Source organism: Cottoperca gobio, chromosome 22 (genome assembly GCF_900634415.1).
Source record: "Cottoperca gobio chromosome 22, fCotGob3.1, whole genome shotgun sequence".
Lineage (NCBI taxonomy): Eukaryota > Metazoa > Chordata > Actinopteri > Perciformes > Bovichtidae > Cottoperca > Cottoperca gobio.
In genome coordinates, this window is record NC_041376.1 from 13,208,556 (window position 1) to 13,310,264 (window position 101,709).

Below are 101,709 nucleotides of genomic sequence, written 5' to 3' on the forward strand. Positions count from 1 at the left end.
ACTAGGGATCCTTAAGTGCAGTCCCCAAAAACAGAGGGAGGAATACTTGAATAATCAGTAACACTTTCTTCCCTCCCTCAACTGTTACCCATGCCCATGCCCTTGAGCATGGTATTTAACCCCCAGTGGCCACAGTGGCTAACAGAAGTCTGTTTGCAGGTGTTGTTGTGAATAATACAGATAAAGTTACTTTTTCCTTATATTTCAAAATGTCAATGCACAAACAATTATATAATGTATTAACATCCCATGTTTAAGACAGCCGACATGTGTTGGACAATTTCTCTAAATTATGATTGAAATTATAATTTTTTCAAATAACAAAAAGAACGGGACAATTCTCAACATAAAATAAGTAATTCAAGATTATAACTCCACATGAAGACACATTATTTCCTTTTTGACATTTTGAGCTGACATTGCAGTGTTTTTATACATCTTTTCAGTGTGGAAAAAATGATGGGAATCATTATCTGGAGCAGCATAAACCTTCATAAAACTTCAATTATTGCGTTGGACGGCGTCCAAGTCTGGAGTATTCCCATAAGACGTGAATGCAGCATCAATACAGCGCCATGGCCAAGGATCCCTGCAAGAATCCTCCTTTTTTTCTGAGTGCAGTCTGCCCAGCGGGGCCACAGGGAGCCAATCAGATGGCAGACTGGGTGTCAACTGTGAGCTGGGAGTACGGAGAGCTTTTAGCCAGTTTACCTCCACTATTTAAATCCCAAACTGCATGGGAATAACCGAGGCGCACAGAAGCGCTCCAGCTCGACACGGAGCGCGCGGAGAGGGACAGACGATCGTTGCACGGCCGCGGTGTCCGTTTCATTTTCCGAATCAGATAAACACGAAGAGATGAGAAATATTACAGAACGTTGTCGTTTATAATGATCATTCATGTAGATGTTCTACAGGGATATTTTTACTTTGTTCGGCGAGCACCTCGAACACAACACGTCCTCTAAACGGGGCGTTTCGCAACGTGTCTGACACCACGTCGGCAGAGAGGTGAATCTGCCTAACATGAATGTTGCCTCGGATAAAAATAAAATAAAATGAGAGAGTATACAACAAGAATATGAACTATATACATGTGAGGATGGAAACACAGCCTCTGATTAAGTCTATCAATTAGTATAGGCTCATTAAATAGCCTAATCAATTAAGCTAATTTTAAAAAAATAAATTTTTGCTACAAGGGTTTCTTCCCTTTTTGTGTCACACTTTTCCAAAAGTCTTTTAAATTATGCACATGTAATGGCCTTCTGCATAAAATCCCCTTGATATAAATATGAAGGTAATGTTCCTATATTTAACTCACAAACTTCAACACTCTCGTCCACACATATTGTCCAAGACACAGCATTTGTGGTCAAGACACACACAACACCTTGTAATTATGAGTGACACACCAGCGCTGAGAAAACAAAGTTTCCAAAAACTTACCTGCGCCCTGCCGAGGCCTTGCCCTCCGTTGCCTGGACTCATTTGTGGGTGGTTTCTTTGCTGCCCTCCCCAGCCGTGGGCCGAGTTGGCACCGTACTGGGCCCCCACGTCTTTCCCTAGGCCCATGCCGGCTTGCTGCTGCGCCGGGGAGCCGCTGTAGTCTTGATATGCACCGCCATAGCCCCGCATCATGGGGCTGGGGGACGTCAGCAGTTGGTTGAGTGTCGGGGTGGCCCCTGAGGGATGCTGCTGCTGTTGCTGCTGCGGCTGCTGCTGCTGCTGAGTTTGTCCTGGGAACCTCTGAAAGCCACCCGAAGCAGCTCCCAGTGGAGACTTGCCGTGGCTTGCTGAGGAGTTGCTGCCCATCATCATGTTCCCAGGTTGTCGGCATCCAGTGGGGCCCATCATCCCGTAGGCCCCACCGCCGTAGCCCGCCCGGTACCCCGGGTACTGATTGTACTGGTTGTTCTGGTACCCTGCTTCGTGGGAGTTCTCCATGCTGTTATGTGCCGAGGAGTGCGTTATCCCCATCCCACTGCTCTGCTGCTGATGTCCGCCATGTTGCTCATAAGAGGGCCTTGGAGTGTAATAGTTGTTATTAAACTCAGAGTTGTTACTAGTTGGTCCCAAGTTAGAGTGTTCATACCTGGTACCCATCATCCTCTCCGCGGGTTTACAGATGAGGTCCCCCTCACCTTTTCCTGGCATGTGCTGCTGCTGTGGCTCCCCCTGGCCCCCCAACAGGTTCTCTTTGCCGCCATGGTGCTGGTGATCCATACCCCTGTCCCCACGGGGCCCCTGACCGTTGTTATTGGCGGTGTTGTTACTTTGGATCTGTCGCTGCTGATGTGGCGCAAATTGGCCGAATTGCGGCGGCGGCTGCTGCGGCGGCGGCGGTTGAGACTGAGGGGGATCTCCGCTCCCCACACATTTCAGCTTGTGGTTCGCGATCAAACCCGTTTCCATCGAGGAAGTGGTTGAATTAGTCGAAGCCGAGGCGGACGTGAGGTTATTTCCATCCTTGTCGTGGCCGTCCGAAGCGTTGTGAGTCGTGGAAGTTGAATGAACCATGTTGAGCTCGTTTCGGCGGTGATGGTCTACATTATTCAGGGTCCCATCTCCGGCACCCAGCATCGGTCCTGTCCGCTGTACGGTCCCTGCTCCTCCTGATTTCCCCGAATTGAGCTCCGGACCCAAACCGCTGGCTAATTTCTTATTTTTGTTATTAGTTCTGGTCGGAGCCGATGCAACTTGCGCAGCCATGGTCACTCCAACATCTCAGCGCGCAGTGACAGCGAGCCCCGACCAGCCGTGCACACACAGAGAATAATACAAGAGGGAAGAAAAACACAAGCTGGGAGGAGAAAAATGTATTCGGTGGAAAAGCAAGCTTTGTTGTAGCGCTGGTGTTGCTGTGGTGGTGGTGAAACGGTGCGTCAGTGAGGCTTCATGTTGAAAGTTTCTCTGCCAGGTTTAAACGAAACTTTTTTTTCTTCCCCCCTCCGCCTCTCCTCCATCCCGGTTCTCGGTAATATGTAGCAGCGTCTCCCGGAGCCCTTGTGGCCCAGCATGGCATGAGAGAGAGCGGGCTCCACCAGCTTATCCACCTCCAGGGCTCCGGCGCGCCTCACATGGAAAATCCGGACTGGATCGAGCCATTACGCGCGATGCATTTTGATGTTTCTGTGTTTTACGATGCTTTGAAGGTTGATTTTACAACAAAAAACATAAATTGATGCCTGCAGTATTTTCACAATACATATATTTCCTCAATGTCATTAAACTATCGAGATTTATTTTATTAATCGCAGCTCAGACGGTCAAGGAATGACTCCTTCCATTAAGTTCAAAGTGCATATTACTTTTAAACAAACAGCAACCGTGGCAGATCGGGCATTTCCAATCCCCGCACGGACATTGCTCCTCCGGTCCACATGGATTCTTCAAATAAACCCACCAGCAGATGTTAAGTTTGCCCGAGCGAGTATCTCCACAATTATCCAGACCTGCTTTTCCCTCTTCCCACCCTCTCTGTCCCTCGGCTCAAGCCAGTTCTCTGCAGCTCTGACAGGAGTCGGACACGCAACCACAAGCTGTGCGCAATAATGTTGCCGTCAGAATAAGAATGCAATCACACTTTATAGCAGCTATAATGTTGTAATATCTGTACCACAGAGTTCATCCCCTATACACGCTCCGATCACTTCTATTCAGCTTGAAAGGAGTAATGTTCCCCTTCAACAAAGAACCACAGGCAATTGTGTAATAAGAGTGAAACCATGGAAATATCACTAACTATAAACTCTATATTATTATAGGGGACTAGTCAGGTGCCACAGCAGATAAAAATTGCCATTCAGTACAATTAGGTCACTATAAACTCAGTGTACATCTCCAAAGGAATGCAATATGAATATTATGAATATTAAAGCCATTCTTCATTAGGGTCCTATTTGAATAAAAGGCTACACTCTTTAATTTCCTTCATTGGATTTACTTTGTCAAAGAGGAGCCTGTCTGAAATGATAATGAAATATAAAAAATAAAAAGAAGAAAAAAAATCAACCCCAGGCTGCAGTGTAGGACCACACAAAACCAAAGTCTACAAGATATGCAATCCCATCAGTGGTATTCAAACATGAAATGTAAAATAGTGCTTAGTAAAGAAGCTGGGGTGTCTGTTGGGACTTGAATGAGCAGAGGGTCTGCTTTGATGAGATCAGATGCATTTGATCAACAGAGGGAGCTGTGGATGAAAGAGAGGGGAGAGGGGAGGGGTGGGAAGGGAAGGATTTGGGGATGAGAGTTGTGCTAAGGATGGCCATGATAATGATGATGACTGGTGGCGGTGGGAACAAAATGCAATGATGATGACAACGAAGATGTCAGTGGCGGAGGTAATGATGACCATAGTAATGGTGATGACTGGGTAGCGATGACCATATTTTTCTAACACCTAATTGTTGCTTCAGGTCACACAATGGGGAAATAAGGAGGCACAATTCACTCTGACTTATACTGTGTACAGTGTAAGCTAATTCACTCTGAAGCCATGTCCATGACAATGGGAAGACCCCTGCTGGAGATACAGTGTTAGTACAAGTTAGAGTAAAAAAAAAAAAAGGATGTATACAAATACAAGCAGAAACACACCTTCAGTAGGACTGAGAAATGAGGGTGAGGATAGGACAGCCTTATTATATAAATGAATGATATCACTACATGAAGAAAAACAAAATCCTATTATTATTATTATTGCAGCAAAAGGCTTAATCTCACTTTTCCAAATGGAAGCTCACTCAAAGGAGAATAAAAGTGAGTGACATCCCTGGAAACCTCTCCCAGCCGTTTGCCTTTATGAGCCCATATGGCAGAGAATAAAATCTATAACGTTATTATGGTCCAACTACAAAGTCTCTATGGTGCTCACCATTCACTCAGGCCCAGCCTATAGCATCAACAAGACCAGATGGCTATTTATGTATAGGACACCCCGAGAAGACATCACATTTACACCCTCCTTGTATGCAAGTGTGTGTGCGAGCGAAAAAATGTGTAGGTGACATTAAGTAACTGCTGTTGGTCTGTGTAGACGAAACGATATCTCCTTAAATGATCCATGAATTTCTTCATGTTAGGGATTCATCACTGGTTATGTGCACAAGCCTCATCCACACCCTTCCTGCTCTCTGTACTTTTGCACATGACGATTCTGGCTCCCATCAGTGTCCCAGATCAAAGCCTCGGCTCTGATCTCATCTAGAGCAACACTAAGGCTGACAGTGAGGGGACCTGGAGCATTAGCATATTCTATGATGGCGCCGGGCTTTTCAAGCCGTTGCCTCGGCTGCAGCTCTTGGTGCGCGCGCTGTGGCTTTGCAACTCTAATTTTCCTCTCTCGCTCATTAAAAAAAGCCCACTGTTCTCCTATTAATTCGCAGACACACGGATCTGTTTGAATGGCGAGGATGGGTGTATGTGTGTGTGTGTGTGCTGGGAGGAGGGAGGTGGTGGAGGGCAATGGCTCAGCGCATTTGCATTTATGTTTAATTTATAACCTTCAGGGGCCCCCTGATGCAGCAAGATTGAAACAATAACTCCAGACAAACATGGGGAAGAGAGTAGGAGGAGCCGGAGGAGGGTGGATGGAATTAAAAATATACAGATCTGGGATGGTATGTGCTTTGCATATGTGTGAGAGAGTCTTGTGTGCGTGCGTTGGTAAGGACGCTGTTACTGCGTGTGCATTTTTGTGAGTGTTCATTCGTGCATCTGCGTCAAGGTGGATCTGAAACACACATACAGAGAGAGAGAGAGAGAGAGAGAGAGAGAGATAGAGAGAGAGAGATAGAGAGAGAGAGAGAGAGAGAGAGAGAGAGAGAGAGAGAGAGAGAGAGAGAGAGAGAGAGAGAGGCAGAGGTCTCCAATCCACAAGGGGGATAACATGCCACGGTGAGTGTCTGTCAGAAGGAGAGCTGGAGTCTGTTCCGGGGGAGTCTGCAGGGATCTCCCCCTAGCAGCACAGAACAGCACAGCAGACAGCAGCAGCAGCACAAGCCTGGCCAGGCACAGAAAGTGGGTCAGCCCAAAACACACACAAACGCACAGATACACTCTCACACAGCTCAGACAGATGCAGCCCCGGTGTCACACTGTGGGTGTGTTTGAAAGAAAAAGGGAGAAAAGAGCGCGCAGAGAGAGAATGCATCGATGATGATGATGGTTTGTGTACGTGAGAGAGAGAGCATGGTAGTATATTTTGCATTAGTGGTGTTGACGGGGGGAGATTTGTTTAAGATGAGGGGTGGATGACTAAGGAGGAGGAGAAGGAGGGGTGTAGCCGAGACAAAAAAGCCAGCCAGCCATTCTGTGCACACCCTATGGAAGTGCATCAAATTGATCCATAGTCTTTTCATTTCAGGCTTGGGTAAATAACAGCATTTGCATTGATCAGTCTGCAAAACCAGGCAACGATGGGCTTGGGAGCAAACGGTATGTGCGTGTCTGGGTGTGTGTGTTCGTGTGGCTGCTAACAAAACACATCTCTTATTCCTTTCTGCTCCTTGCGGAGTCGAGGGCCTCACCAGAGCCCTACAAACAGCAATGATGGATAAAATGTTTTCAACAACACTTGAGAAGAGTGGATGCTATTGTGTCCGCCTGTATACTGAAACACAGAATCACAGAATTCCCAGGACGCTGCATGCTCTATTTATGTGTTATGAAAAACATGACTCAAAAGAAAAACGGAAAAACAGCTATGCTCTACTTTCACCGTCAGCTATCATGTGAAGTGTGAAGAGGAGGAAGGGGATGAGAGCGAGATGCAGACAGGGAGAGGCGAGTAGAGAAGAGTGATTTTCTTCATCCACAGATCCTATCCTGGAGGTGACAGGGGACTGGGCTCTCAGGAACCTCCCCCACCTTCTACCCCGCCCCCCCACCCCCCCATATCTCCATCCCCTTCTCCCCCCTCTGATGCCTGTCACTGCTCCTCTCCTTCCCTCCCTCCCTTCTCCTGACTGGAGGAGTGTGTGAAGTGTCCCCCGAGAGGCACAGACTCAAAGACGGTATTTACAAGATCCACACTGAGCCCACTTTTAACTGCCTGTGAAGAACTTCTCCCGCCGCCTTTGATGTGCAAACCTAATGGGGAAGAGCTCGCCGGCAGTCATTGCATATGTTAGCGAGGCAACGTGAGCTAATCCGCTAGCATTGCAAGGTAGACTTCATGCCGCTTGTAGTAAGTGAACACTTCAAATGCTGTATGGCTTTGGTGCATTGCTGCCCTTGGAAAAGTCCCGTTTGGCATTAGGACGCTGACGCGATGCATCGACTCTTACAGCTATTTAGTGGCACCAGCAGCAAAAGACGAGCACTTTGCTTATTTCACAGTGGACTTAGCATATTCATAAGTTGATATAGGAGCCTGTTGACCATCAAGACTATAGTTAAAAACTCCCTAGGACGTGCAAAATGTAAAACAAATGACACGATTATTCATCCAGTTTACAGTAAGTGCATTGCAAGGTTTTTATAGCCTAACACCCATTCTTTACTTGGATTTTTTCAAAAGTGGTACAATAAATCAGAGAGCTTTCTGATTCCCCTGCCACTTGACATTTCTACCGAGATGGGATGACTAACATCAACAAAGGAGTCAGCAGAGCGAGCTCTCCCACGTCGAAAAACCTGCTACACGCTAGTCTGTTTAAAGCAGTTTTTCTTTGTTCCGCTTTCTGGCATAAGTGGTCTTGAGGAATATGAACTGATGCGCATCAGAGAAACTGGCGCCCCCTGCCTTCTGTCAATTGAAAGGTAAAAGGTCAGATTTGGGGACTGTTATGCTCAATTAAACCACACACACACACACACACACACACACACACACACACACACACACACACACACACACACACACACACACACACACACATACACACACACACACAGTACGCAGAGATAAAACACTGACGCTCCGTCCAACTTAGTTTTGTCTTATAACAGTACAGAGAAGGAAGGCTTTCATAAAAAAACAGAAGCATTTGGAACGATTTTGAATTAGGCTAATTAGGTTTGTGTTTTGTTTGTTGTTCAGGAGGCATGATCAAAGTGATATTTCACCAATTTGTGTCAGCTCCGGAGGAGAGGAGGAAGAGTTTGGAGAACGCTGCCTATTAATCTCCGCAGGTTCAGCGTGCTGTGCGTTAGGGACGGTAATCAAAACAAGAGAATTATGAATAATGAAAAGTGTTGATCAGAAATGAAACAAAACAGGAGATTTGTGCTTTATTATTGGCTTGTTAGCAACAGGATTGGACTCTGTGGGTTTTTTTCATATTTTCCTGTTTTCCAGCTCTTTCAAGGGGGGCCTTAAATTTCAATGCATGCTCAATCCTCCTTGCTCAGCCTGAGTGGAAGAAAAAAAAATCAAAGGGATGTGGATGACTTGACCCAGGAGCTCAGAGTCTGAGAGCAACTGACTGTTTTGATCTTATCTAATATTTATGAATAACTTCCTTGATATTTCCTTCGCTCCATGAAGCCGTTCGCTTTTACAGTGTTACACAATGATGTCTTAGAGGGGCGATGACGGAGATCAAACGGGGACTGAGCTCAGAATACAGAAAGCGCTCTCTCTCTCTCCGTAGCCTGGGAGGAAACTCGGCAGCAAGCTATCTGCCGCTGTGTGATTGAAATACAAGCTCCACTAGGCTGCAGCGTGCAGTGTGATGATATTTGTATTTGCGTCTCTGTCAAAGGATTATGTGCACAGAAAGGGGAAAAATTCTGTCAGCGTTTGAGCATAAAGACGCGTGTGTCTGTGTTTCTGCTCGTGATTGCATGCTATGCATCTTTGCCCCTGTATATGGGTGTTTTCTGCAATGGAGATGATTCCACAGCCTGCCTATCCATGGCTCTCACAGAGCCACAGAACCATTCAAGGCCGTTTGGATCAGTAATGGCTTCAGATGCTTTTCACTATCTCTTCACAAAAGTCAAGTGTTCTCAACATGTTATTTGCCCAAAGTGGCCCTGTTCCAAGGCTCTATTGTTAGCCTAATGGAGGCTAGACGACACTAAGACTCTAATTATGGACACCAACGATGAGCCGTGATATTATTGCAAGCAAAGTGGGTAATTTGTGGCTGTTGTGTTGAAGGGTTGAAGAGAGGCGAAGAAAAAGGGAGGGGTGGGGAGGAGATGAAGGGAGGTGAGGAAGTTGTTTTCTTGTGTCATCGCCCCGTTGTCCGTCACCCTAATCATTCCCCCAGAGCAGAGAGCCAAGATGTTGGCACAGCAGGAGAATATTAATGGACTGTGTGACATAATGGTTTGCGCCCATTCAAAAGGAATGTTCTATTACATTACGCGCCATCAACAGGTGATTTCTCACCACTCGCTAGGATTCATCCAAGTATACTCCTATTTCATAAAGTGCCTGCACGGCCCGGCTCAAGTGCCCATTCGTCTTATTTAATACTGATATTACACATACAGTTGACTTATGCTTATAGATCAATGGCTTGTTTGTCACTAAGCTAGCTGCATAGCTTTCCTCATATCTACCTGAAAGATTATCCAATAAAAATTGATTGAGACTCAAGATTTGATTGAATGGATTTTTTTGCGTACAAACTCAAAAGGGATGAAGCAATAACAAGTCATCTGTGCATCATAGCACTTTCTAGTAACCTAATTCTCCCAACAATAGCTACTGTGAAAGGTTGGACAAAGCTTGGCCTTTAGCTTAAATGCGGCCTGAGGAAAACAGCCTATCACGATCAATACAGTGCCAAAATTGGCAAGACACACACCAAAGCAACTCAGCAAGCCTGTTCCTATTCTGTCAACACCCAAAATCAAAGCTCCTCTCCCTTGAGCGATCTGTCCAAACAATTAAAATGGAACCTCTTTGTACCATCACACTTAACATGTCAGACAGAAAAATGAAAGGAGCCTCGTGTATTGGAGCTGCGTGCCGTGACGCCTCCTGTGACAAGCCCCACGGAGAGAGCGGCACGCCACAGGAATGACGGTACTGTTCAAATTTTAAATATGTTTTGACATAAAATCAAAAGTTGCTCACCATTATGGGGGAGAGATTCCCCATTTCCTGTGTGATCACTTATTAGACCCCTAGGTGAACAAGGCAGAAATACTGACATCTGAATATTCTCTTTGCACTTTCTTTGACATTTCTTTCTTTTTTTTTAAGCAGATCTGGGAATCATTTCGCATTGTGGGATATCATTTCATAGTAAGATTGAAGCTCTGATCTCTCCGTATCTGAGGCTCATGAAAAGCCACCAGTGATCAATGAGGATTCCTGCGCGAGTTGCAGGGTTTTATCTGCCTCACATTCTCCCTTCTGGTGTCCAAAGCTAGGTTTGCTGCTCTTCCATCTCTGATTATAGCAGTATAGAAAGATTTGACAGCTTTGCTGTTGCTGCTCTGACAGTAGATGTTAGGCTATTTCTAACAATCCTTAAAATACACTGTACTAGAATAACCAGGATTTGTCTGTCTGTTTGAAAGCTGATTGGCTTGATGAATTTGATCGCCGAAGTAAAATGATTGGACAAGAACTAATCAGCCGACCAATCCCATCAATCAAAATAGCTGCCTTTTGACATCTTTTTGTCATATGACAATGCCGTTGTGTGGGAAATAATACATTTTCCTTTCACATTAATAAGCTTGAGTGGCTTTAAACATAATGGAACGCAAGACTATTTCATGGGCTTCCACTGTACTCTATACATAATCCTGAAGATGAAATTCCTAATCTTCTACCAAACAGGGGAGAGGCTTTTTTAAAGCAAGACCCCAATTATGCCCAGCCACAAATTAGCATGTTTAATGCAACAAAATGTTTTAATAGAGAATAAAAGCAAGGCAGCAAAAAACAAAAGCCAACTGGGTAATAAGATTATCTCTGCCAGGCGCCCAGTGCACATCATTGTAGTTCACACAAATGAAAGAGATTGTAAGTCACATTCAAAACAGCCTAATCCGTGAAAGGCTCCCAATATGATTACTTTCTATTACGTTTGGTGACTGAGTGCGATGGATTTATCTGGAATCCTGAGGAGTCTTTAAAGTACAGTTGGACATAAAGGCAAAGAGCCAGTTGAAGATTAGTTGAATCCATCTGTGATAAGCTTCAACAGTTTGGCAACAAACAGAGATAAACACAAATCTGAAGACCAGATGATGTAATACACATTCGACAGCTATAGATTATCCTTGCAGATTAGAAATCTACATAATGTATCAAAGGCCTTTATCGCTTTCCAAAATACACAAGTGGATTATTTACTAATTTCTGTCAAGAAATTGTTATATTTTAAAGTTGTCTTGTAACTACAATTCTGACTAAATGCCACCTGAACTGCTGTTTTGAGTGTTTCAATGTTATTAGTCATTGTTGTAGGTGTTCTCCCACTGCGTGGCATCTCTCTTGGGCTGATTACAGCCTCCTTCATCCCTGACCTCCCCTTAGTTCCTGACAAGGTCAAACATCTCCCATTACGGGGAACTAGGCTTTGCCTTTTGCCAGAGAAGTATCCAAGTCGTACATCGTGAAGGTCAGGGGCTGCATAATGAACTGGAAAATGTCAGTTATATTACTCCCCCATTTAAATAGCGGATTTTCCGGCACCAGGAACAAGGGTGATATTTACCCTTTTTCCTGTGCAGGCCCGGAGCGAAGAGTCCTCTTAATCCAGCTTGGGGTGTGAAATTGAGTCGTATGTGTGAGGGAATGTGATTTCCTGGTTCCAGAGATGAGTGAGTCTGCTATGTTATACTACACTACAACCAAGTCTTCTCCACCAGGGGAAAAACTTGAGGAGAAAAACGCTAATACCTCATTCCCTGTGCATTAGTGGTGCCTACAGTGGCAGAAAATCACATACTAGATGCTAACAACCAGAAATAGTGGCAATGAACATAAGAGGGAAAGCAACAGCTAAATAAGATAATAAATGCATGATTGATAGTCTTCTAATGCCAAAATATATGCCCACTGATGTGACGGAGCAATTACTAATTATTAGTCTGATTATTCACATTTCCCAGCACATTCACACACCGACAGGAATGTCAACGGCTGCATAAATTAGCGTGAGAATATAACAGGAGAGGCGACAGGGCTGAGATGACAAAAGGGCATCCAAAGGAGAATGTTAATAATGATTCCTCTAAAACAATTTCCATTAATTTTCAGCCATCTCGCCAGGGAGTAATATCTACATGCCCGAGGCAGGTTTAAATTGCATAGTCTGCCTGAGAAAGGAGACGAAGACTCCCCAGTGTCCAGCTGCTCTCATCAGAAGAGGAAGACTCGAGGAACACCCGGGAGACAGCACCACAAAAGTGGAAGCTCAGCTTTTAGGACATCATCAAACCAGGAGAGAGACACACTGGATACTCAGTGTCCTGAATGATGCTGTATAACAACGCACATGACAGACATGTGCAAGCCAATGCTGGATTTCCTGTGTTTTTCTTCACTTAAGGTTTAGACACATTACCTCAGGTGGACGGTTCTGCCAGATTGTAGCTCTATCTGTGCTGCCTGCTGAACAGCTAACAGACAATGTCAAAGGTAGGACGTGAATAATACGATCATTTCATATTCTGACTCCCTGCCAGGAAATATGTCACTTGGACACCGGGTCACATACGCAGTCAGCGTGTGAAGGCAGAGCTGGGGCTGCGAGCTTCTCCGAGAGAGGAGGGAAGGCAGCCAGCTAATGTCACACAGACCAGCATCAGGGATTTTCTCCAGCCCCCCCCCAAAGTTATCCTGTGGCCCGAGCTGGCATCCCAGCTCTCTTCACGGCCAACGTGAGCCCGCTTTGCTCAGTGACACCGGGCATGTCTCCTGGGTACGGGCACACCTGGCAGACTGTCAGCGGGCACAGGTTCTAAGAGAGGGCAAAGAGGGTAAGACAGGGAGGGGCGGGCGCTATGGGATATCTTTACAGAATAGACGACAGTGTTATACACACACACACACACACACACACACACTACAGCACTTTGGAGAGCAAGTCAGCTGTCTCCTCTAGCCTTTTCATTAAGTTCAATGACTAATAGATATTAACAGAAGCTTCAAATACTTATTTGTATCAGTGTCCAATTACACTGTGGCTTTTGTTTTGGTGGGGGGGGGGTCCCCTTTTACACAATTATTACAGCGTACAAAACAACACATGGAAGCCACCCATTAACCATAAACAATAACCCAATATGTCCAGATTAATCATGCTACACATATTATTGACAGAAGATAGACGGACGACAGGACATAGATTTTGATAATGCTAATGCTGATTTATCCGTTTTTCAAGATCCCACAAATTTTAAATCGTGTTGCTTCTTGGGGAGCTCAGGTCTTGTTTGGGGGAGCTAAGCCCCCTCTGGCTGTCCTGTAATTTGAACACTGATTTTTATGGATATTATCAAAACAAAAATTTAAACATTTTACCATTATGAGTATTATTATTGGCTGATATAAGTCAATGCAGATGTTTCAGTATCGGCACATGTGTTTATGGTAATTCTAACCGTGTTGCATGTTTACTGTGAACACACTACATACATATCTCACACCAGCCATAAATACCTAATTAAAGGATCCTTATCCATCTAAAAGTTATGTTTATGTGAAATATAATAAAACATATCCAATGTTTAAACTCGATGGTTTCTGCCTCAAAAATCAATATAGTCCACCCTATTTGCAAACGATGACACCAAGTGGCTGATATTTGATTTAAACCTCCAATCCATAGTTCTCTAACCACATAAATGTGAATTATATCCACATCATTGAGCCGTTTGAAAAATATATAAAAACTCTGTGTGTCTCTCAATTGGTCATGATTAAAACATATTGGTCAGTTTTCCTGCAGTGAACATTAATAACATTTCAATGAGTGAATTGGATTTAGTTTAGTGTTAGTCCATGTATTAATAAAAACCTGTCAATCAATTTGAGAGGGATAGTATGTTCCATTCTTGCGTTTATATTTTATTATTGTAGTGAGGTGTCCCTTCTTTTACATTTGGATCATGTGTAGTCCAAAAAGCCATCATTGGTCAAATATATTGGTCTCACCTGACTCTCCATAATGTATAGCATTTATCAGCCTTATCTTTAGAATTCATTTCAAAATATACAAGGGAAATATAAAACCACCCAGCAGCACCAAGCACACATTTAGCATCTCCTCCCACAGTCACTCACACAAGACCACATAATAAAAACAAAGTTTCCTCTCAATAAAACTTTTCTAATATCCTGTCCCTCGACTGCACCTCAAAGAGGTTAGATGTCTCATTTGCAAGTGAGGGCTAGGAGAAGAGACGGCTGCCCACCAGCCAGTCCGTCAGAGGAGCTTGCTGGGGAGAGCGTGTGCGCGAGCTTGAAGGAGTGTGTGTGTGTGTGTGTGTGTGTGTGTGTGTGTGTGTGTGTGTGTGTGTGTGTGTGTGTGTGTGTGTGTGTGTGTGTTGATTAATATCAGAAGAGCAGGGCAGTGCTCAGGCTGCGGCTGTCGGTGAGAGCGACAGAGGACAGTTCTTTTCACTGCCGCCCAGGGAGAAGTCTGCTGGCGGAGGGGGTAATGAGCCAGAAACAGGTTGAGAGGAGAGAGGAGAAAGCTGAGAGGAGTGGAGGAGGCACAAGGACAGGCCGCCACATTATACCCCACCCATCCACCTCACACACACACCCTTCACTCAATCTCTCCCTTTCCCTTACGCTCCCATCCCTCACCCACTAGCAGCAAGCCAAGCACCATCAAGGTTCCCCTGGATTTTATTTTGTTCACCATTTGACACTCATTCCCTACTTCCTTGTGTCTGGCTCTCTGTCTGTTCTGCTCTACATCACACTCTAACTTGAAAAATACATTTGTATGTGCCTGCATGCACACATTCGCAGGTTAGGCACACACGCATCCTTGCATTCCTAGTCATATGGGGCCTTTCCATCGTGAAAGGTTACATGCACACTATGCACACTACATTACACCCAATTACTGTGAATAAGGTAGCAGTTCACTAAAGTTACATAAGCTTACATAAACGTTTAAAATAAACTTATTTCAATAATAATGCAATATTGTTTTTAAGGATTTTCTGTTTCTGTATATTTGCTTATTAAGCTATACGACAATATAAATAACATAACATCAATAACAACATGTGTATTCAATACAGTGGCTTGGAGACGTGTTTATCCTTAATTTGTGGTAACCAACAGTAAACAGGACAAAAGGAGAAGAATGGAGGTGACAATAGTGTTTTTGTTTTATTTAAGGATTACTACATTCAATTACTAAAAGTGAACTATACTTAAAGCTGCTCTGATCCCCCCCAGCTCTATGGAATGTTTTAGCTCCTTGTTTTGGTTTGAAAAAGCTCAGATAAATCCACCATATGTTTCCTGTACGGCCCCAAACAGCAGATATAAGGTTAACAGCTAACTGGTGAACATAGTGGAACATTTAGCAGCTAAAGAGCCAAACTGATTTTTGGACTCAAAATGAAATCTAATGTTGCTAAATGTCAGCTTTGTAAATATGGCGACTGTTTGCCAACACGTTCTCTGTAACTTCATAATGTGTTATGTTGTGTTTACAGCTTATTCCGCTTATTTCCTCAAATGGCCAGAAAATCAATCAATGCAGGTTTAATTTATAGTTCAATTTAACCTAAATCCTGATTATAATCTAATCCTAATAAATTCCCACATTCCAAAGTACTTTAAAAAGTGTCTGTCCTCATCCTCAATGCAGGATTCTATACTGCTGCTACGTGAAACAGGTGCAATGCTTCACCATTGCGTGGCCCTGTAAATCTCTCCGACTACACAGGAACTCGGACAACGTTCATAACAGCGATGGCCTCAGAGCAGTAACCCATAAAAAAATACACAGCCACGGGGAAAATGGGGCAGCATGTGTCTTTTCACAGTGGCCAGAGGGCAATGAGGTAAACAAGAGGCCATGGTTGGGGATTAAGAATGGATGTTCAGTGTTATGGCCGGTTTGTGGTGTTGGGGGCTAGTCGTGCTGTCTGAGAATATTACCCCCCAGATAAATTTTAGTTTTTTCACAGCATTGGCTACTCGGCTGTGTGCTTTCTAGATGGAAGATTGGGACTATCTGCTGAGAGAGGATGCATCTCCTAAGACTTATGAGAGAGAGATGGGCACGGGGGGGGGGGGGGGGGGGGGGGGTTTGCAGGAAATAACATGAGCAATTTCATAAATGGAAGGGAGAGGCTGTGACATCCTAAATCGTCTGTGAAAGACAGAGGGAGGGAGCGGTTGAGCGGGGGAGATGGTGAACGAAGAGGACGACAGGGAGCGAGATAGAGGCAGGCCAGAGGGAACGTGACACAAAGTGTGAAAGAGAGAGAAGAGCCTGGGCTTGGTGGTAAATGGAAATAACTGGGAGAGGGAGGCAGGGGCAAAGTGAGAAAGAGAGAGGCTGGAGAGATGAAAAGATTAAGAGGGCAGATTTCCCACCAGCTGAGTGAGCACCTCTATTACCCTCTCTCTCTCTCCCTCCATGCCTCCCTCTGCCGTTCCCTCCCCTCCTCTATCTCTGTGTCCTATCAGCCTCAGTGTGGCATCCTCTCACATCAGATTAGCTCCAGCCCAGAGAGACGGCTCAAACTCCTCTGTCAAAGTTATTTAAAACACATCTGACGCTGAGGCCACGCTCCGTTCTGCTCCCTCCCACCATCTGTCTTCCTCCCTGTTCGTCCTTGTCGTGGCCCAAACTTAGGCTGAGGCTGAAGCTCCAGCCTCAGCAGCTCAGCTGGGATGCACATCTCCCTATGGCGTCAAAAGTCACTATCAATCAAACATGAGGGTGTGGGGGAGGACCAAGGTGTGGCAGGAGGCAGGAATGAAGGGGAGACTGCAGGAGACTTGCATAAATCACCAGCCGGGGGATAGATGTCAGAGATAAACCTGACCTGGATATTTTAGATTCATATGTCCTCTTTGAGCATAGAATAAAAAATGGACCTACAGAGGAAGCACCATTTGAAACTTGTTGTTTCTTGTCAGCGAGACAAGTTACTTTTACCAAAGAGCAAAACAGCTTGCTTGGTATCCTTTTTTTATGATTTATTTGTTTTTCATTCGCTGCAAATCGATAAAAACATGTTAGGTGAGAATAGAACACTGCAATCCCAGAGAGCAGTTAAGGGAAGCTTTATAGAGGCATGACTGTGCATTGACCAGCACGCTATGGACGACTCCTGTGAGTGAGAGGAACAGATCACGCCATGAGCCACTGTGTCAAGGCTTTATCCCTCCTGATGAGAGAGGCCAGCTCGGTGTGGCAGGGCACAGCCCATTTTCTGACAGAGACGGCTGTTTGAGCTCGCCAGTCATGGCCTCGGTGATGAATGGCCTCCACTGCCAGGGAAAGAAAGGAAAAGGGGGCCTGTGAGCCCTCCGAGGATCAATATGTACGCACAGGAGGACCTGCTTCGCATGTTAAAAACCCTGATACAGGCCCAGCCCCCCCTGCCCGCTCGCTCTGCTGTCTCCTGCATCACTGACGGACAAGCCTCTGGGAGTGAGTGGGCGGGGAACTGAGGCTGAGGAGGGAGGACTTCAGTGTGTGTATGTATGGGTGCATGTGTATCTACATGAAGTGTGTCAGCAGGTTTCAAGAGGGGCTTGCATGTCAGCAAACTGAAGGTCGACTAAGCACACACAAGAGCAAAGCGCACACGCTCACACAACTCTGCAAATCCCCCCACTGTTGATGCTCTGAAAGGGGCCACACTGTGACATGGTAATTCAGAGGTGTCTAAGGCGATGGATATCCTATTAATGAGCCCAAAACAATGAGTAGACTAATGAGCTTATAATGGGAATATTGAATGCATGGGAATGGGATTGGGCCCTGTGTGAGCCAAGAAAAGGGACCGTTGAATGAGAGCCAATGGGCTAGAGGGCAAAAAGCTTGAGACGAATACAAACTGCAAGGGGCGTAGCAGTGGCTGTAGGGATAGGGCTGTAGGAGAGGTGCACAGTCAACCCAAATCAATACACCCCTACCCGCCTTGCCTCGTTGGGTTTGTGATATACGAGAGCAGGCAGCTTCTCTGAGCATAAATAAAACATGAAAATGCAACAAATTATCAGGCCGAATGGACAGAGATCTATTTACTCAGTAATGCTGTATTTTTTTATTTGTCAGATCAGTCTGGGGTTGGGAGGGACTGATTGTTACCCTGCATCCAATTTGAGTCGACCGAGTGCTGAGATGTGATTCAGCTTCTGTTTGTGAATTAATGAATTAATCAAAGAGAGGTTGGTTGGGGAGGGAGACGAGAAGCGAACCGAGCAAACGGCAAGCTGTGACGGGCTAATAGCTGGAAAGGGAATTACAGTCCAATTGCTCTGTCTTATTCTGGCCCTAATGCTGCCGAGGCCTTTTGCTGCGAGCTGGGCAGCCCCTCCGTGTGATTTGATTCCATTTGGAGAGCCTTATTTTCCTCTTGATCTCACACATTAAGGACCTTGCTATTCACCAGAGCAGGAAAAAGCAGGAGGACAGTCGGAGCAATGGAATGGATTAGCACACAGCTGTTGAGACCGGGCAGGTCAATGTTTTAAATCTCTGGCCTTGTCCGTTTAAATCTGCTGGCCTGTACTTCACAGACACTCGTGGATCTAAGAGGGATGAATAGCTCTGAGCAAGATGGTTAGGAATAAAAATAAAAAAACCTCTGATTTCCTAAAGGGTGAAGTGGTGCCCTGGTAAAGAAAATGGGCCTTTAGTTGCCAAGCAAGATAATCCTTAGAAGTGGTTTAAAAACAACAGAGGCCACATGGAAAGGATCCTAACAGCTGACTGCTCTCTTCACTTGGACCATAAAAGATCTCGAAAGATAATCTTGCTAAATAATACTGTACTCTTCAATGGAGGATACTTTGGTTACCTACCAGCCTCGCATTACGATGCAATTCAGTTTGCTTTCGGGTCGCGATCTCTCTTTCACAATAAAATGCCTAGACTGCATCACCAGAGAGCATTTCGCTAAGAAGTAACTCAACAAAATAGGTTGAACTGAGGTTGTGGCGTCTAGTTCTTTGGGATTCTTACGGTTCTTTCTTGCTTTGGGCAGTAGACAGGCTGCTAGCGGTATATGAACACGTAGATCGATCTTCTTGTACATATGAAAATCAACAGAAAGAAAATATGTTATCAATTTCTCCGTTGTGAAGTTTGTTTGGAAACGAGTTTAGTATTTCCTGTGTTGTTGGTAGCTCTGAGGAAAACACAAAGAGATCCGGTTGTCTTAGCGACAGCAGCACCAGTGATAATACCACTTAGAAACGCTTGGTGGGGAGGGGGAGTTAACTAGCTAGTCAGTTTCTGCTTTAAAATGTTTACTGTACATAGTGATTCTAAACATGCTCAATTTCATAATCCATCCATGTTCCGTCTTAAACTTATATTACATCAGATACAATGTTGACCTTCGGTGGACAGATGTCTCTGCTGTGTGTGTGTGTGTGTGTGTGTGTGTGTGTGTGTGTGTGTGTGTGTGTGTGTGTGTGTGTGTGTGTGTGTGTGTGTGTGTGTGTGTGCAGAGGTAAGGGATGGAACTTTACCAGCAGTGCTTGTCTGCCCAGAGCGCAGCCAGCCAATTATCCCTCTTAATTATCTATTGACGAGATGGAATTGATGTTTTTGGAGCGCTGATTGGATAATCAGGAATGTTGGCCACAGCTATTTTCCTTGGCTGGTCTCACTCATCTGTCCAATCTGGTCTCCTTGTTTGAGTAATCTGCTCAGTTACACAACATATTCCTGCTAAACAATAGTTCATGATCACAGTGAAAGGCCTGGGAGATGTTTCATTTTGCTACTAAGAGTACGTGCCACTGTGCATGTGCTTAGTTAAACACATCACAGGGCTTTTTCTCACAATGGACCAATGTTTTCAGAAGCACGAATGGCGACCTTTTCCATTCTGCTCTGTTCATTAACCTCCACCTTTATCTGCAGACAGGCCAACGTTTCTTATGGGGCTCCATTTCCAAAACAGGCCAGTTCTGAACAAAGGACCTTAGCTACATTCATTTTTGCCTCCCCCCCCCTCTCTTTTCACATCAGCAACCCATTTTCTTTAAACTCTCTTGGAGAGCGAGCTGGCACAGGACCAGGCAGGCACCGGGAACAGGAGAGCGCAAGAGTGGAGTGACACTGATTGTGCCTCCTCTAATTAAACCCTACCTGACCCCGGTGTTGGGACATCATTAGTTCTCCCTCGTAATCATCACACAGCAGCAATTACATTCAGTTTGGCCCCATTTGCATTTCACAAGATTTCCCTCAACAATCAAAGACGAATTGGGAAAAGAGGCAGAAACCAAATAAAGCAGCTAGATTCAATTTCACAAAGGTATGCTGCAATGGACTGTTGCAGAAAAAGAATACCTTGTTTGCTAAATATCTTGGGAGTATCAAGGTTAAAGGTTAAACATTTTTGATTCTCAGGGGCAAGGAATCCACTATCCCATACAGCAATAATGCCATCCTGATGTTTTGTTGTAGGGACCGGAAGGTACGACCCTTCTGGAGAAAAAAACCAACAATAGTTCCTACCAGCACAAAACCACATCACCGACATTGTTATTTCTGAGAGTCCTACATTCTGCCAGGAACCAAAAATGGTTTCATAGCAGGGATATCTGCCTCAATTTAGTAATAGAGAGAAACTCAGGCATTAAAAATAATCACTCTCCAGAATACTCCACAGCAGCAACCGTACAAACCCCACTTTCAGAAAGTACACTACACGGAAACACACACGCCAGTGCAGAGTAGAGCCATCTATGCAAGTATGTACTTCAGGGGAAGTGCACAAGGGCAGATCCTCCATCTGTATTCTGGGTGACAACAGCGTAGTGCTGGGATAGCGTTTCTCTTCCCGAGATGCCGTCTACACAGAAACAGTCATACGTCACGGACATAAAAGAGGGACCTTTGAAAGCTCATGCACACTGTTGGCATTCGAACAAGCCGAAGGAGACTTTTTCCTACCAACTCCTCTCATGCGTCTGCTGTTACTAAATCTGACAACAACAGCAGAGTAAGGTCGTTGTGTTAAGAAGAGAATTATGCTGGCAAATACCCCAGGGGCCTCCCACTTTCTAGGCAGTAGACGATCGGACGTGCATTCTCATTTCCATACTGCAGTAAATACAAATGTTGTTATTGGAGTTGAGTCAATAACACAAATGCAACATAATATAGAGAAAATATACACATATGTGCAGAAGACTAAACACTAGACATTGTGCACTAGCATCTCATCAGATTTGCATTTGGCCATAGAGAAGTACAAGTATCTTTATATTAAGACAAACTAGTGATGTTCACATTGGCGTTATCAACATTTTAAGATTATTGTCAGTTCATTGATACTCCCGACTTTTTATCCCCTTCCCCCGTGACACCCTCAACTGGCTTTTCTCCTCCCAAACCAATCTCCACTCAAGTGTTTCTAATCTCTGCAAAGTCTGTTGAGAGACGCTGCTGTGAGATGCACTCCTAACTATGACTTGAAACAAGATTATCTGGCTGAGATAGTGTGAGGTGCATTCATTTGTTTAGAGATGGAGTTTGAGCTTTTGGATTTATGACAAGGTTATAATATCATAACATAAAATGGACACCTTACTGTACAACTCCAGTTCGGTTGCAGCTCGATAGGAGAGAGAATTACTGACTTTCTATAGGACAGAGCTCAGCAGGTGTTATTAAGGAAACACTGGCGGTGAGCTCCACTGACAGAGTGCTGTTCACTAACGGCACATAATTACACGTATGACTGTCAATGTCATCGAAAACCAATGAATGTTTATGAAATATATTTGTATATTTCATATGCATGTATCTGCTTTAAACAGTAAGTCTGAGAGTGCTTTTGAAAACATGTCTATTCACTGGTGTCTCCAAATGTATCTCTGCCCTGTGAAAGCAGAAAAAATGACAGTCTAAATCCCTTTTGAGACGATCAGATTCTGCTCATTTACACTACTGAACGGGAGCCGTGGTCTCTTTAAGGGCTGCAACTAGCGGTTATTTTCACTAATGATTAATCTGATGTATTGATGAATCTTTTAATCTATTAAATGTCAGAACTCTGCTTCACTGAAGTTAGCAAAATAGACTGTTGCAGCAATAATCAGCCCAAAAAAACCTAGACATTAAATTTATAGTGATAAAAAAAAGAGAGGAACACAAAATGTTCCCAATTTGAAAGTAAAACCAGTGAACGTGTTGCATTTTTGCTTCAAATCAATTCAATGTATTTTATTGATATAATACACTCAGTATCAATACTGCTTGTCATAGTCCTGGCTACTGTATACTTTATATTAAAAGCAAATAATAAGACAGCAAAAACATAAAGATGATACGCTTTATTTCATCAACCTTATGTGGTTTTCTGCATACTGTGAGTCATATGGTCAGCAGATAAATGACTTAATCAATTAATTGATTGTTTTAAATTGTTGTCAGTTCATTTTTGTTAAACTATTCATCCACTAATCATTTTGACTCGAGTCCCTTTGTTTACACGTTCCAGCATGTGAATACTTTATAGCTAATAACAGTCATGAGATAATAAAATCCTCATTAGAACAAGGAAATTAAAGGCTGCTCAGGTGATTCCAGTTGCACAGAAAAGTATTGTATGCCTCTTTTTATTCCATCACCACCACATGGGCCTGGTGATAGTTCACATATGTCAACGTTGGGCTTTGAACACAGTGGGCCAGCCGAACAAAAAATTATAGAACGTAAACCCTCATCATAAAGATCAACAGTCAAAAACGCAGACTTGTATTCAAATTCAGTTTGACTGAGCATTACCATGAATTCTGCCTTCATATTTTCTCTTCATTGGCCGACAATAAGCTATACAATAAAACGAGGCTCTCTTTGAAATTGCAATTACTTTCTGAGGAAATTAATCATATAAAAGGAACGACGTGATAAGAACTGCTAACAGGTTATTACAGCATGCCGTGTTCATCGTGGCTAAAAACTTACCTCACACCATCAGGAGGGAACAAAGTGCATTCTGGAGCCAGATTTCACATTAAGGCAATTTCAAATATTCCAGACTGCCTAATTTAGGGGTCGGACTTCTGTGTAACTTAATTCGACAAGATTAATTATACAATTAAATCCAAACTTCTCTCAATTATGTGGAGAAATGCTGTCTGCCTGCTCGGGCTGACCCTTCACCTTTGCTGAGGCGAGGTACCTGATAAGCATAATTTCAACAGGAGCAGAAGAAATTGCTGCCTATTTTGTTGCCGTGCTCAACTCAGCACATTATAGTTCTTAATTGCTGGCAGACTTCGTAACTGTGCCCTTGACATGGAAAGGCAAAATGTTATGCCATTCACTCGCACATTACTGAATGTGCAGGAGCTCCTGCCTGATTGACAGGACAATCCACTGAAACAAAAGACTTAATTGTGTGTCAATTGATTCGGTAATTACAATTGGCAGGCTTGCCACTTCAGTTTCATTGATTTATCATCTGTGACGAGTGAGTACCTAATGACATAATGTGGTGTTAACGTCATAGTGGTTTAGGTTATGTCCGAAATGTGGGGTCAGCGTGCTTTAGGACAGTGATTCCCAACCAGGGCTACTTGTACCCCAGGGGTTACTTGGGTGAGTGTAGGGTAGCTTAACTAATTTGATTAAAAAAATACATCTACAGCTTTGACACCTGAACACAACATGTTAAGATTGAGAGTGTGTGAAAACTAGTTAGCAATGAGCAGAGTTTAAAGTGTTGGATAAATGGTTGAAATAATCAATAGAATTTGAAAAAGATAGATAAAAGTGTAACAGTTTAAATAGTTTGCTAAAAGTAACAGATAATATTTGAAACACTAAGTAATGGATAAATGGTTTGTGAGTACAGCTTCTGCCATTCCAAGGTAGCTGTAGCATAAATACAAACTAAACCAATGTACACATTCAAAAGAAGAAAAATAAATGTTATAACAATATCAACTTTACATGATTAATGGTGTTAAATAACATCCAAAATCAATTAATAAGCACATTTGGAACCTAAGGTTTAAGGTAAGGTGACGATGAAGGGGTATTTGGGAACCTCTGGTCCAAGAGGCTGGCCTGTTGCATTTCAGTAGACCAGTTGGTTGGACAGTTGGACGGTTATCAGGCAGCCAGAAACCAGACAGGTAATGTTCATGTCCCTTTCATTGAATATTGTGCCCTTTAGAGCTACATTAAAGGGGCCACTGACATCCAATACGCAGGACTACAACTAACCCCCAATTGCGTTCCTTTCATATTTATGTCGAGGCTAAGAGCTGAACCAGCAGGACAGAGTTACAAAGAGTAGGTGGGTTATCCTCTTTGACAAGCAGCCATTATCAACACAGTTCTTGGACTGAGAGAGGAAAACCACCAGGGATGGGTGTAAAACCTCTTTCAAAGACCTTCAAAATCCCAGTTTCTACTCTCGCTTTCTCTCTAAATCCCTCCCTGTCATCATTTTATTCGCCCTCTCTCTGCTCCCTTCAGAGGAGAGGAGGGGGAAAAGGGGGGGAATGGTCTACTTGACCTTAATCTGCCCAGTAGTGAGTTTCACAGAGATGACATGCAACCTCGGAGGTAAAGGGCAATTGTTTCTTTTCCCCTCTTCTGAGAGCCAATTTACAGCCCCTGGGGATTTTTTCTAAAGCTGCGAACTATTTCAGGTTCTGCCACATTGTTTTTGATTCACTCAGCTGGAAGGGGCTAAAAGAGCAAGCACCTTTACTTTCCTTATTCTCAATCTTCCCCCGGCCCATTAAATTCCATTTATCCTCCTCCTCTAACAGAGGAGAGTGTACAGAATGGTATTTGCATTTCATGGACTACTGTATGTGTAACCTGTAATGGATAACATATAAAATGTGCTGCTTGCTGCAATGGCTATTAGAACAAGTCAGCAATAACATTAATATCTTGGAAGCCCAACAACTTGAATTGAGCATAAAAGCCAACAAGGAAATAAATCCCATTGGTGATATTCTGTGTACACAGCCTGAGGTAATACAAGAGAAGTGCCATCAGCAGCAATTGACTTAAGGACTGGATATACCCTCAGACTGCAAATCTGCATCAAAACCAAGGAATCCAAAACAATCTGGAGTGGCCATATTGATTTTAAGAGCTAAATGGACTAAAGTTATATTACCTGCAGCTTCATGAGCACAGTGTTAGGTCCGAATGAAACTACTGCAAGGCTTCCGCCTTTGTTTTATGTCAATGATTTTCTACATCAAGTTCAAGGGGCATGACTGATTAATCAAATTTCAACTTCAAACAGTTTGATGCAGAAAAAAACATGACCCATGATTGCTGAATTGTTAGGTGCTCCAATCAGAGCCAGCTCATTAGCTCAAACATCAATTTGAGGACATTTTGCTTAAATGACAGCAATTCCTCAAAGTGAAACTACTGTGTCAAGCTGTGACGCATAATGTACAGAAGTAACGGCATCTATTTCTCCATCTCTAAATGGCATCATTTCTTTAGTGTAGAATATTTAAATCAGAAAGTCAATACCCAAAAATGCAGCTCAAATGTTCTAATAAGGTCACAAAGCTCTGACAGATTTGACGAGTGCTCCAATAGAGTAGTCAAGAAGAAAGTGATGCATATTTAACCATGTATAAAGGCAGAGAAATTAACCATGAGACGAGTCGCGCCAATGTGAGCCATGAATTAATAATTCAGAGTGAAGTTATTAAGTTATTTGTTAACAGTAAATATTCTGTATGTGTCCCTGAGAGCATGGCTTTTTAATAATTTGGATTTTTTAAACTTTAATGTTTAGCTTCATTCTGGAAATAATGGTGCTCAGCTGTAATTGATTTTTCCGCCGTGGAGTAATTATGATGGCTGTGTCGAAGTGAAGCCTGATCCACTTGGCCCTGGGTGAAGGGGGGGGGGGGGGGGGGGGGGAGGGGGCGGGGGGGGAGAGAGTGAGGAGAGAACAGAGAGATATAAAGACAAGGAGGAAAGACATTGTGTAGACGCAGGTTTGGATATATCTCTTCACAGATTGCCGTGCTTGAACTGGAGGCTGAATACAACACACTGTTGGGGACAGCGTTCAACCCCGAGCTGTACATCTTCTAATACTCATCTTTTAGGTCTATACGCTCAAACACTGTACATCCATCGGGCTTATTTATTTAGATAAGGCTTTTGAGTATCTTCCGCATGCATTTGCTAGAAGAACAGCTTTGTCTAAATGCAAAAGTAGTATTGTCTGAGAAAATCGCTACTCATCTAGCTTTGTATCTACTAAATATCTTTTTAAATTGATGACCACTTGTCTTTTAAGGTGTGTATCCATTTCTGTACGTTGTCTGTTATTGATTACGATGTGTTGTACATGAATACCTCGCTGTCTTCACGCGCTGGATAGCGTGCGTCATCGGGCTCGGAGATTCATAACAAACTTAATCACCATTGTGTTTTAAACTCAATTTTATTAACAAAGCTATTCTTGGTCAAATCCCAACCTACTTAACTTCTCTCTTAAATTTGAACTATGCAAATCTAAATAACTGTTCACAGGACTTTATATTTAGTTTCCCAAAGTCAGAGCTGAATGTTTTATCTGATCATGTTACTCTAATCTATGTGCTTCTATGGTAATTGTTCAAACTGTGTTGCTGCTATTCTTGGCCAGGTCTCCCTTGTAAAAGATTGTAAAGGCAAAATAAAAGAAATAGACAGTTTGGAAACACCCTCCACATTTCTTTCCATCCCTGTTGGCCATATCACTCTTTGCCACACTTGCCCCTGAAAGTGTCTTGTTGCTAACAGGTCACTATGCCAACGGCAGCAGAAAGAGTGAATCTCAGCAGGGTAGTATTTAATCCATCAGGGCTCAGTGTTAATTACCCAGACATCCACAGGGCTCTGAAGTGAGGCTGGGTAGCCGGACCCTGGCGCTGCTCTTTAAAAAAGGGAATGACCCCACAACCATGTGAAGAGTCTTTTTCGAAGGCCTATTACATTGGGCCAAATTAATATGTAAAAAGTCAAACATCCTGAACACTGGCCATGACCAGGAATGCACACGGATGCATCCCGTAGAGCGCGGGGGCCAAATAGAGCAGGGTCAAATAAACACACATGGCAAAACCCCCCTCCCCCCTCAGGTAAAGGTGTATGGTTATCTGGGACTGATGGGTTTTCTCATAGGTCAGCAACACACACCGCTTCATGGGGAACCGCCAGGAGAGATATCGTCTTGTCTAAAGCCAACACACAGACAAACACACACATGCACACATAGGGTCCTGTCTAGAGCGGCATAGCAGGCCCTAGTCACAGCTGCTCTCCCCCGCCTCGGGAGGAATTGCTTCCATTTGGCCTGTCACTTTGGTCAGGGCCACTGTGGCTTTTCTCATTTGTCAGAGAGCGGGGGCGATCCTCTGGCTCTCATGGCTAATCTGCAGCCGCAGGCTAGAGGAGACACACACACACACACACACACACTCTCTCTCTCTCTCTCTCTCTTTTCTCTCATTGGACTGATATAGGCTTTCGGTTCACAAGGGTCTTTTTACTCTGCGTTCAGCGGGATGAAACAAGAGCAACAAGAAAGACACGAACGGAAAGCGATGTCAACAGTATCAAGGTCAAGAAAGCAACTTCTCACGGAGCTCCCGTTGTGATGTACACATTTTATTTACACAGCGTGGGTGACGATGAGTTTATATTTTCACACTGCGAAATTCTTTCTACTGTTGACGTAAAGAACTTCAGACAACACACAAAAGCAATTGGCTATGGTTTCTAGTAATTATCCTCTGATGGAGGCAGAAAATATTGTTTTAACTGCAACACCAAGGAGTCGGAGTTCCTCATCCTGCTACATGCATGAGCGCTCAGTTAGCACTTGATTAGCGCGGCAAAATCATTCAGTAAGTCTCAGAGAGGGATATCAAGGTCCAAATGAACACGAAATTGCCAGTGTTCATAAATAGACATACAGATTTCCTTGAGATCAACTTTGTCTTACTTGATTTTATTACAGTATATTGCGGAATAATTATACCAACAGTCAAGCAATACAGCACTGAGGGAACAGAGCAGTCCAATTAAAGAGCTGTCACACAAGGCTTTGAGGGAAACGTGGCCATAATGCTGTGCCAAAACCGATCCTATCATTAGAGGCTGCCATCGCTTTGAGGTACAAATGGTTTCAAGTCTTTCTTTCAGTCAGCTTCCACTGCAGTCAACAGGTGATGACTCTACTTGATTATTACTCTGCCTTAAATCTACTAGTATCCATATACAGCTACCTGTGACATCTACATTGGAATGAAAATGTATTCCTATGATCAAAGGTAGTGCGAAAAGGTGCGATTCAAGGATGCTTTTAATATCGAGATACAAACCGGGACACTATTAGTACAACACAAATTTAAGCTGCAATGTAAAAATATATATTTATTTAAAGAAGTTTACAACCAAACAATATAATTTGGTTGGAGAATGTCTGACTTTAATCTTCTGATAACATTTGAAAATAAGAGCTAAGTTTTTAGCATTGAAAATATTGATCATGTTCACAGATGAAGCATCTGAGATCACAGGGATGAGTAAGTCCATGATACTCATACAAAATATGTTACTTTAAAGAGGAAGGTAGTTCATTATTAATTCTTGTTATTGTAATGCAATTTAGTTTGAAAGGGCAGCACAAGCACAACTACACATATCTAAAGTAAATATGAAGTTATCTAATTGATAACGTAATTATTTGGGGATTATTCAACAAACATACATGTACTGTATACATATTAAATATACGACGAAGAAGAAAAAAAGATAATTACTTGGTTATGATTTAACTGACTAACTGCAGGTGATTATTACAAACAATTACAGTATATCTCAAAAGTGAGTACACCCTTTAGATTTTTGCAAATATTCTGTTATATCCTTTCAGGGGATAACATTATCCTACTGAAACTTTGATATAACTTAAAGTAGTCAGTGTGCTGCTTGAATAACAGTATAGATTTATTGTCCTTTGAAAATTACTCAGTACACAGCTGTTAATGTCTAAACAGCTGGCAACAAAAGTGAGTACACCCCATAGTGAACATGTCTAAATTGTGCCCAAAGTGTCAATATTTTGTGTGACCACCATTGTTATCTAGCACTGCTTTAACCCTCCTGGGCATGGAATTCACCAGAGCTGCACAGGTTGCTTCTGGAATCTTCTTCCACTCCTCCACGACGACATCACGGAGCGCACGGATGTTGGACACCTTGCACTCCTCCACCTTCCTCTTGAGGATGCCCCACATGTGCTCAATTGGGTTTAGGTCTGGAGACATACTTGGCCAGTCCATCACCTTAACCTTCAGCTTCTTCAGCAAGGCCGTTGTCATCTTGGAGGTGTGTTTAGGGTCATTATCATGTTGGAAAACTGCCCTACGGCCCAGTTTCCGAAGAGAGGGGATCATGCTCTGCTGCAGGATGTCACAGTATATATTGGAATTCATGTGTCCCTCAATGAAATGCAGCTCCCCAGTGCCGGCAGCACTCATGCAGCCCCAGACCATGATGCTGCCACCACCATGCTTGACTGTAGGCAAAACACATTTGTCTTGGTACTCCTCACCAGGGTGCCGCCACACACGCCGGACACCATCTGACCCAAACAGGTTTATTTTGGTCTCATCAGACCACAGGACATGGTTCCATTAACTCATGTTCTTGGATTCATTGTCTTCAGCAAACTGTTTGCGGGCTTTCTTATGCATCGGTTTCAGAAGGGGCTTCTGTCTGGGGCGACGGCCATACAAACCGATTTGATGCAGTGTGCGGCGTATGGTCTGGGCACTGACAGGCTGACATCCCACTTCTGCAACCTCTGCAGCAATGCTGGAAGCACTCGCACGTCTATTTTTGGAAACCAACCTCTGGATATGACGCTGAGCACGTGGACTCAACTTCTTTGGTCGACCCTGGCGAGGCCTGTTCCGAGTGGAACCTGTCCTGGAAAACCGCTGTATGATCTTAGCCACTGTGCTGCAACTCATTTTCATGGTGTTGGCAATCTTCTTATAGCCAAGGCCATCTTTGTGAAGCGCAATAATCCTTTTTTTCAGCCGCTCAGAGAGTTCCTTGCCATGAGGTGCCATGTTGTCCAGCATTCAGAGAGAATTGTGCCCAAAACACCAAATTTAACAGCCCTGCTTATCATTTACACCTGAATCCTTGTAACACTAACGAGTCACATGACACCAGGGCGGGAAAACAACATCATTGGGCACAATTAGGACATGTTCACTATGGGGTGTACTCACTTTTGTTGCCAGCTGTTTAGACATTAACAGCTGTGTACTGAGTAATTTTCAAAGGACAATAAATCTATACTGTTATTCAAGCAGCACACTGACTACTTTAAGTTATATCAAAGTTTCAGTAGGATAATGTTATCCCCTGAAAGGATATAACAGAATATTTGCAAAAATCTAAAGGGTGTACTCACTTTTGAGATATACTGTATATATTGTTTTGATTTCTAGACTTTCTCTTCATTCTCATTCTTACCATTGCAGGTTCAGTGATAACTTTTCCCGGTGATGAACCCAAAGGTTAATGTTAAATGTATTTCAAAAAGATGACCTATGATTTAGTGGTGTGTGGATCTTTCTGATCTCTTTAGTTAAAAAGGTAACTGGATCCAGCGTTTCACTCTTTTCCTTAATAAGACTGCATTCTCTACATGGGACGCTGCTTCTGAGAACAGTGCCTCTAAAAAACAACAACAACAACATCATGTTACTTACTAACTCTCCAGTTCAGTTTGCCACACTCATTGATCACAGTCTCATCTTTAACTTATAAATCATTGCAAAACATATTAGAGAAAACATCATTTGAGTGATGGTCATAACTTTTTAAGTGTTCCTGACAACCTTAATGTATTCCCAAGTTTAATTATTTCTTAATATTGACATTTCTAATTAAGCAGCATAATTGGAAAGCCTGTATGCAGTGGCAATTATTTCAGTGGCCACTAAAAAATTAATATGAAAATTATTAATGAATACTACCGCTTTTAATTGCTGTGTACCCATATTTATAATTGCTGCAACATCCTCCTTGAAATGACATGATGACAAATACAAGTGTCATGTCAGCGCTTTCCTTCTTCATCTCACACCTCAATCAAAGCTAATCCATTTCACCTCAGCTATGAACACTGAAACAAATTAAAGTCCCATTTCATTTTCCACCTTCATTAATGCATCTCGTTTCCAAGGTTACAATCATTTAGTTACTGTGGAACAAACAAATTCAAGGAAGCGTGCGCTTTGATATTTTGAGGAGAAGACGTGGATGGAGCTTACTGGGAAAAACAAATCAACCCTGAGTTTTAATCCTCCGGCTCCAAAGTGTTCTGCACATGTTTATCACAAAACAAAGCTTTTTTATTTTTTATCTGAACAAACATTTTAATATTAGACTTCAGAAGCTTATGCCCACCGAATAATGTTCATAATTTAAACTTTGCCATGTCAATGTTACACAAGTGAGCACATCCTGTATTTAACAGTCCCTATCCAAATGTCGACAGGAGACTGCATGAGCAGTAACTGCACAATGTCATTATGTTCGTAGTGTTTCCTCCTGTGGTGTGATGTGACAACGCCAGACACAATGACCCAATTTGCCTGAGTGGCTATAGGGGGGTGCCATCATAAATACTGTACAAAGACCCTCTTAGAGGCAATAATACACTTTTGTATGTAATGAAACGCAGCCATATAAAATGTCACATTTAGAGTGTTTACACACCACATTTTCTTCTTCGCTCACACATAAAGGGAAAAGACAGGGCCTAAAGAAATGCAAGGCTGGAGGTGGTGGGGGCAATGATGAGTTCTCAGACTAGCCTCTTTCGCATGCAAATCATATCTGAAATCCTCATTAGCATAAATGCATGAGCAACTTTAAATGCTTTTAATTTTCAATCTCGCCAAGCAGAGGAGTAATTTGTCACTGTCAGGATGGGAGACTAAAAGGGGGGGACCAGAGGGAGCCAAGGACTCATTGCTAAACTGGAATCACAGAAAATTTCTGATTTACTAATTGACTGATGTGCAGTTCAGTCGAGTTGCCTTGAAGGTGTAAATAATTCTGTGTATATTCAAATGGCAAAAATGAGAGAGTGTGGGGTGGATACGGAAAAGCACATTACATGATGCTTCTCCCCAGGCCATTCTTTTTTTGGGTGATTCTAATTTCCAGCCTTTAACGTTTTCAGTCTCTTTAAAGGGGTGCAAGTCTGCTGTTTTAGAGCATAATCACAGATAATCAACTGGAAATTAAAACAAAATGTCACAATTTTTTTTACATCTCTTTGCCATTACACACAAAGAAGCTGTTCAAAGCTATTCAACAGCAGAGCATAAAAACATTCACAACATCTTATCACAGAAGCGGTTTTAAGTCATTTCAAATTTTATCTTCATTCTTTCAAGATGTAAGATCAATTGACACTGCTCTCTGAAGTCTACACCACTAATGCCTCATTTTTTTAACAAAACAGTTCAGATTCAGACAGACCTTGTTAGCTAAAATTAGCTGTAGGTGAAAATGGGGGGGAAAGATTTAACAAGCTCCCCCTTGAAATGACTAAAACCAATTATGCAAACATAATTAGTATTCCGTAAGAGAACTAAAGATGACTGCAGCATGGGGCTAGCTGCTTACCTCCAAAGAAGGTCCCATGAGACAGGATCTCGCTGGATGCATCTGTCCGTGCCACGGCTCATGAAATACATGCCCTTGCTTCGCTGGCCATGCCGGATAATCACATCGCCCCATTCGTCACCTCCAGAAGGTTCTCAAGGAATAAGTCACATTTCATGGTTCAAGTTGGAGATCAGTTCATCATAGCTCCAACTTTACACCTCCTGATTTGAAAGCAATACAAATGTGAGACTGTGTAAAAAGAGATGTTAAACACTTAAATGGTAAGTCATAATGAGCAATTCTCTGGCCTAAATTAGAGGTAAGGTTATTTCCCAGAATTATTTATATGACGCATTAACGCATTCAACCAAAAGTCACAGTCAGTGAATTGCAAGTATGTTCCCATCACATCTAACATGTATGATAACGGCCTCATTACCCCTCACTCCAATATTACCAAGAAACTGATTATACAGCAAAAGAAACAGAAAAATGGCAGACAGTTTTAGACCAACTTCTCACCTCAGTTTACTATAGCTAATATGGGCTAACGCCAACATTTTGAAAGCAGGAGTGAAATAAATGCACATTTCCCTTTCTTAATTTAGCTCTGACATACTGTCTAAGGAGCATTTTGTTTAATTAAAATGTGGTGACTAGGAACATATTTGCTGTTACTTAGCTAGGTGTCATCTTCCAAGTACATTTAAACAAGTTCAATTTTTACTATACAATTTTCACATGTATGCTTGTTGAACACTTGTTAACTTTAACCTCTAACAGGCTTTGAATTAAATAAAATACAACTTTAATAATCCACGAAGGCAATTTGATTTAGGACATATTCACAAACAGACCATCAAAAAAGAGCTGTTATGGACTATGTTGTCACTTTAAAAAAAGTAATAAAATCATAATAAAGGTGACCAGACAGCCTTGCAGTTAGCATGTTTTAGCTAACTTAACCTAATATTGGCTATTTGTGAGAAAGTAAGCTCAACTCAATGTTTACAGCCAACAGCATCTTCATAGGAATGGCGCTGGCTCAGGTGTCAGGTTAGTTAACTTAACGTTAGTGTATTAACCCTTTAACTAGCCAGGTAGTAAACATTAAACCAAGCTAATGCTAATTACACTATCTGCTGGACTTTCCAATTAACGTTAGGCAGGGCAGGTGTGGAATTCGCTAGTATCAACAGTCACAAAAATGGTGTACCTGGCATTGGGGTACGGTTTATGATGTTTTTTCTTTCTCAGTTTAAAGTAACAGTAAGATATATACGTTGCAAAGGTTGGAAACTGGTACATTTTTGTATCACTCACTTTGTCCGGCGTCTTTGAGTTTCTAGAAAAGCGCTATACAAATCTAATGTATTATTATTATTATTATTATTATTATTATTATTATTATTATTATTATTATTATTATTATTATTATTATTATTATTATTATTGTTATTGTTATTGTTATTATAATTAAATAGGTCGCTTATTAGTTAGCTAAATTGTTGGCTAGCTCCCCCAGGCAGACCGCTCTCTTTATACATCCACGAGGCAGACGGGATTAACAACAGAATCAGACGCACGGGTTCAGACGTTAGGGGGCTGTCAATCACCCTAGCTCCATGGCAACAGTACTTGAGTCTGTCTGGTGCATTGTTGTTACAGCTCATAATGGCAATGCTTGATATTTTCTTTATTCTTTATCTCGACGGAAGTTATATGAAATTTAAATATTCAATTAAGTGAACTCTACTAAATTTAATTCATTACTCATATTTCATTTTAATTTAAACCCTATTTAGTTCTGAAATAAAACACATGTTGCTTCTAATGTATAGACTCCACAGCTGAGAATCAGAATACAAAGGCCTTGAAAGAAATCTTCATTTATACTTTTAATTAAATAATAACTTAATTATTAAATAAAAAATGGTTCAGGAACAAATTAAAAGGTAGATTACATGTATTAATATGTTACAACAATAAGTTTCCAATTTAAACAAAAAATGTCTGAATTTAAAATGTAATCAATGACACTTTGATATAATAGCAAACAACAGAACACCTAATTGTAGCTATATTGTTTGGTAAACAGGCTTTTATCAACTAGCTTCATAGAACTAAACTGCACAGTTTTATGAACAAATTTTGAGTGTTGTTGTCCACATTTTCTGTGAAATGACAGTGGCGTACAATACCATTTGACATTTGCGTGTGAGCTAGATATGGCCCATACCTGTATGGCAGACAGTATACATTCCAGGATGAACTCAAGGACACTCCAGTATGAGCATGGATGTAAAAAAAGGTGCAGCTGTGACATGTCCATTCTTTACACCATGCTCATACTGCCCTCCAGTGTTGAAAGGGTGAACACAGTGAGAAATACAGGAAGGGGACACAATAGAAGCAACAACTGCTAAATGTAAACCAATTTAACTGCCACTTTGTGAGGCAAATATTCAAATTAGGTCAATTCTAGGCTGAAGATTGTGTGGGATATTGCATTCGTTTAAAATTAATGGCTACATTAATTCATTTATTTGGCACACTATCTTACTCTGGGTAGGTAAACCACAAAACAACTACACACTGAAAAATCTGCTCATAAATTCCAATAAAAATGGTTCACAGTGATTACCCTAACCAGTACATTGTTTATGGAAAGACATGGAGAATTCTTTATTGCTAAGCACTACAAACAACATTGAAATGAAGAAACACATCTTTCTGCTGTGTTGACTCATTGACTTGTGCAAAGGTATTCACAACATACTCGACATTCCTCAATGAAAGTGTGCATTTTATTCCATGTTCGGGTCACTGAGATCATGTACTTCTCCTGTGATGGCATGATTGTACAGGCATAAGGTGAGATTTTTAAAGCTTTCTAGCCAAAGATATTTCTATTAATGAAAATTTCATTTTAAATCACCGCAAAATGAGGGCAGGTGTGAAATAATGTTAAATGTTGTATTGATTGTAATGTAACGTTTTGAAAATACAGCACATTTGCATGCATTTTTCCCTTTAACAGGTTACATCTCATAGACAGGAATAGTAGCGTTTGCTGTAACTCATTAAGAACTGATGTAAAATAACATTCGTGCAAGGCAACTGAAATTTTGCATTTCCTTTGGTGGAAGTGTTCTCTGGGCTTGCCCAAATTGTTTTAAATTGGCTGAAAAGTGGCTTTTTTCTTATCATAATATATTTAGTCTGTGGGCACATGGCACTACTGTTTTTTCTTTATATTTCATTATATTTGAGGAAAAAACAGTAGTCCCATTTTCCCACAGACTAAATATAGTATGATAAGAAAATGAAAAAGGAGCACAGTAAAATATTTAGTATATGTGTATATCAATTAATTATAAAGTTGTATATCAAAGATATGCAAACATATGAAGTGGAAACATTTTTTTATATGGAAGACATTTAAGGTTAGCTTTTTTCCAAATTGGCATTTTCCTTATCATACTAAATATATTTGGTCTTTGGGAATATATGTTCATATATGTGTATCTTTAAAACTCAACAATATGACTTAAAGCATATCTATGCAGCTTTTGAAAAAATATATTTCACAATCTTCCTCTTACAAATTAAAGTTGAATTAATGAGGAACAAAAAGGACCAGCCTTACTGGGTCTGGTATGACCAGTAGTTTATGTTGTTAGCCAACATAAGACAGACACTGCAGTAAAACTGGCAGTATTGAATCAGTGCTGTGCTAGTGAAGCACTATATGTTCCATCATGACACAAATGCTTTTCACACATCTCACTCTGTAAACTCACCATGGAGACATGTGTTTCCTGCTTGTGGTGCTCATGTCACCTAATGATGATGTCTTTAAAGCAACTGACCCCAAGAGAATCATGGGAAATGGAGGAATATTTTATGTATCATGTTATCATATTGTGTTTCACTGTAACTTCATTGTTTATTGACAACTTGAATTATCACCCCCCCCCCCCCCCCAGTGACAATCGATTAGTATTGCATCAAAGCGTTTTATCGACATTTGAAGCCGTAAAATTCCTAAATGACAGGATGGAAGAATTATTAGTAAATAATGTGTACTGGGGCCGATAGCTGAATAAACACACACTACATTTTTGTCTGATTTATAAGGCATACATTTATTTTATTCAAACTTTTTCACAGTTAGACCAATTATGTTTATTATACATCATCATTTTGAGAATTGTTTAATGAGTCATGAGAAAAATGTCTCATCATTTTTAATTATCATATAATAAGTATCTAATCGCTATGAAATGAAGTTATGAAGTTTGAGAACATTATTATAATTATGATTGTGAGTCGTAATTGTGAGATGTCTGTATTCTCACGACAATGAGATAGTAAACTAACAAAGTCATGCAATAATTACAATTATTGGACACAATATCTCATAATTATGACATAAGTCATAAGTTAAATGGAAAAAAACACACAAATAATTAAGATGGTCAAAAAGGGCGTCCATAATTTACTTTTGTCACATATTAAGTCCCTGACTCTTGATCTATTGATGATGCATGTGACTCGATTGTAATTAAGAGCTCCATCATCATGTGAATACGCTCATAGATGGGAATATTGTCCTTTTTTGTCATACTAATGTTCACATTGCTTAAACTCATACAGCCTACTGTCATGGAATTTCCCTTGAAGTAATACTATGAATATTACATACATTTATGAGCAAGGAAAATACAGCCAACTGAGTTCTTAAATGTTTGATTGGACATGAGCTCATGTTGGCACGCAGTATTACTGGCTGCTGTTACAGTCAGTATCCATTAGGTGGCAGCTCTGTTTCAGGTATGGCAGACGAGCCAAACGATTACAGCACTTCCTCCACATGCTGAAGACATATTCAGAAAACCAGATCATTTTCAGACACAGAATATTTTTATTTATTTTTAAGCACTTAGTTCTGACTGAAATACATTATCCAACCACTTATTTGTTAGCCCACTCCATATGCTTTGAACAGGAAGCCTAACATTGCATTACTTTACTGTCCATCACAGCAGCAAATCCAAAAAAAACCAAATCCATACAAAAATTCACAAAAAAAAATACAGATGCCAGCCAGCGAAATATGAAAAACCACATCCATTTTGTCCTAGTCACATTGACTGCCTGGAGACATTCCTACAAACATTATCAAAAGCAATTTGTTCCAAGAATATATCAACATTAGCTTCCATACAAAACTCCCACTGTTTTGCTGCAGCATCAAAACAAATACTGTGAAATGTCTAAAAGAAGGAAATTTAATGCAACATTGGTGTTAATGTGCACTGATGCAAGAAGAGCGTGGGTTGTTAGTGTCATGGCAGCAGGATATCTTGTTTGTGGAGGGCAGTGTTCACTGTAGTATCTTGACGTGACCTTAAGGGTGGGCCGGCCTTTGTCACGGAAGAAAACCTGCAAACACTTGAACCTTAAACGTGAGTCTGTAGCTGTCGAACACATACAGGGAAAGAAAGATTAGAGATGCATCTGAATGGCTTGCTTTCCCCTCAACTTCTCAGAAAGTGCGAATTTCCTCTTACAAAAACAACTATTGCTTTAGTTTTTTGAACTGGACTGTGGCAAAGTCTGTGGAACACGTTTTCATAAGGAACTTCATTCACAGAAGATGTGAAAATATTTGACAGTTTTGATCGTTTCATTTGAGCCTGACGGAATTGTTATTCATCTTTGGCAATTGTGCTTAATGTATGACCTGTGAGACCCGTGAGTATGCACTATACGCAAAATAGCATATTCTGAATCCAAAAGTAAATATTTATGTACTTAAATCAGTTCAGTTTGCAATAATTAAAAATAAAATCTGAAGCGTCAACAAGATTGTTTATAGATACTGAGATGAAATGCGCAATTTGCTTTGACTGAAAAAGGTCCCTTGAATTACGAGAGGTACAGCTTTCTGTTTAGTTTTTCTGATACCCTTTTACTTATTATAATTTGACTTTGATTCAAAGGTTTAATTCAAACAGGTAGAGCTGCAACGATTTGTGGATTACTCCATCAACAGAAGATAATCTGCAACTAAGTAAAAATGGCAAACCTTTGCTTTTTCCAGTTTCTCAAATGTGAGGATTTGAGGCATTCCTTTTATAATGTATAGCAACAGTTAACCAAACATCTTTGGGTTTTGTACTGTTGGTTGTATAAAACAATGTGTCGGGGTGTGGGAAATTATTACAGGCCCTATTTAAAAGAATACTTTAATCCTTCCAAGTCAGATTTGCATTATAATATAACTATTAAAATAGCCTTACAGCAGACCTGTATATTCTCACATTTGCATAGAACCTGTGTTGCATCGTTCATAAGGCGCACTACGACTGCTTCCATTCTTTTTGTTATACAACTTTCAACAAAACACTTGTTTTTGTCACCAGTCAACTAGTAAATATGCTCTAAATAAAATCTATGCTAACTACAAAAGTGCACCAAACCAAACTGAACACAGGAAATACACAAAATTACCTACAGTCACCATGTCATTATCTACAGTCGGATACAAATACTGTTGCATTCATTCTCCTCTAAAAAAGAAAATCCTTTTAAGGCCTGCAGACACATTAAGTTGCCATGCAAATACACACATTCCATTGGAAGCAGGCAATGAGACACTGAGATAGAAAGCTGACATTGAAGAGTGTATATAAGGTCTTCTGCTTATTCCAGTTTCGCTAGGACACATTTATTGTGCTATTCTGGATCACACACACACTCTCACACACACACACACACACACACACTATGTAACTTTTTCAGGCTTTTCAGGCAAAGTGAGAACAAAAGGAAAAAGAACGCCTTTTGCCTCCAGAGGCGCCCTCAGCGGCTCCTCGACAAAGAAGGCGTTCTCTTCCTCCACTACAAACTGAAGAGTCTGGCTCTTGTTCACACAGTAGATGCAGTTTCCGATGACGGCGCACCTGAAGGGTAAATGACTTCCAAGCCTCTGCGATGCGCAATCGTGCCACATTTTCACTATGCTGTTGTACTTAAACACGGTGATCCCGTGCTCGCGGTTGACATCGAAGCGGTAAATGAAGCTTTTGAAGTCCACCATGTCGGTGGACTTCTTCCTGCTGTTGTTGAAGGGGCACTCCTGCCACTCGTCCCGCTTCGTGTCGTACTTAAGGAGGCGGTAGAAGAGGGAACCTCCCGAAACGTAAAGTTCTCCACTGCAGGTCGTGGCTTCGTGGGCCACTGCGAAGGCTCCCTTGGGCAAGGGGGCCACCGAGGTCCAGCGGTCCATGCGAGGGTCATATTTTTCCACTGTAAACAAACATTCCCCTCCAATGGCGTACAAGTAGCCATCCATTGACACAAGCTTAAGCTGGGCACGAGCTTGGGTCAGAGGTTTGACCTCGGCCCAGCGGTTGGTTATAGGGTTGTAGCAGAAGACCTTGTCTGAGACCTTGCCTTTGTCCCCGTAGCCCTTAATCCCCCCTGCCACAAACAGGTAGTTATACATGGTGCAGATCCCACACCCTTTAGTGTTTATGTCCTCGGGCATCGCAGTTAAAGGTCTCCAGTCATTTGCTGTTTCGTTGTAGAAGTAAATCATATGATCCTCCTCCAAAGAACCAACCGACAACGGGCTCTGCGGTCGGCTGCCACAGCGACTGGGCGGCCGGCTCCCAACACGATCAAACACGTCATTGATCTCTGCCACCATCAGAGTCTGCCTCCCATCCATTCTCTTCTTCAGAATCAGATCCCGCTCAGATCCATTCAGGCGCCCGTACGCAGCGGGGTCTTTGAGGATCTGAAGGAAGTTGTCGCTCATGAATCCGTAAGCAGTTTCCTTCAGTTCATTGAGTCGCTGCTTTTTGGCGATGGTCAGGATCTCGTAGCAGTTCTCTGCAGTGATTTGTTCGGACATGGAGTCCATGGCGGCCTGGACGGCACAGGGCATCTGGAGGATTTTAGCCCCTGTGATGACATCGACAACATTGCCCTTGCAGACATTCATCTGAGAAGTGTAAACATAGTCTATTAATGTAGACAAAGTCTTGTAACTCAATCCCTTCACTTTCAGGATGTCTCGTGACAGCCGCGCTTTGAAGTAGTCGCTCTTCTCTGCCAGGACAGACTTGTGAGCGTTGATCTTCTGCCCGCCGACTTCGATGACTAAATCAGGCTCTTTTTGAGTCTGAGTATATTCAGCTTCCTGGCCGCTGTCCCTGTGCTCGAGGTTCGATTTTAGGACTGACCAATCAGTTTCCTGTTTGGCTTGACTGGGCAAGCAAACGGAGGAATCTGCACTGTAAGACATTTTAGCTCTGGCGCCATTGTGGGTTTCACTGCTTGCACAATTCTGGTGCGGAGTTCCCTTATCATTGGAGAGGAGAAACTGATCAGCTCTCAAGATGTACGAGCCGATTGCTTTCTGACGGTCGATGAGGTTATTCTCCATCCGTTTTCCATCCAGTAGGTATTCCTTCTCAAACACCGTAGGAGGAGTGAAATCCTGGTCTTCCTGCAGGAATCCTTGGACATAATCTGGACACAAATTCCCATCTTCGTCAGGAGGTGTGACGAGGTCAGGGTTCACGGCGTGGAGGATGACATCAGCCTCTATAGTGATAGCCCCTCCTCCCTGCCTGCGACCCTCGTTCATCTTGCCGTACTCACTCGTGATGGGAGACTGCGCCTTCGCCGATCATGCTGAGTGGATGGAGAGACAAACTTGTGACTGTACTCCTCTCTGTTCACCTACATGGGGCAAAACAGGAAAGGAATTTAACCAGGCAATGAAGGAGGGAAAAAGAGAGTCTTGAGGCTGCAAATACTTTTTGTATTCTCTAAGGGGCGCCCTTTCTCTAAAAACAAAAAGCTTGGAAAAATTGAAATGTAAAGGAAAAAATGGCTTTGCCAACTATGCTGTGGAATACACTCCTGTATGAATATGTAATCAATGGAGTCAAACCAACTGCAGCTGCACTAATGTGCAGCTTAATAAAGAAACCGAAGCAATCTCAACATGCAGCTTCTTGTGGCTGTAAACTGCATGACCTGCTGCAATAATCACCCTGCATGTTCATTATTTGTGGTAATCTGGAGTCATTCAGAGCGCATGCGCAAATGGTGTTGCGCTGATGGAAGAATTAATCTCTAGTATGACTGGGAAAGGGCGTTTGTAATCATATCAAAACTCTTGTCTAACTCGTTCCCCGATCATGTCGGACAAACGCCAAGAAAACAGTTCATTTGGTCATATCAGGAGGAAATCATTGTACGTACGTGTAATTTAAATCAAAATAGAATCCACACATAAGGATATAAAACAGCGTAATGTGACCTACCTGTGTGTCCTCGCTGTGATCAAACAGCTCGGCACCAGCAGTCTCCCTCCACAAAGCTCAGTTACGTAAGGCAGGCGCAATCCTGATGAAGCAGCCAGACTGTATGCTCCCCTCCTGCATGAGTTTACTTATACCGACAAATCCAGCTGGTGTTTCCCATCCGCTCACATTTTATCCATCGACCCTCTCAACTGGTTGTTCCACGGGATCAGGTCAGTGGTGGGGGCGAGGCAGGCAGAGAGGGACGACCACACAGTCCTTTCAGGTCGCACCTCCTTCAGATCAGCGCGTCGCCAACTCATTCACTCCGGAGGAAGTGGAGCGAGCTGCCGTGCACGTTCAGCGTCTTTCCCTGCAGGAAGCTGGAGCTGTCCAGCGTGGGCAGCGGAGGTACTAGCTCTGGGACCTGCTCGGACTCTGATTTTTGTTGTCTTTTTTTTTTTTTTTTTTACAGTTGACTACAGTGAGGCGGTCATCATTGATCTAAACCACGCCCCTTCCAGTCGGTATTAACCCTACACCCAACAGCAGGAGCACGAGGCTCCATCTGTTCACACACACCATTCCTACACATCACCCCTGTGCTGGGTACCACGGTGGGTGGGTGGGGGATTGGAGGTCAGGGGATTGAATATATGGGAAATCCCCCTGCTCACTCACTCACACACACACACACACAACACACACCCTGAAACAAATGTTATCATAAAAAGTCTGACCCTGTATGTAAAATAACCCTATAAAATACAACACATTCAAATATTGCAGTGAAAGTACACATTTAAATACAATTAAACACCAGACTCTAAGCCCCTAAAGGGATTTTACATTAACAAAACATCTAAATCTAAATGTCCCATTAGCAGACTCCAGCTGTGCATGAGACAGTTGATCACAATATGTGTAGAACTGATCGCCCTCTAAAGTTAAGCGTGAGTGTAAACTTAATGCAATACTCACATGAGTCACACTTTCCTTTTGGAAATGATCCAACATCCTTTCTGACGGACTCCTTCCTCAGACATACAGCCTGAACGAATAAAGAAGCAGCATTCGCCATATTTGTGGAGTAAAATCAGTAATGATGCGAGGGGAACCTTGGAATTGGAAAGGTTTGTGTTTCAGTGATGAAACAGGCACACGAGGCATATGCACTAAACACGTAAAAAGGCCTGATTAGAAATAGCACAACCTCACAGCAGACGTTTTGTATCCAGGGTCTAGAACACCTCCACAGTGGAGATTTAACAACTGGCCTTCACATACATACAAACAGAGGGGAGCCACCACACAATAATCAGCCCGTGAGATTAGAGGCCATTCAGCGGGGGGGGTTTTAATGCCAGATATTGTGAGAACAAAGACTCGCTGAAGACTGATACACAAAATGAGCAGTCTCCATGGAAACGCCAGGGTCAGAGGGAAAACAAAAGATTTCCAGTTGCAGAGCGAGACAAACCGATAACTGGGTATTAACTTGGTTGGTACAGTGAGACTGAGGCGTTGTCTTGTTTTACTTGTAGTTAATAAATACAAGCCAGTATTCAGTTACAGAAGTTAAATATTATCTCAGGTTCTACAACCAAAAAAAAAAAAATCAGCTCAGATAATATTTGGGATAAACCCAGGGTGGCGTGGATTGTAGCATGGGAACATCTTCAACCTAAAATCATCTTATCTATTTTTGTTAGAACTGACAATGTAGTGAAGCATCGGTTGTGCAACTGTGAACGTGGGCGCTGAAAGAAAGAAAAAGTCTTGACCCTCTCCGTTCGGCAGCAGGAGAAATGAGCAGTGAAATCCCGGAAGAGCTGTGTGAGGCTCAGTTCCTGTGGCCCCTCAGGCACATTGCTAGTCCCAGCATGTACTGATGGCTGCACACAAGCAGAGTGGAGTCGAAGTACAAGGTTAGTTTGAGACCAGAGGAATAGGCACATGAACACTTTTTCCTCCCCTGGTATAAATATAACATAAATCCTTTAGCTTTAGCCAGATTCTTTACCAAAATGCTAACTCCTTTGCGTTATATTGTTAAGATGGAAGTTTTCCAAAATTGCAGAAAAGTTGCCACAAAGTCGATCCAGAAAGAGAGTCAATTCATTTAAACTACCTTTAGAAAACACGTTTAAATAAGTTTAAAATGCTCACTAACACTCACAGACCTGCATGCCTCCTTTGAATGATGAAATACACAAGGTTGCTCAATAAAGCAGTTTATAAATTTGTTAATACATATTACAGAAGTACATACAAAATTGTGACAAAAGTATAAAGCTTTTTTCTTTTTTTAAATATTCTTATGTGAGACAAGAAGATACATTGAGGGGAAAACAATCTTTCCTGGTGATAACAACTCTTTCATGCCTTTATGAAGAGAAACCTGGCCAGCCAGGGGTTCTCATCAAGACTTCCCAAACTAATCCAGTCATCAATATTTCACCTCTTTATCGATCCCTTGTGTCTGTTGACAGAACGGTGATAGCACCAAGCTGGTCCAACAGTAACAGGATTTGATTCCATATAAACACAGAACCGTTCTCTGACCCCTAAACAACACATGTAATCCTGAGTTGTCATAATTCATATTTACAACTCTGGCCACGACTAATGATCTAAAATCCTGGCCAAAACGTAATCCTAATCTTAATAAAACCTTTATGTAACAGATTCAACCCCATGGTCACTTTACACGCCTTTCAAAACAGGACAAAGTGATTTGAATACTGCAGTCATACACAGTGAACTGGTGTGCCACAAACACTGGAGAGTAATGTGTTAGCCATGTTACACAACAACAACCTTGTGAGAGGGTGAAAGTAAAACCCTTTCAGTGTGTTCAAACAAGCATATCCTTAACAAGTACAGTATATCCTTTGACTGGTCTGTAGGGTGTTGTTTGCTCCGTCGAGCATCACGATTGAGTGGTTATATTGATCCTTTTGTGGTAGGAGACATCATTAGAAACATCATGGGAGTATTGTGGAGCGCTTGATGCACTCCTGGTTTCAGTTTTGATTGATCCCAAATACTCGGTGAAGTGAAACAACAGATCTCGTTCTGCTTTAACCTGAATGACAGAAAAGAGACGGAGAATGTAGATACGATCCTCATACTGTGGACGTTTTAAGGGACAAAACTAAATATATAAATACATAACTAATTACATATTTAAATGCTCAAATGAATTAATAATTATTTAATTAAATTCTTAATTGTCACCCTAAATAAATCACAAATTCATTTAGACATTAAATATATACATTTTAAATGTATTTGTGTATTAATATTTTTTTTGTCATTTATATATATATATATATATATATATATATATATATATATATATATATATATATATATATATATTTACACATGTATATTTATTTATTCTTTCGTATATTAATAATTCATTAACTAACTTAATCATTTATTCACACATTTATTTATGTTTAGAATTTATGTATTTATGCATAGTTTAACTTGCTGCAACAAAATAAAAAAGTCTGTCAACTTCCTCCATAAAGTTTATATATTTAATGTCTCATTTATTTATGGTGACGATAAGCAATTAAACTACATAATTATGTATTTATTTAAGTATTTAATCAATCAGTTATGTTTTTATATATTTAGTTTTGGTCCTTAAAACCCTCCATATTATACAAGTAAGCAAATACATTTTCTACTGGTTGTTAATAAAATATTATTTCCAACATACTGAAGGGCTTTTGGTGTCACATGTTGAGTAAGGGGATCTGCCAGATCATGATGGTCGAGGTGGTGTCGTCATGGCGAGACTGTTTGGTCTTTTTGTTGACCCTGCGGTGGCCCAAACCTCCAGACACCACCAGCAAAGAGCTGACATCCACCTTGCTGGCCCGGCGACCCCTCTGGTGATGGGCCGGGTCGTGGAGCATGTCATAAAGGGCGCCGTCCTCTGGCCCGTGCTCCAAGGAGCCCTGGGATGGTGCTAGGGAGCCGCAGGACGAGGAGGACAGGGAGTCCTGGAGAGCCATGGTAGTGCAGCCTGCCTCTCCCAACCACACGCCCCGTCCCTGAGGGGGAGTCAGGGCTGAATCTGACGGGGGCTGCGTGTTCTCCCCATCATCTGTCTCTGCAGGCTGGACTGAGGTGGGAGGGGTGGAGGATGGCGGGCCAGAGGCCCGATTACACACTGCAGCAGCCACGCTGAGGAACTTGACTGGACCGCTGTGAGCGTGTAAGGACACCATACCCCGACCTGACAACAGAAACAGCCACTGTAATATAGTCTGGATATATATCACCTGTACACGTAAAGTAAAAGGGATATTCCCCAGTGTTGGATTTTGCTGTCTGACCTGTAAAGCTAGAAATGTAAATGTGAAAACAAGGCACATTTGTAATCTTAGAAATCGTTTCATTTCACATATTTTTTATTCAGTTTGATTTCCTTTTCTTAAATAGCCAGGTTCAACTTTTCTAACAAAATAGGCAAATTATCCTACTAATAATACGATGATACTGCTTCTCCAGGATTCTTGGTTTCAGCCGCAGCTAACCACTACAGCTACAGTAGTGCGCACTGACGTAAGCTCTGTATGGCTCCGTCAATAGCGTGAGTGGTTTTGTTAATGTACGGGAATTTAAAGAAAACCACATTTATGAATGATCAAAGGGTCGGATTCAGCCCACAGCTGCCAAATGAATAGGCCTCGTTTAAATGATTAATCAATTGAACTAAATCAACTAATTATTGATGAAAAGAATCCTTAGTTGTAGGTCTATCTGTGAGTACATGAATATGTGATGGAGTAATGTTTCAGTGTTACCTGTGACTTTGGGGATCCCCTGCAGTCTGGGGACAGAGAGGGCCACAGTCACCCCCAGGTTGGTCCCTACCAGCAGCAGACCATGACACACCAGCAGGCTGCTCACTGACACTCTCTGGCTCCCTATGGACAAATACAGAAGCATAACATTTGTTTAATCTTGCATACATCAGATTCAGCTCGTAATACTGAGAGACGCAGCTGACGAATGTTTCTTGGTAAACCTCCCTGAGAGATTTACAGTGTCAAACTGTTAGACCTCACACAGATGCCCCGTGCTCATGTGTATCCTGGAAAATCAGAGAATTGCATAGTTTCTAGGCCCTTGAATACAGTGTGGTGCGCGGGAGGGAGGGAGGTGTATCTTTTCAGTGGGCGGGGGCATTTCTGCAGCGACGATGTTCAAAGGTTATTTGTCTCCAGGGCAACGTAAAGAGGAGCCTGGATAAAAGCAGCTCTTTTCAAGCGTCTGAACACAGAAAAATGCAAACGCTTTGAGTCAAACAAACACACACAAAAGTGTTTTGTTGCAGAATGAGTGAAGCGTAATGCTGTAATTAAGCAAGGAGCTCTGGCTCGGAGGCAGCTACCAACAGGACAGTCTGACCGGACCTTTCCCTTCCCTCCTGGTCAGAAACATCACTGTGATGCCACTTTGGACTGTCGACGCCGGGATTGTTAGTTTAACGGCTCCCTTCAGCACACATGGCAATAAAAGCAGGCTTGCTGACAGCTTGCTGTGTTGGGTGACTTATTATGTCGAATTTGGCACTCATCTCAGACCTTCCCCACACGGGAGCTTTGTCAGGAATAAGCAGTGCAACAACTGATATCTACAAAGACATTTTTATCATCATTTCTTTATGGTTGTAATAAGAATCTGGGGTTTTGCAAAAACAGTCTTTTTGGTCCTGCTATGTGGGAGGCGAGACTGTCATGAGTCATTACTGCTGTAACAGCTTGACTTGAATTTCCTCCCTCAAAGTAATCCTCTTGGGCTTTAGGGAAAATGACTGCCAGTCTCTTTTGCCTGACCCCCCTCACTAGAGCTGACCCCTTGCATGGGGCACACACACGCCATCCTGCCATACTTACAGGAATTGTGCCAGATAGGCAGGCAGGTCCAGTTGAAGTCTGGGCCCTGAGTCCAGCCCACATGTGCTTCTAATGAGGGCCCAGCGTTAGCAGAAACACACAGACTGCTGGTCGGGGGCCTTGCTCAACTTCCTCCTTTCATAATATTTGGAGTTCCCCACCCAGAGGGTGAACTAAAATAAACCCAACGTGAACGTCAACACGGCCCGGCTCTGGCCCTGATCCTACACCAGAGCACCACTTTGATCTGCACTTAGTCCTGACAACCAACAGCAGGAGGGCGGAGCGAATCCCAAACATTACAATAATACACTGCATCAGTCTAGAAATAGCTTCCATCAGCACAAATTCAGTCTCTATCTCAAGAAGCTACGCCATCGTTCTAAATTACTCCTACGTCCTAAATTCACTCACACACACATTATATGATACAAACACAAATTCTATCATTTGCATCATTGAGAGAGAAACGTTTCGGGTGCTGTATTTCTATGAGATACACTAAGAGCCATGTGTACATCTCTTTCAGGATGTATTCAGTAACGACAGGCATTAACATGCTGATGTCTAGCAGGTTAATGTTTACCATGATCCATTTTAATTTAGCTCATCAGCGAGCTTACATTTCATAAAGATAGGATCAGGGGGTCATCTATATGATTATAATTCATTGTGAGGGGGAAACACATGTAAACGTCATGGTGGGGCGAGGGGGAAGATCACGGGGATTCATCCTGTGGGGACCATGAATGTCTGGTATTTACCTTTTTTGGCTCAGTTGTTAGTCAGTGAGTCCAACACTTCACTCCATATCTCAATAAGGATGAGATGAATTTTTATCAAATTTTATCCAGAAAGTGAATTTCTCATGCACCGTGTCCCTCGCTGATCATGAGGAACAATCTGAAATGTTTCCATGAAGAAGCTCTCATGAAGACAAGTTTGAACTGGAGCTTCTTTACATTGCAGCTACCGTGTGTCATCCCGTCCTATCATGTCATCACAATCCTCGTATCGCTGAGAGAGTGGATGTTCACTCAGAAATAAGCATCTTATCCGCGTTGGGATTGTGCAACAATGGTGGCGTACAAACAAAAGGATAGCTGGAGGTGTTATTTACTGACCCCCCCCTGATGTTTGTTTTCCATTAGGCCATGCATGGCTGAGTATATAGGTCACAGAGCAGCAGACAAAGGCAGACGAGACCCTCAGCACAGCAGCCAGCCACCGTCCTCTGAGACATCACCGCGGTGCAGGCTGCTTTGCTGGAGGACGACTGTATTTTTAAGTGCTTCTCTCTATTATTACATTTGAACTGTATTTAAACTTTACTTTTTCTTTAATATGAGCACTTTATCACTATTTTACAGCCTTTGGGCTTGTCCTGATGTGGATTCCTTGTCCAGCTGCACTTTGGAAAAGAGATACAGTGAGACTCAGCTGGTCCCAAAAAGGTTCAATAAAATAAATCCATCAATTGGGAGATCAAAAGTGCATTTCTATTCGCATGTCTAACGCAGAGGACTATATGATCAGTTCAAGACATGGGAATGTGGAGAGAAAGTAGTATGTTTATACTGCACAATACCGTAATTATCACCCAATTAACTGCTAATACCACTAAATTACTCTTAAACATGAGCCGCATAGGATTCTTTAATAAACACTAGCTTTGCGTTACAGTGAAAATGACTGCTATTACAGCATATTAACTTGCCGTTTGTTTAGCACTTGGATAAGGAACTCCTGTCTGCAATGAGGGGAGTTAGCAGAATTGCTCCAACATGCATGAACATGAGAAGGATGAGGTCCTGCATTCATCACTGCACCATTTAAAGAGGCATTCACACCGAAGACAACGCCCCACGTCTCCGATTGTCAGCCTGATTGTGTGTTCTGTGGACAAGCCCAAATGGAATCTGTAATGCACTATAAATCCCTTGATAATGTGGACTTCCTGTAAGAATAGGGAATCAGAGATCAAATGTCAGAACAATGTCACTTCTTGTCATTTTCTGCTAATCTGATATTATTGTTAGATTGTGTGTTCATAAATGAACATTAATGGAGCTCAGAATTGCAGATGAAAGAGGCATCACACTGACTCCGGCGCATCGATTGCAGGCGGTGACTCCTGTTTAAACAGTTTGGTTGGCAGTTCCAATTACATCAGAGTTTGTGCAGAAACAGCACATTTTTTGGTCTCATTCTGTTCCACAGCACCAGCCGGCGATGATAAGCGCCGCCGTGGAGCGTTCTGGAAAAGCACAGATCACAACAGACCACAGAAAGAGCAGCAGACAGGTGGACTTCATGCAACTGCTTCGTTCTTAAAAAACGTTTGACTTCCATGCTAACTGACAGTCCTGGGACCCAAATACTGTTATCAGAGGAAGTGAGCTCTTAACGGCGAGGCCCAGAGGATGAAAGCCTTCATGTGTTGTGTTCTGTCCCAGTACCGGCTTCCTCTGCGGTTGCATGGATCCTATTAGCTAATATGGGCAGTGAGGACACGAAACTGCTTTTATCATTCACATCTGTCTGACAAAGAGGCCTTCTACTTGTAACTCTAAACACTGCATATCAGAGTGAGATCCACAATATCAAGTTAGTGCAGATACTCCAAGCAGAATCACATGTTCACATTTAGGCATTTCCTTAAGGAAACTTGTGTTTGTAAATTCAGTGTTTGTTCTGTTGCCAGTTCTGTTCATAAATAGGTTTTCTCTGCAGACGGTGCAGTAATGCTGCTAACCATGGTGCCACATTCAACCACTTGTAGTCATGGATACTAAAAGCTGCGAGGGGATTGTTCTTTTCTTGCAGTTTATATACAAGCCTTCACAGCATTGGATTCGTAGCTGCTCCAACAGCTAAGTGGTATTTAAAACCATCTCCCAACAGCTAATTACATGAGATCTGACATTCTGCTGGTTAATAAATGCAGCTTGAAGTGCCTGATGAAGAGAGCTAACGAAGAGATGTTACACAACCTCCACACATTCTCTTTTGTCATTTTGCTAAATACTTCTGATGCCTTTCCAAATGTTCTAGATACCTCGTGGCGATAATAGAGAAGTCCCTCTGAAAACAAAACGTGCGCACGGTCTCGGCCGAGCTGAGCTCAGCACAGCTAATGATGCTGAAGATGCGATCGCGCAGAACAACTGCAGGCTAGTCGTTAACTGTATCCACAATACACACACACAGATGAAACCGCAGATGTCATCACAAAAATCTAAACTCAGATCAAAACATAATTTCATAATCAAATCCCAGTGCAGTCAATAGCAAGGCAATGAGTCGATTGTAAGAAGAAGAAAAAAGCTTTTCAAACTTCCAACATAACAAAGAATGCTACAAGAAACGCCCGCCAAACCACAGTTGTCTGCATTACTCCGCATGGAGGAAAAAGAGATTGAACGCAGCAAATTCTGACTTCATACAGACAGAAGCAATCACCAAGAACCCCCTCAATAAAACTATAATCATCCTAATAGGCTATGTGTTTCTGGGTCAAGCTGATGTAACGCAGCAGATTACAAGATCTGAAGCAGCAGCAGGCCGCCGCGATGCCTTCAGCCTGGGACGACAGTCACTCTAACAGTCATTTGGTTTGACCACGACAACGTTTGGCTTAAACACACATGGCAGGAAACTGTTTCACAACCAACTGCAACACACCGACTACAATATCATCTACTGTGATGACGACAATTGCCGTGGTAACAAAACTAATGTCTTGACAAACATTTGCTCCCCTCATCTCGAGACCAATCGTCCTTGAAATATGGCTCCTTTGTCTCGCCTCTGACGCTGTTCTGCAGATATTACAACCTGCTAATGACAGGTTTACATCTGCAGTGGCTTACACAGTCAGAGATCAAAGGTGAGCCATTATGGTGGAATGATGTAAGTACAGTATAATTGCTCTACAAAGCAGGAATAAACCACTGTTCTCATGTCAACCCGCAGACACTCCTACATTGTTGTTTATGTTTAATCTACACGGGTGTGGTTTTATCTGTCATAACAGTTCATATTTAGTGGAGAAAATGTTATTTCTGCTTTTTAAGTGATTTATTAACACCAAAGAAAACTCTTGATCTTTGGTACCATTAACGTTTCAGATATCTGGATAATGTTATTTTATGCTGAACTCTATTAGCCCAGATGGAAATATGCACTATATTCCAATGTGATGTAATATTTCATGTCTGTTGTTTGGCCACTCATCAAAAGGCTGTCCCATTATTTGTTTTCACAAGTGTTACACGCCTTCCAGAGCAAACCAAGTTTCCCTAAATATGACTTGATGGGTCAAAAGTTTTTGTTACGCAACTATGAATAGAGACAAAATGAGAGGTTCCTGATTCACTGTTTAGACTAAAGGAGGACGAGAGCATGACAAAGCTGCCATAACAAGAGCTGTCTGGAGGAGCGCCACACTGATAGCACTTTGACAACATTAGGTCATTATAGGACCTGCATCACAGTCCACAAGTCCACTGGGCTGTATCTGAATAAGTATGTTTGACTAGATGATCACAAGATCGGATATCAAAAGACTGAACTATTTTCTTTGCTGTTCTTCGTCAGACAGTTTGACTCTTTAAAAGGTTTTAGTCTCAGTGAGGCGTACAGGTCACATTACTGAGTGACACAGCAGGACAGGCAGAGAGGACTGACAAAGGCAGCGGTTGTTGAAGTGGTAAAGGTGGTAAGAACACAGAATCAGCATGACAGCATGTGTGGGACCTCAAGGCTCCAGATTTTCTTTAACCACCTACAAGTAAGGAAAGTATCAGCAGGTCAAACAGGCAGCTGATGTTTGTGTGCTTAATGTTTTTCAATGAACAAGTTAAACCTCCAGGACTGTCGTGGTTACTTTGGAGATGGAACGAGAAGATCCCAAGCAGATTGTATTTGTCCAAGAAAGACAAACAGTAAAACAGTAGAACAAAGCAATTTAGCAATGTAGCAATGTAGGCGGCCTAAATTCTGTCTTTGCTACGGAATATTTGCACTATAAACTTGGACGTTACTAAAAATCTTTTACAAATCTGTTAATCGGCAAAATAATTGACCATGGAAAGGCGACTTTTTCTCCAAACAATCCATACTTACCTCATTGTGTGATGACTAAGAGCCTTGAAAAGCCTAATGCTATTCCCAGTTATTCAAATATTTAGAAATATAACACCAGTCTAGAAATGACAGTTACGTATGTCTTACCAGGCAGTGTATTGTGGACAGGTGTGGCAATGTTAATGTCCTGCAGGTGCTCCAGGGTCTCGGTGTGGAAAAGGCGCAGAGTGGAGCCGGAGCTGAAGGCGATCCAGATGCCCACCCCGGCCACAACCATGTGGGACACCACCATGCCCTCTTCCTGGTGGGCCTCCAGCTGCTTCTGGATGTGGGAGACAGGACTTAGACGTTACCTACTGCGCATTGACAAGAAATCCAGCCTGAGGGAGGATGTCTCTAGCCAAAGTAACAAATAATGAAAGGGTGTTCCTTACTCTTTAAAACGTGTTCAGCATCAAAACGCACCAAAGTGGTATTTGCATGCTGTTTAATGTTCTGTAGCTGATGAGCTGTTAATTACATGATTGCCAGTTAATTAGTTATATAGCCTGCAAACTGAGGTTAGCAGTGCACTTTTCCCCGGTGAATGTTTGTTTGAGGTCTCGTTCAAGGAGCTAAAGTGCAGGAGCCTCTAGCTCGAAGTCTTGAATCTTAAGTCATCTGGGTTTTTAAATTCTGTGGCTCTTTGTGTTGCCCGTCTGCCTATGAGAGAACGCTTACGTTAGAAACATGCAAAAGACTGTTGCACAACAGCACTGTATACTGATTTGTTATGGACATTTTTAAAACCAGGCTAAACTTGACAGTAGCTACAGGGTGTGTTTTCTGTGTGTGACTACAAACTAGAAAGAACTATTTGAAATGTTTTCCATAACTCTTCATGTGCCTTTCTTTCATTAGTGTAACAAGAACATGTTGTTATATGTGCAGGGTGTCATTTTGAATTCTCTGTGCTTGGAGACCAATAAACTGGGCTTTTTCCATCACCGCTGGTTACATAATCTCACCAAACATTGCTTTACATGTAGGTGGAGTTATATTTGGCGAAGGAGAGTCCATTCACAAGTGTCAGTACAGGGTTCTGATAACATGTGGTGATGCAGGGGCATGAAATGTAAATGTGACGTCCTGCATTTAGTCTGGCACACACTTTAACCATTGTCATTCATAATGCATCTACCTTTGATTAATTATTTATTAAGTATTTATTTAAATGTGTAATTTCTTTGTATCCGTCTCAGCACTTCCTCTCTGTCTCTCTCCACTGTTTCACTTACAGTCACCTCTCTGCACTAACTGTAAGTCCTCAGTGAGGAAAAGAGAGCGAGACAGGCAGGTGGTCCAACATAATGAGCTTAATGAGGCTAAACAGATTATTACCGAGTGCATGTCACAGGAACGTTACTATTCCCGTACCCATGGCAGGTGCTTCCATTTCCTTAACCAGGCCAGAACACACACACACACACACACACACACACACACAGGGAATACCCCCCATATTTCAGGATATGGAAAGAAGAAATCCGAGGGAGGGAAATGAGGCACCTTCATCAACTAGAGACAGAGCTGCAGTTTACACCGACTGCTTCTTGGGAAATCTCCTTAACAACAAATAAATCCACACTCAAAACTTACCTCTGCTCTTAACTTTCCTACGAGGGTTATTTAAATGACAGTTATCTGCTAAACTGCTCTGTATGGAAGCCCTGAGGGGCAAGCGAGAAGAAATCAATTCTGGTCTACATCTGATCAAAAAAAAAAAAATTCTTCTGTGTTTATGCAACGCTATGAACAAAGACAAAATGTTATGTTATGACTTAACAGGTGAAAAGGTTTTTGTAAGTCTTTGTTGTTGTAATACTTATTCCAACCACAAGAGGCTAAAGCCATCTCTTCCCCATATTCTAAATAGGACTAAAACCATTCCTGTTTGTAATGTTATAAAACTTGCTAACACACTTACACACACACACATACATTGTGTTTAGAGCACAGGAAATTCTCAAAAACTCAAACTTTTATTTTCACAGACACCCTGGCAAACATTTTTCTTTTTCACCTGTTCTTAAGTCTAACACAGGAAAGAAAACTATTTAGATCATAAAATGGATCACAAGAATGAGTTTTTCTCACTTGCCACTCTCAGGGCTTCCTGTAGGTCTGTTTATGATGTAGACATGGTATGTGATAGTAACCTTACGTTATCAGAGCTAGATTTACGTACCTCTACGCAGTGTGTGTGGGTGCTGATGATGAAGATCTGTCCACCTGATGAAGCCCAGAGGTGCTCCTCCACAGCCAGCATGGCCTTGACTGGGAGGACTCCCAGTTTCAGCACTGTAGGCTTCTCACAGCTCCACAAACCATCTGGAACAAAAACAATACTTGCATTGAAGTACTCAAACAGATAAACAATAAGCATTTCACAAAATACCCTATGAACAAAATGCAGTATATATGCAAATATAGAATAAACATATATTCGCTAAGGATCTGAAATCTAATAAAGTTGCATTCTGGTGAAACACAAGCTATAATAATGAAATAAATTATTCTACTGATATTATTGTTTTCTCTTCTGCAATGTAAACCTCCAGCACTTTTCCATGTAATAATTAAAGAAGAATGGTTTAAATTTAAATGGAAGAAACAGTAATAGACCCTCTGTCTTTATAAGTGTCGCCTATAAAGGTCATCTGCATTTATGACTGTTAATGCTGGTGGATTGGCCATTGATGGTTTTCACAGCCTTCACTATGAATATAGATGGACTGCGAGGCATTAGTCAGAGCTGAGCTCTATCCCACATACACCTCCTACACACTCGGTTCTACATGTGCTCGGGCACTTACAGTGCCAGCTTGACTGCAATGAAACACCCCATGCAGTGCCTTTATAAATATCAACACAATTACATTTCTGCAACCACTATATTCACTAGACTTCAAATCCATGTCAGAAAATGAGAGCAAACGTAGGCTTGTTGGACAGAATTTATTTTCTATATTTGATCAATTTTAGACACAAACATTGCAAGGTACGGAAGCACTGAGAGGCAAGAGAGATTTCTTTTTATTGTGATCCAAATCTGATGTAAATTGTTTTCTATCCTGTGTTGATTGCTAACACACATTATGTGTCCCTTGTGTTTAGAGTGAACAGAGAAAATAAATCTCACCTGGAAGAAAACATGAATGCTTTTAGTCCTATTTGAAATATGGGGTAGTAATGCACTTCGGCCTCTTGTGGCCAAATTGAGTATTACAACAACAAACAGTTTTTCACGGATGAAAAAACTTTTAAGGAATTTACAAAGATTATCCTGGTAAATCCTTCTTTACAATTAAGATCAGACTTAGAAAATGCATCACCACAATCTTGTTTCTGTCTCTCGACTCTCAGGACTTTCATAGAACCAGTAATTTTTTACTGGCATGTACTTTTAACTATAAGGGCCTTGTGTTGAATAGAGACTTCATTTCCTCTAGATACCACACTCCCTTAGCTAATCTAGGCCAGGAAGTGAATAAGGCCTCACCAATAGTGTTTGTTAAGAGAAGGCACAAAGGCGGCTATTGAAGGCAGAGGTGCCACGCAGGGAGAGATGTTCTTTCAGAGGTACAGTAATGACTGGGGAAGTACGGGTAATCTCCCACTAAAGGGGCTAGGTGGGATTAGCTTTCCAGTAATGCTCTGTGTATATTATTGTACGAATCATACTGTGTAGGTAGAAGTACATGAGGAAAAGAAAAGAGGAAAAGAAAAGGAGCAGTGGAGAAAAATAATAAGAAAATACAGGATTGCCAACTTGCAGTGTTATGTAAGTCTGCCCACACCTCACTTCTTAAACTGTAGCATTCCTTCAGCTGCAACAAACCACTCATCACAGTGTGTGTGCACCAACAGCAGCAGACAAACCAGACAGTGAGCGCTGATTAAAAAAAGCCAATCATTTTTCATATTCTGACAAAGCTGCAGCAAACAACAAATAACGCCGAACGCTCCCAACAGGGAAAAGTAACTGATGCAGGATGGCAGAACGAACGAGAACAGAGTTTATGTCCTGACAGTCTCGCTATGACGTGTGACCTTTGCCGAATCATTGCCTCCTTCTTTCTCCATCTCTCATGCAGTCAGTCACAAAAGGAAATGGCAAGCATGGCAGAATGAGGCTGACTGTCCAGCTTCAGACACACTGCATCTACAGCAGGACAGCATTTCCATGCAAGATATGTCAGCACTAAGGGCTTTATAAACAAAGTCGTTCTTTCTGATGTCTCGTCACTATTCACTGTGAGGGTCCCCTTTGATCAGCCGACAGTTTAACCTCCAAGGATAAGCCGATCATTTTTCCAATTCTGCTTGCTTTCTTCGCTGCAATGTAAACCGTGGGTCTACTTTAAATGCTAATGGTTTACAGGCAGAGCTTTTCACCGTGATTGAGTACTTGAGCAGCATTACAATGGGGACTCAGGGAACAGTTTCCCTACCAAACTATGCAGGATGACTCATCCTTTTATCATCAGGCGTAATGTTCCAGTGACAGTGACAGAGCTGTTGATGCCATACAAATCAGATTCAGAAGATCTAGGGCCAGGATTTTCTTCTGGGGATTCATTTGACACACCAGTGGTGACGATCGACTGAAACTGTTGGAACATTCAGTTCAACAGAGGCCAACGCTGGCATACTCTGTGCCAGTGTCTAATAATTGGTGTGTGGAGAATAAAGGGGGGGGGTGGGGGGAGAGAGGTGACACGTGCATCATAACACAGAGTAGTCCTGAACATTCCTGAACAGTTGCATACATTCACTATGTTTCTGCCAGGCAAACCGTCACTCCGCTGTGGAATAAGTGAGAATAGTTTTCCTCCTGTGTTTCTGTCCTCAGGCTATCTTCCAAATTCTTTCTGTTTCTACCTTTCTCTAGCACACACACGCTTAAGAGACCAGCTTTACAGAACAACAAAGGTGGGAATTGAGCAAGGACACTTAAAGGTTCTTCCTTGTAGATGTTGGAACAAACGGGTGCATGGAGAGGACTGAATATGTGTGACTGAGGTTTGTAAAACACGCCTTTAGCAATGGTGGCATCACAGGATAGTGATAGCAACCTAACAGCCAAGAAATACAAGGAGTCTTAAAAAACTCAAAAATACAAGCACGCAGTTAATAGCGTATAACCGTATATTTACAAATAAATCACCCAAAAGGTAGAAAGTGTGAGACTGTTAAAACTTAAAATCAGCTGGTTGAACAACAACTTTACGTGAGAGAAGGCAGAGAAATACAAAAACACAGACAGAGAGAGGAGGAAGCTCAGAGACTCTCTGTTTGCACTGCTATGAAAGCCAATACGAGATGGAACAAAACACAGATTGTGGAAGACTGTGGGAAGAGTGCGGCTCAGATCCTCTCTTCTAATGCGTCTGTGCTCGTCTGGGAGAGAAGACATAAAATAGGTCACCGTGAACAGATTGGCTTCTCCCAGACAACCGAGCAAACGGAAACAGAACCTCAACACAGAACAGAGGAGACCCCTGACCTCGAGCTACACAGTGAGCCTCTGACTTACACACTTAACAGCAACTCATAGAAAGAACATAGCCGTTAGAGCGATATACCACTCTGGGAGTATGTTCTCCTCAGAATAACCCCTTTCATTCAGTGCTGCAAAAGGTTTCAGCTTTGTAGTACTTCACATGTTCTGCCTATAATTGGAAAAAGTCACCAGATATGGTGCTGGTTGCTCTTGGTAAAGCAGAAGTGTGTTAAAAGTTGCTTAATTTAACAACAAAGTTACCAAGTGAGCAACAGTGCTCTTATTCATGGCACATTATGGTTACGGTTACACAACTTAGGGCTGTTGCAGACTAAATCTTGAGGTAAACTGTCAGCCTACACAGTTTTCAAACCCAATCTAATTAACTCCATGAATGCATTTTTGTTTCACATAATAACAGTGATTTAACCTCGTAATTGCCCTAATTACAGCTATTTGAGAGTATCAACAAACATTACAAAGGCAGAGTTCTGAGACGATAACAGAAGAGATGCACAAATGGAGTCTCTCCCCTCCTCAAACACACACCTTGTGACCTGGAGTAGACCGCCACGGAGCCGCTGACCAGGCCGACGTACAGACACGGTTTCTTATAGGCCAGGCTGGTGACGGTGGACTTGTCTGGGGTGAAGAAATGCTGAAGACGTACTTTCTTGGACCGCTGGCTGCTCTTATACACAATGATGCTGAACGAGACAGGAGATAAAGTTAGAAGCAAACTTATACACGTCTGTCTGACTGTTATCTATAACATGTTGGCAGTCGAAGAAGTTGCAGATTGTTGCCTTCGGTCATTTTTTTGTGAGTGTTTGAGGAACATTTCACAGTGATTCAATGAACTCACTTTCCCTGAGGATGGTTTGTCAAATTATCAACCCAAAGACTATATTTAGTATAAGGAAAAATGCCAAAAACATTTGTTCTGATTGGTCTGAACTCTTGAAATCTGGTACGGACACTTTGGGAAAGTACCATGTAGTACAACTTTGAAATTGTTAGCTCACATGGAAAATCACTTTTATCAATGGTTAACATCAGAATCTTTAAAAAAAATTAGTCTTTGAGCACTTGGGACTACTGTTTTTTCCTAAAATATAATGATTTTTTTATATTTTTTTAAACAGAAGCCCCAAAAGACTAAATATAGTCTGATAATAAAAACTCACTCTTCTGCGTTTTGACCGATTTTGAAAATGTCTTGAGATTTGTGCTTAGAGAATACTTCCACTAAAAGAAAATGAAAGTGACAGATGGACACAGCAACGGGACTTTTAAATGCTACATTTCATTATAGTCTATTCAAGTTAGTGGAAAAGCGCCATAAATATATTGGCCACTTTGTTGTATCTCGCTCTCTACTACTGAGAAACTTTGGTGCGAAAGTCTAGAAAGACGCCCTTGGTCTTTGATCCTGACTTTTACCACCAATACATGCATAATTAAAACCTGTAGTTTATCATTTACGGATGCATCATTGAAAGGTTTATTGTTACTCGTGGACAGATATTAAAAGGCACACTGTAGTAAGTTCACTTAGTGCTGTACCTGCCCTCCTCCATGCCCAGACAGACACTGGGAGAATCACTGGCCTTCGCGCAGCTGTTTTCGGGGACCTTCTCGCCGCTCTCCTGGGGTTGCTCTGCAGGGACGTAGGCCATGCAGAGGATACGGGACTCCACGTTGAAACACTCAGTTACCTTAGGGCTGGAGCTCTGCATGGTCACTATGGATATCTGGCCCATCTGATTGGTGCAACTCGCAACCTGAACAAAGATAAAGACGCTTTTTAATATGTAGTCCTAATACTTAAATATCAATAAATAAATGATTTCGCCCAGTTAAGAATGAACATCTTTCTAAGTTACTCAGCACGGAAAACACAGCATAGGAAAAGAAAAGCAAATAACAAGACTGAAGTACGCACCACATGTATAATATAAACTATACTGTATATACCGATACTTATCTTCTGAGACATTCAATTATGTTAAAAACAACTAACATCAAACAACTTTAAAAAAATCATATTTCAGTTTAAGATCTTTCGGCAACAGTTTATGTTTCCTTACCATGAAAACAACCAGCTGGAGTGATGTTTATATCTTTAGCAAGGCTTTCCCTGATGGTCAGAATCCCTGCATTAGCAGTGATTACCATGGTAATGACAGTCTTCGTTTATTTTGAGAAAAAAACTTAAGTACTTCACTTATTGTCAAACCCAGATTGTTTTTCTCAGGGCGACATTAAACACTTTGAATGAAGAACAGCAAAAACTTACCATCTGCTCGGCTCACACATTATAGTGAGAAACTGCTCTCAGCCAGACTCACTGACAGAAAAGTGGTTCAACTTAAATAATCGTTGGTGCTGAAAATAAGAGGACAGCGAGACCCTTTGCCAATAAACAGCTGTTAAAGCCACTCAACACACTTAACTAAATCCTTTAGTCTCAAACTTAGATTTCAGGGTTGAGGCCCACGAAGGTTTTCCTACAGAACTTCAATTGTATTTCTCGCTTTGGGTGGAAGAACCACATATTGTTGTAGGTAGCCACTATAAACGTTGGATTAAACTCTCATTTTGTGAAATTGTTGAAATGTAATCTCTAACAAAGTGTTTCTTTACTGAACAATAGGAACAATGTCTCACCCAGACACAGCCATGGCCCACGACGGGAGTATCTGCTGTGCTCTCTGTGTTGATGTGGGGCTCTGGATTATGAACAGCACATTCCACCTGTCACAGACCAGCAAGATATAAGAGAGGGTGATGAGGAAAGAAGGTCAGATGAGCATCAAGTCACCATGTAGGAATTTACAGGATAAAGAAAACATGTGTCCAGTTTTTTTAAATTAGTGTCCAGATTTTGTTTGTTTTTTAAAGATCTATGACTTAATTCTGATGTCGAGTAGAAACAGTTCACTTTAGGCTCACAATTCCAGCGACCAACAACATTGGCTTAAACCAAATGCAAATGAATGACTACTAGTTAGTGGGATCTAAGATAAGTGATCTAAATAACTGAGTGGCCAGTACGGGGATCGAACCCGTGACCTTGGCGTTATTAGCACCACGCTCTAACCAGCTGAGCTAACCGGCCACATCAGAGAGTGAAAATTCAATTCTTTCCATAGTTGGTCAGTCAATACTGCATAGTGTAATCTCACTCTATTCCACAGATCAGTGTCATATAATATGTCTGGACACGATGAATAAATAAATATCTAAATACAAAGAATGTTTAAAAACTACATTTTCTTGACTGTTTTCTACTTTTTGGAGTCTGATGCTCCCACAAACAGATTCAAACACACACGCCAGTCCTCATATCAGCATCATTTAGTGTCCAGCCAAGAAAAACATCTACACAACGAAATTGTTGGCTAGGATTAATTTATTTCCTTGTTTGACATTGGAGAAAGAATTTCTCACACGAACACTCAGACAGTTGATAAGATAACATTTAAAAGCGAAGACCTTCTTTTCCCTTACAGTAAAGGCCTGATTTCCAGTTAGTAGCTTCTGCACTCCTCCAAATACAACTCACAATAAGGACGCAAGGCGGAGTGAAGTTTACCTCCATACCACAAATCGGTGAAATAAATAAATATGTGAACATTAAATGATTTTAGAGTTGAGAAATCGTTGGGTCAATTTGCTTGTTCCCTTGTTTTCAGGATACCACCTCAACAAATGTGACATTTAACATAGCATACATCATCGTAATCTATAGGTTGACTGGCCACAGGTCAGTGTTTCAATGTGAGCATTGTCCCGTGAGAGGATCCAGCCCAAGATCTTGGCATTAATACGACCACGTTGTAACCAACAACGCTAACCAGCCAATATGTCCATTAGAAGTTACCATGTTGGACTTAATATTCTCTAATCTGCACACAAACTATCCCTTATAACCTTATGGCACAATGCTCTAACCCAGCGGTCCCCCAACCTTTTTTATGCCGCGGACCGGTTTTATGTAAGACAATAGGTTCGCGGACCGGGGGGAATAAAACGATACGGCCAGCATTAAAACAAATATAAAGTGCATAAAAAAACTCACCATTACGCTGAATTAGTGGGAGCCCTGAGCTTGTGTCTCTGCAGGCGGACCAATATAGGGGTATCAATTCTTCACCAATGGTAAAAGGTTTCTTCTCTTAGTTAGTCACTAAGTATGACGCTCTCAGTGCACTATGTCCTTCTTGTTCATGTTGTTTTCTTTCAAAAAACTCCAAGGGCTTGTCTTTTAATGCCGGGTGCCGTTATGAAGGCTTCGTTGCCTCATGTGCCTGTATATTATGCAGAGTGGCGCATGAGAATCACCTGGAGCGATAAACACGTATTTTAAGTAGGACTCCTGATATTGTCTTTTAAATGTCTCCTCATTGGGTCTTTTCCCTTTTCCAAAAAAGCTCTTTAAAGACGTTTGTTTTCCTCTCATTGTTGAAGTAAAGTATCACGTGACAGACGAGCGTCTTGACTTGTGTTAAGAGACACAGACAGATGTATCCGGTGATTTTTTTTATTCAATCTTTCTGTGCGGCCCGGTACCAAATGACCGGTGGTTGGGGACCACTGCTCTAACCAACTGAGCTAACCGAACTATGGTTAATGACTCGTTGCCTTCATTTAAGAAAATTCTATTAAAAGGAAAAAGTCTCACCTTGAACTCCTGTAGTTTTGACATGACCACAGGCATTTGTCGAAGTAGTAGAGGGTGTTTCTGCTTTTTGATCTGATTTCCATCCTCCTCTGCAAAGAACCAGCCCTGCAGGTTGTCCTCCTCTGATGTAAAACACAAACACACACACACAACTAGCACTTGATCCAAAATGTTATGCAGTATGTTTTATAATTCACAAGTTATCTGTGAAACTATTATCTTACTTTAAAACATATTTTGGTACAGGCTTTTTTTATTTTATTTTCATTAGATCTAGTCATAATATGTAGTTAACCTAACAACTACCAGGCAAATGTATGAATGCATAGATACACAATTACAAAACAATTGTGCAACTGAGACCGTGTACTGTACCTAGAGCCAGCTTAGCCATCTGCAAGTTACTGATCCAGGACTGTTTGATGGCTGGGCTGAGAGTATTGAACACTGCACTGAAGTAAGTGGGTTTACCCAACCTGCCAATAGAGAGGACAAAACACTTCTGATTAGAACATTCAGACCTTTACCACGGTTATATCTACATCACATCACATGATTAATGCATTTCAGGAGATATTTTGTGACAAACATTTTTTTAGTGCCTCCACTTTTTTTTTTTTTTAAAGCTCTATGTGATAACTTAGCACAACAGCCGTGTTGACAGGAATTGAGAATGAAAAAGTGTGACTACAATGCCCCCCCCCCTCCTCCCGTGTACTACAGATTCAAATATGCATTTTGAAGTGAAGTTTAAAAGTTGAAAGTTAATAATTTACTACATAAAAGTCATCACATAGATTAAAAAAGTATTTTATGGACCAGAGAGTGTTTGCAAACCCAACATAAGAGACGCTTTAACAAAATTATACTGAATGATTAATGTACTGCGGAGCGTGAACACTTTGGCAGCCATAGAGCCTGACTTTGATTTAACATTTCTCTAAGCAGAGTTGGAATATTCTTGCATACACACTAATCCACTGCATCTTTCACAATAAAATACCCAATATAGTCAAATGAAAAGAGCTCTATCTGGGTTGAATACCAGCCGAGGGGGCACATGATTCTGCCCATTCAATACTGAATGACTAGACAGACTGTGACACAAATGCCATAGAAGTCGATGTCAATTATCACTTCTATCAGCAGCTCGTGTAGACAGCATGCGTGTTGTTGGCGGGGACCTGTTTGAAATGCATCTCTCCTGTCACTGGCTGAAGTGTTATGTTTTGTGTGATTTACGATTAAGGGATCAGGAAAGGAATGAGAGGCACAGCTGTGTTTCCAAACATACCCGTGGATAATCTCACCAGCTAAATGCAGCAGGGATGAGGGATGGAGTGTGTAAGAAAGAAAGAAAGAAAGAGAAAGAGAGAGAGAGAGAGAGAGAGAGAGAGAGAGAGAGAGAGAGAGAGAGAGAGAGAGAGAGAGAGAGAGAGAGAGAGAGAGAGAGAGAGAGACAACACAAGATGCACCATGTGAAGACTCTAATAGTGTGATAATAGTGTGTGTAAATGTGTGACATGTTGAGCAACAGCTGCAGCACTAGGTAGCCTTTTGGTTGGAAACCCTGATGCACATTTCCTCCCCTGAGATGCATGCCTCAGATTAGAGCTGGTGGAGAAACTTGTTTGTCCAAATAACCAAATGTGCCCTCATACTCTTTCTTAAAGCTACAGGCACATAGAGTAGCTGGAAGGGACAGAATGAAGAAAGCAGGATAAAAGGGGACGAAGACAGACCAAAGATAAACAGGACGAGGATGGGGGGCAAGTGCTGGGACTGTTAAAATGCTGTTTGTGCGGCAAGAGTTTTGTATACGTGTATGTAAAACACAAACTTGTCATGTTTGCCAGGCAGCTGGAGTTGGATCCTACACCGGTCAGCTGCCCTGATCTCCTCCTCCTTCTTCAGTATCAGCCTCTGGAGACCTGATACCCAATCCTGGGCCACTGTGGGGTTTACATTCTGTACACAAGGATAATGGAGGGATAGAAAGAAAGAAAAGAGTAGTGGGAGAGAGAAGGAGGAAAAGGGTAATGAAATTAAGGGGGGAAATAATTGAGAGAAAGGAAAAGCTTTAGTGACGGACACAACAGTAGGAACGGGAATGAAATTACATTACACTCATTTATATTGAGTGGCACAAGGATGCAATGTGTGGTGTGTTTGTATTAGACTGGATTATATTGGACTGTATTTGGTTTCTAGTATCTTTGCTCATCTGTATATGTAAACAGAATAAAACGCTGCTGAATAACTCAAAGTACAGCCTCAAAACGTACGGGATGGTTGAATAATCACGACAATAGAAAACTGAACATCTTATTTACATTATATCGTAGTGGAATATGTGCTTTCCTTGCCAATCAGTGCAGGCTGCTTTACGCATCGTCAGTGGTTCAGTTTTGATGGAAGCGATCAGAAATTTGGCCTTAAAGGAAAACTTCACCCAAATATGACAATTTCTATTCCAATCACTGTGAATGTAGCTTTTCCAGCATGTGCCCACAGTGAACAAAGAATCCAAAACATGCAGAACAGTCTTGATGAATTGAAGTACATGGGGGCTTCTTCGTTCACCGTGGAGCCATGAAAGAAGTTTTCTTTACAAATGAATAATTAAGTAATTAATTGATATAAAAATGGTCAATTTAGGGGAGAAGTTTTCTTTTAAAGTGCCATCACTAATTTGACAATAATATCTTGACCTTTCAATCAATGGATCCAAACTGTATGAAGAAGCTTTCTGTACATCGATAATTAGAATAGCGTCAGTGCCATCGAGGTTATAAAATGTAGTGTTGAGGAAAATGCTTGGCAGCTCAAACAGCTCAGCGCTGCTTTTTTCTTTCCTTTCCCATCAATCTCTCCGTCCCTCCCTCCATCTCTGGGACACATGTCTCTCTGAGAGACTCTCTGTTACTCTGCCTCCCACTCGGATTCTGACAGGCGGACCGCTACAGCACAAACACAGCCTCACACACTCATGCTGTGCTCTGCAAACTAAACCTCCATCCCAACAGTACAGACAGGCGTGTGTGTGTGTGTGTGTGGCCACATGATATGACAGGGTTGAATGGTGAAAATCAAGACATAAGAGACTCGTAGTCTTCCCGAGACAAATTGCCCACGCCGGCACATTCCACAGCTTAACCATTACACGCCTTCATAACAGCCCAGCCCTTATGGACATCTGAGGGGAAGCATGATGAATGGGATTTTAAAAGTCCTGAGGTACACTGGAGGAACATTTGTCTATGTCAACTTGTGGCAAGCTTCCAAGAATATTAACAGAAACAGTATAACTATTCAACTCATATTTAGTCACAATGCAAAAAACAGAATACAGATATTCAATAATTCATAACAAATTAGACTTCTGATTTATGTGTATTCATTTGTCCCCTTTGTGACAACCTGTTTTTGATATTTATTCCCTTTCAGATATGATTAACTGATGCTTATCTGGATTAAATGTTATCACATTTTAATTAAACTTTAATTAAAGTTCCCCCAAGGGACGATGAAGACTAAAACATTTTTTAATTACTATGTTGATGATAAGTTATGTTATTGCCTTTTATTTTGGGGTCTTTTCATACCTGAAAGTCCGAACCAAGGTCCACGGCTCGTGTTTTTGTTACATTGTAAACATTTAATCCAGTAAGTTTTGGTTTCACACTGCAATTATGCGAGCGCACTGAAGCACTGTACACGACATCTCTGTCCTATCGTCTCCCTGTAGACGGGCTCGCCCCGCGCTCTTGTGTGCGTGAGTGTGTGTATACTGAATATATATCTCTTTCGCTCTACCACACACTGCTTCCCTCCTCTTATAACATAACGCTAGCCTGCCAAAACATCCTGTTTCTTTTGTTTATTATTATTATAGAAATGTATTGAGTTGAATGCATGTGACTTTACTTTATTGCTTGTTTTCTTGTCATACAGTACCTGGTAGTTGCCTTTGAGGCTGCTGATCATGCTGCAGATCTGGTTGACCATGCTGAGGTCATGGATCAGGTTCTGCAGATCTTGGTACAACTGACCGGGGCCCATATACAGCTTGTCTACGCAGAAAACAAAGATATATTAGAAACAGAAACAGCAAAATGAAAAGCAGAGATGAATTTGTTTTAGTTACAAAGCTTTGATTGATTCATATTAAAAAGTTGAGTGTAAGTTTTGAAAACATAGAGAGTGGTGAATTGAAGTCTACGAGATTGACAAGAAGCAGAGAAAATTGAGACCTAAAAAGCTGATGTCTCCCTTGTTGGATACACACGCAGCAAAGAGTCCAGTCTGGTGAGAGAAGCAGTTCAAATTGGACAAACAAAGACAAAGATCAATAAAAGCCAATCAATCGGTTTCCCACAGGGAGCGACGACAGCTCTGCAAACTCTGCAGTGATTCTCACCAGTATGCTGCTTGTTCAAGAACACCATGATGTTGTCTTTCAGAGGCTACACACATATTGAGTTTTTGACATTTCAGCATGTGTCATCCTTCCTGTTCTTTACTTGTGAACCTACTGTATGTATGCTGCAATAGTTATGCTTAGGGTTGCAACATTTCTGGAATATTCCAGGTGGAAACTTGCCATGGAAATGAACAGGAAATGAAGGCGAATTCATGGGAATTAACGGGTACAAAAAGGAAATATAGGCGTTATCTGCAGAAGCTGTATTGACCAAGTCACATGAAGATAGAAACCATATCTGAAGCAGACACAATCAGTTAATTGATCAAATAAATCCATTCATTTGTGTCATGTGGTGAGTTCGCTAGCTAGCAAGTTAACTAATGAGGAAAGGTATGTGTGTGTGCTGTGTGTGAACCAAGGGTTTAAAGTGAGCAACTCATTTCTAAAATAAATATTTTATAATAAAGAATGAATGGCAATAGATGAATGGTAACTCTTCAATTAGCACGCTCCATCAAGCTACATCCCACATGGCACCAGCTAGTTAACACAAACTATCTGCTGGTTAACTGAAATAGCATAAAGAATATAAAATATATTCACTCCAGTAAGTATACCTTTGGCTCAGACAGTGGGAGGATGCATTGTGCACGCAGAGGGTTGTACTTTTACTGAATTCCTATGTAATTGGGATGCGAGCATATGATCTGTTCATGTGATGGAAGAGAGCGCAGATGAACAATTCAATTAAATGGAATTACCTTTAACCAAAACATGCCATTAGACCTAGTTATGCTTTGTATGTGTATCCCCCACCCTTAGCTTAACCTCCCCTGGAAATGTGTCCGACCCATTGCAACCCGAGGTATTTGCCTTTCATCATTTTTGACCTTGTGCTCAAAATATTGAACATAATGATCCTAGGTGTTGTGATAAGAGCGCTTACTCTGTTGTTGTTCTGTATCAAAAGGAAACAACGGTTTGCTTTGTGTGCACAGGCCTTTGCCTCTTTATCTCCTTCTTGCTCTCTCATGAAGAACAGCTTGTGCAGAGCACAGGGGGGGAAATGCCTTTCATTTGGCCAAAACTGTCAACTGAAAAGTTATTGAGGTCATTCGATCAAATGGCTCAATAAACATGCACAAGGCTCTTTCCAATTAAAACCTAACTGCAAACATTTTACTGCACACAACATTAACTGTAGACAGAGAGCACCAGTGAACAAACAGTTAAACCGCATCGGAGTCTTTGGCTCCAAAAAGACTTTGTTTGCTTCTGCCTTTCTACTTTCTCTTCTCCCTTTCCTTCCTTCCCTCCTCCTCGCCTTCTTTTACAATAGTCAGTCTGCCTGGTGCTCCGACTCCATGGCAACCTAGTCCAGGACTCGCTGACTGGGCATTCATGGGACACTCTACGGCAGTTTGTGCATTTTAAAAATCCGCCATTTGTACGTGGTCTCTGGGAGAAGTACTAAAAGAAATGTCTCCCTCTGAGCTTGCACACAAGATGCTGCTCACAGACACACACATTATTTGTCCTCCTTACCTACCGCCTACAGTCGGGTGTATGGCTTTTGCATTTCGTTGATGTTTGACCTCTTTGTAATTTAATTCATGTTACTGGATCATATCAGAGCCATCCTTCATCAGGTCATGTTTATTTACATAAACCTTTAAGAAGAGCAAAGGAGAAAAGCATTGTTGGAGTGTGTTGTGCACTTTTGTTACCATGTTTTCTTTTCCATTTCACTTATCTGCCTTCTCCAATCGCTCTGTGTGCAATTTTCATGGCTCATCTGTCTCAGCATGGGGGTTGAATTCAGGTCAGGGCAGAAACGCTGAATAAACCTGTCATGTTTGCTCTATGCTGTGTCATGCTTGGAGCAAGTGCAACTACAATTGTATCTTGAGACTCCTAAGACTTAATATGGACATTGTTGAATAACAGAAAAGTGATTGAACTACATATTTTTCAATATCCCTGTGCATGTTTCGAGTATAAATCAAACAGGGATGTAGTTTGAATCTAAATTATTAACAAGCCTTGTGATTCTACCATCTTTTTCTGTATTTGATCTGTATTTGATCTGTATTTAGTAGTTCAAATAATAGGACGCTACTGAATTGACCATTCTCACAGACAAAACGGGCACTCAGCAACTCATTTCAACCCCGGTCCAACTTCCTGAATGGCTCTTTGTGAGAGCGCCAAATGCCACAAGTTCTTTTCTTTCAAAACAGGCTTGGCAGCATCATAGGAAACATGCAAGTCATCCCAGCAATTACACACTTCCTAAAAACAAACAATTTATCTACAAATTACATACTGACTCAAAGCAGCAGGAAAATGTAACTTGAGATGAGCGGGCTGCATGGTGGTCTGACTGCTATGCAGTGTAGAGAAGAGTTGAACTGAGCACAGAGACACAAAAAGAGGTGACATCATGTGTCGGAGAGCCTTTTCATTGTCTTCTAGCAGGCCGCTCACCGAGCTGCTTTTGGCTGCACACAGCTGACTGACAAACAATCGTTTCCACTTGGTAAAAGTTCCTGAACAATGCACACACATATTCCCAGGGACACACACAGAGCTGACGTTGGTTGGGGAATAACTCAATTAGAGCGAGGAAACTGAGTGAAGGTCAGCAAGTAAGTGTTGACTAATATGGTAATGCAGTCCAGCCAAGGGAATAAGGCACTTCTTTGTCTTTTTTGTAAATCACTGTGGTCAAATCATATAATCTCAAAATCAACTTCCACACTTAATTCAATGAACTGCTATTTGTAAGAACAAAACGATATATTTGAGACTCATATGGCCTTAAGGAGAGTGTTCATGCATACGTGTCATCACATCGGGATGAGGCTGTGAACCTGTCTGTCAGTTGCAGCTCTAGGAAAACCCCTACAGTCAGACCATATGTTACTCAGGTCTGTCTGATCCATCTGCATAGAGCTCAGTGAAGTATCAGAGGGAGACAGGTGGCCGGGCAGGATATGGATGAGAGAGCGCACTAAGTGGAGCTTTAGTGGAGGTAAAGGGAAAAGGGTATACAAGAGGGGTGAACTATTTAAAGGATGTGGAAGATCGGGAAAGTGTAGCGATCAAACATAGCAGGTGGACTGTATGCTGCAACACATACGAAAAGGTTGCCAGATGTATTAAAAGATAAATGTGACACTGTGACACCTGGCAGCAAAAGACTGAACATTATGTAACTGTATTGCAGAGGAAGAGGGAGAGAGTGATGGTGAGAGAGAGTGCAGTGTGTTTCTCAGTGGTAGGGATTCCAGCCCACTAGCATTGGAAACTGACAGCCTGAGCCTTTGACCTCAGGTTGAATACGTACATTCAACCTTTGACAGACCAGGGATGATACAGAACGAAAGCACTCACCAGCCCAGCAATGTGCACTACTCGCATTACCTCGGCACAAACACATGCACACAAAATAAAATCTACATCCTAGAATAAAAACTGCAGTGCTGCGACCACCAAAATATATACTTTGGTTATGCCTCTGGTGTGTCTGATCTTGGCCTTTTAAAGTGGCTGAGCAGCTGTCTGTGACAGCGGAGAAGCCAGTGGAAAGACTGAAATCATTGGAGTCGGCAGCCAGCACACCAGAGGATTGCAGTAGGAAAAAACACAAACTCAGGCTGGGCTGGATGGTTTGTGCAGGACAGACACAATTTTAGAAATATCTGTGAATGCCCAGTAACAATCAACGTTCTTTGTCCATACTTGGCTCTCTAACAACACAGCTAATTGAATTCTATCACCTTTTCTAACAGACCTATTGTCCCCTCGTTGACAGAGAGAGAAACTAACACTTCAAACACTTCACAAATAACAGAATGTGACAATGTGTTTCATACTTGGCTTAGCGTTGATGACCACCTTCTCCCCGGAATGAGATGTTGGGTAGCGGCTGTTTTCGGCCATGTCCTCGCTGGATCCAAACTCTAGCACTTCCACGAAGCTCAGAGGCACGCTCCACTTTAGAAGGAACTTCTGGTCGAGGGGGGCATTGCCACTGCCGCTCCCACTGCCATCCTGACATCTGGAGCCGAAAGAGATGGAGGTCATGTGAGGAAGTGGCTCTGGTTCTTATTGTTCTTAACGCCTTGTTTGTGGAGAATACATGTCTCTTCTACACTGTGTGAGGAGGAGATACGAGTGCAAGGAAAGGTGATGGAAAAGTAACTGCATAATTTCCCAGAGGCAGTATGTGGTGACCAACATGTTACTATTACAGGACAGGAGCTGAAAAAGCGCAGGAGTTGGACTCTTTATCACTTTTGGCTAAACAGCAAGCCACAGTGGGCACATATGGGTCCAAACCTACAGACTCTGAGGGAAGAAGTCACCCCCAGGTTACAGTTACATACAAGTACTTACCACCTTTCTCTACACTTGAGTTTAGTTCACTTTAACTGTCAGGACATCCTGTCACATTAATTATTCCATACAGTAGGCACAGTGAAAATATACACACAACAATTAGTTTCTAATTTTGTAAAATGGTTTAAAGATTACAGGATATGGCGCCCATGCACAGGAGAAGGTGCATATTAAGGGAGAGATTAAGAACAGGTCTGGTTTTTGCGGTCACTCTTACCGGATATTGGGCGTGGAACACATGAGAACATCATTGAGCAGGAAGAGGCGGCGCTCTTTCGTTTTGATAATTTCACCACGCTCATTGTAGACCGTCTCCACCATGTCGTCTGAGCGGATCAGGTAACGGCTGCCATTACTCAGAAGCTAAGGATGATAAGTCAGAGTGATGCAATCTGAACGTTAGGGTTGGTACATTTCTGCAAAGATTTTAGTATGAAAATTGTTGCTTTTAATAATGATAATCAAAAAAAAAGCAATGCTAAGGCTTATGGTATGTTTTGGTTAAAGGTATGTCCATTTAATATAATTGTAACCTTCACTCTTCCATCACATTAAATAGGTATTCAGTAAAATGTAAATAATACAGAGAACAAGAGTGCTCACGTCTCACTCGGCCTTAGTGGTTCACACAACAGTTCTTTTTAAATTAATCTTTTACTCTGGGTATTGTAACTTCCAAAATTCAGTCCGGCCTAGAACTTTGTCATTTTGCTCTGCCTTCTCCTATGTTTCCTGTCTGCTGTGAAACCATCCACTTTGAGTTACAGCACATAATATATGGCAGCTATCAACAGTGACTCTCAGCAATTATAGGCCCTGAGGAACAAGACTCCTCTGCCCCACGTAGGGTATCCTGTAAACACACGTTTCTACACAGATGACAGAGTGGGTGGCTGCAGATAGACAAATAATTATACCTTGGATAAAGCAGGTATTGTGTGTGAAGCCATGCACTAAAAATATGCTATTCAGGCAAGAGAATACTTGAGAAAATGTGAAGCTCAAGTGCCTGATGGTCGCCCACACGAGGACAGAGTGAAATGCCACAGCATATGCTCAAAGAATCAAACATCCGCCAAAACATGTGCACGCTGACTGAGCAATGGGTGCATCATAAACTCGAACCCAGCCTTCACCCAGCTACAGCTGTACAATTCAAAACTAACAACGAATGCACTTCAGGACACACACGGAGCTACGGGCAGACCTTGTTGAGGTAGCGTTCGTTCATGGCCTTTGCAATGTGGCGGATCTCGCAGCGCTGGTCGGCTTCCCTCTTCTTTTCGTTGAGCTTCTCTGCCAGTGTCTCCAGTTCGGTCAGGGCCATCTGCAGGGGCAGCCGGTCTGCGTGACCAACTGGTGTGTTCTTCAGCATGTCCTGATGAGGATGCACAGAGAAGTCGTGCTCTGGTCAGTCATTCACACTGAGGACTAATCTACTAATCTCCCAGTGCTTTTTAACAGTTTCAGTAATGAAACAAACTGCTCTTTCCTACACATCCATATAACATACAATATGTTTTAATAATAGAACCAATGGAGTCAATAATGCTGTTACACATGTGAATACTTAAAAAAAAGAAAGCAACCCAGTGTCCTATTTCTTTCTGAGGTTTTCTGCAAGAGACACAGGAAAATTACATATGCCAGGGCAGGATTAAAAAAAGATCAGAGGAAACCATTGCCCCTCAGAGCATTTGCCTCACATCCCCTCCAGCGCCTTGATTTATGTGTATGGACCTCCCTCTGCTGGTGAATGAATATACTACACTCTCTTCTGTACGTTGCAGCTTGGAGCATGAAAGGGGAACAGCACCTAAATGACTAACTCCTATGTTATTTCCATGGCCTAGGAAAGTTCAATCAATATTTGTGAACATGAGCTGCTCTCTCTCAAAGCCAGAAACCAGAGAAGTTAGTCCTTCGCTTGTGATGTCAAGTATAAAGTCTGTAGCTGCTCCTTTGACAATGAATGGGAGAATGAGCTTTTTTCTACTGTAGTGTTTTCAGTTCTGAAAAGAGAAAATGTACCCTTACACTCAGAACATTCCCCTGGCTGTTCTTAGTTTCAATCTATCGTCTATGGAGCCGTTCTCCAGATTGTATACCTGATGATGTCACAAATTTGAGTTTTAGCACTCTAGTTTTAGGATTTGGGAGAGGGTTGTTCCTGTTTACTTGTAATTATGGAGAGTCTTAGACCATATGAATTTTGAAAATGGGCGTAGTGCCCTTTTAAAATAAGACTCCATCGAACCTGGAGGAGCAGAATGAACTGAGGGAACCTCTGGATAGGTTTCATCATCAGGCCATACAGAGTCATTCGGTCACTGCTGGTCTCCTGGCGATGCTGTAGGTGAGAAGATATATCTTTACGACACTGTTTCCACACCGCACTGTAGCTCCGGTGTTAGTTTAACACGTTTGTGCATTTTTCTCAAACCTTGAGGAATTCCAGGAAGCCAGGTTTGGAGGCGCACGTCTTCCTAACTACTGCCATTGCAGTGCTGAAGTTGTTCACGTACTCACAGTAGGCATCCAGCACCATGGACTTTGAGAACTGTTGAGGAGACACAGACGTTTAAACACATTAACCACTTGCAGGAACATTTTAATGCTGGATCAGTTTTGAAAGACTCTCACACATGATATCATCGTGCTGTCAGATCAGAACATTGTTATGTGTTGTGCTGGGCGGCTGACACAAGCAAAGTGTGTGAAAACAACAACTGCAGTTTCCTTACAGTTCAATTTCCTTACACAAAAAGTGTGGAGATTTCAGTTTAATAACCTGATTTATTATGAGCCTAGCTGGTAAATATTTTAGGATCAACACAGTTAAACTATTTTTTATTATATTGCCCAGTAAATTCAGAAGAATCTTCTAAACAGAACGATTCATTCAGTCAAGGCCTGACTTTAGAATTTTGTTGAGTGTTTGTAAAAAGACAAATGACCTTTTCCTCTTATAGTCCTACAAATATTTGCTGAAAATGATCTCACTGGAAATTTCAGCGCCTGAGTGTCGATGACTGGAACTATTAGGGAGTGAATCTTCTTGATGATTTACTCTGTAAGCCAGTGGGGGCTGACGCTCTGTCATGATAAGTGTTAGTGACAAATGGCCCACAGTCAGTATCTCTATTGTCATCATTTGAAGTAGCAGCAACAGACTTTCTTTAGTGGCAGTCGCCGTGTCTCCGACCCCATTATGAAGGTCAGTGGCTGCTTAAGATCCTGTTGGATTTTCACGGCTCAGCTCTCGCCATCAATCTGCAGAAGAATTTGCAGGTCGTCTGAAGCAGATTCTTTCTCTTCTTCTTGACATTGTCCACATCAGCGGGTGTCATGGCAGCTGCAGCGCCGTCGCTTTAAGTGTCAGTTTCAGTTTCGGTATGAATATCATCTGATTTATCTAACTGATCCGAGGGGTCATGAACTGAAGGGCAGCATCTGCGTAGTTGGTGTCCATTTGATGTGCCAGGTGACCCTTTGTGTTAAACTGTGTTTAATGGTTCCCAGGGTGTGAGGCTTAAAAATGCCATCCTATCTTCATATTTGAGAGCGTCCCTTTTCACTGGGTTTCTCTGTAGCGCATCATCCTGACTAATTCGAAAATGCACCGCCAAGCTTGGGGCTTGACACCCATTGTCTTCTTGAACTCTTCTAGTGACTTTAGTCTCCACTTTGGACTGACGGAGTTCTTCTCCCTGATGAAAAAATGACTGATTTATTTGACATCTCTCAGCAGATGGTCTTTTGGCTGACCTAGCATGTGCACCGTAGCTCTAATCATGACACATCTCTAATCATGACACATCTCAGTCCCCACATATCAACAGCTTCGGACAAGGAGAGGCCCAAGGTCAACTCTGTAGCCCTGAATGGACAACCCTTTGCTCACTGGAAGGGCTTTACCAAAGTCGAACAGCTTCACCCTGAAGGGCTGGTCCTTGTTGTCGACAAGCATTATATTGTCTCATGTCTGTGTGAACGATGCCAATACTGGTGGGTCACAGGGCAAATTTCATTAACGCCCCCCCCCCATTGACTGAACTTTAAATCAACAAAAAAGAAGCATTTAGCTAAATAGTTACCCACACAGATGAAGTGGAAAGCATGATAACAGATTGAGGTGATTATTTAACATTATTATTAACATGTACCTGGATATCGCCATTAATTGTGCAGTCGTTGAAGTAGTGTTTAATGATGTAAGTACTCCTCTTTGCAGGTACAGCAGAGTGTGACTCGGTGCCAGAAGAGAGGATACAATTCACAACAGATCTGACATTTTGAAACAATTTGTTTGTGGCACTAATACTGATGTGATGAAGCTACAGCTGTGTGTTTACAGAGTATTTTACAACGGCAATGTTAAACACAGTTATGTATTTATTTTATTCATCATAGATGTTAAGAAACAGGACATATTCCCAAAATAGGTTCTGTTGTGTAAATTCTGTGGTATTATAATGGGATAACAATTGTGAGGTGAGAAAGGGCAGTGAGCAGACTTCATGTGGGTCTCACTGCTCCTCTCATGTCATGCCAGGGGTCGATTTTTGAACAAAAACAAGGAAGTGAAGTGTTTATGTTTAATATATTGGTGAAGTTCCTAAAAAAAAAAAAAAAAAAGGTATTAAAATTACAGCTCCCCCCAGCTTACCGATGCAACAAAGACGTCCCCAATCATTTCCAGGCTGTCCCACTCAGCCACGCGGCTCGCCAGGGCAATTTGAAACAGGAAGTGGCACTGCAGGATCTCACGCACACGATAGAAGGTCATCTTAAGTTTCCTGTCGCTCAGCAGCCTCGGCTCAATCTCGGACAGGGGCTTCTCGTATTGCTGATAAAGCAGACAATTTTAACTGTAACAACAAACCATATTAAAGTGGATTTGGAAAACTCCGCGGCCGTACTTGCATACCTCTAATATCCTTTTCAGTGCATCCAGATAGTTCTTCTCACTCTCCAATATAGATCCCAAAATACATCTTCTCACCAGCTGTAGAGGAAAAATACCAAACCAATGCCATGGTTTTCTTTAACAGAAAGTTCACATATTAAGGAGTTACATGAATTAGGATAAAAGATGAAGGGCAGGGTCATTACCTGTTGTTGTGAAAGACCCTCTGGGGCTGGACACAGCACTGGCTCAACATTAAAGCAGTCCACCTCAATGAAGAGTTCAGACTCTTCCTCCTCAAAACAGGTCGACTTCCTCTCTGAAACATTGACAAGAGAGAGCGAGTAAAGCACCTTCAATACATGACTGCAATTAAAACAAACAAGCCATCGTGCTGAAGTGACAGAAAAACGCAGTTCTGGCCAAACTATGTTGTTCATACTAATACTGAAACGTTCACATTAACACTGATTCAACACAAACAGAAGAGCTACGGGGGGGATGTGTACAGCTAAAGGGAATTACTGTTTAAGAAGGCAGATTACATACCATTACAGAATGACTTGGTTTTGATGAAAGAGCGTCCCTTCTTCACTGCGGCTTTGGTTTTCTCAAGCCCATCTTTGGTCCCATCCTTAGCTGCCTTCACCAGCTTTTGCATCTTTGATGAGACAAAATACACTGTTATCTGCATCGCAGAAGTAACACACAGTCATTTGTTTCACAATCCAGAATTTCGTTAACCGTGTCTAAACTTATGGTGAAAAAGCTACTGAACTCAGCTAAGTGGGACAGGAGCAGTGTTAGAGTAGGGATGAAGATAAACGGCACATTGTTTAATACAGGAATAACAGGAGAGCCAAGGTGACCAGAGAATGACACAGTAAGTGGGACATCAGCTGAAAGTTAAATAGTGGTTAAATACACATTATAAGAGACTGTAAATGCAACTTCTATTTTAAAAAGTTACCGACCTTGAATAATTAAAGAATAAATTCAGCAGCACAACCTCCAATGAATAAACATATAACGAGACAGGTAAGTGCAGCAGACAGGGAGGCAAATTAATTGTATGCAAACCTTCCACCAGTACCACCACCACAAGTCATTCACATGAGAGCAGGATGAGGGAACCGAGTGAGTGAGAGAGACGCCCAGAGTGGTTAGCTAGACTGAGAGTTAATGGTTGGGACTACTTTGTCTAGCACAGGCAGGTGAGGTGAGCCTCAGGTAGTTTACCTTCTGCTCGTGTTTCTGTTTTAACTGCTGCAGCTCTACCGTTCCCACTGTATTTGCCATTAGATCTTTCATCTTTTTCTCATAGTGTTCTTTCAAGCGTGTCAGATCTTGAGAGAGCTAAACAAAAGCAAAGCAGGCGTTACTTGTCATGGTTTTGGAATGAACTTGCACTTCAGATCCACAGCAAACTCACTTTAATTTTGATGTATGTGTTGCTTTACTGTAGACTCTATCCCTTCCCTTGATCCGATGAATATCGACATTTCTTTTCCCCATTATTGGGGGCACTAAAATATGTCAAAATAAACTTGTGCAACATACTGGAAAATATATACATAATAAAAAGAGGATACATAAAAAAGTCAAACAGAGACAGCGTTTTAAACCTTTAAACGAATGTTAGCTTAATTAGCTTAGTAGCTATGGTTGATAAAAATCTGCCAATGACATTTTGTCATTTCAACGAGCGAGATCGCCGGTCGGTGGCTAGAAATGAGGAGCTGCATTTTTCTACTATAATGAAGTTTTAGTCTGATTCAATTGAAATATAATATTATAACTTCTGACTTTTGTTTTTATTTGAAATAAAATGTTTCCTTCATTTGATAAATTCAGAAGTAGTTGCAACACATAAAATATATCAATATTTTCTGACCATGGTACACTGAAAACAAAGTTGAATTCTCAAAACCACAAAAATGCAGCAAGCTGACAGTAGGGTTCAAAATAAGCACAATAAGAGGATTTGTTTCAACCTAGAAATGTAAACCACAACTTCACATAGAACTATATCAGACCTATATCAGAGTGGATAATGTGGAGGGTAGAAGAGAAGATACAAGCCCTCCTACTCATTACAAATAATTAGAAACAAATGTCACATAAAAGGAAACCCCGCTTCATCGACTGCTGCCCACCTACAGATGCACACTGATATTGAGACTTTGAGTTGTTCGTTGGCTGTAATGCCGACAGAGAAATGGGAGGGTGATTTGTATACACACATGGGTTTTCCTCTGGGGTGGCTTTCCTCTCATGAATGCGTGGGGCAGGCCATTCTCAGGGCGACCCTCCCCGTCGCTGGCCTCGTCATAGCTTTCAAACTCGCTAGAGCTCCAGCCGTTGTCGAGGGAGCTGTTGCAGCCACCCTCCTCGCCAAGCTCCACGTCATCATAGATCATCTCATCTGGATCTGGATGAAGAAACAGGACAGGCATAGAAAAATGTAAAAGTAAATACTATAGTTTAGAAAACGACAGAGCATACAGAACAATTGATCCGTTTCCTTTAAAGATGATATATAATAGATAATACATAACTTGTATGACGTATTTGTAGATAAACACAATAACATATACTGCACTCAAATAGAATAGCCTTGAATAAATACTGTCTTCGTGAAGCTCAAACGTGTGGTGATGTTCAGTGCAATAGCTTTGTCTCTTTGTACAAAATTGTATTTTATCATAATGTGTTCCCGTAAACACCTACTGAAATCATAAGCTTCACAAAAGGTGATAATAATTGAATGGCTATTGTGTTGGATTGGAGCCTAAATGAATAATTTGACTATCCCAGTTTTGAAGAAAGAAATTAGGACAATAAAAGTGAAAGTAAGCAGTGCTGACAGGCTTAAACCTACAGACAGGAACTCAAAAACTGACTTTGTGAAATATAGGAATATAAAAGACATTTCACAAACCTGTGTTGGAGTCAGAGTTCTCTCTGGGCACGTCATCGTAAATCACCTCATCTGGATCTGAAGCACACAAAGAACCGTTCACAATAACTAATGTATGATTTCTCACATCACATAGCTCCGTTGTGTTCACAACAAACAGGATGCAACGTAGAGGGGATCGAAAGAAAAGCACACACACACACAAGGGTCTGCTTCCTCAAAAGAGCAGGGAATTCAGTGGTGTCAAAAGAAAAGAAAAAGATAATAGCACCCTGAAGGCAGCACTGTGTGGAGAGCACAGAGAACTGAAACAACAGCAGTTTTCTTTTCATGGAGATGATACATGCATCTCTACTTGATGACCATTGTTGTGGAAATCATTCCTTACTTTCCATCCATGCAGTGTTGGCAGGATCAGATGCCCATTTAGCCAAAGCATCCTCTTCTCTGATAGGTGGATTCTCCTCACTGAAAACACTTGAGAAAACATGCAAACAAACACAAGTTTCACTCTACAAACAAATATATATGCCATCGTCAGTGTACCGTCAGAAAACAAAGAAATCAGATATATTTTTCTGTATTAATACTGAAACTGAAAGTGGGGGCATAAGTTTCATACCTTTTTTTAAGACATAGCCTTAAATGTGCTACGTGTATGCCACATACCTGTCAACAGAGGTGTTGCCAGTCCCAACCACAGTGACTGAAGGAGGAAAGAGAGAAAACATTACACAAAGAAAACCTACAACACCTTATATTACAAAACTGTGTTGAGGTCCCACAGTTATCATGATCCAAACATGAAGGCAGTAATGTAATGTAATTTGAGCATGGCTCACTGTTGTATTGTTTACAGCATGGAATGAGCTGAAGAACACATTCTGATATATACAAATAATAATATATATCATCAACATAAAAGCATGTCAAGCAACTTTGAATAACCTCCAAATTCCAAGATTTAAAAACTTGGTTGTAACTTTGTTCACATGCCACCAGGTGTCACTGATGAGTCCATATCTATTCAATCACCAATGATTTAGTCAAGATGATCAATTATTATAAATGTGCCTCCATAAATTCACTTGACACATGTTCCCAAGTTAAAAGTCTGTGATAAGATAAACCTTTTGTTCATTTCTATGAACATGTCATGGCAACTGTAGCAGCATGTCCTTTGCTCTGTATATCATGGCCAGAACTCTCACACGACAACACTGCAATTCAGTTTCAACATCATCAGACACATCTACGACTTTCCAAACTGTTTAGCTAAAACAGAGTAAAACTGAATATTTCAATCTGGTGTGACCTTGGTAAGATAATTACAGTGTAATCAGACTCCTCAGCATGCCAGGCCACAGGCTTGGATCAGCTACTGCTAGATTTTAGGGAAACCGGAAAATCCTCACAGCCAACACAGATCTTTGGGGAGGGCTAAATTTAGTCCCTACTTCCTTGTGGCAAGGCTTTAGGAAAAACAAGAGAAAGAAGAAAGGGCAGAGGATAGAAGTAGCTGAAACAGCATGTACGTGTCATAGCCTTGGATCTCTAGGTCTGAGTGCAGTGAGACAGGAGAGGAAGAATTTCACTCGAAGTTAAAAGAATAAGCAGAGCCTTGATTTCTACAGAATGTTCTGTTGTTGTGGATGTTTCAAAACATTGGTCAACCTCTGATGATCTGTGGATTATCTTGAGGTCATGACAATGCTGTCAATATTTTTATGTTTGTAGGAAAAATATGTATTTTAGATTTAGCTGTCCCTTTAATTATTTTTCAAAGATTACTTTACCATCCTCGTCCATGGAGAGGTGTCGAATGATGACGGGTGTGGTGTAAGTTGGTGTGATGAGCGGGACTCCAGAGGGGGTTGCATAGCCACAGGGCACTGGGACTGAGTATCCTGAAGTGATGCCAGTGGGGCTGGTGTGGATATCCTGGGATTCTCCCTCCTGCTCCTTGGGCTCCATTGGTGAGGAAGCTGAAGACGAAGGTCCAGGAGGGTCAAGCTGCTGCAGTTGGAGAGGAGTGATGTCAATCACAGAGTAGGGGTTGACTTTGCTCTTAGAGGAAGTCCTGGGGACGCCCTGTGGAGGGTGAGTGTCGTCGATGGATGCATCCTGGCCTTCCATCCCTGGTGAGGGAAAGAAGATACATCACAAGATGCATTACAACAATGGAAAAATTATTTTAAAAGATATTAATACACTTACTTGACAACGATGCACATAGACTCACAGAGATTGGGTGTAAAAAGAGTAGTTTTGTGATTTTGCAACAAACTAAAGCATTGTGATTGGACAGGGTGTAAACGTACAACTTTAGCATCAGCATTACTTCTCTGACCAGCTGAAGTAAACAGCTATGGAGTTCTACCAAAGCAAAATTTTACTCTGCCAAAGGAGAAAAACTAAAAACGTGCACTTCCACCTTGTAGTCAGAGTGTGATGTTCCAGGTCAACATTGCAACCCACGTCCAACTGCAAGTTAAAAAACTAATGTATTTGTCATTGTATCATAATTTTATAATTTAGCACATTATGTGCTAAATTATTATTATTATTATTATTATTATTATTATTATTATTATTATTATTATTATGTCATTTTTATCTACTTATACAATACATGTTCTGATTCCTAATTTCAAACAAATTTACTGATCAACTAAACTGTTGTCTAAGCTTAGACTACAGTCAACTGCATTCACACTTTTCCAAAGTTGGCCTTTTTAAGCAGCTCTGGTTAAAAAGCATACAGAGTTAGGTTTGGATAAGAGGTGACATTTTGCAGCAGTGAGTGCTAAAGCTGCCAATTTGAGAGGCGAGAGAATCGGGGGATATGCTATAAATGTAGACAATGGAGTTTTCTCAATTTGATAGAAACACAAGGTACGTGTGTGTGTGTGTGTGTGTGTGTGTGTGTGTGTGTGTGTGTGTGTGTCACGCATGCTTTATTAGGATAAAAGCTAAACAAAAAAAACAAAAAACAGGGCAGTGTTGACATTCCTTCTCGCACTACAGTACAACAGAATGAGTGCGTATGTGAGAAAAAGTAGAGCCTGGCCCTGCCTGCTGCTGCTGCTGTCATGGCTTTTAGTCACTAAAAGCCATGACAACCTCCAGCACCAGGCAGCCAGAGATACAAGGTCTCATGAGGGAGACAGTCTGCCCCCCTTTAGCCTGAGCTGAATGGGCTGAATTACAGACAGACAGGGTAATATACACAAACATGAAAGAGGAATGAGGAGAATGTTTGTTTGATGCTGGAAAATATCAGACATATTGAAAGCTTTATTTGCAGTCAACTAATTTCCAAACGCAACTGTAGTGCAGAGGAACTTCTGCCTTAAGGAAAGACTAAATGGTCTCAAATACTCCCCTTTCCCTGGAGCCAACAATAAAACGTCAACACTTTTCGGCTGCAAACCTGCTCTACCAGGATCTGTCTCTGCGTCGTCATCAAGAGGAGGGGGTGGAAGTGGTGGTAAATCTGTCTCCATGTCATCAGTCCCCTCAGCAGCAGATGTCCTCTCTTCTCCTGCTGTTGCTCCACCTGTGGAGGATCTGCTTGTGGCAACTGGTTTGTCTGCTGATGATGGAGCTGTGTCTGATGTGATGGAAGGTGCTGGGGGTTCTGGGCTGGGGAGATGCCCCTCAGGGTGACTGGCCACCGTCGAGTCCTGGCTCGGATCCTTGGTGCTGGGAGGTAGAGGAGCGGGGGGTGCAGGTGGAGGGCGGTCAGCCTCAGGGATGTCATCACCACTGTCATCAAAGTCGAAGGCTTCCCCCTCATCTTCATCTGCCAAGCCGGGGACATTGTCTGCCAAAACTGAAAACAGAGAGAGTTCAGTAGACATATTACAGAACCTTCTTAAAAGGACCAGTGTGTAGGATTTAGGGGGATCCATTGGCAGAAATGTTTATAATATATTCATAACTATTACATGAAGGCCACCATAGTTTCTCTACATGTTTGGAAAGGGAGGGGTTAGCGGAGGGTTATTCAGTTGGCGGCAATCTGCAACCTCACCGCTAGATGCTACTAAATCCTACGCACTGGCCCTTTAAGTCTTAAATTAGGAGTGAGATAGGACTTTTCCCAATTTATTATTACAGAAGCAAATCCTTACTACCTTTAGGAATGCTATTTTATCTTACTTCATTCCATCTATCTCAGGTTAGGATATAAACATTGACTTCGGAACTGTTCATCTGTAATGGCCTTTTTCCTAAATCAGGTCCTAACCCTAATTACCATTATTTTATTACTAAACACTTAAAATAGGATCTGCAAGTTAAGATGTTTCTATAATACGGCCTCTGGAATACACCACAGATCCAGAGATTGAGATTGAGAAAAAAAAGAGTTGGGTGGTATTTTCATTTCAATTTCCAGAACATTCACAATATTGAAATAATACATTGATATCACGGCTTAAAGTGTGAGAGAAGATTTATAACTCCCAGCCCAATGGGATAACATGAACAGTTTGTGAAAGAGTGTGATTACAGCAGGACCTAAAGGCAGCAATTACTTTGTACTACATGACATTTTAGGTATCCTTGGGGCAAATAGATCTGTAAGGGTTACTCTCAACAATGAGACAATTACAGTATATAAAGTATTGTGAACTGGAACCATCAAGTAAACTACACCCGTGTATGTAGTGCAACAGTCAAGTAGATATACCCTTTGTATAAACAAATACCATGCAAATGAGCTTAGACTAATAACAAACAGAACTATGGGATGACGGGCAGGGTCATCATACCACACTGTATGCTTTTGGGGATTTGGCTAAACATAAGTTACATTTAGTTAGGATTGAACTCAAAGACTCCTTAAGAGACAGTTTACAGATACACTGTGGGTGGCAGCTTTAGTCTTTGAGCTGTTAAAGTTAAAACACTGAGCCACATACAGACTTATAATTAAGGGTGGGGTCTACTAAAGCAGTATGTTTTCTTATAGACATTTTTAAATTCAGGATCTACACCAAAGCAGCACATCAGCTGCTCTATTTTATAAGGGAAAACAAACTAGGGCAGAGTTACAAGATACAGTTAACGTTCAAAGGCGTCACGTTCGCATCAGAGCATTCACTTGGCAGCAGACAGGAAGGGAACAACAAATGTCTTTCCAGTTTCCACACTGCAATTAGGCCAGCAGGAAAAGAGAGCTGTTACTCCCTCCAGTGAGTAGTACAGCCGGAGTTTTGCATTATTTCTGATCCGATGAATAGTGTGCGGGCCTGAGTCAGTAAAGCTCAATGAAGAGAAGAGAGAGTAAAAGGATAAGGAATGCAAAAGCTCAACTATCATCAGCTGGCTTCATGTTTTGTCCTTAAGAGCTGAATGTGTAAAGGCAGTATTTTAGGTTTAATTCAGAGGTGCAGTGAAAGGAAAAAAAGGAAAACATTCAAAAAATTCAACCTAAATCCAATGTTGTGGAAAATATTAGGTAATCATTTAAACAGGGTTCACAGAAGGATACACTGAGTCAGAACCACAGAGCCTGAATGGAAGGAACTCCCAATCTCACCATTCAACCCTTCAGCTAAAGTGTTGCTGATCCTCCTATAAAGATCCAACATTTAGGAGGTCTCCTTAACTTCTTAGGATAATATCTTTGTCACAGTTTTGCTCTTGAGCATACCAGAGATTCTTTGTGAGTGCTTTCATCAGAAGTTACAGCTTGATTGTATTAAACTCACAGTCTTAAAACTAACTCTCATATCCTGACTGTGTTCCCAAAGAAAACAGAAAATTCCAGGTTCACTCATGTTACGTTTCGAGGCGACCTAATGTCCACTATGGTGACAGCTGCCGAAATAGCTCAGTTGGGAGAGCGTTAGACTGAAGATCTAAAGGTCCCTGGTTCGATCCCTGGTTTCGGCATTTTGACTCCCCGAAGTCACTTATAGTTGCAGATTGCCAGGTGTGTGAATCCTACATAACACCTGTAACACCTTTGCTGCACCTTTTCCTTTTGACACATATCAATATCCATTATACTTTTCCAACATTTCCAAAGTTCTTCCTGACGGACCTCGTCAGCTAAAGCATTTATGTGGCCATTTAAAGTTTAGCTGATGAGGGGTATTCTTTAAAAACAATTACCATCAAAAGAGCCACATTCACTGTTGCAACATGCTGTTAAGCCTCCAGGCTTGAGCGGTCCATTGAAAGTGACCAGGTAAATCTTAACTCAAAGAAACTCCCTGCAACAAACCCAGTAACTTTGAAGTCCCTCACAGCAATGTACACGGCTCTAAATCACCAGTATGATTCCCTCAGGCTTTGACAGGTAGTAGTTCCAGCCTGTAGTCAGTGTGTGAAGGAACGGTCTGTGACCAATGTTCCAGGTCAACATTGCAACCCCATGTCCATCTGCGACCGTGACTAAAGTTGCACGAAAAGAGAGGTGCAAAGAGCAAACCTGGAAACAGAGACGCTATCTGTCTTTTTCCATCTGTGCAATAATGAATGGTGTGGGACACAGAGATAAGGCACAGCTCGCTAGCTAACAGTCACCGGCACGCCAGGACTGTTATGTATATTCATATGTCAATAATTGCTCCAATATGCACTCAGATCCTCTCTTTTGGTGTCAATGTGAAACACTTGACTTTGCCAGAATAGAACAGGACCTGATTTTATTGGATTTGGCCAGATGACAAGCCATTCAATAGTACATCTGTAACTATGTGTATGTGAGACCATTGATAGCTGGCTGTATTGGTATGCAAGCCTGCAGCTTAATTATAGGGACAGTGCTGGATGTTGACCTTACTTTACAGTGCAAGAACACACATAGAAACACACATACAGACACATACACACATGTGAGGATATAATAGCTCTTCTAAACTACATTTATAATCAAACCCTAAACTGGAAATAATAAAGTACTTTTACTTTGGAGGATTTCTCTCATCACCCCAGTGAGAATGCAAGGACAAGATCATGGAGAAATATTCATGCATGCACCCTGACACACACATACCCTTGCTGAGGTGCCCATTGTCAATTCATAATTACAATATGGATTCTGTTCTGTGGGCCTATCTCCGCTCTGCAACATAATGGTCTGCTCAAATGAGTCACTGGGTTACGATCTGCTCCAGCATCGCCCTGGCAACAAAGCAAGTGACTGGCCAGCTGGAGACGAAGCATTTCTCGGGCCTGTGTCTATCCCCGGAGGCTGTGTGTGTGCATGTGTGTGCGGGCTGCGGCAGCAGTATTCAGCCTAATACTGAGGCACATTGTCTGGTATTCACAGCAGCGCAGCACATTTTACCCTCCTTACTCCCTCGTTCCTCTGCCCACACACGCTCCCCAGCGGCGAAGAAGCGGAGGAGAGGAATCCGTGTTGTTTACTCATACTGTCCGGCTTCAGTAGCCTTCCAGGAAGTGATGTGACCACGAGACGACCCACAGAAGCTAGCAGGTGATACGACTGGTCTGACACTGTAATCTTCAGACAATCACAGACATGTCACAATAGTAAACCTGTAAAGAATTTTGCCCAATAGCATCTTAAAATCTGTTTAGAGACTCAACTGTGAGAAGTTTCAACATAGAGCTGCAACTAACGATTTATTTCAATGTTGGTTAATCTGCCCATTACTTTCTCATTCAAATGATTGATCGTATTTTCTATAAAATGTCAGAAAACAGTGAAAATAGCACGCTGCTATTCACTAAAGTTCTTGCTTTGTTTGACCAACAACAACATATTCATCTTACAACCACATAAGACAAAGAAGAGCAGAAAATACCGAATACGAATACCCTCTGTATTAGACTGATTAACTCATTATGTTTCCTAAGTCTAAACTCAAAAGCTGTGGCCAGTACGGGGATCGAACCCGCGACCTTGGCGTTATTAGCACCACGCTCTAACCAACTGAGCTAACCGGCCTACATTTATGTCAAATTTCCAATCATGTTTCTGGACCTGTTCTGTAAAGGAATGGGCAAAATGTATGCGAATGGCAAAGCTTTGTTGACCTTACTTTCAGGAGGTGGGGGAGGAAAGTCTTCCACGTCCATGCTTGCTGCTTTTCTCCTGCACAAGCTCTCAGACAGCAGCATGAAGGGGGTCAACTACGCCGACACACATTCCTAAAAGGAAAAAGACAAAAATCTTAAAAAGGCAAAATAGGTGGGTTGATAAACACACACAGTATTTCCAAATCAATTTAGCACTGAAGAATGTTTCCATACATTGGCAGGAAAGCACTTCTGGCTCGGCCTTTGTAAGCCAGTCAGTCTCCAAAAGCCCAACCACACTTGTTATTCCATGTTATTCAATCACAGCAGCAGAGGGGGCATGGCTGTGTTGTGGTCACGGTCTGGTACCTTTTGTATCAACATCAGAATCTGAACCAAAGCTAATGAGTGAATGAATGACTGAATGAAAACAAAAGAAGCTCCAGGGAACTCTTGACACCACCACGTGTTGAAGAGTACACAACATTCTCATATGCTAATGGTGGGCGTGTCATGTCTAATGTGTAATGGGTATAAACGGCTTGGCCACCGTTGTAATCAATAGGACATGCGCTGTGGAGAAACCATTATGAAACGAAGAATGGTGGGGGTGTCTGACGCTAAAACAAAGTTACTCAGAGCAGGGCCACGCTCAGATTGTTACTAGTTTATTGTGGTGATTGAGGCACTAATTGATTCAAAGCGAGTCAATAATAAACATGCATCCCTACATTAGTTTACTCAGTTGTTGCCTTCAAAATGAGCACTTTAATAGAGGTCTTAAATCAACTGGTTTCCCACAAGTAGTTACATATGCACACTATATCAAATACAATCAAATGTAGACCTGACACTAAAGGCAACCACTACTTCTACAACTTAGAAGCATTTTAGTTCAATCCCAGGAAAGATACATTCTCGTGCTTCATTATGCCACAGGCTGGGAAAAGTATTCAAAAGTAACCCAAAACCCAGGAACGTTCTTGTGTCTATAAGTTTCCCCAGGTGGAAATGTTGCACTACAAGACTTGACTCTTGATATGACTTGAAGTAGAATCAACTACAGTATACATTAGTATACATTAATACATTAAAAAGGTACAGTGGTCAATATGACGTTTGACTTAGTAGCAACCACACATTTTGGCCCAGGGAAATGTCATTAGCATGCTGGGGCAGGAGATACCTTTGGACTTGCATGGGCATGAGAGACATTGCATTCCTCAGCAGCACTGCCTTTGTTTGCTTATGTACATTTTGTATCCAGAGGTGACCGTTTCTGTCAAAGGGCCTCCTCTGGAAAAAGGTTGTGGCTATTTCCAGACTTCTTCAGCTTGCTAGTATCCACAAGAACAGATGACAGAGTCATGACATCATGTTGACATATAAAGCAGCCATTGTTGTGGTATGTATGCCCCATATTCTATCCATGCAATCTCTATAGTTCAATACAAGCCAAAACACAAGTTCCCAACAGTTTACTTCAGACTAAGACAAACCTACACCACAGTATTACAGCCAACACGATCCAAAGGATAACTCATACTGAGTCTGAAAGCTTGTTTTGTCTACAAATAATGTGAAATCCTCTGCTTCTTTGTCCTCCACCCTATTCGCAGGGCACAGTGCCAGAACAGTGGATGTGAACAAACAGAGCCAGTGTCTGCTGAATACAGTGTGGCTGGGAGATAATGCTAGCGCTAACAGAGGCAGGTAGAGTATGCATAGCCCGAGGAGAAATAGCCTACACAATAGAGAAGAATCCAAAGAGACGGACTGGAGGAGCAGCTACAATGTAATGTAGTACGACTGACCATGAGGCCCATCTTTGGGTTATACTGCACAGCCCGAGAAAAGTGATGTATGAGTAAGAAACATGACACACAGTTGAAAATTGACTGGCACATTTGGGATTGACAAATTAACAGCCTAGCCCTGACCGGAGCTTTGAAGGGTGACTCATTTATCTCCCTTCAAATGCATTGTGCGAGGTCTAGCACAGCAGGAAAAGGAAGGATGGGAGGGGACAAGAAGTGAAATATTCAGGTGTGCTCTTCTTGACACAGAGGCACAGAAGAGATCAATCATATTGTTTGGTAAAAGCAAAGAATACTTCTTTTTTTATTAAAACGTTACATTATTTTTCATTTGTGATATGCACAAGACAACATGATGAACTTCAACATATCATCTTCCAGAAGTGCTGGCTCTGTGTTTGATTGCCTTCTCGCACATTAAGTCAAGAAGCAAACTCGAAAATACTCTGGAGAATCCTCCAATTTTTCACCCGCTTCTTGAAGAAAACTAAATGCACCTTTCCACATATGACTTCCTGCTTTGCCTGTGGTGTGGTGTGACTTCAAATGTGCACCACCTGGCTCACCCCGTGGTGGTGACCAACTCAACAAAAGCTCTCTCTGTCTAAACTGCCAGCATTGTAACAGTAACACATTTACACTGTGCAACAAAAACAAACAGGTGTCAAAAATCTTAAGGAGAGGGCAGTAAAATATTCACCATAATTAATTTATAAATCGCTCCGCTAATCTGCTCAGTGCTTAATTAAAAGGTACTCTATTACAGTCTAACCTGAGAGCAACGATGGAGGACAGAGCGGAAGACAGCAGAGAGGTAAAGCCGTATAGTTGATGACAGACTCAGCTGAGCATGTCATTACATGCTGGGACGGCTGAGATGTGCCTCTGCAGACAGGAAAACATTTGTTGTGCCTGTGGGTGTAATGCAGGCAATTTGCTCGGCCTTAGTATTTCTAATAACGTACGTTACAGAACAGAGAATGACAAGGACATGTTGACAATATGTACCATACATATTGTCAACATAGTCCATAGTGTAGACGATAAATTGCCACCTATGTTCACTCTACTGCAGTCTATAGGATGGCACTTTAAATGTCAAAGCAAAGTTCTTGTAGAGTTCTCCATTTGCAGAAAATGTAATAGCTTATTAGATTTTTAAAACATTTAATCAAGGATGGGCTGAGCAAGCATACATGCTCTTTTCCAGTAACACCACCTTTCCCTGAATTGATAATGAAACCCAATGGTGACTGGAAGAAAAGTAAACTTCATGCTTTTAATCATACATTTCTTGTAATTTCCCAACCTCTTCCAAACTGGATTATAGAAAACACTAAGATTTTTAAATATTTCTTGATTGGCCACAAACTCCTTACCCATCACTCAAGGCAACCAGAGATCATTAAAATAATAATTATGTGTGCATCAAACACCCTGGTTTTGTAAGCGGTTCAGATTCTTGTGTAAAGTTTTCTGGGGCGCCCTTAATGATCAAGTGGCATTCCACGCACAGACTGAAAGTCATAAACAAAAGCCTGAAGGAGAGGGTGGTATGAGAGAGATAGTTGTAGTGTGCTGTGAGTGTCTGTCTTTACGTTTGCAGCTCTTTGGCTGAATGTTTTATTGAGCTGTGTGTCCCAATCTTCTCCTTCTGCCAGGATTACAGTAATCAGGCCTCGACTGAAAAACAGCACATCTCAGGCCTACAAAGAGCGAACGGACAGGCTTAACAAAGTACTGTTAAAATATTTGAGGGGAAGTTCAGGGGAGGACAGGACAGTACCCTGCAGCATACTAAAAAGGGGAAAATGTACCTCTTTCTAGCCTTTTCAGCCTGTATTAAAGCATTGCTACAAAGACCCTGTACTGTAGGTTAGTGTAGTTTATGTGTCATATAAGAGAAGACTAGTTGCACTATTACATCCTTACTTATTGCTTGTGTGGTGTATTAACAATATCACGACTCACTCTGACCAACTGAGCTAACCAGCCTTAGAAACCCACAGCTCGTTTACTTGCATTGTGAACAACATGGTGACAATATGACGTACATCCATCAGCTGTATAACTGCGTTAGCCTGTTCCCTAAAGTCACAAATCAAAATCTCTGTGGCTCATTCAGGATCAACCTTGCAAACTTCACAGTATCACAGTATCTGGGCCAACCAGCCTTGACAACACACCACCCTGCACCACCCTCCCTGACCTCAAAAGCGGTGGAGAAGTTTACGAACAGGCACAAGATTGCTGACATTCAAAAGTGACAATTCTGACTCCTGCCAAACTGTTGATTAGATTAGCATGGGACAAATTTGAAGCATATTTTAAAAAATATCATAATCGATCACATATAAGCAAACAATCTCCCTCATAATTACATCTCCTTTAGTTTCTGTAGCGGCAAAATCCCCCCACTCAGTGTAACATAACCTACCGTCAACACACTGAACAATCAACACAACCAGAAGATGAGCCTGGTATTCCCCATCAGCTACCAGTTATAATTATATCCCTAATGGGAGTGGATTGTAGGGATTACACTTCAATAATCAGGCCTGCAGGGCTGCAGTATTTTTGATTTGATGTCAGAGGTGAGAACTATTGGACATGTGAGGGGACGTGTAGATTCAGCCACAAGCTCTGAAGTCATGTGTCTAAACAGAAAGTGGTCAGTGCGAAGCTACCAGTGACTCATTACGGCATGGTGTCATCCATCACACAACCATTATAATGCATCACACAACATTATAGTACCCCAACAAAATGTTCACCATAATGTTTATTTTTTACATTAGCCTTAACTTGGAGGCAGATTCTGTAATGTAAAAGACACAGAATACTGACAAGGCCCTCCCGACATGGACAAAATGAGAGGCTGTATAATATTTGAAACATGGTGTCCATTTGAAAACAGAGGCAGCCGCAGTGTTGGCTGTCATCCCTCCTCACTGGTCTCCACCCACCCAGTGAGCCACAGCAAAGCTTTGAGAGCCCAACATGTCACCAGAAGAGCACCATTTAGAGTGTGGTGAGCAGTGGATAAGCAGCTGCTTCAAAGAGCTTTTGTTGACTGGCTGGATTTAAGCTCTGAATGCATTTTAATATGAATAGAGCAACTCAGTCCGATTACAATAAATTAGCACAGGAAAACAGCTATACTCTTGACTGTCAAGAGTACCAGTCATTGCACTGACTTCAGAGGGTGGAGACTTTTTCTGAGGCCAAAATTGCCATTGACCCCTGACTTTACGCATCGCTATGCAGAGTCGTCATCTGTAGCTCAATTCATAGAGCATGATACTAACATAGGCATTGTATCCGGGGCATCTTTGGATGGGGTGGTCTATGATGCCTCCCATATATCTGCAGTGTTTCGGGCACAATTATGGCTGACTTTTGTGACATGTCATAACCCTCTCTACCCCTCCCCCTTCATATCCTGTCTCTCTATTCCTCTACTGTCAAACAAGGGATGAAACTGCCTTTAAAACAATCTTTACAAACAGTATACAATGTATGGTAATTCATTATGGACTAAATCTATCTGAAATAGCTTCTCTACTGCTAAACAAATGTGTGGAATGTGAGCAATTTCCCACATCCTACCTGCAGTAGAGCAGTGGGTTTTCTTTCCAAGCTGCGGCTGAGCTATGTTGCTAATCCGTGTCTTATCTCAGTGGGTCCTTAGTGGGGTGGTGGGTGGACAGTGAATCCATTACTGACTTTCGAAAACTGAATGGTATGCTCCTCTGCTCAACCACTGTGTACTATGCGTTTGTGACAGAAGGCATTTCCATGAGCGGCTATTGACAAAGAAAAGTCACTGCCTTGTCACAATTACGTTAGCCATTACCAATTCCTGGCATTTCTCCACCTCTGAACTGCATCTGTGTTTTCAGACAAAAAAAATGACAGGAGAGGATATTGCAGTTTGACTGTACTCTGTAATGTTCATGTCGATGACAACTGACAAATGACATTGATAAGATGCTAAAATACCGTTTCCCTAAACATCTACATATAAAAATATAAATAAAAAATAGCATTAGCATTGACTGTCAACATCCGTTTCCTCGAAAGATTGACTTTATTTCCCCCAGCGGTGTCTGAAAACATCCACTGAGAAAGCAACTGTGGTTTTTGATGATGAGAAAGTGTCACACATATAAAGGACTGTGTGTCTGCATGACTTGCATGAGTGCTTACATTAGGAAATGGAAGTGAATTTGAGCAAGGGGGAAAAGGTTCTGCGCTCCCTGGGCAGCCTTCGTTACTAGGTGTTATTACAACATGGGGAGGTATTAAGCATCTGTATTTGCAGCCAGGCCATCCTGGGTATTTGCTAAACAAATTACCAGGGGAAGATTGTTGTGTACATGCATGTGTGTGTGATTCCCCCTCCATCTCTCCCATGTACTGTCTGAGTGAACTGGACATGTATGACACCAGACAAAACAAATGAAGATCAAAGTACTCATTGTAATTAAACTATTTTTGGAGGTTTAGCTAAGCTTAATAGATCGTTTTTTGCTGTGCAGAAAGGCAACTACTAAGAAAAACAGTTTAATTAAATCATGGTTTTACTACCCGTTTAGACGGATCTTCCAGTTGACTGGAGCTGTGCAGTGCTTTCACTGAGGAATGCTATGCATGACTGACTGCTGCAGCTCAGGGAGACATTCTCACTTACTCATCATTTTAGGCAAGTGTTTAAGTCTACTTTTATATTTTCCATGTATATATATATTTGTATATTATACTTATTATCAAAATGGCAAACTCGACACTGACACTGTCTCATCAGCTTTATAAAGGCAAAAGGCTAGCTTGCACCTGCAATTGTATTCTTTAAGAGGGACTCAGAAGGGGTTCAGAAAAGTATGTGGTTGTTCTCAACATCTGTCAAAATGTTACATGACAGTCAAAGCCTGAGGATATATGCTAGTATCCTGTTTAGTTAAAAAATTAAAAAAGTTTAGCGAGCACATTTCAAGTTCTTCTAGCTGTTCAAATCTGGATAATGACGCCGTACTTAAATGCGCAGGAAAGAAATAGTTATAGCAGTGAACTGACGGTGTTGGCAAAGTTAGCTGAGGCGCCACGTTATAGCCATCTCCCAATGCACCGCTTTAAACGCAAAAATACACTTAATTCACCTTAATACACAAAAGGAAACACTTCACATGACTTTCCAATCAAACATTTAGCCTAACGTAACTGCTCACCTGATATAACAGTTAGCGAACAGATATGTGAGATATCTAAAACTTTTTCAGAAACTTAGAGAAATGTCCTCAACTCACCATTTTATGACTTTTCCCCAGAAAAATAACCTTATCCCTTCGCAGTAACACTGAGTAAGTGTTAAACGTGATGCATTTCTGACTTTAACACAACTTAAAACACATCAAAACAGTCACAGTGTTCGCCCAGTGTCCTTCGTTTAAATTGACTCTCTTCGATGCAAACTGACTCCATCCATAAAAACCCTTTACCTCCTCTAAGTAGCTGATTGGCCGACAATCGTCATGGGCAGGCTGTGATTGGCTGTACAGAACGTCAATCAAGATTCCAACGTCTTCTCCGGTAGGATAGGCTCGGGATCACAGAGGAGTTCCAAAAGGCCCACGTGACGTGTGCGGTGGCTTCCTTTGAAACAGCTGTCCGGAGCTGACGTTGGATTAAAGTTTTGTTAGGACAGCACAGTCATGCTTGGCTAAATAACGGCGCTAACAGCTAACGTTACTAAAGGTTGCATTGAGTTACTATGATGAGTTCAACCTTTATGCAGTAAACATTAGTATTGAGCAAAGGTAACATTTGGATAATGTTGTCCTCATGTCTTAATTGTCTATAATTCCTAACTGCCGCCCTGCACACACCCACACTAAACATTTCACAAAAGTAGATCATTTTAAATAGGCTACATTACTATAAAAAAAAGATCCCTGAAGAAATAGAAATCTATAGAAAACATTTTTCTTCCTCAAAACTCTGCACACAAACATAAATATATCCATATTAAGTTTTCATATCATTACTCATCCTTATTAAATATATCATTTGAAAAGAAAACTTTGTAACATAAACCTGTTAAAAGGGCTCCGTTTGGGACAACGTGTCAAACTCATGTCTGGTCAAATAGGAAAAACTAGCACAACATACCAAAGAGATAATTACTCCTTGTCTGCCATCTACAGGCAGATGCTTTATTGCACAGCCTTAATAAATTAGAAGTATGAACAAAACCATTGGATACAACACTGTATGAAAGGCAACAATTTATTTTTTTGACTCAAACTCAATCATATTAGTGCATTCTTTCAACACAAACAAGATGTTAAACCTTAAGGCTTACAGGGAATCCTCCAGCCATCCCATAATGTTAATTGTATGCTGTCATAACAAATTGAATGCAAAGTGAAAATCAAACACCATCTAATATTAGTAATGTTTTTAGTAATAATAAAGTAAGATCAGATGTACAGTTAGAGGACAAAGAGCTTTTGTCATATCTGTTTTATTATGAACTGATGGGAATAATTTAAAATTGTATAAATAGAGAGCTTTAAACTCATTTACATCTCTTCAAAAGTACAAAACTATCCTGTCAAAGAGATTTAAAAAAAAAAAGTCTATCTTCATCCCAGTCACCATGGCAGCTGTTTTGTGAGGCAGTTCAGTTATTTGGATAATAATGATAAGGGGTTGCATTATATTATAAAAAGATTTTTTCTTTTGAACATAGATTAATGCTAATGGTAAACATTAAATGTCTAAAAGTCTACAACTTAAAAACATAATTACATATGAGCTACAGTAGTAATTCTGTTACAAACATAGATACACTGTAAAGGATCAGTTTGCATCAGAGTGACCATTAAACTAAACCTTCTGATGGCAGATATACAACAATGGAGAAACCCAACACAAAGGCCACGGCGTCCAGTACAATGAGGCCATTGTGTGAAAAGCACAACACAAAAATGTTGCACGAGTACAAAATAACTTGATATCACACCAAAAAATGACCATGATCAACATTGGTTAATCTGTTTCAACACTGCTTTTGGTTTTGCCACATTACATCTACATTTTGAACAAAAGAGCGTATATGGAGTGAACCAGTCCTCCACGTCCTCTTGGGTACCCCTCAGGTAGCGTGGGGTTTGACAGAAACCTCAGAGTGTCCCTCCATGGCACGGTTTAGGGGTGCCGGCTTGTTTCCAAAGTTCCAGTCCACAGGATTAAGCAGCTGCATGGTCTTCTTGTGCGTCCAGATGGGGTTGAGGATGCACGTCAGCAGTGTGAGGCCAGTGAAGAAGAGGATGAGTAGGGGCAGGGCCATATGGGTAGTTATCTCCTTCCAGTGGGTCAAGGATATCCACCACATGTAGTAGGAGAGCACCATGCGACAGTGGAATGTGTGGATCATCACCCACTGGTTGGCTCTCCAAAACAAGGTGCGTGCCCAGCCAGCCTGTCAGGGAGGAAGAAAGATGTAGAGAAAATTCCACTAAAAAAGGGCTGGGACCTTTATTTTACAATAACGTCAAAGTCACATCATTGTGTGCACTGAAGTCAAATCTGTGAGTAGGAGGAAACGCGTAAGTTTACATACTGGCTCAATCTTTTAATAGAACTTCCTCTTTCTACGAATGCTAACCTTCAACTGTTTACAACCATAAGGTGCACAAGACCAAAGTGGAACTGAAACCTTGTAACAGTTTCAGTCATTTATGTGGATGTTGACAAGAATCTGAGAGAGCATATTATTTGTATGTAAATAAATTATAATAATTGTCCAAATCCCTGTCAAATTATATTGATTACATATTCACTTCAATGTGCGACAAATAGAAAATTAGCATGTCCATCCAGGTGTCAAGTTCACTGCCGATCGTAGCTGCAGCCGATAAATACTTGTGACTTGTCCTGGAAATGAATGCCGATTGCAACCTTGCCCACTGAAGAAAAAAGCCACATGTTAATGGTTTTTTATCCAGTGAGAAAGGGGCTTAATAAAAAGATGATCAACAACCAGCATCAGATGCAACAAGAGCCCTTTGAACTGCTCATACCAAACAATAATTTAGTAATATACCAAAAAGGTCCCTACCTTCAGTAACATCCAGGATACACATGTGAATGGCGTGCTCAACTCCATCAGCAGTGTAACCATAGGCAGGAAGTGGCCCATTGAATCCCAAACCACTGCTCCTGCATATCCTGACAGGGCGAAGAAATGGTGCGTCGCCAGTGGGAGGTCAAATGACCAAAATACCACATTGGAGGCGTGAAGTACTACATTCTCAAACACAAAGAAACCTGTGGCTGTGAGGACACAGAACCACGACCAGTCTTCTTGTCCCCTTACTTTGTCTCTGGTTAATGCAGAGTCCTCAGTCAGGGATCGGAGACCGGCTACGGTGCCCTGGATGCCAAACAATGCCCGAGTCGCTGCGAGGTTCCAGAAAACCTTTTCTTTAGTCATCAGGGAGTTGTAGGTGCGAGACAGTGCCATAGACAGGAGGTGGGAGAGGAGGAATATTCCTGTATAGAAGCTAAAGCCCAGGCCAACAAGCAGAAGGCGGTAGTCCCATGAAAAGTACTCTGCACTGGGATGGGGAAGAGGGCTGGTCTGCTGGTCAGGATCCATGGTGTGGAGGGAGGATACTGGAGCTCAGGTAGAGGAGAGGCTCAGCTGCAGGTGGGACTGTACGGTAGGTGCATGGTGTGTGGGTCCCATACAAAACAACTGAAGCTGTTAAAAAGGTAAGACAGACAGCATATCATTAAACATAATGTAAATACATTACTATAGCTAGAAACAAACGACAGGTGTACCCAGGCTTCATTAAGTTACACGATTCTGTAAATGTTTCATGTTAGGGTTAGCTATTTTGTTTTCAGCTTGAATGGACCTTCAGTCTGGACCTTAAACAGTTATGAGAACAACTTGTTTTGTAATGACTCGGTAACAACTAAATAACCAGCTCGACACCAAGTACAAAGTGTCGTTTTATCCATTTAACGCGAAGCCAAACTTTTATGTTCAAGTCCTTTTAAAAACATGAGTCAGTCAAATGTCAACCTCAACCAACAGCAGCTGTATTGTGAAGTTAGCACAAATAACAACCACGACGACAAAAAGTGAAATTTAGCAAACTCAAGCCAACGAAATACTAATAACGTATTAGTAATAAGCCTAAAACATTCCTTCTTACTCACCACAAATTATCTAGAGGACATCATTGTCGAACATACCGTACAGAAAGAAGTGTTTTCGCTGTACATAGTGTCCCCCAGCTTTGCGTGTTAGTGCAGTTTACACAATTCATATCACCCGACTTCAATTTGGTCATATGATCTCCGAACAGGAAGTGACGCCCACTTTAAACTTCCGTACACCCCATTGGTCAATACCGCTCTTCCGCTGTGGTAGCGCCCCATCCCATTGGTTCTCTCCCGGCTCGTTGGTTTTATGCATAAAGTGTGTTTTGGTCATAAAACTAAATTTAATACATTTAATACAAATGTGTATTGTATGAGGGAAATGTATGGCAATATGTTTCAAAATTAGGTTGTGTTATCTACCTAATGCAAAAACAAATGATTATATAAAGCCACTTATATTCTTCACACAGTGTAAAAAGAAAGATAAAAATTAAGACGGGTTTTATTATTATATGCAACAGCATATGTGATTAAATGGTGAACATATTGTAAAAGTAGTTTTTAATTATTACAGTTTGTGCAAAAAAACCTGCATTAAATTAAAATCCAACCTTTGTGCACATGTTTGCAGGAGACGGTTCAGTTTACCCTCACATTCACTGAGCGAGACGCAAGGTGCATCCTTGGCAGGTTGCCATAGCGATAACACACAGATAACCACAGAACTGTTGGAGGAAACCCACAGAGACACAACATGCAGGCTTACACACAGAGGAGCTGGTGGAGCCCAGGACCTTATGTTGTGATGTGAGTTTTTTACTTGATGCACAATAGCTGCCCAGCCACTCCGCACACCATCTGATAAAAGCATATGGCCTTCAGGAGCTGATACACTGGTGAGATTAGGCGGTATGCTCTCAGTCAGTTATCAGAGGCGCAATATCTGCAATGTTTATTATGATCTGCTTTCAATTGAAAAAGATTTGAGGTGCCAGCTACAGCACTTCACCTGCCACAACAACAATAAGTGGAGTTATATGTTTTATTCAAGGTTGCCAAGACCTTCAATTTGTTGAATATAGATTAGCATTACACATCAAAGTCTTGGAGACATCACTCAGTGGTGGGCTGGTGACTTCCCCACAAGTCAGAACTAATTAAACTTCTTACAGCAGCTGCCTTTGATGTAACTACTTTGAGATAAATCATGTTTTAACAATCACAGCAATACGTCTGATTAAATATTTAAGTTAAATTAAATCTTGATTTTCTTTTCGGTAATAAAGGAAGAAAGGTGTGGTAAAAGAAAATATCCATAACATCTGTTACTTGAACATCCCATGCATTTCTTTCTTTGTCTAACAGGGGGTGGTCTTGCCTTGTGTATTTGAGATTGTTTGAAAGAGGTCACAGGGTTGAGTTCTATAAAGTCTTTTAATGGAAATGACCTAACCCGAGTTAATGAATGACTGCTGAATGGCTGACATGTTTTTATATCATCTCTAATAAGAACATATAAAAACCAATCAGATGTTTAAATGAAAGAAAAAGCATTAAGCAGGAGGATTTTGTTATTTTAACGCTCTTTTAAAGCATCTTCCTTACTGTCCTGTTAGATTTATAGGGTGGGAGAAATTACAGATTTGTGTTTGCCTGACAAAGACAATGTATTGTACTATGCAATAATAAAGAATAAGAGAAGAAGTCTAATCAGCCACAATAATTGAAAGCATCGTCTTTAAGAGCAATGATTTAGAGTGTTGATTATTTTTTACAATATTTAAGTCATCAGTGTTTACAATCCACTCCTGATACACTGTAGGAATAATCATATTCTTGCAAACAGCAGACGTGTAAGTATTAAAACATGCACTTAATGATAATAGGATGATAGTAAAATTGCATCCAACATGGTTATACAGTTTTGAAACAATGTTATTTATATTGGAGGATCTTATCTGAATATTTTTTATTCTACATGTTGTTTTCTGTTAACAGATCACAGTCAAAGATGGGTGCATTCTGCTTGATTTTGGTGCCTCTATGAAATACAAATACATTTTAAGTGATATATATAACATTTTATATTAAGTGAAATTATATTTAAGCTATGATATTAATGCCAAATCACTGTGACTTCATATTCTTCTCTTTGCTATTTTGGTTAGCTGCCTGAATATAGATATGAAATGCATGACATGTGACAAACAGCTTTCCTCCTGTGAGCTGAAACACTATAGGATTACTGTTGTCATTGGATGGCTGAATAATATAGTTTGGGGTCTGGCAATATGAAATAAAATCTTATAGGGGTTTCATGTTTATTCATAATATTTCACCAATTTTAATATTGTTATTAACAGGCACCACACAGACACACTTTTCCAAACTTTTTCTTCAAAAAATTTAATTGCAGAATTATTTACACTGGATGATCTCAGCAATGATCAAACTACTCAAAGAGGCAAAAATCTTTCAATAGCTCAGCTAGGAAAGAATGGAGGGAAAAAATGCATATGTTGTTGCAAACTACTCAAATAATACAGATATAACCCAATGATACGGTAACTTGCACTGAAGTAACACACATTGAGAAATGCATGTGATTGACTTAAATAATTACATAACATATCAGTGGGACAGTGTCATATTTTCTAACAAAAAAAAAGCCTACATTCAGAATCAGT

At 41.6% G+C, this 101,709-nt stretch overlaps 4 protein-coding genes and 3 non-coding genes across 7 annotated transcripts in view; 1 reads left to right on the plus strand and 6 right to left on the minus strand.

The window, feature by feature from the left end:
• LOC115027725 (AT-rich interactive domain-containing protein 1B-like) overlaps nt 1–3,009 on the minus strand; it is a 42,101-nt gene extending 39,092 nt beyond the window's left edge. The window contains exon 1 of the mRNA XM_029461202.1: nt 1,450–3,009. Within this exon, the coding sequence (XP_029317062.1) occupies nt 1,450–2,712 (1,263 nt within the window). The 5' untranslated portion in view covers nt 2,713–3,009. The remainder of the gene's footprint in view (nt 1–1,449) is intronic.
• Nucleotides 3,010–37,699: 34,690 nt separating this feature from the next.
• On the minus strand, nt 37,700–42,897 carry kbtbd11 (kelch repeat and BTB (POZ) domain containing 11). The gene is made up of 2 exons (XM_029461063.1): nt 42,143–42,897; nt 37,700–41,552 (listed from the first exon to the last, which is right to left on the minus strand). Exon 2 carries the CDS (start codon nt 41,455–41,457, stop codon nt 39,586–39,588), a length of 1,872 nt encoding a protein of 623 aa, XP_029316923.1. The 5' UTR covers nt 41,458–41,552; nt 42,143–42,897; the 3' UTR covers nt 37,700–39,585.
• Nucleotides 42,898–44,339: 1,442 nt separating this feature from the next.
• Nucleotides 44,340–95,293, minus strand: arhgef10 (Rho guanine nucleotide exchange factor (GEF) 10). Its single transcript, XM_029461101.1, has 30 exons — nt 95,149–95,293; nt 88,049–88,157; nt 83,458–83,859; nt 81,821–82,162; nt 80,694–80,730; nt 80,413–80,501; nt 80,046–80,102; nt 79,348–79,535; nt 78,344–78,460; nt 77,654–77,765; nt 77,311–77,423; nt 77,126–77,203; nt 76,865–77,044; nt 74,639–74,755; nt 74,453–74,545; nt 73,403–73,573; nt 72,413–72,558; nt 71,670–71,854; nt 67,323–67,438; nt 65,206–65,333; nt 63,741–63,841; nt 63,366–63,487; nt 61,349–61,435; nt 60,245–60,462; nt 59,228–59,385; nt 55,361–55,503; nt 53,281–53,455; nt 46,951–47,073; nt 45,858–46,379; nt 44,340–45,209 (listed from the first exon to the last, which is right to left on the minus strand). The coding sequence occupies exons 2-29, from the start codon at nt 88,125–88,127 to the stop codon at nt 45,874–45,876; spliced, it is 4,383 nt and encodes a 1,460-aa protein (XP_029316961.1). The 5' UTR covers nt 88,128–88,157; nt 95,149–95,293; the 3' UTR covers nt 44,340–45,209; nt 45,858–45,873.
• Nucleotides 61,726–61,799, minus strand: trnai-aau (transfer RNA isoleucine (anticodon AAU)). The gene has a single exon. It is a non-coding gene; the product is annotated as a tRNA-Ile (tRNA).
• On the plus strand, nt 85,856–85,928 carry trnaf-gaa (transfer RNA phenylalanine (anticodon GAA)). Its single transcript has one exon. It is a non-coding gene; the product is annotated as a tRNA-Phe (tRNA).
• trnai-aau (transfer RNA isoleucine (anticodon AAU)) lies at nt 87,881–87,954 on the minus strand. Its single transcript has one exon. It is a non-coding gene; the product is annotated as a tRNA-Ile (tRNA).
• Nucleotides 95,294–96,113: 820 nt separating the features above from the next.
• cln8 (CLN8 transmembrane ER and ERGIC protein) lies at nt 96,114–99,203 on the minus strand. The gene is made up of 3 exons (XM_029460152.1): nt 99,077–99,203; nt 97,965–98,609; nt 96,114–97,325 (listed from the first exon to the last, which is right to left on the minus strand). Exons 2-3 carry the CDS (start codon nt 98,502–98,504, stop codon nt 96,999–97,001), a joined length of 867 nt encoding a protein of 288 aa, XP_029316012.1. The 5' UTR covers nt 98,505–98,609; nt 99,077–99,203; the 3' UTR covers nt 96,114–96,998.
• Between the last annotated feature and the right edge of the window lie 2,506 nt (nt 99,204–101,709).

Excerpts from the sequence above, each read along its gene's own strand:
- kbtbd11 (XM_029461063.1), bottom strand. The coding sequence starts at position 41,457 with ATGAACGAGGGTCGCAGGCAGGGAGGAGGGGCTATCACTATAGAGGCT.
- arhgef10 (XM_029461101.1), bottom strand. The coding sequence starts at position 88,127 with ATGCTGCTGTCTGAGAGCTTGTGCAGGAGAAAAGCAGCAAGCATGGAC. Across the intron at positions 83,860-88,048 it reads TCCTCCCCCACCTCCTGAAA|TTTTGGCAGACAATGTCCCC; the intron begins GTAAGGTCAACA and ends CTCTGTTTTCAG. Across the intron at positions 73,574-74,452 it reads AGTTCATTCTGCTCCTCCAG|GACATGCTGAAGAACACACC; the intron begins GTTCGATGGAGT and ends CATCCTCATCAG.
- cln8 (XM_029460152.1), bottom strand. The coding sequence starts at position 98,504 with ATGGATCCTGACCAGCAGACCAGCCCTCTTCCCCATCCCAGTGCAGAG. Across the intron at positions 97,326-97,964 it reads TATCCTGGATGTTACTGAAG|GCTGGCTGGGCACGCACCTT; the intron begins GTAGGGACCTTT and ends CCTCCCTGACAG.